Raw genomic sequence first — 141,031 nt, forward strand, 5'->3', positions numbered from 1 at the left:
TTGTGAGTCCAAGGGAAATCAATTATCTAAACAACTCCTGTTCTGGAATGGATTTCTTTATTCTTCTTTAAATATGCACTCATTTTTGTCTTCGTATTGATGTGTAGAGCCAACAAACCTGAGATTGCAGGAGGAAATCTGTCCTCCAGGCTTCTCGCAGCTATCGCCTGGGAAGTGTTGAGGGTCTTCCCCCATCATGTTTTTGTTTATTTAAAACCAGAGGTTTGTTTTTTTTTTAAAATAAAAGCTGTGGGGGAAGGGTGTGTACAAACAGCCCCAGGTTTCATACACCCGTCTTCTCTTCCCACACGTATCCTGACCTCATGAACCTGTCTAAGCCCCTCGAGGGGTTTGGTGGTGTGGTTGAAAGTGCCCGTGGGCTGATGGCTACGGTGCGTCCTGCCTGTGGTGTTGCCCAGGCTTTTGGACCTCGCTGCTTTTGGGGGGCATTTGCCCAGGGCAGGTCCCTGAGAGGGTTTGGCAGCATGTTGGGGGTCTCCTACCTGGAGCAGGACGCTGGGGCAGCTGCTCCTCGGTTTCTCCCGTCTTTGCTACTGTCTAATGCAGCTTTTTTTATGGCCCTGCCAGCATGCTGGGCATCGCTCTTCATATTTTCTGGCTTCTCGTGTAACAAAAACAGGTCTGTGACCACCATGGGCTCTTTGGGATAAGGAGCAGGTTTTTATTTTTGGGCAACAAGGACAAGCAGGAACACAGAATAATGAAAACGGTATTTGTGCCTGCAGGGATAAACAGGCATTTTCTTAAACAGATTGAAACCTACGGCGAGTATGCTTGCCCTCAGCACTCCCTTTGAGAAACTTGTTTTATTAGCAGATAGTTACATGTTGAGGTTACAGAAGGAGCATTACAGTAATGGAGTTGACATCTATATAATGGAGTTGACATTTTATTGAAAAGGAAAAAGAAAAAACCTTAACAAACAGAGTTCCCCTCCCTCCCCCTTTCTTTATTTCCTTATTTTGCTGTCATCAATTGCAATAAGGCACACAAACTTTGAACAGCCGTCGATGCTGGCAATTTAATAAAATTTCATACAACGGTAGGTGCTTCAGGAATGTTAGCAGGACTAATCAGTCTGCTGTAAACTTGAACTTTGCTGAGAAATCAAGGCAATAGCTTGTTCAACAGCAAATCATAACAATTTGAATCAATTCTTGGCAGCACACTCTTGTTATTAACTATTACACACAGTCTTGGCTTCCAGTTTGTGTTAGGTGCTTTTAGCAAGAAGTTCAGAGTAGGGGCCTCTTCCTGGAGGACAGTGCTTCATTTCTAAACTATTAATGGACGGGCTTTGCTCCCTTGGGGCCGCTGGTTAGGTCTGTGGCCTTTTTGCATTGAATTGGGCTGGGGTGTAAAGAAGATTCTCTGCATGCCAGATTCAGGTTTAGGATGAGAGGGACAAACAAGCCCATCTGGGCTTACAAAGATAAAAAGATGCCAAAGCAAGATGCCAACGGGATTGAAGGGAGGGGTGGGGGGAAAGAGTAGAAACACAAAAGCATCTTCAGTCTCTGAGCCCGTGAGAAGTGTCAATGAAGCATTGCTCAGACCTTGATCTCCAAGGGTGTATTTTGGGTTTCTTGTATTAAATTGTGGCTACAGCTAGACTGCCACTAAATGGCTATAAAACATGGAACTTCCTCGCTGTGGAAGACAAGCCATTCAGGTCTTCATCTCGATTTGGGTGATCAAGAAATGGAAATTATCCGTAGCTTTCTCTTCTGGTTGCATTGTCCTGGGTGTAGCAAAAGGATCATTTAAGAAAAATAAAAGCTCTCAGCTCCTGAAATGCTTCTCAGCAGTAGTATTTTTTTTTAATTAACAAAAGTTACAAGTCCCTTGTTGGCTTCTGCTCTTCCCTCTGTACTGTAATTTAAGTAATACATCTCTTTTGTTTTTTTTTTCTTCTGGTAACTTAGGTTACTACAGCCCATTGACATTTGTATTTCTAATGTAATAATCAAATGCTAAAATACAGAGATTACATTTGGATCAACACATTCGGTTCTTAAACCCTGAAAGTAATTATCTTTTCTCATGTACAACGAAATGAAAATATTATTATATTAACCATTAGCAGCTCTATTGTCTGAACATCAGCCTGCGGCACTGCTTGCAATGTCATCTGCTGCTTCTGTAGGCTTAAACCTCACCAGTTTTCCCACAGATGGAAACTTTTTGGGGAGCTGTGGGTGATCCTTGTTCAGGAACTATGACATAGGAGATGCACAGCTCTTCCTAGCAGGTGATAATTGGCTCAAGTATAATGAAGTGTCCATGAAATGATGAGGCTCTTCAAAGCCTTCATGGCTGAACATGTAGCTGAGGGCTGGTTAACTCCATTCCTGAGGTGTAATTTACAGAAAACTTTTCAGAGCTGTGCAGTTGAACTGAGCCCCTCGAGACACCTCAGGGTGCCCAGAGGGAGACTTGACCTTAGCCAGGGCTTTTTCTTGACCCTCTAAATTCAAAACCACAGTGCAGAGAAGCTATTAAACTTTTCAAGAGCTTCTTGCAAACTCACATAAAATGGGGAGAGAGCAGGCAATTAATTGCGTGGCGAGGCCAGAGCTTTTCCCAGCTGTTGCGTGCCTGTCTGCACGGTGTTGCTCATGCGATGGTGCAAGGAGCAGCCTGTCCCCAGCCAGGGTGGAGCTCAGGTACACCCGGCCATCACTACAGCATGAGCCCTACGCTGCAGAGATCCAACGCCTCGCTCTGGGTTGTGAGTAGCTGTTGTGTTTCTATACATTAATGGCTTTTTAGTTCCTGAGCCACAGCCCATCCAAATGAGCAGAAGATCTGTCAGTGGTCCTTGCTGGCCACTTGCATGGGCAAGCGTTCGGTTTACCTCGGCAATCATAGCCATCGATCGTGCAAATCAGAGGCACGGGACTGAGTTTAAACAAGGGTTTAAGTTCTGGCCATGCAAGGTTGACTCTGTTGTGTGTTCCTGAGCACTCCTGTGCATTGATGGCTTTCAAGCTGCTTGAAAGCAAAGAGCTGTCAGACTATACGGTGTTTGAAACGGGTGCAAGTTTGCACTGTACTGCAAGTACTGGCTTTCGTGGTGGATATATAACCTGAACAATTTTTTTGCCAAAGAGGTCCAGTTTCATGTGAGTTACGGGGGGGAGATGAGCAGCTGTTCACTTCCTTCAGTTGCAAGGTGATTGCTCAAACATCTGCAGGTAAGGATCGAGGCTGATTTGTAATACGTTTGCCCAAACATAAGTATTTCTAAACTGTGCTGAGATATTCTTTGTTTTTAAGGTCCAACAAGTTTCAGTCTTTTTATGTGACTTTTATCACATAGCTGTGAATACTACAAGAGTGGAAATCTCGTGAGAGCTTCACCCCAACAGTAATCTACACTTGATAGTTTACAGTGGTACAATACACAACAGAAGATGTAAAATGTGACAGTGATCCGTGGAGATCTACTGCAAGACTTCTAAGGCTTCAACATCATGTTTAATTTCCTAGTGCTATGAAGTTATAAATTCAAACCCTCCATCATCGTGTTCCCATGGTCTTGTAAGAGGCAGGGATAAAGCTGCGAGTCCTTGTTGGCACCCGCTGATGCGCAGCAGTGGTTAGGTCCTGGCAGTGGGATCCCGCGTCAGTGCTTGCGGAGCACGCGGCGTGTGCTGTCCTTGGGTGCCGCTCGGTAAGCGGCTGTGGTTTATCTTTGCTGTGGAGGAAGACATCCGCAGCACCAAAACATAGCAACAATATTGATGCAACCCAGCCTATCGTGGTCCAGCTGGCGTTTTGGCTGTCAGCCTGAAAGGTTGGCGCTAACCAGACTTTGCTGTTTGGGCAGCTCTAGATCATCCTCAGCTGCAGCCGGACCGTCGCAACAAAGACTGTGACAGCAGGACTGTATTCATTGCGGTGGGCAAATGGCCCCGGGAGCAGCACCCTGGCCAAAGGGGTAGGTACCTTTTTATACCGTGGCAAATGCCACCTTCCCTATTCTCTTGCATTGGTCTGAAACTGAAATCCCTGAAAAAAATGTGGTCACTTATCTTGGGAGGGGCTCCCAGGAGAGGGTTACCCATGCCCTTGTCCAAAAGGCACTCTGAGACCTTTTGGAGCAGGCAGCTGGAGACTGGACTCACTGGGCATCTGAAAAAGCTCCCACACCGCAAGGAACTGACAGTATTAACCGGTCACCTGCTTCAGAGTTGAGGAAAAAAGAGTTTTAGCCCTTATACTTCCTAATTTAGAGCAAGGTCTTAAAACTAGGGGAGTGCTTTCAGCACCGCATCCATAGACTTCAGCCGCTGTCCAGCGCATCCCATGTTAGCCTGTACTTCCTGGTTTAAAATCATGGTTAAATTCCTTTGGTTTCCTGGCAAATCCAGCTAAATAGTTGGGATTCTGCTGCTGCACGTGCAGAGAGCAGGCAAGGGGTCAGTGCCTGGTGCAATCGTCTGCTGGGCGGACAGCGTTTCAGGCAGCTGCCTGCCAATTCTGCCTGTGCTTCCCAGGGTGAAGTGCAACTCTGCCACTTCAGATGAGAAAGGGCCTTGAAGGAAGGTAGAAAAACATCTCGCTGGAGCCTGAGCTAGCGAGCGCTGTCCGGCTCTCCGGGCATGTGGCTCTCCACTTGAGTCCCTGCGAAACAGGGATGTGATCAAGGCCCACCAAGTATACTTCAGAAAGCATTTGATGCAGGGAAATTGTGTGAGTTGATAAAGAAGTCAATAACGGTGCGTGTCTGAAGTGGAACTTAAGCTAACTGCTGAAAATACTTTGAAAAGCACTGACCACAATTAAGCACTTAATCAGGAGAGAGCTGCAATTTTCTGAGGCTCAAAGTACAAAAATTGTGAAGTACAGATCCAGAGATATGAAGGAAAATGTTTCTTTGGCAATTAAGATCCATTCTGCTCAAAAGCTGAAAATGGTATCATTGAATTACTTTTGTTGCGCAGTTGATACACTGAATTATCTAAAATGTAAACCATTGTGCCTAAAATGCCACTCAATGAGTAAAACAGCTTCTCCTGTTCAGCTGTTACTCAGCTCAGCAAATTGCCTTCTGATGGTATCTACTTTCCCTTCTTTAAAATAACATTTTAAATTGACTCTTTTTCCTAGGAAATAAAGTGCTGGCTGGAAGGACCCATGCAGGAATACCAAGGATAAGAGGTTTTCCAGGAACTTTCCTATCTGTGCATAGATGCAATGCCTACCCCAGAGCCAATGTGCAAAGGAGGGTGTTGGTGGTCCCGTGGGAGAAAGTACCGGGGTACCTGCCCCACTGTTTCTTTGCACTTATTGTGTGGAGGCTGGTTCGTCCTCTGTGCTTGACCCGACAGGCAGGTATGGATTGACTTTCTCCCCCTTTATCAGATGTACACCCATGCAATGCAACGGCCAGTGCAGTTGTCCAAGCCAGTAATGTGGGTGGGTGAAGAAGCTGAATCCCCATCCATACAGCGCTGAGAGGTCGGAGGGGAAGCTTGGGTGGGTGCAGCCTCCTGATCCATGGTCCCCTGCTGGGAATGCAGGTAAAGGAGGGTGGTCACTGTTGCCCACCACTGGAGCCCAGCAATCCTTGAACCCCCCACGGGTCACCCCAGCTCTGACGGTAAAGGAAAGGGAGCCTGTGTGTGGCATGCAGAGATGTGCACGATGTCTCCCAGCCTGTGGTTTTGGAAAGGCTGGACTCTTCTGGCATGTGGGCGGGTTGACTTGCTGCATGGAAAGCTAACGTGTTTATCTTGCAGGAGTCTGCCAGTGATCTGCTAGAAGGAGGGGTCCTGGCCTCTACGGGTGGCTGCAGTCAAAGTCCCAGCCTTGACTTCACACTTGAGGAGCCTCTTCGGTGGAAGCCAGGGCCGATGCTAGGAGGAAGATGCTATCCCAAGTACTCCACAACCATGCTGCTAGCAGATATCAGCAGGAGGAGCCTGCCTACAGACCTGCCTTGGCAGGAGTTGGGGGGAAGATGCATTCCTGCTACTCCAGACCTGATGGCAAGCACCATGGTTCTCTGGCCAGCAAGAGGAGAGGATGCTGCGATGCCTTCGAGTGGCACCAGAGTGCTGTCACAGGTAGGTCAGCTGGAGTCACGTGCGTGTGGTGGTGGTGGAAAGCATCCTGCAAGTGCACTGTGCTGACATCAGGGACCTGGTCAGTGCTGCCGCTGGTCAGAAGAGGTCTGGCTTGAAGGGACATCATGCTAATGGGTGTCTGTCTTCTCCCTTGTGTCACAGCCACGGCTGGAATCTGCTAATGATGGATACAGAGGAAAAATGACTCTGCTAAAACCAGGGACGTGTACCCCTTGCCCTTGGGTCACACTGGGTTTGAAGGACCTTGTGAGGATGTCTTTGGAAGAGCCTCTCAGTTACACAGGGGTTGGTAGCAAGGCGGTCACGCTGAGGAGATGGCTGCAGGGCATCAGTCAGGAGTGGCAGGTAGGATTAACAGGAGGGCATGTTCCCTCTGATTTTTTTTTTTTCCCCCCTCCCCTCCCAGAGGAGCTGTTGCAATGACTGAATCCTTGCAAATCCAGCTCTGCTGTGTGAATGTCTCTGCTCTTATCCTTTGTAACCCCAATGTGTTGATAGCAGATCTGCAACAAGTACCACTGGAAGTACTTTGTGCTGCAACTGCTGCTATTTCCACTTATTTTACACTTGATTATAGATGATGTTGTAGAGTTTTATTGTTGATTTTTTTTTTTGCATCTCTGACTTGTCAGAACTTGTTACATCTCCAAGTGCCAATAAATGTGAAGCCTATATCCATCAGTCACTTCTTGTAGCTTGTCTTCCTTTGAGAGCCTGACTCAGTGTCTCCTGAAGTCAATGTGAGTCTTTCCATTGATTCCAGTGGATGTCAAGTCAAGCTCTTCTTTAGACTGAGATGGCAGGCACTGTCTTTGAATTGGCTTTGAGTGTCATACACCTAGTACGATGGGACCCTTATTCATCTTGAGGCTCCTAAGAGCTATATTGACAATGATGGTGAAGTCATCCTAAATAAATTCAGATGAAACCCTTGTATCACACCACATCTTATATTTTGTTTTTGGAGGGGCATAGACAAAACTAGGATTGCTATAACTGCAAGTTACCTCTTTGAGAGCTGTGTATTTTTGTGTAGGCAATTTAGGAGGTGGGAGAAGACTCCAGGGGCATGTATTATTTGTTAAAGATGGGTAAGGTTGACAAACAGTGTGGCAAACTAGATAGTTGTATGTATTTTTAGTTACTCCACTCTGGTATTCATTTCCAAAGCTTCATAAAGCAGCACAGTGTTATGCTACCACAGCCTATAGAGGAGTTAAGGGTAGCGTTTATCCTCTGACGAACATGCTGCAGCCAGATGGAACGGTATAAATCTCTTCTTACACACAACCAAGCCAAAACAAATATTATGCAATGATTAAGTGGCAACCCAAACAGAAGCAGGCATCCTGTGGGCTGAAACAGGAAATCTTGGGTTACAAAACTCAAGATATGTTAATTTAATTTGATTATATATTTGATGGCTATCTGAAGTGGCCCATGAATAATTGATGAAAACTAGAAAAGCTGCTGTTTGCCTTTAAAATCAAGCTGAAGAAAGTAGAAACTGAATATTTAGGAACATAATTACTGTTTGCATGAGTCACGTGAGAGGTTCCCACAGCCTACCGCTGCCCCTGGCAGTGCCCAGTAACAGGAGCTGATGAAAGAGCATACGTGGGATCTACCCCAGCCTGGCTCCATCAGTGGTTTATCATAAATTAAGTAAGGATACTCGTACTCAGTCTAGCCAAGTTCTGTAAATAACTGACTCTTTCACACTCAGGAGGATGTGTCTGCAGCTCGGGTAACTTGCGAAGCCCCAGTACCTCTGCTTCAGAAGGCAGCGCAAACTGCTGATCGGATCCTCCATCCCCTCGCGTGTGCTGTAAGCAGCCAAGCTAAGGAGGAGTGACAGCTTTGACGCCTGCAGCGTTGCCTGTCTGGAAGCCATGGAGGGCTGTGTCCTGCCAAAACACTGGTGAACACTCGCATCCTATCCAGCAAACTCAGAATAGCTGTTTAATGCTAACAAAAGGCACTTGATAGAATTAGTTAGCCCCCTCCGCGACCGGTTCTTGGAAGGGAGGCAGGGAAATGGTTTTGTTCATCTTTCTGGCAAGGGGTTACAGTATAGTGCCATTCCCCACTGCAGTGGGATTGACTAAGATGCTTGTAGTGAAGGAAAGGGCTATTTTTCCTGATTGCTTTTTAATATCTTCTACAGGCTTTGAGGAGAAATGTTTTGAAGATGGGTATGGGTGCGGGGTGTAAACACACACGGGTAATCCTTACGCTGAGAAGGCTGCTTGTCCTGTTCTTGTGATCCCAAGAGACACAGTGAGAGCCACAGTTGTATCAGCACAGTGGCAGCCAAGAAACTCAGTCTTGAGGGCGAACCCAAGCTCTGCTCTGCTGTGACATTGCTTTGGAGGAGGAAGAGCAAAGTTCTTCAGCTCTTCTGTGGCTGAGATGGAACAGGAACCTCCTGAAACCCAAGTGGGTACCACTTTCTGCACGTAGCCAGAGCGTGAGCAGAGGATGACGTTGGGGCTGAACTTCTCATGCTTTGCATAGCCAAGTATCTCCTCAGAAGATGCAATGACTTAAACTTTATTGGTGGTGCTACTGGAAACCAGGTCCTTCACATTTCCAAAACCTTTGTTTCAAATATATGCAAAGACACATGTGCTTCAGTTTCTGAATTATATTAATATTTATCTCTCATGAAACACGCCCAAATAAAGACCGTGTTGAGCGAGAGCTGTGATGGTGGAGCAGCCCTCACGTGATGAACTGTTCTTAGTCTGAGCTGGTCCCGGATGCCCTCCCAGCACCTCCACCAGCCCTGTGTCGCAGGTTGTTGGTCACCGCCGCCGCCAGCACAAAGCTGGCCCTGGCACCCTGCTGCCCGCGACCAGGCACGTTGCCTCTCCGACGAAGAACGGATGCTTGGCAAACGAGTCCTGACTGGTGTACGCAGCGAATGTGATTTAAGGGTAAGGAGGCAGATCAAACCCAATGGAAAGCTGGAGACGTGACAAGGGTCAGATGTCAGCACTTTACCTGAAGAACTGAAGAAAGTGCGGCATATTTTTCTCGCAGTGAAACTGCGTAGCTCAGCTGCAGAGCAAACAGCGTGACCGAAGGCTACGCATCCTTACTTGCCAAGGAGAGGGCTGAAATGAAAGGGGTTACCTGGCAGTGACTTCTTGCTATTGTAAGAGGTAGTAAACAAGATAAAGGTAGAATAGGGAAGATGGGTAAACAGCCATTTTTAAAATAAAATAAACATCAAACTTTTATTTGTCTGGGCCTTTGAAGGAGCACAATAACCGAAGGCACGTGGGGAGGGCAGAAAGCATTATTTACTCCAGGAAGCGATTGTGAATTATACAGAAAGTTGTCCAGGAGCTCCTCCGGAGCGGTGACCTGTGGTGATTTGTGAAGCAGAGAGCACATTCGTAGCAGTTTGCTCTCAGCTGAAGCAAGTGTTACACCCCACGGGCTCTAATGGAGGGATGCTGGTTTCCACTAGCTGAAGATCTGACCTCAGTAGTAACTGAGAGGTAAAAGCAAGTAGATGGAGAACAAAAGCCTGTCTTTAGCATACTTTAAAGTCCTTAACCTAGACACAAGGCATGGCTATAAATGAAAATACAGCCCTAGAATTTTAGTTTAAGCCAAACAAAATTGACTGGTTGTGGAAAAACAGTCTTACCTTGTTTACTGCCAAGCTTCAGCTTTACATTTGAGCTGAAAGGGGGATGAAATTTAACAGTGATTACTTTTAGGTTCCCATTTAAATACTCGCGCAGTGGTTTTAGCTGAATGGAAAGTCTAGACTAATTTAGGTTTTTTATGACAGTGCTAAAAAACTGATGATACCTTGGGCCAGATGGCTTAAAACATGCCACTGAGTTGATTTATTCCTTTGCAGATGCTGGGGTGTCCAGAAACAATATTTTCCAAAGTCTGAGTCTTCCAAAGGCAAAAGCATTCTTTAATGAGGTTAATAGGTGTCTTCCGACTTCGGTGGGCTTGGGGTCAGCAGAAGATGGACCTGTACGTATCAGCATAGGTCAAGCTTGATGTCCGTATGCTTTTCGCCCAAGCATTTTCCCAGAGCTGATATGCCACTGCCATAATCCTTTTCTTCTTTAAATCCCTTCTGAAAATTTATGCTCACACTGAAGACAATGTCATGATTTTGTGATTATGTGTACCGGCTGGCAGTCCCTAATTTGCTGTTAATTTGTTCCGGAGTGAGTTTGGACAGACCAAATTTTGACCAGGTTTCTGTCAAATTGGGCCATGCAGCACTGAGGCTGCTGTTTAATAATCAGGTGGTGGTTATTTACAGGTGGCAAACACAAAAGTGCTTGCTTCAAGACGAATGGAGAAGAATTAAAAAATAATCCTGAATGTCCTGGACTGCAAAAAGGCAAAATTACTTTCAATATTACCATTCCTCTGTTGTTTTAGATTAATTTTGTAATCCATCTATCTTTGTTGATTTATTTTTCCCAAGCCTTTATGTCAGAAAGGCGGGAGCGCTTAGTTACTGTACATGGGCAGTACCCAGCCCAAAATGCACAAAGCGTGGTCGGATGCCTGCTGGTACAGACTGGGTGACCGTACCTTCTTTGCTTCTCTTTCCCATCTTAATCGGCTTGATTGTTCTTTGTGGACTCCAGGTTGGGTTTTGTCTTTGCCTCTTTCTGAAACACTTACCTTAAGAAAGCCAAAATACAAAAAGCTGGGGATGTTTCAGTTGGTGTTTTGCCCATAATATGGAGTTTTAAGTGGCCTCACTTGAGAGGGACGAATCAAGTAGTCTTCTGAAAAACGCAGCAAACAGCTGCTATCCAAAGTCACCGCTAATGATAACATTGAATTCTCTGTTGTAGTGGATTTTCATCCAGCTGTTACCTAACTCCGAAAGGGACCATCAAAGGCAAGTTCCGCATTTATCCATTACTTCAAAAAGCATCGTATAAGCCATGGGTGAGTCTTTTGACCTTTAAAACCTTTGTCTTTGGAAATCAGTGGTAAGAATTACATGAACCCAATGTATTTTTCATCCTGGCCGAAATGCTGCTATGGCAAGAGTCAGTTAATGAGATGTCTAGCGCTGCCGGCACCACTTTCCTTGCCTTTCTTAAGTGCGTATGTAAATTCATGCACGTCACACGTGTAAGCACGTATAGATTTAGATTATTGGTGGTCATGATGGATGAGGGTGGGAAGGCAGTGTCAGTGGGGCAAAGGATCTGTGAGGGTGGAATGGATGGCAGCGAATGCGCGCCACCATTGTTCCCTTTCTCAGCCCATTTGGTGGGTTTGAGGACACTTTCCCACCTCCTACCTTGTGCTTGGCTCTCCAGGGGCTTCAGGCCACTGCTGGTGACACGAGTTGAGCGTGGTGATGCAGGGCGAGGTGACAGTGCTCGCCAGCGTCCTCTTTCCATGCGCTGTTACGCGTGCCCAGGAGATGGGTCAAAGGAAAAAGGAGATCTCAGCCCTGCAAAACTTGGGCTGGTTTCTGGCAGAGTCGGGGTTTCCCCCAAACATCTCTAACGGTTTGCTGGAAGGTGCTGGGGATGTGGTTACCTGGCATGCATGTGTAAGAGGCGTGCAGGAGGGGCAGGGCTGGTGTGATATTCCCTTGATCTGGGCTCTGTGGCAACCTCTAAAATCACCAGTAATTCCCTTTCCTTCCTCACCTACCATCATGGTACTTGAGCGTGAAAGGGATGGGTCTGACATAGCCCCTGCCTCTCTACCTGGGAGGAAGGCAGTGTGGGAATTCCAAAAATCTTTGGGTATACATGGTGCATGCTGAGCTCTGCATGCATCTCTGCAAAGGCAATGTCTCATCTCGCTTCTGGGGCAAAGTAAGGCCAGGTTAGAAGTCACTTGTATATAAATGGGTCTTCCAGGCTCACTCTGTGCTCTACACCCACTTCAGTCAAGGGGAATACGATATACTTTTAAGCAGGCTCTTCTGGCTGTTCCTGGATCATGTGAATATACCTGGGGAAAAAACCTTAAGGGCTGCTTTGCAACTTTATTTGAAAGCACATGTTTCAGGATGATTCCTGCCATGTTTTCTGAACTGAGCATATTTCTGCTTGTGCTTAGGTTGTGGAAGGAAAGCTGCACCACGGACTGGGCACCATGGACCAGACCTTCCTCGACTACTGGAGTGATTACGGAAGCAGAAGTGTGGAGGAAGAGGAATAAGCAAACCCAACGGCCGCGGCACGACTTGAGCTTCCTTATCTGACAAGTGGAGGGAGTTGCCACTGCAGATGCAGCGGGGAGCCACGTGCCCCAGCACCACGGTTCTGTTGGGAGCGGGTCTGGTCTGCGCCCAGGCAGCAGCGAGACATTTTTAAGAGCATGTCTCCCGTTGCGTGCATCGCAGGTGCCTCTTCTGTCCCGCACCGTTGCTGTTGCATCCCCTCATTTGCAGTGTTGTCTGGCTCTGCAATCCCCTGGGAGCAGCACTGCGCCACGCCGTACCCCTTTGGCTTGCTGAACGTGGAGCAGGGCAGGTGATAACTGCACCAAAGAGGGCAGGAACTTGTTTTACCCTGCGAGATATGGTGCCAAGTCCTTCTCCGTGATGTAGCAGAGGATGAAGACTGGGCTGAGCCTTGGATGGAGGATATGAGGGATTTAAGGTCATATTTATCAAAAGTATATTGAAGCTGAATTACTTGGTCTGATCTTGGGTAACAAATCGTGTGTGTGGTTATCTTTTTTTAGGAGTCAGTGACTTTGGGGCTTTTGCGGGACAACTTTAACTGAAGGGTGTTGGGGGGGAAATGTCTGAATAAGAAAACAGCAGGGAAGCTCTGTGACTGGGGAAGCTTTCCAGGGATTTTTTTTGTTTTTTACAGTCTTGGACAACAGGAGATGTACTCTTTTCCTGCAAAAGACTCTTTCCGGCAAGATGCGTGCGATGCATCCCGAAGGTCGGGGGAGAGAGAAGCTCTCCTGTGCGCTGTTTGCAACCTGCGCGTCTCCATCAGCCTTGGTCAGGGCTCGCAGTGGCAGTGTGACCGCAGGGCAAGGGCTTGGGGACACAGCCCCTGCCATGACCTCAGGGATGGCACTGAAACGATGCTCCGGTAACCTGGGGACGAGGCAGGGGCTCTCCTGGCAGTTGGGTGCTTTAGAGCACGCTGTTCCAAGAAATAATTCCCAGTACTGCTTCGTTTACTAGTAAAGATACAGCCTTAGGTGCTGAAAGGATCCTGTGCTTTAAGTCCCCCAAACCTCCCCATCCTATGTATTCCATGTGGTCAGTGTGGGTTTTGGTGTGTTAATGCTTGAATTCTTTGTGTTTGTTTCTCAGATGTTTGTTTCTCAGAGTTAGATTGGTATACTTTTGGTTTGCATTCTTTGCACTTAAAACAAACAAACGAAAAACCCGAACCAGAACAAAATAAACGTACACTGGTTTCCTTCAATTGTTCTTTCCTTAAACAGTTGAAATAGTTCAGCCTGTTTGACCAGTGGTGGTGGTGATAATATGACTTTACACAATTTATTCCGAGCAGCTTTGCTTGCAGTTTTTATCTTGTGGGTAACTTTCTCCCTGAAATGGTGCTAAAGCCCATGAAATACAGCAGCTGTCTATGCAGAATCAAGGGGCTCTGTTTAAGTGAACCTGCAACAATTCAAGGCAAGTTTCTGTGGGCTCTTGGATTTTTTACATCACATCTTGAATGTTTTCTGTTGATAGCATTGACATGATTTCTAGCAGTTAAATCCCAAATATGTAAGTGGAACTAGGACCTATTATATGCACCCCACTTACCTCAAAGAGCTCTAACCTTATTTGCGTAAAACAATAAAATATGTTAAACATTAAAATGGAGATGTGATAAGTCATGTTTTAAATTATTTTTGCCTGATGCATAAAACCTTTTTTAAAGAATTTATTGTCAGATTTGTATGCCAAAGTGGCCCTGTGGCACCTCGAGGGGTGCTGCATGTTGATGCTCATTTTTTCTCCATGGGACAGACTTGCAGAGCGTTGAGGGGTGGTCAGCCTGGGAGCCTGCGGGAGGGAAGGATGCTGCACCCAAGCTGTAACACGCTTTTGGGGCTTAAATCCTTTGGTTTTCCAACCAAACTCCTGTCCCTTGCACCCGGGGCACCCCAGGATGTCTGAACCTGCTGGCCATTTGAATGTTTTGGAGGGGACCAACCTGTCCCAGCCCTGGGTATGGCCAGGGAGGGAGGAGAGGGGCTGCTGCCTGGAAGGGCTGGGGTGGAGGGGGACACTGACGGGGGGGAGGGTCCCTCCTGTCCAACCCCTGGGCCAGCTGGAGTGGGCAGCATGAAGCAACCTGAGCTGGTGCTGGAAGTGTCCGAAGCCTTTCATGTTGGGAAGTGGGGTGACAGTCACCCCTCAGGTAAGGCCCAAGCACCCAGGAGCGGCAGAAGAAAAAAAGCTCGTGTGTCACCCCAGGTGAGTGACGGCTGCCAGGCCAGCTTGTCTGCAAAGCCACAGCAGCGGCTGTGCGAGGTGGGAGCAGCGCTGCGTGGGGAGGAATTTGGGTCGGTGCACCTCCGAGGAGTAGCTGGCCAGTCAGGTCTTCACCCCAGTGTCCCCAGCCAGTGGGATGATCGTGCTGTTTCTAGGTGTTCTTATATATGTGTGCATATACATATAAAAAAACAAAAGGAGCCAGAATTGTTGGCTTATAAATATAAAAGTATCATTAGTTAACAGCTGTTTTGCAAAAACCAGCAAATTTGCCATCACGGGATGGTGAAGTTGCTGAATGAGTCTTGCCATTTACTGAACTGAATGCAAAACTTAGCGATGCATCACCCGGTGAGAAATAAGCACAGAATGGATGAGCCTGTGAAGAAAAATGGACCTTTCTGGGGCTGGAAATGGGTTATGTCCTGGGGAAGAAATGGAGATCTCTGCTTTGGAGAGTCGTGCTCCACCCCAGAGAGGGTGGCAGAGCAACCCTGGCCGTGCCCCGGCGGGGTGGTAGCATGGAGGTGAGCGGTGCCAAGCCTTGTCCTGGCACTTTGTTTAAGCGAGGGCTGCATCTGTTCCTCCTGAAGTGTTTCCTAATGGGGTCAACCTGGGGAGATCGCTGTAAGGAAGGGGGTGAGCACGCAACGCTGCTCTCAGGAATGAGAGCTGACACTTTCCCAGAACTGAAATTTTTTTTGTTGTTGTTGCAAAGGTGTCCTAACTTGCTTGCTATGAGCTTTAACCTGCTGCTCAGATACTTTCCAAGGCCAGAAGTGGGGACAAAACCCGTGGCTTGGACTCTTGTTTTTGACACAAAATGTGAGTACCGTCATTCTTGTAAAGCTTGTTTTGGCTTACACAGCAAGCTGAATAGCGCAGGGAGGGGGGAAAAAAGCGCAGCCGAGCATCCCTGTGGCTGTTGCGCAGTGTGGTGGGCTATCTGCTGGTGGCAGGGAGACTTGCTAAAGGCACAGCAAGGGGAGCCAGTGGCTACCGTTTATTTGGCCTTTTCCAAAGTGCTTCTGAGTTGGAGCATTCAAAAAAAAAAAAAAAAAAACCCACCAAAAAAACCGACCACCAAAGGGATGTCCTTAAGCACCTACCTGCCACGCTTAGATGCCTCCATACCTTTGAGCGTGCGAGCCGTAAGTGCCCCCGGTGCGTCCGAAAGCAGCAAGGCAGCTGCAGCCCCGTGGCTGCCGCCGCTCCGACTTCACGCCGGGGTGAGAAGTAGACGGAGCGCTGGGAGGGAACTTGGCGTGCGCCGCCGCTTCGCCTTCAGCGCTCTGAAATGCTGTGGTATCCCGCGCTGGTGGGTTGGTTTGTTCTTCTGGTGTGGTTGGTGCTCGTCATTGCATGGAAGGGGTGGATGTTTTGCAGCAAAATGACTTGGAGGCACGGTGTTTGCCGAAAAGATGGGTTGCTAGGTCTTGAGGGGTCTGCTTGACCCCTGGGGCTGGGGGGGGCAGAAGGGGCAGAGGTACCACCGGCGTGGGTGGCAGGAGTCCCTGCTTTTAGAGGTGCCTTGCCCCACACAAGGATTAGGGGATATTTTCACATCGGGACTTCACACCTTGAGCTGGGCGCCGCGTCTCAAAATAGCTGTGGGCCCCGAGGCGCTCCCTCCTACAGCGGGGGGAGGCAGGGTGCCGGCGGGACCCTTCCCCTTCCCCTTCACCCACCTCACCCCGGTCGTGCTCCCCATCCATCCCCCCCCTCCCCGTGCCGCTGCCGTGTCACTGGCCGGCTCGGAGGGTCCCTTCCCCGGGGGGTGATGCTGTGAGCAGGTCCCAGAGTGGGGGTCCTTGGGGGGGGCGGGGGTCCCGGGGAAGCCCCGACGGCGCGTCCCTTATCCAGCAGCGCCCCCCTGCGGCCGCCCGCGGCCCCGCCGGGGGGGGGGGTGTCGGGGGTCGCTGCCCACCGTCGCGGCTCCCCTGGGTCCCCCCCCCAAACCCCGGGGGAGAGCGAGAGGTCGGGGCCCGCCGCCCCTTCCCTGGGTGGGCTGCGCGGGGCTCTGCTGCCTCCCCGCGGCCACCGGGCCCCGCACCGCGGGGGGGGCATCAAATAAATCCCTCCCGCTGCAAAAAAAAAAAAAAACAACCAAAAAAACCACGATAAACTCACCAGCTGTTTCCTTTTTCGGGCTGTCTGGCCGCGGGCGGGGGGCTGCGGGGGGTTATGTGCGGGTGCGGGGGTAGGGGGAGGTGATGCGGGGAGAGCATCGCGCTCCCGAAGCCACAAGTGCAAATTTCCCGAAATATCGCCCCGGGCCCTATCTCGCCGCTCCAGCCGGCGCGGGGGGGGGGGGGGGACACACACGACACAGCCCCCCCCCCCCCTCGCCCCGTGTCCCCCCGCAGCCCTTTCCCCACCGGCCCCTTAATAAACACCGCCGAGAATTGCCCTTATACTTTGTAAATATTGGATTAGCTTTTCATTGACCGGCGCTCTTGAAAAGACCCGAAAAATCCACACCGGTTCCAAACTAAGCCAAACAGTCAATAGGTGACGAAAGTAAGTTATTTCCAGGGCTTAAGGGGGCTTCCAGCTCATTATCAGGTTATCTGAGCGCCTAAATAGTTCCTTCCCTGCGAGAGGAAGGAGAAAAGGGGGGAAAAACGGCGCGGGGAGGGGGAGGAAAGGGAGCGGATCCCGGGAGCGGGGCGAGGAGGGGGCTGGAGCCCGGGCTCAGCTCCCCACCGCCCCCCAGCAAGCGCCCGTTTGTGCCCCAAGTCGCGATCGGCGGAGCGCGTCGCGATCTGAAGCCGGCGGGCGGCTCCTCGGGGCGGGGGGCGTACGGGGGGCACGGGCAGCGGGGCGGGGTGGGGTGGGGGCTGCTGCCAAACCTGCAGGCGGGGGGGGGGGCGGGGGCGGAGGGGCCGGAGCCCGGTGAAGCCTCAGCGCTGAGGGCCCGATCCCGCCCCGGAGCAACGCCCCCGCGCAGCCCCCGCGCAGCCCCCGCGCCCCTGCCTGGGGCGGGGAGAATGCAAGGAGGGTTCGCTTCGGGGGTCCCCCTCTTTTCCTTTTCTTTTTTTTCTTTCTTTTCTTTTTTTTTCTTTCTTTTCTTTTTTTTTTCTTTCTTTTCTTTTTTTTTCTTTCTTTTCTTTTTTTTTCTTTCTTTTCTTTTTTTTTCTTTCTTTTCTTTTTTCCTTTGTTTTCTTTTTCCCTTTCTTTTCTTTTATTTTTTCTTTCTTTTTCTTTTTCTTCTTTTTTCTTTTCTTTTTTCTTTCCTTTTTTCTTTCTTTTCATTTTCCTTTCTTTTCTTTTTCTCTTTTCTCCTTTTTCTCTTTTCTAGTTTTTCTCTCTCCTTTTTCTCTTTTCTATTTTTTCTCTCTCTCCTGTTTCTCTCCTTCCTTTTCTCTCCTTCCTTTTCTCTCCTTTTCTCTCCTTTTCTCTTTTTGTTCTTTTTCCTTCTCGTTTTCCTTCTCGTTTTCCTTCTCTCTCTCTCTCTTTTTTTTTTCCTATTTTGGCCTCCCATTCTCTCTCTCCCCCCGCCCCCACCCCCGCCGGCCTGCCTTGCACAACGAGTTGCTGCCACAAGAAAGAGCCGTTTCTCCGGGGCCGAAGCGGGACGTGCCAGCCCGCCGCGCGGTACGGCCGGGCCGGGCAGGGAGGCTGCCTGCATAACATTACCGGCCCTGAATGCAGCCTTGTTCTGCTGCCCGCAGCCCTGCTCTGCTGCCCGCAGCCCTGCTCTGCTGCCCGCAGCCTTGTTCTGCTGCCCGCAGCCTTGTTCTGCTGCCCGCAGCGGCCTCCACGCTGTGCGGGCAGGGCAGGCAGGGCAGGAAGAGCAGGCAGGGCAAGCAGAGCAGGTAGGGCAGGCAGAGCGGGCAGGGCAGGGCAGGCAGAGCAGGTAGGACAGAGCAGGCAGGGCAGGCAGAGCAGGCAGGGCGGGCAGAGCAGAGCAGGCAGAGCAGGGCAGTGCAGGCAGGGCAGAGCAGGGCAGGCAGAGCAGGGCAGGCAGGGCAGAGCAGGGCAGGCAGGGCAGAGCAGGGCAGTGCAGGCAGGGCAGAGCAGAGCAGGCAGAGCAGAGCAGGCAGGGCAGGCAGGGAGGGCAGAGCAGGGCAGGCAGGGCAGAGCAGAGCAGGCAGAGCAGGGCAGGCAGAGCAGGCAGGGCAGGCAGGGCAGAGCAGAGCAGGCAGAGCAGGGCAGGCAGGGCAGAGCAGGGCGGGCAGAGCAGGCAGGGCAGAGCAGGGCAGGCAGGGCAGAGCAGGGCAGTGCAGGCAGGGCAGGGCAGGCAGGGAGGGCAGAGCAGGGCAGTGCAGGCAGGGCAGGGCAGGCAGGGAGGGCAGAGCAGGGCAGGCAGAGCAGAGCAGGCAGGGCAGGCAGAGCAGAGCAGAGCAGGCAGGGCAGGGCAGGCAGAGCAGGCAGGGCAGAGCAGAGCAGGCAGAGCAGGGCAGGCAGGGCAGAGCAGGGCAGTGCAGGCAGGGCAGAGCAGGGCGGGCAGGGCAGGCAGGGCAGAGCAGTGCAGGCAGGGCAGGCAGGGCAGAGCAGGGCAGTGCAGGCAGGGCAGGGCAGGCAGAGCAGAGCAGGCAGGGCAGGCAGAGCAGAGCAGAGCAGGCAGGGCAGGCAGAGCGGGCAGCAGAGCTGTGCTGGCGGCCGGAGGCGCAGGAGCGGGCAGCGCCCGGGGTTTTACGGGGGAGATGTGCTCGGGTCTTTGGGGCGGGGGGGGGGGGGGGGGGAAAGCCTAATTTCCTGTGAAATGAGAGAGAAACTTGTCAGCGGGGACCAGGAGAAGAGGAGGGCCTCTGTTAGTCTTCAAAGAGAGAGGGAGAGAGAGGAGAGAGGGAGAGAAAGAGAGAGGGATTCTTTTTTTCCCTCCCCCCCTCCTTTTTTTTTTTTTTTTTTTCCAGAATAGATATAGCACGAATTTTTAATTCGTCTTCCTTTCACAGACAACAATGCTGGTTTTGAAAGCTGGGCACAATTTGGGTTTTGTGAGGGGTCCCCCGGCCCAGCTGGCCATATGGGATACAACATGTAGAACACGCCTAACAATGAGCACGAGTGACAGCCCTAACAAAACGCAAAGGACACTGCTCCCTGACTCCGAGATGGACTGCCTCCCATAAATGAATTGAATGGCCCTAAAAAGAAGGCGGGGGGGGGCGGGGGGGGGGGGAAGGAAGGCACAGGGAGGGGGGCCCACCCCCCCCAAACTGTCTCTCCTATTTTTCTCCTCCCCGGCCCAGCCCTGGCTGCCTTTGCCTTCGTCTCTTTTTAATATGCACGCCTCTAACATGCTCACCTCCCTGCCTCCCCCATTGTGCTGTTTTGTGAAGTCTACTGTATATTGTGCAAAGATAGACTGCCCGGAGCTGGCCCGGCAGCATGGGAGATATAAGGCCACGGAGGTTAGGGCCACACAACTGGTTTTATAGACTTAGCAGAGCCTGGGGGGAAGGAGGAGGAAAAAAAAAAAAAAAGGAGGAGGAGAAAAAAAAAAAAAAGGAGGAGGAGAAAAAAAAAGTGACAATTTTCCTTCTCTCCCGCTCCTGCCTCGCACGGTGGGGCTGGAGGGGGGAAAACCTGCACACATCCGTGCCCCCCCCCGCAGCCCGGGACCCCGGTGGAGCCTCCCCGGGCTGCCAGGCCGGCTGCCCCGCTTGCTGGGCCGGTTCCCTGCCGCCGGGGCCGCCCCGCCGGTGCGCACGGAGGTCCCCGGGGCCGCCCCGCCGCAGCTTCCCCGGCTTCGGGTGGTTTGGGTAAGGGCTGACCCGGCGGGGAGGCGAGGGAAGGGGGAAGGAGGAACAAGAAAAAAAAAAAAAAAAAAAAAAAAGGGGGAAACGGGGGAAAAGGGATTAAAAAAAAAAAACAAACACGGAGTGTGGAGGCTGTGCCCGGGGCTTTGTGGCCGGCGGGCGGCGGAGGGGCCGGTACCGGTACCCAGCATCGCTTTGCTCGGGGCTTTGAGCCGAACCGGGCGGGCTCAGCCCCGGCGGGACGGGGCGGGCGCTGCCCCGGCCCCATCACACCCCAAAGCCTTGTTAAAAAAAAAAAAAAAAAAAAAAAATTGCAGCACCTTTACCATCCTAAAATGGCAGGGGAGGGCCAAGGAGCGCGCAGGGGCCCCGGCTGCACCCAAACCGGCCGCCCCGCCTCGCCTCTCTCCTCTCCCTTATCCCCCCCCTCCCGTGCTTTTTTTGGGGGTGCCCCAGCTGTTAACCCTTTCCCCTGGCCTGCCCCAGCCGCCGGCGCAGCCCCGAGGGCTGAACCAGAAGTTTCCCCGCTCCCCCCCCCCATGCAAACGGCCCCCAGCCCGGGGAGGGGGGCATTGCCGTGATGCCGGTACCCAAAACTCCGCAGCCGGCAGACCCCAGCTGCACGGGGGGGGGGGGGGGGGCACTGAGGGGGATAAAAGCACGAGCACAGATATAAAATAATTCTCTCCCGCCCCCGCCTCCGTGTTTCGCCAGCTCCGGGTGTTGCGGAGGAGCCGGGCTGAAGCCGACTGCCCCGAAAAAAGCCGCTTTCCCCCGAAAAAAAAAAGAAGTTGCGGGGCGGTGGGCGTGGGGGGGGGGGGCGTGGGGCCTTGCTCGGCCGTGTCTCCCCGCGGGGACCCCCCGGCCACGCTGGCCCCACGCCGAAACGCCGGCCGCACCGAGGAGTCGAACAAAACCGGTTCGTCGTTGTTATCGCTTCCTTCTCTTTCTCCAGTTTTTTTTTTTTTCTTTCCCTTGAAACACAGCTTTTTTTTTTAAAAAAAAAAAAAAAATTAAATTCGTACTAAAATATCGAAAGCCTGGCTTTGCACACAATGAGCCCGCTTTCCTGCGGCGGCCAGCAGCGAGGGTTTAATCCGCGTTTCTCCCCCCACCCCCGCTCATGGTTACTCGGGAATAGTTGTGCGCAGCCCCCAAATAAGATCAACCAAAACGAAAGCCCCGGCGGCTCCCCACGGCAGCCAGAGTCACGGCGAGGTGCAAAAACCCCCCCGCTAATCGTTGTCGGGGGTTAGAGGCGGCCGAAAATTTGCCCGAGGGGGGGAAGCGGTGGGGGTCCCCGTGTCGGGGTGCCCTGCGCGGCGCTCCGGGCTCACGCCCGTTCCTCACAAAACCACAGGAGCAGCGGGGGGGTTTTATTCTTTATTTTTTTTTTTTTTTAAATTGTGACGATTCCCCCCCCCCTCCTTTTTTTTTTTTATTTTAGTTGTAGGTAGACAGGACCACTCTGAATGGCGCAAAAATTTCTGTAAACAATGACGCACAAAAAACACCTCCCCTCCCTTCCCCCCGCCTCCCCCCGAAATGAAACCGACCCCCCCCCCCCCAAAAAAAAAAAAAAATGGAGGGGAAAAGAAACGGGAGAGGGAAAAAACAAAACATAATAATAATAATAATAGCAATAATAATAATAATAATAATAATAGCGTTTCCCTCTCCATTCCTTCCCCCCGCAGTTTTGATTTTATTTTTGGAGCATCAGTCTGTCTCTTTCTCTCTCTCTCTTTATTATTTTTGTTTTCCTCCTTTTTTTTTTTTTCCTTTTTTTTTTTTTTTGTGTTTGTGTGTGTGCGGGCCGTGTGTGCGTGTGTGCGCGCTCCCCTCCAGCGTTCACCAAGTCCATTGCTGAGCTTGTACCAAATGGTGTGCTGTGGGGTACTGGGGGTTGCCGGCCGCGCTGTACTGGGCGTTGTATTGCATATGCTGTAGAGACTGGGCGCTATAGGCGGAGAAGGGGATTCCCGTCTGGAAAGTCGCGGCTGCCAAGTCCTGAGCTTTGAGCGTGTGGCAGGGCTTGCCGTCCCTGACTAAGACCGGCACGGCCACCCGCCGCGGGGAGGGAAGAGGAGTCACTTCCATACCTTTCTCGGCCCGGGCCCGCTTCATCTTGTAGCGATGGTTCTGGAACCAGATCTTCACCTGGGTGGGCGTCAGGCGGATCAGGCTGGCCAGGTGCTCCCGCTCCGGCGCCGACAGGTACCGCTGCTGCCGGAACCGCCGCTCCAGCTCGTAGGTCTGCGCCTTGGAGAAGAGCACCCTCCTCTTCCTCTTCTTCCCCGCGTCCCCGCCGCCCGCCGCTTCCTTCTCGTTGTCGGGCGACTCGTCGGCCGACGGCTCCGGCGACTTGCCGGCGGGGTCCTGGCCACCGCCGCCGGCCGTCAGCCCGTGCACTGCGGGGAGTCCGGCCCGGAGAGAGCCGTCAGCGGGGCAGGGGGGGGTCCGCATCCCTCCGGCCACCCCCCGCATCCCTCCGGCCACCCCCCGCATCCCTCCGGCCACCCCCCGCATCCCTCCGGCTACCCCCTGCATCCCTCCGGCTATGCTCCACATCCCTCCGGCTACACTCCGCATCCCTCTGCATCCCTCCGGCTACGCTCCGCATCCCCCCGACTATGCTCCGCATCCCTCCGGCCACCCCCTGCATCCCTCCGGCTACACTCCGCATCCCTCTGCATCCCTCCGGCTACACTCCACATCCCTCCGGCTACCCCCTGCACCCCCCCGACCACCCCCTGCATCCCCCCGCATCCCTCCGGCTACCCCCTGCATCCCTCCGGCTACGCTCCACATCCCTCTGGCTACCCCCTGCATCCCTCCGCATCCCTCCGACCACCTCCTGCATCCCTCCGACCACCTCCTGCATCCCTCCGACCATCCCCCCCCATCCCTCCGACCACCCCCCGCATCCCCCCGACCACCCCCCGCATCCCTCCGGCCACCCCCCCCCATCCCTCCCGCCGCCCCCCGCATCCCTCCGGCCGCGCTGAGCAGCGCGGCTCGCCCCCTCCTTTTTTTTTTTTTTTTTTGGGGGGGGGGGGGGGGAAGGGATGGAGGCAGCGGCCGGGGCTCAGCCAGCCGTGGCGAGCGGCAAAGCCCCCCCGCTCGCCCCCGGGGCCGGCGGGGAAGCCCCGTCCCCGCCGTCGCCGTCCCCGCGGTACTCACGGGAGTATTGGATGCCCTCGGCGCTCGCCAGCCAGCGCGTGTAGGGATTATCGCTGTTATCATAGAAAGGGTTCTTCAAAGGCAGCGTCTGAACAGTGTCCAAGGGGGTTTGTCCCAAAACTCCCGCTTTTTTGGGCGGCTCCGGCGCCTCGCTCTCTTCCTCGCCTCCCTCGGCGGCGGAGCCGTCCTCATCGTTGGTGTCGGGGAGGTCCAGAATGTCCTTCACCGAAAAGCCCGTCTTTGTGTTGGTCAGAGACATGTTCCGGGCAAATTTTCGGCAGGAAAGTTGAAGGAGCAGCTTGGCCGATCCGCCGTCTCACGGGCGCACACGCGGGGAGCGGCGGGGACAACGCCACGCAGCCGGGGGAGGAGGCTGCGGGGCGGCGGCACGCGTGGAGGAGGGAGAAAAAAAAAAAAAAAGAAGAATATAGATAGATAAAAAAATAACCGGAGGGGTTTGTGCCAAAAAAAAAAAAAAAAAGAAAAAAAAAAAAAAAAAGCGAGCGGAGCCGCAGCGGTGGATCTCTGCGGTGGTGGTTTCCACGGGCTCGTTCTGCCACGGGGGAAATTCAGAGAGCGGGAGGCAGCAGCTGGCTTCGGAAATAGTTTGTAAGTCCAGGGAAAAGGGGGAAAGAGATGCCAAAAAAAAAAAAAAAAAAAAAAAAAAAGAAAAAGGGAAAAAAAAAAAAGGAAAAAAAAGGAAAAAAAAAGGAAAAAAAAAAAAGAAAAAAAATCACTTCTAGATCTTGCTTAAACACCCCGAACCCGTGCCTGCCGCTTGAAAAAACCGAGCCATTGCTGGAGCGAGCAGTCCATATAAGGCTGGTCCCCACACATGAACCTGCCGAGAGGAGGGAGAAAAAAAATACATTAAACCCGCGAAAGGTTGGCCACGTGTGGGCGGGTCCTGGAAGTCAAGTGGATGAAGACAGTGTTTGCAGATGTGAAATTGCGGGTTTTGGGCGAGCTCCGAGCTTCCACCATTGGTGATGAGTGGTATAACGTGTCAGTTAATTACCGGCGTGGGGAGGGCCCTTCCGCGCGTGTGTGTGTGTGTCAGCGAGGGGGGGGGGTGTCTTTTTTCTTTTTTTTTTTTTTCCTTAAAACACAGTATTTACATACAAAGAGCCTCGCACACCAGCCCGATATTCCGCGCACTCCAAAGTGTGTTTTCCACCGATTGCCTCGAAAAGCGGGGGGGGGGGGGGAAATTAAGGGAGGGGGCGGGTGGGGTGTGATAAGGAGCGAGGGCGGCTGCGTGCGCGGTTTCCCGCCCCTCCCGCGCAGCCTGCGCGCCCACGCAAACCCGCGGACAGCGTTTTTTGGTTTGGTTTTTTTTTTTTTTTTTAATTTTTTTTTTTTTTTTTCGGGGAAGCGCTCAAAGCCCCCGCGCGGGCCCGAAACGCGAGGCGGCTCAGATGGCAAGAGACCAACTTATCTAAACCGCCTAGGTCAATATTTTGGTTGAGGCTTTAGGGATGAAGGCTGGAAATTAAACAGCCAGTAATTGATTCTAGTTTGCTCCGAAATTAACCGAACTGGCAAAACGCGATCGTCAGTCACGACCCGGGGAGATCCGGGAGGTGATTACCTGGGGGCGGGGGGCGCGGGGGGGGGCTTTATTTGGAGAGGTCTCAGTGATTTTGCCTCCTTCTTCCAGGGGAATAAAACCCAGCCCGGGTGGTTCGTGCGATGGGCTGGAGCCCGACGGACATACAAATACGGCTGAATTCAGGTTTTTCTCTCTTTTTTTTTTTTTTTTTTTTTTTTTTCCCCTTTCTTTTTCAGGATCTGGGGAAGGAGGGGGGGGCTAAAGAAGGGGTTGCTTTCCAAAAAGGCGTTTTGGAAGGCCGGACCTCCAGGTATCCGCAGACAGACGCCACCGGCAGCCGCCGAGCCCCGCAGCATCCCTGGCCGCGGGTCCCGGTGGAGCGGCCACGGAGGCTCCCCCTGCCCGGCGCAGGGCTGCCAACAGCCCCCTCCCCAAATTCTTCCCCCTCTCTCTGTCTGCCACCAACTTTTATTTCCATTTTCCTTCTTCCTCCCCTTCCCTGCGCCCGCCGAGGTCCCTCGGCTGTGCGCACCCTGGCCCGGACCTTCCTCTTCCCTTCCCCTTCCTTCCTTTTCCCTTTCCCCTTCCTTCCCCATCGTTTTTCCCCTTCCTTCCTCTTCCTTTTCCCCTTCCTTCCTCTTCTTTATCCCCTTCCTTCCCCTTCCCTTTCCCCATCCCTGGGCCGCCCTGCAGCCGGGCCCCGGCCCGGGACGATGCTGGTGTGCGGGGCAGGGAAGGGGCGCGGGGGCTCCAATCTGGGAAGGGCCTTCCCGCCACCACCTTTATTTCTGGGAAAACTTCCGACCGAGTTTCTCTTCCAGGAGGAAGGAGCAGGAAGGGGGCCGCGGGTGGTGGGAAGCGGAGGAAGCCGGTGTCCCCGCCATCCTCCCCTTTGCCGAGCAATGGATTCGCACCTTCCCCTCCTCTCCCTCCCCGCTCCCCCCATCTTCCCTTCCCCAGCCCCCAGCCTGCCTCCCATAAAGTATGTGATGTGGCTGACAATGCCCAGGGATTTTTTTTTTTCCCCCCCTTCTCTTTTTTTTTTTTTTTTTTTTTTTAAGCGAGCCCCTGAGCACATCCTGGGTGGTCGGACCCGCGCAAACACAAATACAACCCTATGGCTAAGCTGGAAACAATGTCCGCAATGTAGACAAATGTCCGGCTTCTGTTGGAACCCTTTGTCTCGGCGCAGTTTTTGCATTTATTTCAGTGGCGAAATAATACGTGATTGACGCCCTCTTTCAATGTGTCCTAACTGTTGGGAATAAATCTGAGGTTGTTCCTAGTTGTCATGGTATTCAACCGCACTCAATGGCTATTTCTTCATCCATTTCGGAGTCCTTCCCCGATATCGAGGGAACCCCTCGGGCGGGCGCTCCCCCGCTCCGCGTCCCCTTCCCCGGGGGAGGGGCTTGGGCCACGCACCAGCCACGGAGCCCGAATTTCCAGCAAATCTCGGCCTTATCGATAGGGATTTATATCCCCCCCTAACCCCCCCGACCTGCCCGGAGAGGGGGAGGCGGCCGCGTTTCCCTCGGATGGGGCAAGATGGGGTTTTCATTCCTACCCTCAGGCAAGTGAGGGGGGGAAACCCCCCAAAATAGCCGTAATGACAGCGACAGTCGCGACAGCGGCAGGACGACGATGCAACGTCCCGAATTAAAGAACCCCGAAAGAAGCCGAGGCGGGGAGGGGTGGGCAGAGCCTGGGGGCGGCGGGGCCGGTGGCCCCCGCTTCTTTGGGGATGAAGAGCCAGGCCTTAAGTGATGATGATGATGGTGGTGATGGTGGTGGTGGTGATGAGGATGATGATGATGATGGTAGTGGTGGTGATGATGATGGTTCTGGTGGTGATGATGATGGTGGTGGTGGTGGTGGTGATGATGAGGATGGTGGTGGTGGTGATGGTGGTGATGGTGGTGGTGATGATGAGGATGGTGGTGGTGGTGATGGTGGTGGTGATGATGAGGATGGTGGTGATGGTGATGGTGGTGATGGTGGTGGTGATGAGGATGATGATGGTGGTGGTAGTGATGAGGATCATGATAGTGGTGGTGGTGATGGTGGTGGTGATGATGAGGAGGGTGGTGGTGATGAGAATGATGATGATAACGATAATGCTAATGATAATAAGGAGCCCCCCAGCCAAACCCGAGTGCCGCAACACGGGCAGCGCGTCCTGCGAACCCCCGGCGACGTGGGGCCCCGACGGCGGGGGCAGCAGGGGCCGCCCACGGGAGGAAGCCGGGCCCTGCAGCCGCGTGAAGGCGGACACGGCCCCGGGGGTCGCTGCGGGCTGGCCTGTCCCCCCATGGTGGGGGGCTTTGGCCGGGCCCCGGCACCACCGGAGGGGTAAAGCTTCTCCCGGCGGAGAGCCGGGGCCGGCGGCCCGTTAACCCGCGGGGGACAGCGGTCCCGCGTGGGCACGCAAAGCCCCGGGGGCCGCGGCCCCCTCCCCCTCGCTATATTTATAAGCGAAATCCCACGCGCGGGGCAACGCTGCGGGGCGAGGCCGCTCTCCCCCCCCGCACCGAGCGAGCGGCCCGGGACGCCGTGACGTCACCGGCGGGCGGGTGACGTGAGAGCGGCCCGGGCCCTTTGACGTCAGGAGGGGTCGCGGGGCCGGGACGCAGCCGCGCGGCGTGGGGGGGGGGCGGAGAGAAAAAACCCGACGGCAGGTCGGCGGCTATCGCGACAGCGCCGGGGGCCGCTCCCCGCCACCCTGCGCGCCTTTCTCCCGCCGTGGGAGCCCCCCCGGCCGCGCTGCCCGCCCCCCGCGGCGGCCCGGCCCTCCCCACGCGCGGGACCCGCCGGGTGGGGGGGGGGGATGCTCCGGCGAGGGGGTGGCACGGCGCCCGGGGGGGTGAGGGGGGCACAGACCCTGCCGGGGGGGCCCTCCCAGCCCGCTCCCCCTCCCCCCCTCGTCCCCCGCTTCCCCGAGCTGCGTGGGGAGCGGGCCCCCCACCCCACGGGCGGCGGGTGCTGGTTTTAGCGGCATTAAAGCTTGTTGGTTTTTTTTTTTAAGAGGGGGGAAGAAGCACTCGGGGGGGGGCTAAGAGAGGGAAAGAGCCCTTCCCAGCGGCTCTCCGCGCTGCGGTGCCCGGGGGTGGTGGCGTGGGCCGGCCGGCGCTCCCCGCTCACGCGTGGCGGTGGCAGCCGGGACCCCGTCCCCGCAAAAAGGAGCAGGGGGACGCGGCGGAGCGGGGGACAGCCCCCACGGCCCGGGGGGGCGGGCGGAGCGGGGCTCTGGCCACGCCACGGGAGACCCGTGGGTGGTGTGTTGGAAGCGGCGCGGTGCCTTCGCTCGCTCCGTCCTCCCGCGGGGCGAGGGGTCCCCAAAAAGCGCCGGGTGTGCCCCTGGGGTGGGAGCCACCCGCGCCCCTCGCTGCCAGCCCTCCTCTGGCCAGCGGCACCGCGTGCGTGTGTCACAGGTAATAATGCAAAATACATATCCACGTATTTAAAAAAAAAAATGACTGAAAGGGGGCTTGGCAGGGGTGTCCCGCTATTCCCCCCCTCCCCGTGCGGTTCTGGCCTCTAACCCGGCCCCGCATCGCACCCCCGTAAGAGGCGTCGAGCGGATCCGTTCATTGTTTGCTCAGCCCCAAGGTGCGAGCTATTGTTTTCCTTCGCTCCAGACCACAAACAAACAAACAAACAAAAACCGGGCTGCACCTCGCCGCTCGGCACGGATCAGCGAAGGCGCCCGAAGCCTTTGTTGGGGGGACAGGTTTATTTTCTCTCCGAGGCTGAGCGACACTGGAAATAAATAGGGGAAGGGGCGCGCAGCCCGTGTCGCTCCTGGTAATTGTTCCTAGGAGCTTCACCTCGGGAGCATCCCCTGTGAGCAGCACCCTCTTTGTTTTAAAGTGCGGCGGGGGAAAGGGGAGTCGCGTCCTTACAGAAGACATCTTTTGTCGGCGATAGAAACCCAACCCAAACCGACAGCAACACCAACAAATCAAAATAAAACTACCGCTTTGAAATATACCCTCCCCGAGCCCCGCACGGAGGGGTTTAAATTGCTTTTTTGCTCTTTTTTTTTTTTTTTTTTCCCCAGCCGTAAAGCGGTAGCTCCGCAGAGATGCTGCCGGCTCGGCGGGGACGCGGCCACGCCAGGCCGTGGGAAAGGGAGCGGGGACGGGGAACCCACGCCACGGGATTACCTTGCACACCGGCATCCTGGCCGCGGGAGGGAGTGTTAAAAAAAAAAAAAAATTAAAAAAAAAAATCGTATTTCCTGAAATCAGGAGGATTCAGAGGGCTCTGAATCCTCCGCCGCTTTCAAGAACTTAATTGCAACGCGCGGGGCTCGGAGTTTCTGCGGGGTGAAATTCCCGTCTCTGTTCGCGGCTGGAAAAATGGCATTAACAAAGGCGTTAAGGATGTTTCGGGGGGAAAGAAAAGAGAGGAAAAAAAAAAAAAAAAAGGGAAAAAAAGAGAAAAAAAAGAGGGGGAAAAAAAAGAGAGAAAAAAAAAGGAAAAAAAAAAGAGAAAAAAAAAGGGGGGGAAAAAAGGGGGGAAGATTCCCCCGCACACAGAAAAGGAGCCGGCAGCAGCCTTCCCTATCGAGGCGCAAGAGAAAGCCCCTGCCACCCCCCAAAATCTCGGCGCCGGCCTGCCTTTCTCCCGCAGACAATTAAATCTTCTCCAGGACATAGGAATCTAAATGAGCTTTCCTATTCTCACGATTACTCTATCTCCTTCCCCCCGAAGCTTCAAAGACGGAGAAATCCTTCCAATTCACCGACATTACTTATAAATTTGTAGATCTAGGTCTAGCCTGCCCTCCAACCAACCTCCCGAGGCGGTGAATTGTAATAGAAATTGGGATTTTTCCCCCTCCTCCCTGGGGGCTAGCGGGGTTACGGCGGAGCCGGAGGGCACATGTTAGGGCTTTGATAAATGCACTTTAATGAGATCTTTGAAAATATTGCCCATAGCGCTGGGGCACTTCGTTAAGGCCGTGCGGGCGAGCACAAAGCCGGGAGCCCGCAGCCCCCCGCAACCCGCAGCCGCCCGACCCAGCTATTTTTTTACGTTTTTTTCTTTTTTTTTTTTTTTTGTTTTATTATACATATCCCCCCCCCCCCCACACCCCCGGCGAAAGCTGTAAGCCCGGCCCGGGGCCTCCCTTCCCCTTTCCAGTCTATTATAAACTGTTTTATTTGCCGGGCAAACGTTTCGCCCCCGCCAGCGAGCCCCCCGGCCGGATTCGTTCCCGTCTCCGGGATGATTAAACGCGTCCCGATGAGATTAAGCTTTGTCACGAACGTTTTCTCCTCGGGAAGAGAAAACCCGGCCCGCTTGGCCGAGGGCGACGGCAGCGCGGGGTTGGGGGGGGTGTGTGGGGGGGATTTGGGGCCGGCAGCACTTTCTTATCGGGCTCCACTTCGCACACCCGCACCCACAGCACGGGGGGCTTAGCGGGGAGCCCGGCTGTGCCCAGGGAGCTGGCTGGGTGCGTGTCGCGAGTGGGGGTCCACGGGAAGCCTGCGAGGAAGACTGCGCTGCCCGCACGCCCGCCGGGTGGAGGTGGGGGGGGGTGTCAGGGTTTTTTCGGGAGAAGGATGGGGAAAGGGGCACCCCGGGGGGACCCGAGCCGAGCACCCGGGACCGAGCCGGGGCGCACACGCGCGGCGTGGGGGAGACCGGGGGATGAAGCAGTGGCGGAGGAGGGAGAGGGGCGGCGGGCAGAGCCGGGGCCGGGCGGGGGCCGGGGCCATTCCCGGTCCTCTGGCGTACTCTGCCGTCGCAGCCGAGAAGTGTCCCGCCACCGGGGCAGCGGGGGGGACCCCCCCGGCTCCCCCCTCCCCGGGCCAGGCGGGCGGAGCGCCCCGCCGCCCCCCCCCCCCCCCCCCCCCCACGCCGGGCGCTGGACGGTGCCCGGCGGACCCCGCCGTCGGGGCAGGGGGACGCGCCCCCCGCTCCCCGCTCCCCAACAACTTCTACCTGCGCCGCAAGCCCCTTCCCACCTGCTGCACCCCAGCCCCGGCGCTCCGGTGGGGTTTTGTTTTTTTTTTTTCCCTTTTTTTTCCTCCCCCCCCCGGCGGTGCGGGTCCCCCCGCTGCGGCAGCCCGGCCGCCCCGGGCCCCCCTGCCCGCCCGGCGGGGCTCACCTGGGCCGGGGGCCCTACGCGGGCGGGGGCTGAGCGCGGCTCCGCGGCTCTCGCATTGTCTCCGCCGAGTGCAGGGCGGCCGCTCCTTCCTCCGGCTTTACATCGTGCGCTCTGTTTGCTTTCCTCCCCGGCGGGTGACGCCAGGCGAAATACTGGCCATATGTTCGGCGGTAATAAATTGGTTATAAGCGCAAACACGCCGGTTCCTGGATGGCTCTTTTAAGCCTGCCCCGGCCCTGCCGCTGAGCCGGCCCCTCTTCCCCCCCGGGGGGCAGAGCCCTCCCCCCGGCCCCCCTTCCCCAAAGATGCGGAGCAGCCGCTTTCTGCCGGCGCGGGGACTCCGACTCCCCCCACCCCCCCGGCCCCGGGCGCTGCCCAAATCCTCCCTCGCCCACCGCTCCCACCTCGCTGCTTCGCACCTCCCGGCCCGCTCCGCCCCGGGGCAGCCCGCAACTTCCCCCGGCCCAGCCCGGGCTGCTCTTTAACAAGCTCGCCCTCTATAAATCGCTCGGTAGCTAAGACGCTATAAAAACCAAATAGCCAGATGTGGCACGTTATTTATGTGTGAAAGCTCGTTTACATTAGATATGCTGATCCAAGCTTTGATAGCGGGGGTTTGCGAGAGATTAGAGCTGGCTTGCCAGAGACGGCTCCAGCTGCAGCCCCCCTCCCCTGCCCCTTTTTGGTTTTCCTTTTTTTTAAAAAAAAAAAATTGTAATTTTATTTATTTATGTAGATTTTTTTTAAAGGGGAGGCGAAGAAAAGGCGATGGAGTTGCAGGGGGGAGCGTGGAGCTGTCCGACTTTCCTGAAGCTGGGGATGCAAGGTGGGACCCGGTTGCAAGAGGCACCTGCAAAAGGTACGACCTGGTGCGAATGCAGGCAGAAATATACGGGGGTTACAGCTGGCCCGAAGGGCTTTCTGGGCATCCCAGCCTGGTAGTCCATCTCCCTTCTTATGCTGCGGCTTAGGAAAACACCGCCAGCGCAGCCCCGCTGCAAGGTGAGCCCCGTGGCCGCTGCCCACCCCCAGGAGCCACCCACACCGCCGGGCCCGGCTGAAGCCAGGGCAGCTCCCCGGGAGTCAAACCCCACGCAGCAAAAGGTTGTGCTGCCTCGCCGTAACCCCGGGGTCTGCAAACGGCGTAAGCCCGGAGGCTTCCCGTTTTCAGGAAAGCTCCCTCCCCTGCCCACATCTCCCCAGGACGACGCACAAAGTCCCCTTGAAGGGGTGTCCCTGGTGACTGCTGGGGCTGGAGGGAAGGTCACAGGGGCCCTTCCCCATCTCACCTCCCCTGAATTCTCCCCGCCACCCACCGTACTTTTAAAAGCACTGGAGAGACCTTGGACTCCTCTGTGAAACTCCCCAGGGCCCAGGACAGATATCTCTTAGCTAAATACCCCAGTCACAGGCAGCTCTAACAGAGCTCTAACAGAGCTGCCTGCAGATAAGGTGATCGATCCTTACACTAATCAATAAAGATCTTGTTCTGAGCAATTAATAACTTTGCCAAGCTTGTTTTGTTTGGCTAGAGAAGTGCCCAGATTGCTGATCAAGGGAGTGAAATTAGGGGGGAAAAAAAAAAAATCCCATTGCCCACATGAAAATACAAATGTAAATAGTCACTTCTTTATTTACATACCTGTAAAGTCTTCAGCTTTTGTGACAAGAAGTTCAGCCTGGATGTGTCTTACTACATGCCCAGGTAAAGCTGCGCAGCGGGACCTGAGCTTGCACTTCTATATATTTGGTTATAAACCTGTGTAAGAGGTGCGAGCTTGCACTTCTATATATTTGTTATAAACCTGTATAAGAGGTGCGAGCTCTGGGTGCACGGCACGTGCAGGTCACCCTGCGGCAGAGCCTGCTGCGCCCTGGGCTGCGGGAGAGGGTCCCACCACCTCCCGGGTTGCGGGAGAGGGTCCCACCACCTTCCGGGCTGCGGGAGAGGGTCCCACCGCCTTCCGGGCTGCGGGAGAGGGTCCCACCACCTGCTGGGCTGCAGGAGAGGGTCCCACCACCTGCCGGGTTGCGGGAGAGGGTCCCACCACCTGCCGGGCTGCGGGAGAGGGTCCCACCACCTGCCGGGTTGCGGGAGAGGGTCCCACCACCTCCCGGGCTGCGGCTCCTGCCTCCCTGACATCCACCCAGCACAGCAGGAGGAGGAGGAGGAGGAGCGTGGGAGAAAGGCAAGGGTGCAACAGCTGGATTTGGGGCAGGTGAGGGAGGGTCAAAGGGAGCAACCTGGGACCTGAGGAGGGAGCAGCTGGATGAGGAGATGGGGCTGGAGGTGGGGAGAGGAGGAGGATGGTCCATAGCTACAGGAGCAGCGAGCTGCCCCTTCAGGAGCCCAATTCGAGCCTGGGCTCCAGGCTGCTGCCCCGTCACTGGCAGCAAACCTCCGGGCAAGGGACGGCTCAGCCCCAGCCCGATGCTGGTGACACGGGAGCTACTGACAGCATTCCAGGGGCAGAGCAGCGCCTGATGGGCTCCTGATATCCCCTGTGACAGCGACAAGCTGTCTCTCAGACTGTGTTGCAAAATATGCGATTATTATTTTATTAATAAAACCATTTTGTATTCATTACTGAAAGCAAACCTTTCGAGTCATCCCCTCGAACTGCTGAAAGCCAAACTGCTGGGCCCTGGGAAGGAGAGAGAAGCCGACGGTGCAGATTTCCACGCCAATCCCGCGCGGCCTCGTTTCACTCAGCCGTGGAAATGAAGGCTTTATTGGTGAGTAAAAACAGGCTGGGAGGTTTTATCGGGGGGCATGTTTCACAGGTGGGGGAGGTTTTTTAGATATTTCTTTGTTCGTAGGATCATCAGGAGGTGTTGCCTGTGTTCAAAAAATGGGCAGACGTGGCACTTTGGGACATGGTTTAGTGGGCATGGGGGTGTTGGGTTGACGGTTGGACTGATGATCTTAGAGGTCCTTCCAACCTTAGTGATTCCTAGTTTTACTTTCATTAAAAAATCATCCAGCCGCCAAGCCAGGAAACACGAAATTGCTACTCTCCCCTTAATTGGTTTAGTGGTGGACTTGGCAGTGTTAGGTTAATGGTTGGACTGGATGAGCTTAAAGGGCTTTTCCAACCTGAACGATTCTGTGATTCTATTGTATGATTGTATGGAAAAAAGTGGAGGAGCAGAGGTCGGGACACCTTTTCTATGCGGGTTTGTTTTCTCTTGCTTAAACAGCCCCGATAATTGTAATGGTTTTGTTGGAGAAGGCTGGTCTCTCAAACCATGAGGACGCATTGGGAAGAGCTGCCGGATCCCTCCCAGCTCCAGGGAGAGGATAAATGACACTGAGGCACTGCTAAGCTGCTGCTCAGCCCTCCCCCGTGGTCTGGCAGCCTCCCCATCTCCTGGTCCTTCAGCAGCTCTGTGGGACAGCAGATGTCTGCTTCCCCCATCCATCCCCACCGCCCTCCCTCCCAACACCCCACACACTGCCCATCTCAAAGAGGCAAGAGTGGAAAACCCTGCTGCTAAAATATCCTGCGCAGCGTCTCTCGGAGAGGTGGGTGTGCAGGGTGGGCAGTCTGGACCTCAGTTTGGGGAGGTTGGGTGGGCTCCACCTTGTTACAGGATGGTTCTTTCCAAGTACCCGCAGTCGCAGCCTCAACTTCTCTCGTGCAGAGTCCCCTGGCACCTCTTTGTGCCCCCGGCTCAGGACGGGACTGGGAGTTGAGTCTCCGTGTGCCCCAGAGGAGGGGAAAGGGCTTTTCCCATTTCAAGGCTTAGCCAACTTCTCAGCAGGCTCTTCCAGCTGCAGGGGGTGGCGGAGCTGCCTGCCCTCCTCCTGCTCATCGCTCAAAGTGACAACCCTGGGCTACTGCTGGAGCTGATTTTGAGCCAGCTCAGGCTACCTTGGCCCTCAATAACCCCCTTCCAACGTTTCATGTGCACGATCCCCAGTGCCCCCGGGAAGCAATGTCTGGAGGCTGGGTTGACGCAGTCGGGGCATGACACGGGCACAACACGCAGGATGCGCTTGTGCTCCTGTGGGCCCGTTCCCAGCGTTTCTGAGCCAGCCCCTGTTGCTTTGGCTTGTCCAGGGGCTGGTCCGATGGTACACGGAGGGGAAGCCTCGGATACGGCCAAGGGGGGCTGAAGATGCGTGGGCTGCTGTCATGCAAGCACGGGCTCCGGGGAGACCCCTTCTCAGGAGCTGAACTTCGGGCTGTGGTAGCGTAGGCGTCTGTGCCAGTTTAAGACCAGATCCGGAGCCTGGGCTGGCTGCACAAGATGGGGCAGACATGAGCCCGAGCATTCCCAAGAGGTCTTAAATCTGGGGACAAATCTTTTGTTGCAAATCAAAGGGAAACGTTAAGCGTTGGTGCCTGGGCTTGGGATGCTCAGGGTGGATCAGGTAGGGTGAAATAAACCCAAAATTTCCCTGGCTGAAGGAATATATTTCCACTTGTCATACACACAAGCCCACTCCTTTCACAAATGTGAAGGAATTCAAAATGACCAGAAGGACCTTCTGCCCTGGAGAGGAGGAGAGCTTGGGGAAGGTGCTCATATGGCACCGCGTGTCAGGACGCGTCAAGTTTCGGTGAAGAGCAGGAACAGTTTCTGTGAAGTCTGGACTGCGTTGCCCCTTGTTCCATGTTTTTTATAATGAATAAAAAAGACAACCTCTTCACCACCTAAGCCTTTGGTGCTGGGGACAGTGACGGAGGAGATGGGAGAGGGGCTGGGGGAGCACACCCGCACGCTGCTTTAACAACCCCCACGCACACCGAATCGGGCGACCGGTGTGTTTGAGGAGCCAGAAGACTATCTCTGCTGGCAGAGCCGCGGCGTGTACACACCTGGGATTAACAGATGGCCGCGGGTTGTCCTGGCGGGTTTGAGCACACAGCGCAATCTGGCAATGGCAAAGCCCGCTGGCCGGGCCAGGGGCTCACGCTGGCTCCTGTTCATAGTGTCTTGGCTGGCTGGAAGAGGGGAGGGGAAAGAAGAAGCCTATGGAGACGTAGATGTGAATGGCCTCTTTCAGCCAGGTTTGATTTGGAAGTGGGCATCCATCTTTTCTCTTCTTATTTTATTTTTTCCCGGGGGCTGCAATGGGGAGGAGCGTTGGAGTGTTGGTGGGAGCTGGTGAGGTGCAGCGGCTGGGCTGGGGGGGCTGGTGGGGACACAGCAAGCTCAAGTCGCGATGTCTGTGCTCAGACACCAGCCCTTGGCCATGGGAGACGCTGTGCTGGGGGGCTGGCGGGGAGCAGAGGGGGTCCCGTAATGTCGGCAGTTTTGCACAAGCTCTGGGGACTCCCTGGGGATGCTGCTGGCTTGTGCTGGTGGTCTCACCTGCCTGGCAAAGCCAGGGCTGTTCACAGCACATGCAGGGGGGGAAGTTTCCCAGCATTTTCAAGTGAAGCTCCACGTCCATGGCGAGGAGGAGCTGTCAGCCCAAAAAGGGGGAGAGGGAAGGGTCTCCCGGTGGTGTCCATAACGTCCCCACACAGACTGATTTTATTCTCCCCTCTTAACAAAGCCTGTCCATCCGCTTCTCTTTTTCCATAGCTACCCTTGGTCTTTCTACGTGCAGCCAAGTTTTTGGATGACACTTGCCATTGCGACGTTTGACTAAGAATTCCTGTGGAAGATGCTTTAGATAGATTTAGCTTTCAGTGGACCTGCCATTAAAAATAGGTAGCCATCTCCTCAAACTCACCCGTTTCCCATGGACAGTGGGGAAAGATGGGTCTTGCCCGGAGTAGTTTGCCCGAATTTACTAATGCTGAAGATGAAACAGATTCACCGGGGCGTGTGGTTTAAAAAAAGTGAAATCCAAGGGAAAAAAAGTGACATTGATGCCGTAAACCCCGCGAGCGACATGGGAACCAACTGGGAAGCAACAGATAAGGAGCGCATCGTGGCGTATCGCAGGCGCCCCATCAATCACTTGTCCATCTCCAGGCGCCCGGACCCCTGCGCGCCGGGAGCGGACGGGAGCGCGGCTGCGGCATCACTGTCAGTAGGGATCAGGGAGGCTGTCGGTGGGGATGCTGCTGACGTGGGTTGCGGTGCTGGCTGGCATCAAAGGAGACCTTGCAGGAGCGGCTGGTGTCTTACCATGGGTGGCATCACCTGATTCGGTGACTTCCCAAGAAGTGCCCATGGAGGATTTGACCTAGTATCATCTCCAATACGCTGATGGAGATGGGACTCGCTGGCTACAGGGCTACTCTGGGAGATCCAGGAGCCGAAATAAAGTGCTGCTTAGCTCATTTTTGATCCGTTTTCATCACTTTTCAGCCAAACTTGCCCAGCACTAATGATGGTACCAGGGCTTCCCTACGCAAAACCTCAGTGACAGTGGAAGCACTGACTGCCGACCTTCCCGGGCACGTACAGCGCTCGGCACGCTGGCGTGCAGCGGCGAAACCCCGGCCGGAGCAGGTCAACAGCACCATGTGCTTCAAGGACTTCCCTGGGAAAAACGTGACACATCCAGAGTGACAGCGTGACAGAGAATACTGCAAGGGTTGTTCAAAGTTGGGTTGGGAGGGAGCTTACTGCCCGGTTTCTTTCGTTTCCGTGGAAACAGGATACAAATTGAGTGATAAGAAAAGTCGAGCTCTGTCCCCAGCGGAACAGTGCAGCTCTTGTGGGGGCTGCCCCGACGGGGGGACGGATGAAGCCTGCTCCCTCCAGCCATGCACCTTGAAGCCCCCAGCACTAGGAAAGCTGATCTGGGGAGAGGACGGGGAGCGGGAGGGTCTGCAAACAGCAGGACGAGGGAGAGAGGGGGCTCCGAGGTCTACGACAGCCCCGGCAGGAGTTTGCACAGTCAGGAGCATCTTGAGAAGAGCACCTGAGGGACCTTTCATGAGAGCAAACTTCACCAGGTTTCCCTCATCAAGGCCCCTCCTGAACCCTGGGCAAGGGTCCCCCTTGCACGCAGGGCTCGGCCAGGTGCCAAACGAGGCCACCCACCCCTCCCTCGCCACCTGCCCTGCCCTCTGCCCACCCACCCCACCCTGAGAGGTACATAAGCCCTGCCTGGGGGCTTGCTTAGGCTTTGCTGCCTGGGCTGCTCTCTCCCTGGGGCTTCTGGCAGATGCTGACACCCAAAAGCAGGCAAGCAGAAGGCAAGGTAAAGGTGGCACGAGCGTTACACATTAACAGTGTGACCAACTGCTTTTTCCTTCTGTCTCGTAACCGTTCCTATTAGTGGGGACCTTGGCGTGGCTGCTCTGGCTAATGTGTAATCCCAGATATTCGCTGCTCCCTTCCACAAGGATGTCCCAGTAGCTAAGGTGGCTCAGTGAGGTGGGGGCTGTGCCTGTGGAGGTAGGTGGTGTGTGCTGGGCAGTCTGTTTGATGTTCTTGATCTTTATGGATAAATATTTTTCTTGTGCCCCTACATGCTTCCTTGGGGGCCATAAAGCAATCCTGGGGAGCTCTTGCACCAAAGTCAGCTTACACTGAGTCTGTTTTCCTGCTAAAACCTGGCTAACAAGACACTAGTGTTTCCCCTGCCTGCTCGGCTGGGCTGCCTGAGCCGTTGCGGCTGCTGCTGCCTGGTCCGTGGGGTCACGTTTCGGAATTGCAAACACCGAGCTGCTGGAGTTGAGTGGCGTGGTGAACTTGTGCTGCTTCCCCTGGATGCTCAGGCTTAAGGTGCTGCATGGTTATTGTTTATACACACGTTGAAACTCATAGCATTGCCGGAGCTATTGCTAGTCAGAGCCTTGCCACAGTAATAATTAAAAAATATATCGATCGGTCCTTCTCCTTGGCGTAACCCCGACTTTCTTGCTGTAGAGATGCCTTCATTGATTTGCACTTTTTCCCTGTGTAAGACTTAAGTATCTGGGACTTCAAGCCCAGGAAGAAGTAGGACAAGCCACTGGCTGGCAGGTCTTAGGCAGGTGATAAGTTGTGATGTGATCCTCCTTTTCTGTGAAGCAAGGTGGGAAGGAGAAAGTGCCCATTTTGGTTGTTTTCCCCCTGATTCCCCCCCTTTTTTTTAAAGTAGTTATTTTAGATAGTGATTCTCAAGGGTTTGGTTTTCTTTTTTCCCCTCTTAGTGCAACTAAGTAAACTCTTTCGCTTATGAGATTTTATTCCATTTATTCCAATAGTAGGTCACATTATGTACTAATCAGGATGCTAAATACTGTCTGTAAACCAAAGTTTTTCATCAAAGGAAAAGACCTGAGTGAACAGCTGAGTCAAGTAATGAATATCAGGAGGGTTCTGCTCTTCAAAGGCAGAGAAATGTTGATTCTTTTTAAGATAAGATCCTGTTGTTTAAAAAAAAAAATAATTGGAAGTAAACCTAAAAGATTTACTTATCACAAAAATATTATTCACACCAATAGCAGCAGTCTGATTTCCTCCCCCACGGCAGACTGGAAGGTATTCTGCAGTCTCAGAAAACCCTGATTTAAGCGAGAGACAGAGAGGAGCGAAACTGCTGTTGGGTAGAAATTGGCCAGATTGGGGACTTTGGTTTAGGGGTTCTTCAGAAAATTGGGTGCCTTTAAAATGCTCCTTGCTGGGTGGGTGGAGGTGCTGGATGCTTGGCTTTGCTGGGAGGAGAGCAGCATTGGTAAGCCCGGCTTCGTCTCCACGGCTTACTGAATCCATTTGCTGCAACTATTTGGGGGTGTAGGGGAAACTGGGAACGATGTCCGACTGTACTGCTATGTGTACAGAGAAAAATCAGCAGGCAGGCCTTAAAAAGGAGGAGATTAATTGGAAAAAAGGGGAGGAAAAAAAAAAAACCCAAACCCTACCACTCTGAGCTATACAAGAGGAATTCTACTCTAGTCCTCTGCAAAAACCAAGCTCTTCCATGGAGCAGAGATGCAGGCAAGCTGATAAAGCTTTTGACTAGAGGTTTAGCTGGATGCTGAATGCCTGACCCACATTATAATCTGAGGGTAATTAATAGGCTGTGATGCAGGTAGAGAGATGCCTGGGCTTTTTCTCAGCGTACCTAACCAATTTGGGATTTTTTTCCTCCCGCTCTCAGATAACACTCAAATGTAGTGGAATGAAACAAAATGAGCTTCTTGGAGTCACTTTTGTATTTTGCCTCTGTAATCTCTGGGTTTATTTAAATGTTCTCGTTGCAGTTATTTTCTGAGACTCTTTTTTTCATGTCGAACAACTCCTGTTGAATAACTCCTCAGACACTATAATTTCAGGATCAACAATGATGCTGACAATAGAGGAAGAAATTACATTGTGAGGCACAGAAAAATGAGTCCATATCCCCATCTTTATTCTGCTGCTCAGAGAGCATCTCTGTATCCTTATTCCAAATTAATACAATGACCAACTTTCGCTTGGGTTACTTTTGCTCAGATTTTTACAAAAGACACAAGTACACGGTCATGTTAAACAATTGGAAGCACCATGGGATTTGTGACCTCAGGTAGGAAAGTACATGATTTCAAGTGGATAAAGCAGGAGCTCTCTGGGAAAGGGGATGCCTCAGGCAGTAGCAAAAAATGGTTGGTGCTTCTAAATCCCAGGTCTGAAAGTCAGGCTCTTTGGTTCCCATTTTTCCAGCCACTCTTGCTCTGACTTCCAGGAGGCTGAAGCTGCTGGTGGCTTCAACTGAAGCTGTGGGTGGAGGGAAGTCTGTCGGCATCAGCATAAATGTACTTGGAAGGGTTGCTTTTCTTGGTGGTCCAAGCTTGAAGACGTTTAGGAGCTGTTTCATCCAGTGCATCCCTAGTACGGGCACCCTGGGGGGATGTAGGTGCTTGTTCAAAGGGGTTTCTCTGCCCTCCTGGCTGTCACCAAACTCATCAGCAGGATCAGGATCCTTACTTTTAAAAAAAAAAATCCAAAAACCAAACAAAAAAACCCCAAGAAACCCAAGGAAAAGCATTACTTCCCTCGCCCTCTGCACAGTCACCAGTCGAGGCTTGCCTTGAGTCACTTGTGCTAGTGTTTGCGGGGCTCAGAGCTGCTGACTGCAGCACAGCTACCCAAAACCGGCCTCTTCCCACTTGCAATACCTGCATTTCGGGTGACCACGCTCGCAGCTCGGGGGCTATAGTCCTCGGGGAGCCTGGCCGTTTGCTTCCCGCCCCATCCCCGCATCCCAGCCTCCCTGGGCAGGTACCGTACGTGGTGTGGTCACTGTCTCAGGAGAAACAGGCTTGCGTGAGCAAATTGCTCGCCTGCTGCGCGCTACCTGACCAACTGAACGGCAATCAGCGTGGCGTGCCGAGCCGGCAGCCTTCCCCTTGCTATCCTGCTCCCACTCCCTCTTCTTCCTGGGAGTTTGCTCCCAGCCTCGGGATGCCTCCCCCATGTCTGCTTCCCGGGGTGCTTCATTTGGTGCCAGCAGAAAAAGCAAACCAGAGCTAAAGGCAGGCGGTACATCGGGTGAAGCTGCAATGTGGCTGACTCCCACCTGCGGCCAGGAAGCTCAGGCTGCCTCTTGAAAAGATTTAGAAGAAACGAGCCAACCCAAAGCACTATTTTAGTGCAAAATGTTAGCTGTCGTGTGCAGCAGGGTAACAGAAATGGTTTCTTCATTGTTACAAATCCCCGTGGTTTCACTGGGTAACTTGCTTTGGTGGTACCAGAGGAGAATTTGGGCCACGGGCATTATTTTATTTTTTTTTTAAGCAGCAGCCCACATCACTCTGGTGCACGGGGCTGGCATTCAGCAGACTAAAGGCTTCGGTGCTGTTAATCATTATTCACGAAGGCAGAAGCCTGTCTGGAACCAGGGGTGCAGCACACGAGCCGGAGGAAGAGTTGACAGCTCGATGAAAGAGGTTCAATGACTTGTTCTTCATGTCCTGGACACCTGGAATATTTTCCTTGAACTTTCTGCATTCAGTCAAAAGCCCTACATTATTTTCTGAAGGACATCAGAGATAATTTTATTCATAACAGAATAAATTCTGTGACTGTCTGTAAAAGAATAAATGAAGAGACTTAACACAGTGGAGGATATGGAACATGTCACAACTGTGGCATTTCATTGAATATGCAGCACGTCTTTCTCAACTTAAGTGAATTGAAGAGCTTTAAATATATTCACCAACTCTTGTAACTACAAAATAAGTAAAGCAAGTGCATTACCGGGGTGGCAGGTGTCAAGTGACTTAGCATTTTAACATTTTCATTATGCTTGGGAACAGTAAACAGAAAAGCAAGCCAAGGTTTTTTTTCCTGTAAGTTGCATTAGGTTTCTAAATGATACGTGGTGAACCCAAAGCCAGCACAAAACTCTGGTGAATTGAAAGAGAAAGCAATAGGAAACCGTCGGGGTTTTGTTCTGCAGGTGACAAGTGCACAGACAGGGGCAGATGGATTCGTCGCTGCCAAAGTTTTTCTGTCCCCTCCCCAGCCCCTGCCAAAGGAAGGGCTGATCCCGGTGCCCGAAGCCCCTGGCTTTGCAAAGCACCTGGGGAGGGTTCCCAGCTTCTTGGGGTCTCTTGGTGACTCTGTGCTTTGAGGGAATGTAGCAGCAAATGACTGAGATGCTGATGGGTTGTGCCCGGGTGCTGACACGGGCGCTGCTGCTGCCGAGGGGTAGCTGCCGGCGGGGTGGGTGCCTCAGTGGGGTGGGGGGAACTGCTGGATGTCGGGGCATCGGTGCGGCCATGGCATCGCGCTCGGGGCTGCTCCCACCCGGGACCAGTCCGGCGTGTGACTTGGGTGCCTCTTGTAGCTGGGAAGTATTGGGTGGTAGGAGGAGAGCCTTGGGGAAAGGGAGCCTTTCCTGAGATGAGTGTTGCACGGATGCGATGATGCTCACAAATAATTGCGCAAGCCGTGATCTTTGTTAGAGACGGTGATACCGCGGCTCACCTCTGCGAAAGCTGCCTGTGGGTTGGTGCTGGCACCCCAGGGCCGGCAGCTGCTGATGGTCACCCGTGCACCCCGAGCTGTAACCGTGCGAAAGATGGGTGGCTAGCGTGCTGAAACGCTAAGGGTCAGCTCTCCAAGGCTGCAGGAGAGATCCGCGGCACCGCATCGAAGCCCCAATCTTACAGCCCTCCAGCCGCAGAGGTCCCGCACCTCCCTGCCCGGCTCCCGCTGTGCTGGAGCCCACCCTCGCCTGCTGCTCCGCTGGCACTGCCCAGCCTTGAGACTCCCACTCCCTCCCCGAGCGCTGAGCAAAGCCGGGCGGTTCGCAACCTCTGCCGAGGTGCCGGCGCCGGCACGATGAATAATACGGGGCTCGGTGCGCCTCGGCGCCTGCGGCACAATGCGCCGGGCTCTTTTGTGACTCCCTGACTCGGGAGCTCTCTGCATCTGTTCGAGGCTGAAGTGGCTCTTGGGCTGTTTAAAGGTTGAGTGCTACTGCTCCAAACGACGGGAGACAGATTCGGTTAAATAAACACAGGGGCTTAGAAATAAATTGAAGGTTACGTGAAGAGCTGGATCAGAATATAATGTTGTCAGACACATTACAACACGCTGATCTGAATGCGGCTCTCCAGCCATATTACTCTGAAATGTGCTTTGACACATTCCCCGCAAGTCCCCGCCGCTGGGAAGGCGGTGGGGAAAGGGGGGGCGGCGGGGGCTCGGAGGTGGGAGGGAGGGGACCATGCATGCAACCAGGAACCCACTCATTTAGACAGAGGGAAACCAATAGCAGTCCTGCTGCCTCTTAATTACTGCACGCTTAAATTTTTCCCTCTAGTAGGTGTGTAACTGCTCTGGGAGTAGCTATACGGGGTCCGTGAAATGGCGTGAATCTCCTACCACCAGCTCTGACTGTCTCCTAGCCCCAGTGCCCTGTTGCACAATACAGGCTTTATAAAGCTATATTCTTCCTTAATAACTGAAGATACTGTTTTACTGTCTGGGAGATTGTTTGGGTTTAATTCCAGCATCTCAACAGCTTTCTGCAAGGCAAAGGTAGCAGCCTTTGATTTCATTCTTGCCCCCTATAAACAGGTATATGTTCTAGGTGTTACTTTTGTAGTGCTATAACAATTTTGATTTGGAGAACACTTTTTTTTTTGACCAAAATGGCCACAATAACGTAACTCCTGTCGCACCGACATGCCTTGTACGGGTGCAGCTTGTTTTCACGCTCGCTGGTGTAAATGTTTTCCCGCTGGCTGGCTCAGTAGTAAGCCAGAGCCGTAACTTTTGTGTTGAAGCGGTGCGGGTGGCAGCGGGAGCGGTGCTGACCTGCCTTCAGCAATCCTCGGCGCGCTGTGCCGGCGGAGGTTAGGGTTCAGCGTGCTGTTTGTTCAAGGTGTCTCATTGCGGAGCAGACCTCCTCTTTATGCCTGCGCGAGTGCACCGATAATCTTCTGGCTGAGAATAGCATTATGTGAAGTGTGTTTATGCTGGTGTCGGAGAGAAGAGAGTCCCAGTGGATATGCCAAAAGATTATTCTGCCGTGGCTTAGCCTGCTTTTCCACTCATCCCCCTTTGCTGCGTTTCACATCATCCCAACCGCTTGTCTGCCCCGAGGTGAAAATTCCAACGTAGCCTGCTGAAATTCTGTGTGGAGAGAACTTTTCCAACCAAAACATATATATTTTCTTGTTGAAAGAGAATTGGTTTTCTGCAAAACCTCTGCTTGTTGTTCTGGAAAGACATACAGACCTTTTTCTTTGGGTTTCTAGTGAATGTTTCCGAGCAAACTGGTCACCTTTCCCTCTGCCCTTAGGTGGGGAGCCCTTGGCGGCACAGAGCTGCTGCCCCATGTGACTCCCCCGGGCCCTGCACCCAACTCCCACCCCGTCTAACCCACCCGTGCTCGGAGCCATCTGCTCAAAACGCTGCTCAGAGCGGAGCAGCCGGCGATAACGTTGCCAGGAGGGCAATCCCGACACAGCCCATCTCTGTGTTCGGTGGTTGTGTGATGGGTCTCGGTCTGTAATGGGGTTCCCCAGGGGGACAGTTAGGATGGCAGGAATGCAGGGGGAAGAGCTGATGGAGCCTGATGTGATACGGCACGTTTGTGCCCACGACTCTTTAAGTGTGCCCAGGCTGAGGAGGGGTGGGCTCAGATCTCAGCGTTTCACTCCTCCATGGAGCAGTTCAGGTCCCTTTTGCAGGAAAACAGAGTTTTGGCCAATACCAGACTCTGAAAACAACTGGAGCACAGGGGAAGGCAGCTGGCAGAGAAAGGGAAGCAGAGGGAAGTTTGGATGGAAGGAAAAATCCAAACTTCAAAAAAAAGTTGACTAAACACTCCTACCTGATCTAGATGTGTGCTCCTTCATTATAGCAAAGCGCGGGGTTGCGCTGCTGACTGCCATTTGCCACTGCGTTTGCTCTAATGGCTTTTGTAGCCGTCAATATTTGGGAGCCCAGGTATGAACTGGGACCCTGCTGTGCTGGAGGCGGTGCGGTTCTGGCCAAAGGGAGCGATTGCCTTTGCTTAATCTTGGAAAACTGTTCTTCATACTCGTCTCTCTGATTGCAAAGTGTCTGTTCAGATGCCCCAGCTCAACCAGTCTCATATTGCCGAAGGCCATAAAATCATACTTGGGATTTATTGATCCTTTTAGTGGAAATCCCAGAATACACAAGTAGTTTTAGAGCCTCATTTGTTGGATTCTGGCTATTATATTCTTGTGTGATCTCTGCTCTGGTTTAACGGGGGAGAAAAATTGCTAGCGGTGCTGCCTGCAGTGGAAAAACTGAAGTAGGTGCATTCAAAGGACATGGACACGTGAAGATGAGTAGAGAAACCTACTGCGTTTTAAAGATTGTGTTATGTTTGAAGCAGAACTTGCTACTTTTCAGGGCTTTCCATTCCTTGTTTGGACAAGAGTGGGATGGAGAAGGCGGCCGCTGTCTGGCCCGTGCTCGGCAGTGAGCGTGACCCGCCCCAGCAAGGGTTGGGGACCACAGGAGTCAGACCCCACTGACAGCGTGACCCGCCTCGGTGCCTGTGCTGGGCTGTGGGGTCAGGCCATGCTGATGGCACAGCAGGGCTCAAACCGGGTATGAATTTTCGGATGTTGGCATTGTCCCGCTTGCACTACTGTAGGCATTGGGAGAGTTTTCCTGTGGGCTGCTTTGAGTCGGTACTTGTGGTAGTGAAGGCTCAGTGTTACTAAAAATCTCACTTAAGGAAAATATCCCACGCTGCTAGCTGTGTAGTCTCTTCTGCCTAGAAAAAAGTATCATTGTGCCATTTGACCTTTTCTCTTAACGCTGCCTTGGTGGTGCCAGAATAAAGCCAGTGTATAAAGCAACACTTTGCTTCAAAAGGCCTGTCCATTTGGTAAGGTCTCTTATGGTTTCTCAATGTGAAATAGGCAAGGATAAATCCTGGGAAGCCATGTTTCAAACCTGTATTTCCACACGGTCCTGGAGTAAATCAGTCATGATATAAACATACACCTTTAGCACTCACCATGCTGGTGTAGCACCATTAAAATTGTCTGGCTCAATCTAACTGACCAGTCAGATAAAAATGTAAGTGCCCAGCAATTAAAACAGAAACACTGAATTAAGGCTGCCCAGCAAATAAACAGCCTGAGCTGTGCTGCGTGGGCTGTGTCCTCGTGCCAAGGAGCCTTTTGGTGTGTGGAGGGAAGGCCAGGGCTGGGGATGCTCTGGGGATGCTGGCAGCGGGAGATGGGTGGAATGAGAGGTACAGAGGAGAAATGGGCAGAAAAAGGGAAAGGGGAGGGGGAAAAAAACACCAGAGAGGAAGCAATACTGGCAGAGGTTATCTCTGCATTGCTAAGTGCCTGTTACCTGATTTGGGGCTAGGTGGTCCCTGTCTGTGTCACTGGTGTGGCACAGGCTGGGGCCAAAAAGCTCTGTCTGGGACAGTCCCTTCTCATTTTGGGGGTCTCTGGGACAGGGCACTGCCTGGGGCAGGACCAGGCACTGGGAGGCTGCCAGAGGCATCTGCCTCCGGACACCGGCAGAGATCTTATCGCGCTCTACTACTGCCTGACAGGAGGGTGTAGTGAGGGGGGTGTTGGTCTCTTCTCCCAAGTAACAAGTGATAGGATGAAATTAAATGGCCTCAAGTTGAGTCAGGGGAGGTTTAGATTGGATATTAGGAAAAATTTCTTCACAGAAAGAGTGGGCAAGCGTTGGAACAGGCTGCCCAGAGAGGTGTGCGAGTCCCCATCCCTGGTGGTGTTCAAAAAATGGTCAGGTGTGGCACTTTGGGACATGGTTTAGTGGGCATGGGGGTGTTGGGTTGATGGTTGGACTGATAATCTTAGAGATCCTTTCCAACCTTAGTGATTCCTGGTTTTACTTGCATTAAAGAATAATCCAGCCACCAAGTCAGGAAACATGAAATTAATTATTCCTCTCCCCTTAATTGGTTTAGTGGTGGAGTTGGTAGTGTTAGGTTAATGGTTGGACTGGATGATCTTAAAGGTCTTTTCCAACCTAAACAATTCGATGATTCTATGAAAGGACATGGGTGCCAACCTCAACGAATCTATGATTCTATGAAAGGACATGGGTGCCAACCTCAACGATTCTATGATTCTATGAAAGGACATGGGTGCCAACCTCAACAGTTTTATGAAAGGACGTTGGAGGGACCCATGGATTTTTCAGCGCAGGCGGAGCAAAACCAAAGGGACCACGGAGACGAGATGCGGCAGGTTGGGCCGGGAGGCTCACGGGGAGCACGGGAAGGAGGGGAAACCCTCTGGCCCCCGCCGATGGGGTCCCTGGGGCTGGGGGTGAGGAGCGCGGTGCGGGCGCGGTGCGGGGCCGGTGGATGCGCGATCTCCGCTGACACCGTGTGGCAGGTCCCCGCATCTCCGCCCCGGCAGCTCCAGCGGCCCGGCAACGGCGGGGGTTAACCCCCCTTTCCCCCGAATCCTCCCCAAATACCCCCGGAGCACGGACAAATGTCATTCCGTGGAGGGACGGGGCGTGCGGTGCTGGGTGCGGGTTGCGGATCCCCTTCTCCCCGCTCCCATGCAGCTGTACCGAAAACAACTCCAGGTTCCCCAGGTGGCTTGAAATGAGTTGGATTCAGGCATTTCGCAGAAAGACCTGCTTGGATCATCCCAACCGATCCAAGATATTTTTATTTCCCCCCTCCTTGCAGTAGTCACAAGTGCCCCATTCTTGAAAGCAAGCTGACTCCTGAAGGACAGGGACCTTTTTATCTCTGATTTCGGCAGGCACAAGGCTCTGGAGAGGAAGCATGCCTAATGTATTCAGCTACATGTATTCTCAGAAAAAGCTTTTTCTCCTTAGTCCCTTCCAGTCACAAGGATTTGGCACTGTAAAGCTCAGCTCTGCCTGGTTCGGGGCCCGAGGAGCAGAGCAATTCCCCGGCACAGCCTTGGCTTGCGGGCGGATGGCAGGGCTGGGGGGCAAGGCAGGTAGGGGGTCACCGAGTCCTTTTTCTGAGGAGAGAAAAAAAAAAAAAAGTTGTTACTTGTTATTGCTACAACATAAACCCATTAATAAAGGGAGACCTTTAACGGCCCTCACAGACGGGGCAGAAAATGTATTTAGGGAAACAAATATCTTCTTGCTCAGAGCAACGCCGGGACCCTGCGAAGGCACTCGCTGTGTTTGGAGGGTGTCTCTCCTCTTAGGGCCCTCGGACAGGCGGAGAGCAGAGCTAAAGGAAGATTTAGAGCTCAGGAAAGAGCCCCAACAATAGACAATGGAGCCATTTAAGGGACAACAAACAACTTTATGCCCTGTGAGTTTGTCCCATTGAAGTCACGGGGTGAGCGCTACGGCGGAGGGGAATGAATGGGTGTTTTACTCTCGGTTTCAAGGGAGCCAGGATTTTACCCACTGTGCAGCCACTTCAGATGCTGTGGCTTTTTTTTTTTCACAGGATCAGGGCCAGAGAAAGAATGGGAACAAAAGCCTCACATTTGCTGTCAAAAAGGAAGGAAGGGAGAGAAAGGGCTTTAAATTTAGGGCACAGATGGGAAAATATGAATATTCTGGCTAAGAAAGCCAAGCAGAAAGGGACTGAACCTCTCCCAGAAATGGCTCTGAGATCGGTCCAAAGCCGGAGAGCTGGGGCAGCCCCTCTCCCAGAGCATCGGCGGCTCGGGAGGGACGTGGTGGGGTCGGCATAGGTTGGAAAGCTGAAATCTGCGCCCAGCACTGTTTGCAGAGTGCCTTTCCCCACGGGCCAGGGGGTGCAGGGGTATCCGTGTCTCAGGCACCCCTGGATTAAGAACATTTGGCTGGAGCAAATCCTGTGAGTGAATTAAGGCTGGTAGCACAAGCAAGGGCAGAAAGTTTGGGATGAAAATGTTATGGGCTCTCTTGCTCCCTTTCCGTGTTGTTCTGCTGCCTGCCTACAATGCAGCGTGGTGGGTTTTGGTAGCAGTTTCATGCAGGAGCAATAATGAGGTGACATAAAGCTAGGTTCTTTTGGAGGCAGGAAAAATTAGAAAACATCTCCTTCTCCTCTAATTCTGACCCTGGCTGCCAGATAAAACAGGGCTGTGCTCTCACTCAGAGCACAATGGCTGCTTTACTGGGAGAGATGCTCGGGCTTTTGGTCTCCCTGACTTTCGTTTGCCTTCTTTTTATTGTGTTGTATACTCTGGGAATGAGCTGTGAGAATTGGAGAGCCTACAGGAAAGTTAAAGGATTTCTCTGGAGTTTAGCAAGTTAAAAATGGAAATAATCTGAGAGAAATTAAAAAGACCCAAGCAAACCAAAATTGAACAAGAGCAAAGCTAGGAAGAGAGAGCTGAAGACGCAGGGCATCTGATGTGGGTGTGTGCTGGACAGAGATGCTCTGGCCTGCTCCGCTTCCTCTGGGGTTTGGTTTCTTTAAGGACTCCAGCCCATTTTCAGGTATTCTAGGCCTGAGTTTGTTTCCACAAATATTTGCTTTTAATCCTGTGCAAGGGATCATTTTCCCTGTGCAACCGGTGACGGCAAAATCACCTGGCCATAATAAGCATCAAAATCCACCCAACTCACCTTCCCCCTCTCCCCAGCTTTATTATTTGTGCAGTTTGGGGAAGCGCTGCCGTCGCTCTCTGCGGGCTGGGACGGTCCTGTGTGGCAGCAGGATGCTTTAGGGAGGTTTGCTCCGCGATGCCGCCAGCCCCGGTGCACCGTGCTCCAGCCGGCCGGGGAAACTCCCCGGAGCCGCTTCTCCCCGCGCCCGCTCCACCAGCTGCTCTGTGCACGAGGTTAATTAGCGCGATTAATAGTGAATGCTCTAATTGCAGACATTTAGTGGGAGACTTTATGATTATTGTTTTCTGCCGCAATTGTGCCGAACACTTGGGTGTCTCTTTATTAAAGGAAATAAAGCCGTAATTAGTCACAGTCTAATCCCAGTGCTGGCAGGAGACCTGCGGGGATGTAACTACTCAGTCTGGAGCAAGAGGGTCCTTGACAGATCCTGCCATTCCCTCACTCACCGCCTAAATGACGTGGGATTTGGGGCAGACTGATGTCATTTCGAGCCCAAACCGGTGGGTTTGAAAGGGAAGTTTGCAGTAAGCAAGGCTCCCAGGGTGTGCACACCAACACGGGCTGTAGTGTGCATCAAAAGCAAACAAAGCCTTAATAATGTGCCTGGAAAGCCCTGGCTGGGTCAGCTCTCCCTCTGTAGAGATATGGTAATGAATTTCTCTCCTAAGTGAAATTAATGCACAGATTGTATAAGTATAGTAGTCCTACACTCCGTTATGTGATATGAAGATGTGTCTGAGAGTTTCATCTATACTCTGGATGACACTATTCATACAAGTTTATCTCTTTTATGGATTTGAAGCTTTTTCAGATACATATCAAAGACCTTTCCTTGCTTCCAACATGAATAATATATGCTGGCACAGCTTATAATAAATCATCTTGGTTCCCTGTGCAACGGCAAGTGAGCAGGGCTATTTTAAGTACAGCCATCTGCATTACAGACCATGTCTAACATTGTAAAACTGTTTTCCGCCTTCCTCCCGGCAGGCCCACTGGCTCCAAGTACGGTGCCCGAGCTGGGATGCAGCCGGGGTGCCTCCAGACCCGCTGTGCTGGGGTCAGCCTGGCAGGAGATGCCCAAGGGAAGGGTAAATCTTCAATCCCATTGGTTTTCTTTGCCTCCGAGACCGAAGAGCATGGGCTCCTGGCTCTGCCTCCTCGCCTGGCACTGGCCTTTCCCCGGCTGTTGCAGCCAGGAGGGTCCATCACCGGTGGGGGGGTCATGGATGCAGCTGTGTTTGGCTTTTCCTTGGTGATGGGGTACACCATGGACCTGGGAGCATCCCGGGGGAGCCCTGCCATGCCCACCTGCCCGGCTGCTGCCTGACATGGTGCTGGAAAGATTTAGGGAGCTGGGAAGCAATTTAACATCAAAAGCCAAAAAGCCGAATGGGCTTCAGTGATTGGAGGGCAGGTTAGAACTGTGCTGGGGGCCCTGGGCTGAGAAGGGGCTGTCAGAACAGAATCATAGAATGGTTGAGGTTGGAAAAGACCTTTAAGATCATCCAGTCCTAAACCCCGCTTTCCTCCTTGCTTGCAGATCTAACCTTTGCCCTTGGGCTCGTCCTCGCAGAGCCCCAGAGCTCTGGGCTTTGCTCCAGCTCGGGACAGGGGCTCAGCGGCGCAGCACAAACGCGCCCGCTCCCACCCACGGGAGCGGCCAACCCTCCCGGGCAGCCAGCGCACGTACGTCCATACCCTGATTTGACTTACATAGAAGATTTTTGCAAGGAAAAGCTTGCTGTGTGTAGAGTGTGATAGCATTCTCTTTAAAAATCAATTATTTTGAGTTTATAGAATGCATTTTCTATCACCTAATGCGCTGTAGCCAGTATATCTGTTGATTTCAAGGATTTTTTTTTATTTCACCTTGGCATGTCTTTTATCAGAAATCATTTTGAAACTTTTTAATTTATGGGCTTTTATTGCAATACTCAATTCATCCTGAGTAGTCTATTATTAAGTGTTCTAGAGGCTCTTATTGTCCTTTATCAGAGGATTGTATCTCTGTGCAATTCATCTGTAGTCATTCTTCATAGAGAAAATCTTTCATATTAGGTTTCTTTCATCATTCGATGACAACTCTTGAATACATCATTATTCAGCAATGGGTTTAGAAATTATAATCATTAGGCAATTTTTCATATAATCTGATTTTATAAACTGTTTCTTTTTATTATCTTTTGATGGAAAACAGTAAATGCATCTGTCTGTTTTGATGCGCTCTGATAACAGTAATAGAAAAACTAAGTAAGGAGGAAACAGCCTGGCTGCATTTCTTATATGCAAGAGAACCGAAGGTTATTTACTGCGAAGTAAACCTCACTGCTCTATCTAGCGCGACGCACCCAGCGCAAGTATCCAAATGGTAATACTGCGGTTCTCGTGCATGATTGTCACCGCTCAGTTGACTTTGTTCTCCAGGTGGCTTATGGGGTTGTGGAAAGCCACTTATACAATTAAAAGAAAAAAAAATGAGTAGGAAGGAGGAAAGGAAGAGTCACAGCAACAGGTTTGGAACCAGGTTTTTGACCTTTACTGGCCAGGTAAGGAAGATGTAAATTATATTTGCAACTACCGTAAGTCTTGTTCTGCTGGGAGGAAGATACTCTGGCTGCAAGGCGATGGGTTACAAACTGCTCGTGGGGCTCGAATGTGGGGAAAGCGAAGGGGCTGCCCTGGCTGGGCATGGGGACAGGCAAGGGAGAGCTGGGGTCTCACCAGGGTGGGTGTTGTGCTGCGAAAGAAGCATCGTTTGTCCTCTTTGGACCTGAAAATGGGATCAGCGTGGCACAGGAGGGAGGAAGGGCATCTCCGGCTGGAATCAGCACCAACACGATGGCAGCTCTGCCCAGGTTACTGGGGTAGTCGGGCACGTCTCCTTCCTCACTCTTCATTTTCCCTCTTCCCCTTCTTTTTGTTGTGATCCATCAGTTTTCCTTTCCCAAATGTCCTTGGTCCCTTTTCCCACTGCGCTGCAGCCATCAGCTCTGGGAGCCACTGGGAGAAATGGAACTGCAAGCTGGTACCAAACACACCACCGGGTTTTTCTCATGTGAGTGCAGAGGTGGGCTATGTCCTTTGGGGCTGTAAATCAGATTTCTTTTAGAGCATCATAGTAATCAGCATTGGCTGGCAGTCCAGCTGGGCACTGCTGGGGGCGGAATTTGGGGCTCCCTTGTAGACATGCTGTTTCCTTTTTTAAAAACTTGTGCTTTTGCTTTGAAATTCTGGAAAGTCTATGGCAGTCAGCTGCTTTGCCATTTTTTTCCCCATTAAGTGGCTTTTTGTTCACCTTTCTTTCTGCAAGAGAAGTCAACTGGGTGGCTGGAGGTGAAAATGGTTAAATCAAATCTCCACGTTTATTTTCTCCTGGGAAACTCAGGAGAGCGGGGCGGGGGCTGTGCATCCAAGCCTCCCTACTGCTCAAACAGGGGTGAATAAAGCAAACCTGCTGCTTTAGTACTCCCCTGCTCCTGGACCATGAGGTCTGTGCAGCACTGGTGCTGCTGGAGATGTTCATCCTGGCCTCAGACCTAGCTGCACTTTTTGGGCCATCTCCCTGTTTCTGGGTGGTTAGAAATAGTGATTTAAAACCAAACACGAGTTTGTTACCTGGAGAAAAGGAGCCCGCCTAGGAGCTGTGGTTGCTGAAGGTAGGTCAGGGCTGGAGCCTCCCCAGGGATGACCCTTTCACCGTCTTTTTAAAAAAATGGCCAAAGCTTGCTCTGAATTGAGCAGGGTGAGGAGACCGGCTTGCCATGTGGTCCTGGGCTTTGGCAGACCCACTCCTGCTGGTCCTGATGGCTGCCAGTGGTCAGAGATCTCCAGAGGTCACAAAACCCATCCCTTTGCCCTCCCGTTTTGCTGTGGTTCGAGCGTTTACTTGTGTCTGCAATGTATCCCTCTCCTCCATCTTCCAGAGGTGAGAGGGACCCAGCATGATGGGGGCCCTCTGAAAGGCAGGGTGCAGATTCCCAGGTTGCTTTTTTTTGTATTTAAGTCTATTTCTAGACACATGATAGAGAAGCAGTGATTACACTAAAGCTTTTTCAGCCTGGCCATGGCAGTTGCAAGCATGCTGTAGCCATCCCCTTCTTCCCTGGGAGCAGAAGCACTGTCTGCTCTTTTGGCCCCCGCGGAAGGAAGGGAATGCTGGAAATCGTGGTGCAATCCCTTCTCCTCTCCCCTCCCTAAAAAGAGGAGCCGTGGCTGCCTGCGCGAGCATCCGCAGCGCTCCAGCCTGGGCTGCGGGAGGGAGGGAGGGAGGCTTGATGTCTTATTTAGCTCGGTCGTAACCAGCCTTTAGTGACATGAACCAATAAAGCATTGTTGATTCAAAGCTTAGTTCATGACGCCTCTAATCCTACCGCAGATAGCAAACAGATAACAGAGACACTCTAATTTTCTGTAGTTTATTCGAGAATATAGAGGGAGATAATGCGCTGCAGGGCAAATACATGTTATTGCTTTAAATACAAAAATAAATCCCCATTCATTTAAAAATGTTTAAGAGGTGTTTCCCTGTGCAGGACTTATCTGTGAGGCTGTTGAGTTTAATAGCTTTATTCCCTGTGTGTTTCGGTAGCAGGCCTGCAGCTCCCTTCCCGGGCGGAGGGAGAGGGAAGATGAAGATTGCCATCTCCCGGCACGCCGCGAAGCTGCACGGTGCTGCCGCGGCATCGCCGGTGGGTGAGCACCCTCGCAGGGCCCAGGTCCCACGGGGGCACCCACCTCCCCCATGCCGTGGTCCAGGTAGATCTCGGCGTCCCTCTCCTGTGTTTTTTCTGCACCTGTCACATGTAGCTGTGTTTACCTCAGCTTGCCTGGGTGATGTGAGGAGCTCTCTTGACGCCCATCATTTCTCATCTTGGCTTCATCTTCTGTCTGTGAGCTTTTCCACTCCTGCGGATGCCACCGGGTCTCAGCGGGAGAGGTCGAGAGGCTTTTTGGAGCGGGGAAGGGTGGTGGTTCGGGACAGCAACCTCTCATCTCTCGCTTAAACCTGCAGCCGTCTCCCATCCTGGAGAGCTGTGTTGTGCAGGGAGAGGGTAGACATGGCACTGTGTGGAGAGGTTGACCCCGTAAGAAGGCAGCTCTGCGCACACCGGGTGCTCTGGGCTTTGGGCAGCCCTTGATGCTTGAGTGTTGGCCAGGCCACGGTGGGATGAGGCTGCTTCCCACTGGGGAGGAGATTTAGGGTCTGGGGCAGTGTCTGACCTGCTGGACAAATGCTTTGCCATGGTCTGGAGGGCTCGTGCTTCAGTAGCTGACACCACCCCTTGCTCCAAGACGATGGTCTTGGTGGCTGTAAAATTTTCCCTTGAAGGGATGTTGACGGGGCTGAAGAGGCTGCATGTGGAGCGGGGCAAAGCAGCCTCGTTGATTTTTGCTGGGTCCTGGGTTTGAGTTTTGTAGAAGTAAATCAGCAGAGCTGGGTTCATTTTGGTGCAGGCGTTGATTACGGTTCATGTTGACTGCACATGGGAGCCCCCCTCATTTATTTCAGTTCCTCTTTGCAGATGAACTGAATCTGATTCCCTGGGCAAATATTTGATATCTAGCACTTCTGTGTGTGTTGGCAAGTACACAGGTATATAATAAGGTATGTAAACTGGGGCTTGGACCTCTCATTTCCTATGGTTTTTAACACTTTCTTGCAATTGCCACAGAAAGACCATGGCAGGGACTATGTATCAGACAAGAGCTGTGCTGCCCATCATTTCTTGGGATTGTCAGGAGGAGCTGGAGAAGGCCCTGGTTGCCCCGTGGGACCAAGTCCAGGTGTTCTGGTTGCACCGGCTTGCAAATGGGTCAATGAAACAGCATTTTGAGGGGCGGACGTGAGCAGATTACCAGCAGGGAATAACAATTGTGCCTGCACTCACCTTGGGGTGAGCTCTGGTTACTGTCTCCTCGAAGAAAGCTTTCCTGCTCCGAGATGCCAGATAATTTTAGTCTGGAGAAGAGGCTGAGGGGAGACTTTATCGCTCTCTACAACTGCCTGACAGGAGGGTGTAGTAAGGTGGGGGTCGGTGTCTTCTCCCAAATAACAAGCGATAGGATGAGATGAAATGGCTTCAAGTTGCATCAGGGGAGGTTTAGATTGGATATTAGGAGAAATTTCTTTACAGAAAGAGTGGTCAAGCATTGGAACAGGCTGCCCAGAGAGATGGGGGAGTCCCCATCCCTGGAGGGGTTCAAAAACCATGTAGACGTGGCACTTTGGGACATGGTCTGGAGGGCTCGTCCTTCAGTAGCTGACACCACCCCTTGCTCCAAGACGATGGTCTCGGTGGCTGTAAAATTTTCCCTTGAAGGGATGTTGATGGGGCTCCATGGACGTGGTTTAGTGGGCACGATGGCGTTGGGTTGACGGTTGGACTGATGATCTGAGAGATCCTTTCCAACCTTAACGATTCTGTTCTAGTTTTACTTTCATTAAAAAATAATCCAGCCACCAGAGCCAGGAAACATGAAATTAATTATTATTCTACCCTTGGTTTAGTGGTGGACTTGGTAGCGTTAGGCTAATGGTTGGACTGGATGACCTTAACGGTCTTTTCCAACCTACACGATTCTGATTTTAGGATAACATTCCCGGGCACCCAGGGCCCGGCACCTCTCGGGGAGCGGCACTAGAGGGAGCCGCAGCCGGTCCCTCCGCCGGCATAGCCCTGGGCTGTGCAAGCCCTGGGCTAGCGTGGGAGACCACTTCTACCCTTTTTCTATTCCCCCCCCCCCTTTTCCCTGTTCAGAAGACTTTCTGGTCGATTCTGACAATGGGCTCGGCGTACCCTGACCTGCTCCGGAGGTGTGCGTGGGGATACAACCTGGCTCGAAGAGCTGGTAACCATCCTAAAGACTCTCCCCCAAACAAAAAAAAAAACCCAGCCCTGAGCTTTCTTTCATCTGAGAAATTTTTTTTTTGAGAAAAATTACTTCCCCCCCTTATCTTAAAAATTTAAAGCTTTGCTGAAAATGTACATGTAGGGGGTAGTGCTGACAATCTGTAAATGTTTCTAATTTTTGCCAAAGAAACCCTGCTGAACTTTATCTCCATTTTCAAATTTCAGACCTTTGCATTTCTAAATATGATGGCTGATAAGATAAAGGCACGTCCTTCATCTCTGCTTTTTCATTTCCCCTTAAATCCGGTAACATTGCCAAAACGAAAAAAGCTTTAATGTAAATACACTTCTTTTTTTCAGTGACTTTTTGAGTGAGGGAGGGTTTAAAGAAAGGAGCAACGTTTTTTCTGCTCATGTGGACTTTTCCCTTGGGATTGCTCCCATCCCTCAAGGGCTCGCTGCGGTGTTCAGCCACTGTGAGCTGGTCGCCCCGACATGTGGCTGCCTCCGCTCTGTGCTCTGCTTCTGAGATTACCTGCGACAAAATGCAGGCAGGGTGAGAGCAAGCCCCTCTTACACCATCCGTGGCTCCTTGGAGATGCTTCCTGGGCAAATCTTGATGGGAAAACTGGGGTCTGAGAGTTCATAAAATTCCCTCTTGGCTCCGGGCACCAAGTTATGGCTATGTCACTCTGTTCTTGTCACCAGGTTAGCAAGGTGTCCCCTGTACCACTGGACTAAATATTTCTTTAGGCTGGGATCCCGCATAGAGATGTGCTTTGGGCAAAAGCCCTTCTCCATGGCTCTGTGGCCATGGTGTGCCCTGGGGTCAGTGCAAGACTGCAGATGTGCAGCACATAGCTGCTAACAGCCGTGGCTTTCCAGGCTCCTCTAGGTATAGTCTGGGTTGTGGCTCCCTTAAAACTACCCAGATTTGTCCAACAAATGAAGGTGCTGCAGTGTATGGGGATTTTTATTCCAGAATAGTCTCAAGCAGCATGTTAGAGCCTGGTTTTTTTTTTTTTAGTGTATTGCAATGTGTTTGGTGTCCTGAAGGCTGCTGTTCCCTGGATAAGCTTTCTGCTACCGCCTTCTTTACATGAATGCATTTGAACTTGCTGCTGGCTTCTGCTTTTTGAGAGGAAGGCTACAGGTGCTGTCGGTGGGTTGAGCATCTGCCCCAGGGCCCTACAAAGCACCTCCATGGCAATAGGATCTTCAAAGCCATGGGCTTATTCCCTGTGTTCTGCTGTATCAAAGAAACAGCGTACTTTAAAGCCTTTTCATGTTAAAAATACCCTCATGGAGCAACTCAACATCACCTGCCCTTGGCCACCCTGCACCCAGGTGGGCTGAATTTGTCCATGTATGCAGTGAGAAATGCCCTTCCGCAGAGCGAATGGCGTGCCAAGCCCTGCTGTCAGGGCTGGGGGCAGGAGGCTGCGTTTCCACGCAGACACCTCTTACAACAGCACTTCTGGCGCAACCGGTTCCTCTTGATACGCGATGGTATCAAGTTTGAAGTTCAGGCTATATTGACAGAGATTTTGTCAACAAAAAGGTGTTGAAGGACGACGTATTTGTGGAAGAAGTCACAAAGAGGTGAAAGATATCCCCTTCAGGAGTCCTTTTCCTACTAAATTGGCATTCGCTTGCTGTTATTTTTTTGGCAGAAGCTGGAGGTGTGGACGTGGTGGCTCTCATCTCCTCGTGCTCCCCCTGCCTGCGCCAGTCCAGCTTTGCAAACAACCATCCCAGAAGTGACGATGGTGACGGTGAGGAGTGACAGAGCAGTTGATGAAGAGCAGAAGCCAGAGCCCTCACGCAGCAGATCCACCCTGGAAAACAGTCCAGGAAAACGGGCGTTGAGGCTTCACCAAATTTTGGGGACTCGAGTGTCCTAAATAAGAGACAACGGTGCTGGTGCTGTGCAAGGCAGCAGCAGCTGACCATGGGGAAATAAAATGGGCTGATGGAAAGGCAGCTTTCTCTGGTTTCTCTCTGTCATTTTCTTTTTTTTCCTCTAGTAAATGATCCTGGGGCACTTGCTCACCCTTCCTGGGCTTCTGGTTTTCTGCTCATCTCCCCTCTTTTGCTGACCAGGGCAAGCTCTTTGGCACGGAGCCTCCTCCTCGCTAGGGCTGTGGATGGCACCCACAGTCAAGATGCTGTCGGAACCTGATCTGATGGAAAAATTACTCTAGATGGAGTAATGAGAAGCAGTTCTGGGGGCTTTTCTTGTGTTCTCATGGCTGTTCGGGGGAGGCCCTTCCTTGGGGTGAGGGCACAGCTTGGGATCTCACTGGCAGAAAATTAGTATTTTTGAGGCTGCTGTTGATGTTGCCAGTGGATGGCAGAGTGCGTAGGTGGGCACCAAGCAATAGGGGTCAAAAAGACAGAGGAAGGGATGGATGGACAGACTGACAGCCTGCCCCTGCCAGTCTCCTTCCATCGGAAAGCTGAAAGAGCTGCATGGGCTCCTAGAGGACATGGAAAGGTGATCCAAGATGATTTCGACCATCGGGCTTTCTGAGGAAAATGAATCATTTTCAGGTTTATTAGAGGCTTTATTAAACAGTGTCACAAGTTTTTGTCAGGAAAGCGGATTCAGTGTGAGGAGCTGCACAGGTCTGGGTCTGTGCCTCCTGCATTTGCTTGTTGCTCTGCTAAGGAGCTTGGGAAAATTAATTTAATTTTAAGTGCATTTATCAGATAGCTGACATCAAAAGAAAAACAGGGCATTGTGTCTCCTCTTGAGACAATGATCAAACCAGCAGTGTGAGAGGCTGAATCCAGGCTGTTCCTGCGTTCACCCCGGCGCTGGGATCAGGTAACCCAGCACAAATGTTGTTTTAAGGCTTTTTTGGTCTATTCCAGCCCTGAGCAGAGGGTGCTGCCTTCACGTAGCCCCTGGGTTGTCTGGGACGTGGACAGTCTTCTCCTTCCTACGCATGACCAGGACGCAGGAGTGAATACAAGGCCACTTTTGCCCAAGTAAGAGCAACATCTAACTTTTTGTCCAAATATCACCCATTTTCACCCAATTTTCTGCAAAGCCTCTGAACGGTCTGGGGGGGGGACATGGGAAGGGCTTGGCCCCACGGAGCAGCGCATCGGTCCCCCCTCCTCCTGCAGCTCCCTGCTAGGGCAGGCTGAGTCCCACCGTTGCCTACCGGCGATGGTTTCATACCTCCTGCAAGGCTCTCGGCTCCCCTGAGCACAGCTACAGCATGTAACACTTAACCCGGCGCGTTCGTGCTGCACGCTGGTTTGTCTCCTGCAGCAGTGAGGCCTGACCCTTGTCTTGTCTAATCAGGGTTGGGGGAGCAAACATTAAAAACCCCATTTAAAAAAAAAAAAAAATCAGCACAGCTTGGGCAGTTGAGAGTAGCTCAGGGTCTGGTCCATGATGTTTGAATTTTCACGAGGATGCACGTCAACTGGATGCAATCCCAACATGCTAAATGCAACTCGCCTTTAATTGCATTGTTTCCGCTGATCTCTGATGAAATTATTTATATGTATAACAAGCATGTTTGGCTGAAATAGTCTTTAAACTTTATATGAATTTTCCATATGCTTGTTTGCTAAAAAGAGACCAAACACTAGCAGGTTTGAGTTATTTTTTCCCTCCAATTAATTTTGTTTTTTTTCACTCCCTCGCATGTATTTTTACTCTCTCCCTCTTCTCTGGTAGTGCCAACAGCAGAACAGGAAGGGTGGCTGGAGAGAGGCCAGATTTCGCCTCAGATCATTTCTCTTCAACACACACTGGTTTCTGAAAAACCAGATTCTGTTTGTCATTTGCTTTCCTCTCCCAGCATTGTGTCATGGCGATGGTATTGCTGATGGATTTCAAGCTTGCCTCATAGAGCAGTGCACAAGGTTTTCATAAGCACATTAATCTTAAAAGAAAAACTGTCAGAAGCAAACAATACCCCTATGAATGATGTTGTAAAGACACATACTAACTCTAAACATCCATTACCAAAGAATATTAACTTATAGAGGAACTCCATTTCCTCTTACTCCTTTTTAATAGGTACCTGAAACCCAAAGTACTTCCACATTGGAAAATTTGCTCAAAGATGTGAAATTGCCCGAGATAAAACCCCTTAGCAGAATCTTCTCCAGCGAAGGCCCAGCAGAGCTCGTGTCGGGCCAAAGGGGGGGGTCTGCCAAGGCTGGGGGCTGATGGCTCCTTGCCGGGGTCTGCTCCCATTTCGGGCTCCTTCCGTGCCCCCAAACCCTTTGCCCGGCAGCAACTTGGCCATCGGCACGGCCAGGTAACGCAGATCTGCTCCGGAGGAGGGAAAGCAGTTGTGGCTACCGAGCCTCATCCCAATTCTGGACGCTGTTTTTAATGCTCCCATGTTGGTGGCTTTATGTACTCCCCCCTCAGCCCCGACACGCACACACACTTTTTGTTCGTAAGCAAGCAGCCTGTGTGGCAGGAATAAAACATCTGAGATTGCTTTAAATGTCACTTGGAGCCAGGCCAGCAGCATAGGCAAGGAAAAGCTGGTAGCTTGTTTTAATTTAATGGTGTTGAAGTGTTCTACTGCAATTAAGCATCTGAAAATTAAACAGAAACAGTCATTAAGTCTGGTGATACAAACCCACTAGACCAGAGAATATAAATTATTTCAAATGGTAAATGCCAAAGCAGTGTTTATGATAGGGATGTTTCCCCTTATTAGCTATTATCTGTTGTTTTAAATCAGAGGAACTTATCCTGAGGAAATTAATCACTGCAGATGTTGAATCTTGGAGCCCAGAGCAGGTCACTCATTCAGCTGCGGGTTGCTAAAAGCCAGAGCGAGGGCTTAGGAGAGGGAAAATAAATACACGGCAGAAGCGGATGAGGTGATGTCCGTCTCTCCGGAGGATTTCCCGCCCCTGTGCTCCCCCAGTCCCTCTGTCCCACCCCACAGCCAGCCCAGGGAATCCCCTTCTCTCTCTGCCCGAGCTGGAGACTCATTTTTTGACCTGCCGATGTTATTTACTATGGATAACGCAGGCTTTCTCTGCAACCTGGCTGGCAGCAGCTTGTACCCAAGGTGGGGATGCAAAGCCATCGGGTTCCTGTTGGACTTGCATTTGCTCACCCCAAATTATATGGGGGACAATAACTTGGGTCAGACCGCTACCCTGGGGGGCTGTGGCACCTGCTGGGGCTTCCTCCAGCCCGCCGGGCAAAGCCGGGCTGCTTCGGAGGAAAGATTTTAGGGAGGAACTGGTGCTTTCACGCGGGCAAGGAGCGAACCCGGGACACCCGAGTGCTTGCCGGGGGAAGACAGAGGTGTCTTTCTCCTTGAAGTGGTGCGGCAGCGCCGGCACAAGTTGGGGCTCTGTGCTCGGCCACGCAGCGGGGAGGCACGAGCCCCCGGTGGGGTGGGAGCCTGCGCTCAGCCATGGGTCAGCAGGGCCTTTTCCCCAAAAAACCCCATCAGTTTGGAGGGGAGTGCACCCATTTGGCCAAATTGCCTTTTTCTGATGAAAAAGCATGGACGAACCCTAAAGGCAAGAGAAGGGCAGCTGGGGGGCTGCGGTGGGAGTGCTGAAAATCGCCCACCGAGCTTCACTCGCACCGGGGAAGCGATGGCCAAGAGGGGAAGGGCAGGGCAGAGCAGCCTCCCCAAAAACCGCCTTGGGCTGCTGGCCAGCGCACGGGGGCTGTGCACCGACAGGCTCGCTGCCGGCCGTGCAAATGGGCGGCGCTTGCCCAGGCAATTTGAGGAAATCGGAGCAGATGCAACCGCGTGTCGAGCCCTGCCTTCGTCTGCAACAGAGCCTTTCCCTGCCATGCTGGTCAGATAACGCAGACCGACAACCTGGACCCGTAAAACTTCAAATGTGTGCTATTTCTGTAGTATTTCGTTTACGAGCCTCAGCTTCGCTCTGCTGTGAGCGCGAGCCAAGCGCTGATTCAGGTAAGCACATAAATGTTTGCTTAAATTCCTCATCTTTCAGCAAAAGCATACGCTTACATCTAATGGACTTCGGTGGGACTTAAGCCTGGCTTTAAAGTTAAGCATGTGTTTTAAGTGCATTCCTGAATTTGGTCTCTGAGATCCATTGACGTGAACAGAAAGATTCCCCATTGGCTTCAGTGGGATTTTTCTTGCCTGAAATGGAGTCCAGATCTCATGAAATAAATACCCATGTCTTTGTAGATGTGGAACCACATGGAGACTTATGAATACTTGTTCCCAGAAAAGGATCCAGCTTATTCATATGCCTACATCATGTGTATTAAATTCTCCTGACATCTACCACAATTCTAGCATATAAATGGAAAACAGAATAGATACTGTGCCCTGAAAGCACTCAACTATTGATGCCTTTGAATTAATAGCAGGAAGCATTGTTTGTGTGCAGCCTTTACAAATTGTACTTATATTTTCCTCTTATATTGTTTCTTTCTCGTTTTAACCAAATTACTGGCCCGGCCATCCACGAGGATCTCGCTCACCCGGTCCCAGGCTGAGGGGGAACCCCACTCTGCGATGGCAATGCCGAATTCCTCGGGGTGGGGAGGAGAGGGCAGGATTTGGCACTTGGTGTGCGACGTGGGGGCTGGGGGTTGGCTTTGCCCATCCTGCGCCTGCGGCTGCCGGTCCCGACGGCGATGGGGGCAGCGAGGCTGGGCCGCTGCTAACCCCCCTAAATCCTTGTTGGAGAAGGAGGATTGAACAAAGGCAGAGGGAGCGCGGAGGGAAATAAGGTTTGTGCCAGAAGACGGGACCATGCATACCACGCAAATAAATCTTCACGTGGAGAGCAGAGCTGTTCAGGTTCGATTCGGGAACAGCAAATGGCTATACTGCTGTTTCTTCTGGCATTGCCTATGTCCAATAACACACAATAACTCAACCTGTACGCTTTCCCTACAGGAGCAGCACTTGATTTAGAGGGGGATTTCCAGAAAGGAGCCGCTCTTTGTTTGCGGTCCACGGTCCCCATCCCGACGATGGCAGCCAGTGATGCAGATGTTCCCGTTCCAACGCTCACCGCTCCTTCCCGCCGCCGCTGCTCCGGGAAAACTACCAGAAAGCAGCGGCAGCATTCACCTAATGTACAACATGTTTCATTTGTTATTTAAAATCTTTAGGAGCTGATATCATGGGCGCGGGTTCAACAGAAAGAAGGAGCTGCCAGGTCCGTGCAGGCTCCCTGGAAGATGCCTGGCTTCCTGCACGATGAAATTACTCTGCAAGTCCCAGTCAGCTCCTGGTTGGGTCTGTTTTCATCTCCCAGCTCCCCACCGGCACTCATAGGATTAGACAAATATACGTAAGTTAAACCCATTGGCATGTCATGCAAAAAAAATCAGCAAGTCCCTCTATTCTGGAGCTCGCTTGGGAGGGTGTAGAGCAAGAAAGGGTCTTTTTATGCCCATTTCTGGGGCCGGGGTGCTAAGCGTCTTCTATCGGACCTGACGCAACCAGCCTCACACAACATCCGATTTCAAATGACAACTGTATTTATTATATCCCAACACTTTCCAGTGAAACCAGCTCTGAGGTTGGGTTCTGCCTGGCAGGGATGCAAACTGAGGCAGAGGTGAAGCGGGGCCAGGAGGAGATGGAAAGTTTCAGGGCATGACTGAAAGTGAGATCCTGGTTTGAAGAAGTGGCTGTGAAAACACTCTCGCATTATTCAGCAGCTCTTCTCCCCCTCCATATGCCCTCACAGCTGCAGACCAGTGCCACAAATATATTTTTTTTTATAAGAGCTTACTGCAAAATGTTGTGTCTGTTTTCCAGGAGCAATTTGAAATGAAACATGCTAGGAGGTTTTTTCCCCTCTTTGAAAGCAAACTAACAGAGCACTCCCCATCAAACCCAAACCAGGGAGATCAAAAAATATTTTGGCTTTTCCCTGAAATGAAAGCTTTTCCAGCCATACAGGACTAGTCCCTTTCTCTTATCTCATCTGTCATTAAAAAAACACAGTCAGAAAAACATATTTTTGTCTCAAAACATGTCTACTCAAACCCACACCCCTGCAAAAAAAAAAAAAAAAAGACCCATTTGGCTCCAAGGAATTTTTTTCCCCCTGGAGAAAGATTTCGATGAAAACAATTAATAGGGACATAAATAACTATTTTTTTTCATTTATTTTTATCATCTCTTGTCAGCCCTGTGAAGTCAGAGAAACAAGGGGAACTGAGCAATCACTTCCATTCCAAAATAATTTATGCCCAGGTGTGATGCCATTTGGTCCCAAAGCTGTGCAGCACCCATCACTACCTGTGGGTGCTTTTATTAAGGGAGCGGGGCATAAAGCCAGTAACAGCCCGGGGCAAACACTGGCCTTAGCAGGAAGGGTGGGAAGGTGTCTTACGCAGGGTCACCTTCCAGTATTGGGCTCCGGCTGGTGCCAGTCTCATCTGAAGGAGTTCCTCCAAAGCTGCATCGTCACCCACTTCGCAGGCTTCCCCTTTCCTACGGCAGGGAGGAGGACCATGGTTGTACCACCAGCCCCGTCTTTGGCTGGCCCAGGACCGGGATGCGCAGCGTGCCCCTTGGAGCAAAGGGGATGGGAGGAGCTGATGGTCCTTCCTCCCCTCAGAGGGTTCGTGTTTGCCTCCCATCACCTGCAGCTCATCCCTCCGGCCATGCCATGGTTTTGGTGTTGGAGCTGCACCAATCGACCCAATGGAGAGCTCCTGGCTGAGGTGAAGCCTTGAGAAAAATCCTGTTGCCCCCCTGAGAGCTTCGTGCCCAGGTCATGGTGCATTGCTGTGACCAGGCAGCGGGGAGGGAGAGTATGGGCAAACCTGGTAAAATCAGCTCCAGGAGCTGGCAATGTTTAATTAGGGATGCATGAAACAAATCCTACAGGACCGTGAGTGCATCAGCTCCACGGCTCTGTGGGGTGAACTGCGGTCTGCAGGGTTTAGCTGCTGCGCCCATGGGAGGAGGAGGAGGAGGAAGAGAAGGAGGGGGAAGAGGAGGAAGGGGAGGAGGAGAAGGAGGGGGAGGAGGAGAAATGGCTGTGCAAGGCAGGCTGCTGCTCACAGTGCCCACTCTTAGTCTTTGCTCATTTTCCAGGGTGGTGAAGATAAGGTTTTGGGTTGGTTTTTTTTTTTTTCCCCCCCTCATCTTCAATTTTAAGGGCCTTGTGTGAGGAGTGTGCTGCCAGCATGTGCGGGCAGGGATGAGAAGCAAAGGGAGCATCACCGGAGAAGTTCCCACAGAGGTGCTTCAGGGCTGAAGGAGCCGGCTAGAACGGACAAGGCAGCTCTTCACAGCTTTACGTGCTGTAAATCCCATTTTATATCCCCCGTGCCACATACAGGGAGAAATAAACAGAGTCCTGCGACGATTATTCAGAGTCTTTATGACGGTTATAATGTTCTCTGCCACTCACCTCGCTCTCGCCCTGCTACCTCGGCGCGTTTTCATATTGATACAAGTTTCTGCTGTGAAATGATCCCTGAAAAGAGTTTACCTGCCACTAAATGGCTCTGAACTCTGTGAAATGCTTTGGTACAACACCGTGAAACGCAGCTCTTGGCTTGCTGGAACAACACACCGAGCGCATAACCTCATACAGCGCCCTTGTTAAGAGCTACGAAGTGTGGCACCGGCTCGTAAAGAGCTGCAGGAGGCACGTTACGTTCGTAGCCCAGCAGTATAAAATTTAACCTGTTGCATCCTTCGCCGCCCCTCGTGCCAAGCCAGACGCTGAGCAAAGCGCGTGAGGCGCACCAAGCTGGAGGGTGCCTTCTTCCGCCACGGCCGCCTGCAAGGGCCCCGCGAGGCACGTCTTCGGAGCCAGTGGAGCAGGTGACGCGCGAGGTGGGGGCCGGGCTTGCCCCCCGAAGCTGTCCCGGACGGCGTTTGCATCAGCTGCCCCTTGGCTGCAAGCAGGAGAAGAGCCTGGCCATCAGGCGAGCCCTTGTCTTCAGGTTCGTGGAGTCCATCGCTGCCTGAAAGGCAGGGCAGGTTGTTCCTCCATAATATCTGGATGGATTATTTATCCTGCCTCTCTTCCGAACCATCGGCTCAGGTCACCCTGATGTACGGCCCCTCCTTTTTGCCCCGTGGTCCTTCTCCAGGATTCCTTAGGGATGAGAACCTCCCGCATAAAACCGATGGAGGACCATCTCCGAGAACCGGGGCTGATGTGCCGGATAGATCGGTGCCATAAAGCCTGGCGGACTTACGCGTGAGCAAAGGTATCCGAATCTCATCCGAAATATTTTCCACGTGGAGGAGATTCCCCGCTCCTCCCCCGGGGCCACGTCTGCGCCGTTCAGCGTGCAGCCGCTCTCTGTACGCGCAGTGCCAAATGCAACAAGCCGACCCGGTGCTATTTCAGCCTACTCGATGTGTTTTTCCACCAGCGCAACTTAACATCCATTTCTTTGCCAAGCGTGCGGCCTTCCCACTTCATTATGGTCATGAGAAAACCATTTCAATAAGAAAACAAAGGAATAGGTTTAGCAGCCCTTCGTCCCTTCTGTCGGCGAGCACGTGTGGCGTTTGTTTGCAAAGTTGGGCATAAGCTACTAAGCGGATCTTGCAGAGATTTACGCTCAGGCAAAGACTTCCATGTGGGCTTAACATTAAGCAAGAGCTTAATCTAAAGGAAAATATTTGGGGTTTGGGTTGGTTTTTTGTGTGTGTGTGTGTGTTGTTTCTCTTTCAGTGCACTGTAGGACCAAAGAAATATTCACCAAAGTGAACAGAGGGACAGATGGCGACTCCAGCGGTCTCGGGGGCAGCTGGCCAGCCGGGAGACAAGGACTTCATCTGAGAAGGTGCTGCTCGTCTCTCACAGCACCTAGGGCTCCCACCAAAGTCACAAGGGTTGTGGGTTCTCAGCACCGTGTGGCGCTGGGGCTGGAGGGGCGTTTGCCCTCGCCCCGGAGGGGGCTGCGCAGACGATGTCTTCGGTACTCCTAAAGACGAGATGGCAAGAAAGGACCTGAACGCAGAAGCTGAAAGGCGTCCTTTTGTACCGGGCTCAGCAAACCGAGGAAACTGAAAAGCTAAAGCGACGCCCTCGGCTCGGGATTCCTCCGTGAGGGCTGCGTGACACGAAAGGACAGGTATCTGCCTCCTGGCCTGCGGCCAGCGCGGCTGCGGTGCAAGACCTCGCTTCCCACCCACGGAAGCAGGGCAGGGGCCGCCGCACACGCGGGGGGGCGTGGGGACAAACCCACCGCCTGCGAGCAGATCCGGCACCTGCCCAGAGCCCCCGCGACGACATTACATGCCGGAGCGCGGCTTTCCACCATGGTTTGCGTCTCAGCCCTAACAAAGCCAGAAAAAGAGACGCTGGGCTCCTGCTCTGGGGATTTTTGCCCCTCACGCCGTGCCGCTGCGGCCAGCAGCGCGAGACTCCGCGCGAGCCTGGGGAGAGCGGTGCTGTCCTCTGCAGAATCAGGGTTTCGTACCTGCTTTTTAAAGGATGGGTGCATGCCTTCATCCTCCCCCAACTCCGCCGCTGGGAAGACAGCCCGGAGCTGCCAGGCTGCGATGCGACGGTGCTTTGCTCCTCTCCTCGGAGACCCCCACCGCTGCAGCCTCCTCCCCTGCAGCGAGGAGCCGACGCAGCCCAGCCTGCTCCATCCCCAGGCAGCTGAGCTGAATTTCAATACCGACCCCGCCGGTTCATGGAGCCGTTCCTGCGAGCCAGTCGCCCTCGCATACGCCTGACAGATGTCTTTTTCGCAGTATTAAGCCTTTGCAAGGAAGAGGCTTGGGTTTGCCCCTTCCTTTGAGACACAGCCAGCCGGAGCCGGCAGCCCCCGGCCCGCTCGCCCGCTTCTACCCGCAGCCCTCCAGCGAGACCGCTGCGTGCCGTCAGCGCTGAGACTTCTTTAATATTCTTCTCAAATTGCTTTGTATTTTTGAAATTTCGGTACCTAGCGAGCGAAGGTGATGGCCTGCAGCTGTGCACCTCCACGGCTGATGGGACACAGGCGGGTTCAGGCTGTAGCTAAAAAAAAAAAAAAAAAAAACCAAAAAACCCCCTCCCGCTGCCCACATGCTCCTCAGGGCATTAGAAGAGATTTCAAATGCGCGCGCAGTGACTTGCAAGTGATCTGAAATGGTTTACAGGCAGAAAAAGAGAAGAAAATAAGGGTACTGTCAGTAAAAAGAAAAGCAGGATATGTCCACAGCTGTTTACTTAAGCAACGGGAATAATTTTAAATTATCTGTATTGTCCTCAGGTCCACAGCGTTTTACACAAGAACGGGAGAGAATTTGTTAAGGATCCAGGATCCCGCTGTCATTTTCACATTAAGAATCTGTGATAAAAAAAATTTAGTCTTTAGGAAAAGAAATCCAATTGTAAAAATCTGGGGGTTTTAGTATTTTTTTTTTTCTCTCCATGTGGAATTGAGGAGCCTTCTGGCTTGGAGTGGAGTATATTTTACACAGTTAAATTGCTTTTGACAAATGAAACCAAGTTATTGTTAATTACTCAACCTGTGGCCTTTACCAAACTGAAATATATGATTAAACAAAATGGCTCAGACAGCGCATTAAGCTTTGAAGAATGATTTTATTTTTTTGAGCTCTCAAAGCCTTTTCTCCAGAAAACAGAAAGCGTTTTTTTTTGTCATGACAGCGGGATCATTCAACTCTCTATATTTAGCCAGTGTCAAAACGCTCAAGAAAAAAAATTGTCAGAAGTAATTTTGTGATCCTTCTGACACAAAAAGCACGCGCACAGGCACCCAGATAATATTGCACTCCACTTTGCGAGGGAGAAACGTTACGCTTTGCAGCGTGCCTTTCGCAAACAGGCGCTCGTTTTCAGCCCGCTGCAATAGGATTTTCCAATTTTGATGGATTGTGACAGCAAATGAGCTCCATAACCATGACTAAACTAAATATCCCCTCTAAGAGCCACAGCATTTCTGAATCGTTAACGAGTATAGGGTAAATAACGGGGAAACACATGGGAAGCCCTACCTTTAACTGCACTAATTGCCAGCTGCTGCAGGACAGCAAGATTCTTGGGATTTCTATCTGAAAATAAAACCAGCTTGCGCTGCTGCCCGCCTCACTGCCGATATATATCTTTATTCAGCAAAAGTAACGATGCAAAGTCGTGCATCTGCCACACGAAGCTCAGCTCCTTGCAAGGCACGGCGTAAAAATATACGCAAATGTCCGGCAGCTTTTGCAAATACGGTGAGAATGAGGGGTTTGTTTTTTTTTTTTTTCAAATACAGTGAGGGTGATTTTTTTTTTTTTCTGAGCTTTCCGGCAGAGCGGTAGCAAGAGAAGGGGTCCAAAAAAAAAAAAAAGCTATTTATGGGTTTCTGATAAGTGCCGCCGGAGGTGCACCTTCCCGAGCAGAGCGTTCCCGGGAGAGGGTTTCCCGGCCCGGGGCAATCCCGTGCCTCACCCGGGGGACAGGACAGGGACTTTCCCCCCCCGCCGCCCAAAGTTTTAGCCCCGGCCTAATATTTTCCATGCCGGACTCCCGACGCTAAATCAAAACCGGAGGCGGGAGGGAACGCCGATAAAGCGAGAGGGCCGAGAGAGGAGCGGGGAAAGAGGGGGTGGAAGGGGGAGAAAAAAAAAAAAAAAAGAGCCGGAGCAAATTAAAACCAGCTCGGAGCGAGGTCGGGGGGCGGGCGGGAGGGGCTGGCGCCGGGCAGCAGGTTTGGGGGTGCCGGGAAGCCCCCAGGCGCTGCCCCCCAACTGCCCGTAGGGCGCTCAGCCCCACCGAGGGCAGTCGGGGCATTTTATTAATTACTTTAGGGGGAGCCGGGCTGGCGGGAGAGCGGCTCGGCTCGGCTCGGCTCGGCTCGGCTGGGCCCGGCCCGGGGGCTCCTTTCCCTTCCCTCCCCGAGGCCCCTGCGAGGGGGAGAGGGGAACCCCCCTGCCCGCACCCCTACCTGCGCCAGCCGCCCCCGCCCGGCCCGGCTCCCCGCAGCCCCCGGCCCCTCTTCGTCTCTTTTTCTCTTTTTTCTTTTTGCTTTCTTATTTTTCTTTATTTTTTTTTCCTTTTTTTCTTTTTTCTTTTTTCTTTTTTTCTTTTTTCTTTTTTCTTTTTTCTTTTTTCCTTTTTTTCTTTCTCCTTTTTTTCTTTTCTCCTTTTTTTCTTTTCTCCTTTTTTCTTTTTTCCTTCTTTTTTCCTTCTTTTTTCCTTCTTTTTTCCTTCTTTTTTTTCCTTTTTCTTTCTTTTTTCTTTCTTTTCCTCCTCCTTCTTTTCCTTCTTCGTTCTCTTTTTCTTCTTCTTCTCCTCCTCCTCCTTCTTCTTTTCTTTCTTCGTTCTCTTTTTCTTCTTCTCCTCCTCCTTCTTCTTCTTTTCCTTCTTCGTTTCCTTTTTATTATTCTTTTCCTTCTTCGTTTTCGCCTCCTTTTCCCTCTTCGTTTTCTTCCCCTTTTCTTCTTCTTCCTTCCCTTCCCCGCTATTCCCACGCACCCACGCCTGCACCCGCCCGGCCCGCGGAGGACACCCTCCCGCCGGTACAAGGCGGCCGCCCCTCCCGACCCCTCCAAGGAGGCCGAAATTCTCCTGTGCCCGTCCAGGCTCAGCGCCCGCCGAGGCGGAGGCCGCCGGGGCAGCCCCTGACGCCCTCCCCGGGCAGAGCGGCGGGGGGACGCGGGGGGCTGCGGGGGGGACGCGGCGAGGGGGGGGCTGCACCGGGCGCGATGCTCTCCCGCGGCAGGTGCCCGGCGGAGGGGCTGGCGGAGGGGGGGTTGCTTCTGCTGCGGGGTGGGTGTATATTTTTTGCTTTAAACACCTAGGGACCCCCCCCCCCAGCACCCCATCCCCCGGCTCCCCCGGCCCCTGCCCTCCCCTCCGCCCCTCACCGCGGGCCCGGTCCGCAGCCGGCGGATTTCTCCGCGCTTCCCAACAGAGGGAGACAAAAAGTCGGCACAGCCGCGGAGGGGCGGGTGGGCCCGGGCGACCCCGGGCCGGAGCTCCCCGGCAGGCCCGGCGACCCCCCCCCGCCCTCCCCGGGGCTACTGGCCCGGCAGCGCTGCGAGCCGGCCCCGCCGCCCCGTCGGGCCGCCCGGGGAAGCCGCTGCGGCCGGGCTGCTCCGAGCAGCGAGCGGCCGGGGGGGGCCGGGGGGGCTTCAGGAGCAGCTGCCCGGCCGTCCCCCGGCCAGGCCCCCTCCTCACCCCGCCTGCGGGCCACTCTCCCCGGCCCCGGGCGAGCGGGCGTTGGCGGGCGAGCGCGGGTGGCGAGCTGGCCACGGCCCCTGGGGGGGGGAAAAGCTCTTCGGTGGGTGGGAGGAGACCCCCACACGCCCCCAAAAAATCGTCCCGTGGGATTAGCAGGGCAGGGAGGGAGACAGCCGGTTTCCCCGGCCGCTTTTCGATCGCCTGCACCCCGCCGGCCGCCGGCAGCCGCTCCCGCGGCTGAGGACGGCAAACTCATCGCCGTGGTGCTGCCCCGGGGGCTGCAGCCGGGGGGTGCGGGGGGGGGGAAGGCACAGAGCAGGCACCCATCCCTTCGCCATCCTCGGCTGCTTTTGAGTCGATCCGCTCTCTTTTCCCGACGGCCGACTCCCAAAAAACTGCGGCGGCAGCGAGCACGGCGGGTTTAACCCCCCCCCCCCCGCCTCGGGGGTCGCGGAAGGGGGAGAGGAGGGGGCGGCCGGGTGGGCAGCGCCTGGGGGCTTCCCCCCGCGCCCGTCCCCCCACGGCTGCCGTGCCCTGGCAGGAGCCGCCGTTTGCTTCTCCCGCCCGCCGCTGCCCGCGCTGCCTGCGGGGGGGCTGCAGCCCGGGGCGGTGGGCGCTGCCCGCCCCCCCGCTGCCCGCCCCGCTGCCCGCCTCTCCCCGCGCCCCCCCCGGCTGGAAGCCCACGGGGGAGCGGGTTTTCGATGCGGCTGCAAAGGCGATGCCCGCGGCGGGCTGCGAGGCGGTTCCCCCCCCCCCCCCCCGCCCCTCGGGGAAACACTCCCCATCTCCCCCTCCTCCTTTCCTGGGGACGGGGGCAGGAAAACCCCCCAGAACCCCCCCAAACGCCCCATCCACGCTTTACGGGGCTGCCTTCGCGCGTGATTTTTGGGGGGTGGGAAAGCGCGGGGTTGCGGGGGGGGGGGGGGGGCGCCTCCGAGCTCAGCCCCTCGCCGCCGGCCCGCACCGGCAGCCGGTGGCTCCCCCCGAAAGCACCCCCCCGCCCCCCACGCCCCCTCCCCACGCCCCCGCCCGTGGGTCCCGGCCCCGTCGGGGCTGGAGGCGGGGCAGGTGCCCGCGCTCCGCTTTTTGCGTGGGAAGGAGCGGGGGGAGGCGGCCGGGGGGGGGGGGGGGGGGGCATTGAGACCTCAAGAAGATTTGGGGGGGGGGGGGAAGGCGTGGGGACCCCCACGGTTTACCCCGCTCCGCCTTCCCGCATCCCGAAAAGCGGGGGGGATGGCGCGGGCGGCCCCGGCCGTGGCGGGACGCTGGCCCCGAGGGGGCGGGCGGAGGGTGCCGTGCCCCCCCCCTTTCTCCGTGGGTCCCCCCCCCGCGGCGGGGAGCGGCGGCCGCGGCCATTTAGGAGCGGCGCGGGAGCCAATGGGCGGCCGGCGGCGGCGCCTCCACCGTGACGGCCGAGATTGACGTGTTTCCCACGTCAAATTGATCCCAAGTAGCGGCGGGGGCTCCCCGCCACCGGGGGAACCGGCCCGCCGCCGCCAGCGCACCCCCGGCCGCCCCGCCGCCCGCCCGGCCCGCTCCTCCGCCGCTCCCCGCGCCCTCTATGCCGGGCCGGGGCCGGGGCCGGGGCCGGGGCTCGGGCAGGCGGGGGTCCCCCCCCCCGGGCGGAGCGGAGCTGCCCCGGCGCCGGGCGATGGGTAAGGGCGGGCGCAGGCGGGGAGGGCTCCGGGACGGGCTCCGCGGGCGGAGGAGGGGGGGGGGGGGGGTTACCGGGGGTGGGGGTCGCCGAACCGGCACCCCCGCCGGCCCCCGCTGCGGCGCTGCGCTCCGGGCCGGGGTGGCGGGGGCGGGCGGGGGTCCGGCACGGCGGGCCCGGCCGGGGCGGCTCTCGGCTCCCCCCTCCCCGCTCCCTGCGCGCTCTTGCGCTCTGCTCTCGTCTCTCCGTTCTTTCTCCCGTTCTCCTTGTTACGCTTTCCCCCCCCCCCCCCCCCCCCGTCTTTTTTTTTCTTCCCCTCGTTTTTTCTTTGTTTCCCCTTTTTTCTCTCTTCATTGCACCTTTTCTTTCTTTCTCCTTTTCCTTCTGTTTTCTTTCTTCCTCCTTTTCTCTTTTTCCCTTTCTCCTTTTGTCTCTCGTTCTCCTTTTCCTCTCCCTTTCGTCTTTCCCATTCCTCTCTCTTTCCTCCTCTTTCCTCTCCCTTTCCCCTTTCCCTTTCCTCTTTCCTTTCCCTCTCCCTTTCGTGTTCTCCTTTCCTCTTTCCCTTTCCTTTCCCTTTCCTCTTTCCCTTTCCTCTTTCCCTTTCTTTCCTTTTTTGCTTTCTTTCCTTTCCCTCTCCTTTTCCCCCTTTCTTTTCCCCCTGTTCCTTTCCCTCTCCTTTTCCCCCTCTCCTTTTCCCCCTGTTCCTTTCCCTCTCCTTTTCCCCCTTTTCCTCTCCCTTTCCCCCTTCCCCTCTCCCCCTGCAGCCCCGGCTCTGCCCCACGCCCGCTCACGGGCCGGTCCTGCTCCGCCCGGGCTGCCCGCGGGGCCCACGGCTTGCACGGCGGCGGCCCGTCCCCATCCCTGCCTCCGTCCCTCCGTCCCTCTGTCCTTCCGTCCCTCTGTCCCCATCCCCATCCCTCCCTCCGTCCCTCTGTCCCCATCCCCATCCCTCCCTCCGTCCCGCTGTCCCTCAGGCCCTCCGGCCCCGTCCCCATCCCTGCCTCCGTCCCTCCGGCCCCATCCCCATCCTTCCCTCTGTCCTTCCGTCTCTCTGTCCTTCCATCCCTCCGTCCCTTCGGCCCTCTGTCCCCATCCCTCCCTCTGTCCCCATCCCCACCCCCCCCGTCCCTCTGTCCCTCTGTCCCCGTCCCCATCCCTCCCTTCAGCCCTCCGGCCGGCCGTCCCTCCGTCCCTCCATCCCTCTGTCCCCATCCCTCTGTCCCTCCATCCCTTTTGTCCCTCTGTCCCTCCATCCCCATCCCTCTCTCCGTCCCTCTGTCCCTCCATCCCTCTTGCCGTCCATCCCCCTGTCCCTGTCCCTCCATCCTTCTGTCCCTCTGTCCCCATCCCTCTCTCCGTCTCTGTCCCTCCATCCTTCTGTCCCTCCGTCCCTCTGTCCCCATCCCTTCCTCTGTCCCTCCGTCCCCATCCATCCTTCTGTCCCTCTGTCCCTCCATCCCTCTGTCCCTCCGTCCTCATCCATCCTTCTGTCCCCCTGTCCCCATCCCTCTGTTCCTCTGTCCCTCTGTCCCCATCCCTCCGTCCCTCCGTCCCTCCACCCCCATCCCTCCCTCTGTCCTTCCGTCCCTCTGTCCCTCCGTCCCTCTGTCCCTCCATCCTTCTGTCCCTCTGTCCCTCCGTCCCTCTGTCCCTCCGTCCCTCCATCCTTCTGTCCCTCCATCCCTCCATCCCTCCGTCCCTCCATCGCCCCGTCCCCATCCCTCCCCCCGTCCCCCCCGGTCCCCCCCGCCCCTGCGGCCACCCCATCCCCGGCACCCCTCGTCCCCCGCGGCGGCGGCGACGCTGCCGTCGGCCGCCCGGTAACGCTGCGGGCCGGGGCCGCCGCAGAGCACACGTACGGGGAGGTGAACCAACTGGGCGGCGTCTTCGTCAACGGGCGGCCGTTGCCCAACGCCATCCGGCTGCGGATCGTGGAGCTGGCGCAGCTCGGCATCCGGCCCTGCGACATCAGCCGCCAGCTCCGCGTCTCCCACGGCTGCGTCAGCAAAATCTTGGCCCGCTACAACGAGACCGGCTCCATCCTCCCCGGGGCTATCGGTGGCAGCAAGCCACGGGTCACCACCCCCAACGTGGTCAAGCACATCCGTGACTACAAGCAAGGCGACCCGGGCATCTTCGCCTGGGAGATCCGCGACCGGCTGCTGGCCGACGGCGTCTGCGACAAATACAACGTGCCCTCGGTCAGCTCCATCAGCAGGATCCTGCGCAACAAGATCGGCAGCCTCTCGCAGCCCGCTGGCCCCTTCGACGGCAGCAAGCAGCCCCCGCCGCAGCCGGCGCTGCCCTACAACCACCTCTACCAGTACCCCTACCCCGGCGCCGTCGCCTCGCCCGCCGCCAAAGTGCCAGGGGGGCACCCCGCCGCCCCCGTGCCCGCGGCCCACGTCGGCCTGCCCCGCTCCTGGCCCTCGGCCCACTCGGTCACCAACATCCTGGGCATCCGCACCTTCGTCGAGCAGACGGGTGGGTACCGCGACCCCCCCGGCCCCGCGCCCCAACCCCGCTGCCCCGGCCCGCAGCCCCGGGCAGGGCTCGCCCCTTGCCCGCATGGCGAGTGGCGCTCCCTCACCCCCCTGGGTTTTGGGGGGTTTTGGGGGGTTTTGGGGGGTTGGGGTTTTTTTGGGGGTTTTGGGTTTTTTTTGGGTTTTTGGGGGGTTTTGGTGTTTTTTGGGGGTTTTGGGGTTTTTTGGGGGTTTTGGGGTTTTTTGGGGTTTTCGGTTTTTTTGGGGGTTTTGGGTTTTTTGTGGGTTTTGGTTTTTTGGGGGGTTTTGGGGTTTTTTGGGGTTTTGGTTTTTTTGGGGGCTTTGGGGTTTTTTTTGTGGGTTTTGTTTTTTTCGGGGGGGTTGGGGTTTTTTTGAGTTTTGGGGTTTATTGGGGGGTTTGGGGTTTTTTTTTGTTTTCTTTTGGTTTGGTTTTTTTGTTTTGGGTTTATTTCTTTGTTTTTTTTTTATTTTGGTTTTTTTGTTTGTTTGTTTTGGGGTTTTTGTTATGATTTTGCTTTTTTTGTTTTGGGTAGGATTTTTTTGTTTTGAGGTTTTTGTTTTGTTTTTTGCTTTGGGGTTTTTTTTTAGTTTTGGGGTGGTTTTTTAGTTTTGGGGTGTTTTTTTGCTTTGGGGTGCTTTTTTGCTTTGGGGCTTTTTTTGTTTTGGGGTGGTTTTTTGATTTTGTTGGGTTTTTTTTTTTATTATTTTGGGGTGTTTTGCTGTTTTGGGGTTGGTTTTTATTTTTCAGTTTTTGGGGGTTTTTTTCGATCGCTCCGGCAGGACGGGGCGGCAGGGCCAGATGCGGCGAGGCACAGACATCTTGAACTTTTTATGAAAAATGTGGAAAATATTTTCCTGGGGATGATAGATTGCCGACCGCAAATTCGGAGCCCTGAATTTCCCTTTGCAAGAAAAGGGGGGGAAAAAAATAAAATAAATAAATGGAAGGGGGGGGTAAAAAAAAAAAAAAAAGGAGAGAAAACGATCCCGGGGAGAGGCAAAAAGGGAAGGGGAAAAAAAAAAAAAAGGAAGGGGGGTAAAAAGGAGAGAAAACAATCCCATGGAAAGGCAAAAGGGGTAAAATATAATTAAAAAAAAAAGAGAGGAAGGGAAGCAGGCCACTTCGGGAAGCGGGCAGGGCGCTCCCGGGGTCCCCCCGAGAAATGTTCCTGCTTTTCCTAAAAACCGAGCGAGGAGGAGGGAGCGAGCAGCGGCCGGGGCTGGGGCAGCCGCGGGAGGCGAGGGGAGCACCGGGGAGCACCGGCAGCACCCGGCCCCGCCGGCTCCGGGGGGGCATGGAGGGGCCGGGGGGGGCCGGGGGAGCCCTTTTATCCTTCCAAAAGCCCGAGTAAATCAACCGCATGCGTTTCCCTCCGTGCAATCATTTATCTTTAAAATTCCGATGTCACTTTTATAAATCTCCTTCGTCAGAAGAGAAATTGGGCCTCCTAAATTATCGGGAGCATGGAAGTGGGGAGGGGGGGGAGCTGGGCAGGGGGACCGGGTTTGGGCAGGGGGGGCCGGCGGCCTCTCCCCCCGCTGGGGTGCAAACCGGGGTGCGCCCAGTTTGGGCCGTCAGGACCGAGGCGGTCCCGGGCCGCCCGGGTGGCGGGGTGGGGGGCTGTGCCCCCCGGTGTCGGGGGGGCGGGGGGAGGCGAGGCGGGTCTGTGTGCCCCCCTCAGCGGGTTCATACGAGCGGGCACCTGCGAACCCGGGCTCCCCCCACCCCATTTCACCCCAATCCCTGCTCCGGGGGACAAAACCCGCCGGGGCGGGGGGCGCGGGGGGACGCTAACGGAGCCGCCGCGCTCTCCCCCCCAGGGGCTCTGGCTGGCACGGAGGGGTCTGCCTACCCCCCCAAAATGGAAGACTGGCCCAGCGTGAACAGGGCGGCCTTCCCCCCGCCCCAGGCGGTCAACGGCATCGACAAGGCTGCCATGGAGGGAGATATCAAATACCCGCAGGTGACTGCGGCGGGGGGGCAGCGGGGGCGGGGGGGGCAGGAGGAGATGGGGGGGCAGGAGGGGACAGGGGAGAGGGGTGGGGGGGGACGGGGGGCAGGAGGGGACAAGGGAGAGGCGTGGGGGGGACAAGGTGGGGGGGCAGGAGGGGGCAGAAGGGGACAAGGGAGAGGGACAAGAGGGGACAAGGGAGGGGGCGGGGGGGACAAGGCAGGGAGCAGGAGGGGAAAAGGGAGGGGGCAGGGGGGGACAAGGTGGGGGGGACGAGGGGGCAGAAGGGGACAAGCTAGGGGGGCAGGAGGGGACAAGGGAAAGGAAACAAGAGGGGACAAGGGAGGGGGGCAGGAGGGGGGCAGGAGGGGACAAGGGAGAGGGGCAGGGGGGACAAGGCAGGGAGCAGGAGGGGACAAGGGAGGGGGGCAGGAGGGGACAAGGTAGGGAGCAGGGGGGGACAAGGGAGGGGTCAGGAGGGGACAGGGGAGAAGGACGGGGGGGACGGGGGGCAGGAGGGGACAAAGGAGAGGGGCGGGGGGGGGCAAGGGAGAGGGGACGGGGGGGCAGGAGGGGACAAAGGAGAGGGACAGGAGGGGACAAGGGAGAGGGGACGGGGGGGGCAGGAGGGGACAAGGTAGGGGGGCAGGAGGGGATGGGAGGCAGCAGGGGACAAAGGAGAGGGGCGGGGGGGAACGGGGGGCAGGAGGGGACAAGGGAGAGGGGCAGGAGGGGACAAGGTTGGGGGGCAGGAGGGGACAATGCAGGGGGGCAGGAGGGGACGGGGGGCAGGAGGCGACAAGGGAGAGGGGCGGGGGGGACAAGGTTGGGGGTGCGGGGGGGCAGGAGGGGACAAGGTTGGGGGGCAGGAAGGGACAATGTAGGGGGGCCGGAGGGGACGGGGGGCAGGAGGGGACAAGGGAGAGGGGCGGTGGGACAAGGTTGGGGGGCAGGAGGGGACAATGTAGGGGGGCCGGAGGGGACGGGGGGCAGGAAGGGACAAGGGAGAGGGGCGGGGGGGACGAGGCGGGCGGGGGGGGGGGATTCCCCTTGCTCCCCTTGCTCCCGTTCCCCCTCCGGCCCCCACCTTCCCGAGGGGGCACCCCAGACCCATGGCGGGGGGGGGGGGGTGGTTGGGGGGGGGTGTTGCGACCCCCCCCGGCGCTCGGCCGTGCCCCCGGCCCGCAGAGCCGCGCTGCCCCCCGCAGCCTGCGCCTCTCCCTGTGCCTGTCCCCAGCCCGCCCCGGGGCTCCCCTCGGTGGGCGGCTTCCTCCCGGCCTGCGCCTACCCCCCCTCCAACCAGCACGGCGTCTACGGCGGCCCGGCCGGCGGCTACATCCCCCCGGGCCACCCCTGGCAGCCGCAAGGTAGCCCACTGGCCCACCACGGGCCCGGCGTGGCCGTGCACGGCGGCGACCTGGCCACGGCGATGGCGTTCAAGCAGCCCGGGCGGGAAGGTGAGCAGGGACCCCGGGGGGGTGTGGGGGGGGCAGCACCCCCGCGGCGGCTGCGGACCCCTCCGGGGGCGCGGGGCGAGCGGGAGAGGAACGGGGCGGGGGGCTAAGGGGGTCGCTGCGCGTCCCCCCACCTTCAGGCAGAGCATACGGCGCTCAAAATTTGAAATATCCGTAATTAAACGCCCCCTCCGCCACCACGCGGCTGCGCTCCCCCCCCCGGGGTTTGCCCCCGCGCCTCGGGGCACGCCCGGTCCCCTCCGTGCTCCCCCCCGGGACCCCCGAGCCCCCCCGGGACCCCCCGCCGCGGTTTTCCATGGGTCCCGATCCCCCGCGCCTCGGGGCACGCCCGGTCCCCTCCGTGCCCCCCCCGGGACCCCCGAGCCCCCCCGGGACCCCCCCGCCGCGGTTTTCCATGGGTCCCGATTCCCCGCGCCTCGGGGCACGCCCCGTCCCCTCCGTGCCCCCCCCGGGGGCTCTGAGCCCCCCCGGGACCCCCGGCGCAGTTTTCCATGGGTCCCGTTTCCCCCGCGCCTCGGGGCACGCCCGGTCCCCTCCGTGCCCCCCCCCCGGGACCCCCGAGCCCCCCCGGGACCCCCCCGCCGCGGTTTTCCATGGGTCCCGATTCCCCGCGCCTCGGGGCACGCCCCGTCCCCTCCGTGCCCCCCCCGGGGGCTCTGAGCCCCCCCGGGACCCCCGGCGCAGTTTTCCATGGGTCCCTATCCAGCCCCCCCCCGCCCAGCGCCTCAGCCAGCACACGGGGATGATAAACTGGGAATAATTTTATTTTTCCCCGTCGTTGGCGCTGGAAGCCGTGGGGGGTGCGGGAAAATTTAGGGCAAATCCCCCCCCCTTGCCCCCCCCGCGCCCCTCCCCGGCCGCTGGCCCCTTTTGTGGGTGCAGTTTGCGGGGCGCGGGCCGGACCCGCGGCTGCTCGGAGCTTTTTGCCCCGGCCCCCCCCAAACATGAGCAACGCTGCGGGGGTACCCGCGGCACCGGGGCGGGGGGCTCGGCCGGGGGCACCTGCCAAGCCCCCGCCGCGGTTTGGGGGTGCGTTGGCCTCTTCCCCGGGGTCTCCGGCTCATCGGTGCGGCTCGTCGCTGGAAGCCCCCGGCCAGGCCGTTGCGGTCTGAAAAACTCCCAACTCCTCTGGTCTGGCTATAAAATCCCCGTCGGTATTTTTCTCCTTTTCCACGGTGTTGGACTTTCTATTCTTTCTCACATTTGCGATGCATTTCCCACTTACTAGTCCATTTCTTTATTGCTGGGGGCTTTTTGCTTTTAAATTTTTTGCTTTTAAATTTTTTGCTTTTAAATTTTTTGCTTTTAAATTTTTTGCTTTTAAATTTTTTGCTTTTAAATTTTTTGCTTTTAATTTTTTTGCTTTGAAATTTTTTGCTTTGAAATTTTTTCCTTTTCGTGGTTTTGCTTTTCTTTGGTTTTGCTTTTCTTTGGTTTTGTTTTTCTTTGGTTTTGTTTTTCTTTGGTTTTGTTTTTCTTTGGTTTTGCTTTCTTGTTTTTGCTTTTCTTGTTTTTGCTTTTCTTGTTTTTGCTTTTCTTGTTTTTGCTTTTCTTGTTTTTGCTTTTTTTTGCTTTCTTTTTTTTTTGCTTTTCATGTTTTTTGCTTTTCATGTTTTTTGCTTTTCACTTTTTTGCTTTTCACTTTTTTGCTTTTCACTTTTTTGCTTTTCACTTTTTTGCTTTTCATTTTTTTCTTCTTCTAATTTTTTTGTTTGTCTTTTTCTATACGACCCTTTGCCGTTTCTCTCTAACTACGGCAACATGCTGCGAGTCATAACATCAGCTGTTCCAGGGATGAGTTATTGCGAGAATCAATGGGTGAAAACAGATAATTATAAACCAATTATTTGGGGGAAAAAAGAAAAGAGAAACAGAGTGCAAGAAAGCGAGGGAGAGGAAGGAAAGGAAAAGAAAAAGGGAAAGAGAGAAAAAGGGAAAGAAAGCAAGAAAGAGAAAGAAAGAAAGAAAAGGAAAGAGAAAGAAGAAAGGAAGGGAAGACGGGAAGAAAACGAACGAAGGAGGGACGATGACCTGCGCGTATTTATTATATTTTTCGAGGTATTTTGACTTGGAGACTGACTTTCCTGACTTGCCAGTCTTCAAGCTGCCTGCCGAAAGGCCCACAGACTTTCTTTAAACGTTTGTGGTGGGTTTTTTTCGGGTTTTTTTTTGTGTGTTGTGGGGTTTTTTTTCCCCTTTAAAAGCTTTTTTTTTCTTTTTAATTTCATCCGGATCGGTTTTCTGGTTCCGCTACTTCTCTGGGACAACCCAAATATCAGCTTATCCGGCCAAACGCCCCCCCAGCCCCGGGCGGGGGGCTGGAGGAGGGAGGGCGGTCGCCGGGGCGGGGGGACCGCGGAGCCGGCGGGGGGGGGTCTGGTGGTCCCGCACCGCTCCCGCTCCCGGGGAGGCCGGGCCGGGTCCCCGCTTCCCGGCCCCCGCGGCCCCGCATCCCGCGGGGAGAGGGCGGGGGGGAGAGGGGCAGCGGGGGGGGAAAGGATGGGGAGAGGAGGGAAAGAGAGAGGGAGAGGAGGGAAGAGAGAGGGAGAGGAGGGAAAGAAAGGGGGAGAGGAGGGAAGAAAGGGGGAGAGGAGGGAAGAAAGGGGGAGAGGAGGAAAGAAAGGGGGAGAGGAGGGAAAGAAAGAGGGAGAGGAGGGAAGAAAGAGGGAGAGGAGGGAAAGAAAGAGGGAGAGGAGGGAAGAAAGAGGGAGAGGAGGGAAGAAAGGGGGAGAGGAGGAAAGAAAGGGGGAGAGGAGGGAAAGAAAGAGGGAGAGGAGGGAAGAAAGAGGGAGAGGAGGGAAAGAAAGAGGGAGAGGAGGGAAGAAAGAGGGAGAGGAGGGAAGAAAGAGGGAGAGGAGGGAAAGAAAGGGGGAGAGGAGGGAAGAAAGAGGGAGAGGAGGGAAGAAAGGGGGAGAGGAGGGAAGAAAGAGGGAGAGGAGGGAAGAAAGAGGGAGAGGAGGGAAGAAAGAGGGAGAGGAGGGAAAGAAAGGGGGAGAGGAGGGAAGAAAGAGGGAGAGGAGGGAAGAAAGGGGGAGAGGAGGGAAGAAAGGGGGAGAGGAGGGAAAGAAAGAGGGAGAGGAGGGAAGAAAGAGGGAGAGGAGGGAAGAAAGAGGGAGAGGAGGGAAAGAAAGGGGGAGAGGAGGGAAGAAAGAGGGAGAGGAGGGAAGAAAGGGGGAGAGGAGGAAAGAAAGGGGGAGAGGAGGAAAAGAAAGAGGGAGAGGAGGGAAGAAAGAGGGAGAGGAGGGAAAGAAAGAGGGAGAGGAGGGAAGAAAGAGGGAGAGGAGGGAAGAAAGAGGGAGAGGAGGGAAAGAAAGAGGGAGAGGAGGGAAAGAAAGAGGGAGAGGAGGAAAAGAAAGGGGGAGAGGAGGGAAAGAAAGGGGGAGAGGAGGGAAGAAAGGGGGAGAGGAGGAAAAGAAAGAGGGAGAGGAGGGAAAGAAAGGGGGAGAGGAGGGAAGAAAGAGGGAGAGGAGGGAAGAAAGAGGGAGAGGAGGGAAGAAAGAGGGAGAGGAGGGAAAGAAAGGGGGAGAGGAGGGAAGAAAGAGGGAGAGGAGGGAAGAAAGGGGGAGAGGAGGAAAGAAAGGGGGAGAGGAGGAAAAGAAAGAGGGAGAGGAGGGAAGAAAGAGGGAGAGGAGGGAAGAAAGAGGGAGAGGAGGGAAGAAAGGGGGAGAGGAGGGAAGAAAGAGGGAGAGGAGGGAAGAAAGAGGGAGAGGAGGGAAGAAAGAGGGAGAGGAGGGAAAGAAAGGGGGAGAGGAGGGAAAGAAAGGGGGAGAGGAGGGAAGAAAGGGGGAGAGGAGGGAAAGAAAGAGGGAGAGGAGGAAAAGAAAGGGGGAGAGGAGGGAAAGAAAGGGGGAGAGGAGGGAAGAAAGGGGGAGAGGAGGGAAAGAAAGAGGGAGAGGAGGGAAGAAAGAGGGAGAGGAGGGAAAGAAAGGGGGAGAGGAGGGAAGAAAGAGGGAGAGGAGGGAAGAAAGAGGGAGAGGAGGGAAAGAAAGAGGGAGAGGAGGAAAAGAAAGGGGGAGAGGAGGGAAAGAAAGAGGGAGAGGAGGGAAAGAAAGGGGGAGAGAAGGAAAGAAAAAGGGAGAGGAGGGAAGAGAGAAGGAGAGAGGGAAAGAGGGAGAGAAGTAAAGAAAGAGGGAGAGAAGAAAAGAAAGAGGGAGAGAAGGAAAGAAAAAGGGCAAGAAAAGAAGGAAAGAAACAAAGAAAGAGAGAAAAAAGACAAACTCAGCCGGGCAATTTCACCCTCCGTTTCAGTCCTTTTCCCATTTCACAGCCGTTATCCCCTCCGAAAATTCTCCCTGCTTATCCCAATGCCCACAGCAGCCCCAGGGGGCTTCGCGTCGCCCCCGGCCCGCGCGTGGACGGTGCGGGGGGATACATGGAGCCCGGGCACGCCTTGGGCCCTGCACCCTGGTGCCTCCCGGGGCCCGGCTGTGCCTGGGATGAGCTGGGGCTGGGGAGAAGCCCAGCAGGAGCTGGCCTACGGCTGGCACGGTGTGCGGCTCCTTTCCCCTTCTTCCCGGCACTGGTGGCACGGTCCCCTCCCAGGGCACCCCAACTTTCAGAAAGCGCGTGGGACGTGTTCTCTCTGCGGCTGGGGTGGGTCTGGGTCACCCCCCCCCGGCAGATCCAGATCCCCGGCAACGGCAGAGCATGCCTGTCACCATCACGGCCCCCCCTTTCCCCTCCGTTTCCCCTGATCCTTGGAGCAGGCAGCCCCTTTCTGAAGGGGTGGCTTTCCTGGGGGCAGGCAGATGGGGGGCTCGGTGGGAGCCGTGGGAAGAGGATCCATGTGTGTGTGTGTGTGTGCCGATGTGGGACGTGCCCAGCCGCAGCGACGTGCTTGGAGTCCATCAATCCACTACCTGGTTGTTGTCTTTTTTTTTTTTTTCCCCCCTCCCCTCCCCTTCCTGCAGTTGTGGACAGAAAACCTGCCAGCCCTGTGGGGAAATCTGCAGACCCTCTAAACACCATCCATGGACTCTCTATCCCAGCCTCCTCTTCCTAGAGCCGCGGAGCAGCAAAGAGACAGTGCCTCTGGGAACAAGCACCTGCAAATTGTAACCGAAGCCCGAAGTGCCACCGAACTGTGCCCAAAGTGCCACCGAACTGTGCCCAAAGTGCCACCGAACTGTGCCCAAAACGCCACCGCCTCCGGATGCGAAGACAGCCCGGGTGGTGAGAGCTGCCCTCCTCCCACGGCAAATCTCTGCGCAGGGGAGCACGCTTGGGACGTTCACGCACGCTGCCCGGAGGGACGCTTTACCTCCATCCGATTGGAAAGGGGTGACAGAAGAGACTCATTCTTCCTTGTTTTGTCTTTTTTTTTTTTTTTTTTCCCTCCCCTCCTTGCTTTCAGTCTTTCTCCTTTCTCCTCCCCGAAGACTGTTGGATGCAGGGCAGCGAACGCCTCCGGTCCCCAGCAATTGCTCGGGGCATCCCCAGCGCTGTCCCAGCCCAAGGGAGCGGCGTTTCCTCCGGGGAACGCTTTCCGGCTTCCCCACGCCGCAGCCAGAGGAGCTGCATGACGGAGCCCGCTCTGCCCGAGCCTTCCAGTGCCTCTGCCCCCGGACTGGAAATGGACAAATATGCCACAACGTTTTATGATATATTTTTATAATAACAAACCTTAATAAAAAGTGACTCCCGTGGGCACACGCCGCCCACCTCCTTCCCTCGGGGTCCGGCTGAGCACAGCTGCTCCTCCCGCTGTCCCCCAGCCTCAGGTGGCACCCACCGGGTGCCTGGGAGCAGCGGAGACCTGGCCGGCTCTGGATTCGCGCACCCACCCTCCCCGGAGCCCTGCGAGGCTGTGGGTGCGTTGCAGCCCCGCTCCCCATGCCTAATTGCGCGTGCGGATTTGGGGTTCCCCTGCAGCGGCGAGGCCGCGGCCCTGCTGGGTGACTCCTGATGCTACGGGGCCGGCTCTGGGTGCAGGAGGGGAGGTGGGTGGCCGGCCCCCGGCCCCGGGCCAGCTCCCACCCACCTCACCTGGCCGCGGGCAAGCGGGGGGCCGGCGGCAGGGCTGCCCCTCGCAGCCCACACACCGGGGTTCGTTCTCCCCCTCCTGTCCGGCTGGCTGGGGCGCGTTCAGGATGGGCTCCGCTGGGCTTTTGCATTCCCTGGCTCCACCAGCCGCTGCCATTGGCTTCGGTCCCTTCATTGTCTGGAGAAGGGGAAGGTCCTACAGCGGGGCAGGGAGGAAATATCCTGGCAGGAGAATACACGCCTGCCTTTTTGCAGAGAGTGTGTCTTTGTGGGAGGGAGGGAGCGAGAAGGATGCCAAGTCTGACATCCCACCCCAGGAAATTATTTTGCCTTCAACCTCGGGGTGGCAAAATTCAGTTTTGCCTCTGCTGCTACAAAGCCTCCAGCTAGAGCTGGTCTTTGCAAGCGACTACAAAGCACGGGAGGGAAAGGAGGGAATTTTAAGCAGGCGAGAGCACTGTCCCAGGGCCAGATCCGCCACCAAGCTGTCACTGACTACATTTTAAAGGATGCGAGGATGGACGAGTCACCTGAAACAGATGACAAACAGCCCTGGCTAGTCCCCTGCCAGGTTTATCCATTTCAAGCTACATCCGCATATGTGGCAGAGCAGCTTTGGAAAAAGATGACTGACAGCAACACCCTTAAAGCCGGAACGCAGCACGCACGGCCTTTCTGTCCACTCCAACGCCGCAGCAGCCGGGGAAATGCCAGCTCTCCCAGGGAAGAGGGGAAGATGGGGACAGCCCAAACCCTGTCTCTCTCGGACTCCGCGGGTCTGGGAGGTCAGAGGAGCCCTTTGCATCCCCGATGCTGAAACCTTGCTGCTCAGGAGCCTGAAGAAACTGGTCTATCCTGTGTATAGGGCTGCCAAAACGCCCTTCTGCTGGGGAGCTGGGAGAAGCCGGTTACCCGTGCTGAGCTCCCGCGCTGCGGAGGGGGCTGGGTAAGTGGGAATGCCCCCCACCACGGGGGCAGCCCGTTGCAAAAAGGCTGAAATGGCCTGAAAATGCTGTGCCGTGTCCTGCAAGCGGCTGGTCTGCTCTGCCAGCTGCGTCTGGCCCTGCGGCACCTCCTGGTTCCTAAAGCCCAGCCCCTTGGGGTGCTTCAGGGCTGGGTGCACCCTAAACGCCTGAGGCTCTTGCTGGTATGTGCTGTTAGCTGGGCTCGCAGCACCCTGCTGCGTGGGGACCCAGCTGTGAGCCCTCCTCTCCCCCATCCCCTGCGGGATGGGGCAGTGGTCCTGCACCCCACGGCGATGGGACCGGGGGCACTGACAGACGTCTGGGACGAGCGAGGCATGAGTGCTGGAGTCGGACAGAGATGTAGTGCAGAGTCCAATCCTTTTAATTAGCGTGCTGCTGGAGTGGTGTGCGAGTGCCTGAGTTATTCGCTTCCAAGACTGTCATGAACCTGCCAAAACCCCAAACAACAACTTGATGCTTAGCATCCGCCGCAGCCGCGAGGCAAAGGCATCGCTTCGCAAGCGCTCGCTGGGCGCAGGCAGCCGGAGGAGCGCTGCACGCAGGCAAGGCACCGCAGCCCGAGCCCGGGGAGCCGGCCTCGGGGCTGAGACCGTTTGGGCTCCATCCATGCGATGATGGGATGCATCGTGTGGTGGGATGCACTGTGTGATGGGATACATCCTGTGATGGGATGCACTGTGTGATGGGATGCATTTTGTGATGGGATGCATCGTGTGATGGGATGCACCGTGTGGTGGGAAGCAACATGTGGTGGGATGCATCATGTGGTGGGATGCGTCATGTGATGGAATGCACTGTGTGATGGGATGCACCATGTGATGGGATGCACCGTGTGATGGGATGCACCATGTGATGGGATGCACTGTGTGATGTGATGCATGGTGTGATGGGATGCACAGTATGATGGGATGCACCATGTGATGGAATGCATCGTGTGATGGGATGCATCGTGTGATGGAATGCATCGTGTGATGGAATGCACCGTGTGATGGAATGCATGGTGTGATGGAATGCACCGTGTGATGGGATGCATCGTGTGATGGAATGCATCGTGTGATGGAATGCATCATGTGATGGGATGCATGGTGTGATGGAATGCACTGTGTGATGGAATGCACTGTGTGATGGGATGCACCGTGTGATGGAATGCATCGTGTGATGGAATGCACCGTGTGATGGGATGCACCGTGTGATGGAATGCATCGTGTGATGGAATGCATCGTGTGATGGGATGCATGGTGTGATGGAATGCATCGTGTGATGGGATGCACCGTGTGATGGAATGCACCGTGTGATGGGATGCATCGTGTGATGGGATGCACCGTGTGATGGAATGCATTGTGTGATGGAATGCACCGTGTGATGGGATGCACCGTGTGATGGGATGCACCGTGTGATGGAATGCACCGTGTGATGGGATGCACCGTGTGATGGAATGCATCGTGTAACGGGATGCACTGTGTGATGGGATGCACGGTGTGATGGAATGCATCGTGTGATGGAATGCATCGTGTGATGGGATGCACTGTGTGATGGAATGCACCGTGTGATGGAATGCATCGTGTGATGGAATGCATCGTGTGATGGAATGCACCGTGTGATGGGATGCACCGTGTGATGGGATGCACGGTGTGATGGAATGCATCGTGTGATGGGATGCATGGTGTGATGGAATGCATCGTGTGATGGGATGCACCGTGTGATGGGATGCACCGTGTGATGGGATGCATCGTGTGATGGGATGCACCGTGTGATGGAATGCATCGTGTGATGGAATGCACCGTGTGATGGGATGCACCGTGTGATGGGATGCACTGTGTGATGGAATGCACCGTGTGATGGGATGCACTGTGTGATGGAATGCACCGTGTGATGGAATGCACCGTGTGATGGGATGCACCGTGTGATGGAATGCATCGTGTAACGGGATGCACTGTGTGATGGGATGCACGGTGTGATGGAATGCATCGTGTGATGGAATGCATCGTGTGATGGGATGCACTGTGTGATGGAATGCACCGTGTGATGGAATGCATCGTGTGATGGAATGCATCGTGTGATGGGATGCACCGTCTGATGGGATGCATGGTGTGATGGAATGCACCGTGTGATGGAATGCATCGTGTAATGGGATGCATGGTGTGATGGAATGCATCATGTGACGGAATGCACCGTGTGATGGGATGCATCGTGTGATGGAATGCACCGTGTAACGGGATGCACCGTGTGATGGGATGCACCGTGTGATGGGATGCACCGTGTGATGGAATGCATCGTGTGATGGGATGCACTGTGTGATGGGATGCATGGTGTGATGGAATGCACCGTGTGATGGGATGCACCGTGTGATGGGATGCATCGTGTGATGGAATGCACCGTGTGATGGGATGCACCGTGTGATGGGATGCACCGTGTGATGGGATGCACCGTGTGATGGGATGCACCGTTTGATGGAATGCACCGTGTGATGGGATGCACCATGTGATGGGATGCATTGTGACGGGATGCACCGTGTGCCCAGTCCTCCAGAGACTTCTGCAGGAATCTTGTGCCAGTGGTGCTGCCCTGGGCATCCTGGGCAGCACCGTCCCAGGCAGGGGCCAGTGGCCATGGGGCCATGAGCCCCTTCATCCCCACAGCCTGACAGCTGGGGCCATGCAGCCGTGCCATGCCCGGGCAGGCGGCTGGTAGCCAGCTCTGCTGTCCTGCAGCCCATGGCGGCCCGCGATGTCAGCAGACCTCGGGCGGAATTTGCCACCAGAGGGAGACCCTATTGTTCCACAAACACCTAACCGCAGCCTGCCGCAGCCGGCGAGGAAGCCTCCGCTTTCCCAGCCTCCGCTTTCCCAGCCGGCGACGGACAGACACGCAGAGCATATTCCCAGCCACAGCAGAAACCTGCTTTTCTGCAGGTATTTGGGGCTGAGGTGCCGCCAAGAGGCGCGGTGCCAGTCCTTGGGGTGCCGCTCAAAGGGGCGCGGGCGCGGGGAGCAGAGCGAAGCACGCCGGGGAACAGCGGAGTGGCTTTCGTGCAGCCAAGCTTCTGGTTTCTGTTCTTTTCTTGGCTGTTTGACTGTCGGTAGCCTTTATTAAAGCTGCAATCTTAACAATGACGATTAGGGAAGGGACTTTCTCATTTAAAAAAAAAAAAAAAATTGAGGGGATTGTTTCAGCCATTGGATTTAACTCGGGTCTTTCAAAGCTGGTAGCTGGCTTCCTTTTCACCCCACGCTTTGCTGCAAGAGAGGAGCTTTCACAAGGAAGCCGTGGGTCACTTCTCCGCCCTGACCGATGCCCGTGCACACGCACAGACCCGCAGCCGCTCACCTCGAAGCCTGTCCCCCCCGTTTCCCTTCCTAGCAGCGTCTGTGGTGCAGGTAGAGCAATTAAAAAGCAAAACCCGGTGGTCTGTGCCCGTGCAGATCCTCTGTTGCCCGTTGATGCAGGTCGAGGCCACCATGGCTTGGTGTCCCCAGCAAGGAGGGTTAAGGAGAAACCTTGCTGGGTGGGAAAACGCTCTTGGTACCCGTGTCCCCCCAGGAGCAAGCCCCACGCTCCCCCCCTCACGCTGCTGCAGGCGTGCGAGCCTCGCGGCACAGGCTGCGTCTTTTTGGCTGTATAAACAGCGGCACCCAGCTCAGCCCAGCCCAGCCGAGGGGGGACAACTGGATGTGATCCGGGCAGGGGTCTTGGAACAACCGATGCATTTACGAGAGCAAAACGGGCATCCTGGTGCTGGCAGCAGGGCACGAGTGCTGATGGCTCTGGCAGCAAGAGGTACTACTGAGATTACCAGGCACTCCCAGTTAGAAATTTAGACATTCCCAGTGGGAAATGTAATGCACGATATATTATTATTTGGGGTGAAATTTGCCACAACAAGCACTTTCCTAAGGCTGACGTTTTAGCAGCGGAGAAAAACATAGTGTGAAGAGGAAGGAAAATGAGCTCCAGCTGCAGCAGGTCCCTGCGTTCTGAGAAAACAAGGAAAAATACATTGTTTTGCCCATGTTGATAATGGCAACGACAATAACGATTGCCACTGAAGATTCTTTGGAGCTGGGCATGGCGCTCTCCAGTTGGAAGTCCAGGATGCTCGGGGTTCAAACCCTGGTGTGAACGTCCAAACTGAGGAGGGAAAAGCGCAGTGCTCAGCCTTTGCTGCTTGTGGCCAGAGGGCCATAGGGGTGATCTGAATGCAGACAGCATGAAAGGGGAACTTAGAGGGGCTGGGGGGGCCTTACAGGGGATCTGAGGGGTGGAGGGACTGGAAGTTGCTGGGAGGCGGATAATTCACACCTTGAGACCTCCCCAGGGCTATAGCTAACGCAGAATTTTTCTTGCCTCCTGCAAGGACTAAGACCTACCAAAGGTGAGAGGGTGGCTCGTTGCCTCACTTTGCTCCATAAAAAGAGAAGGGAAGACGATGGCATTTTTGGAGGGCAAAGGAGGGCTGGGGCCACGCATCCGCAGCAGCTCTGCCTGGCTTCAGGCTGGAAACCAGGCTCCGTGCATATGCGGGGTCCTCCAGTGAAAGAGCAATCTCCAACGTGCCTCGTGCATGGTAGACGTGCTGGACCCGTTGCGTAGGTGCCGAACGCACAGCCTGTGGCTAGCCAGCTGCTGCCTGGCTCCCTGAGCCAGCATGGAAGGGGGATCACTCCTCTACAGGCGAATTCGCGGAGTTTGGCTGCAAGACTGCCGACGGCAAGATGTTATTCTGCCTTTTGGTGGAGTCCTGCCTTGAGGCCAGCAGCCATATGGAGGATCCCCGGGGGGAGCTGGGAGAACTCAGTGTCTACCCCAGCTAATCCATTCCCCACCACAAAAAAAAATTGCTGGGAGCAAAGACCCCAAACAAATCCTGAAATAAAAATCAGACTCTTAAGCGGGGCGACGTGAAGTGCTGCGCTGCCTCTCCGCAATCCGGCCTCACAGCAAATTTCTCTCTGCAGCGGGCAGACTGACATAATCCAGAGAAAATTGGACTTGATCGGAGTGGAACTTTTTGAATTTATTGGAACAAAGCGAGAGGGTGGAAACAATCCTCTCTGACACTTTTTCAGCGACGGTTTTGTCAAAATCGATACCATCCCTCGGAACATGTCAATTTTGATGAAATGGCATTTTCTGATGGAAAAAAATGAGGTTGAAACTGTTTCCATCAGCTCTACCTGCCCCATATATCTTTAGCACTGTTTCTTTCGAGAGCGCGGAGCAGGATGGAGAATGTTACAGCCCTCGTTCAAAGACCTGCACTTTGTTACTGGAGACTCGCTGGTGGACCACATATTTATTTTCTTATGAGCATGTTAAGAATCATAAAGATTTAAAAACATCACTCTGGTTAGAAACAAGCCATGCCGTGGAAGTGGGGCTGGCAGATGTTTGGCATAAGTACAGACCTGCGGCTGCTCTCGCAAGCTCTGCCTCCCCATCGCCCGGTGCTTCGAGCCCTCCTCCGCGGCGGTGCAGCATGCCGAGCACGCCGGGCTCCGGACAAGGTCCCTGCGCATCTCACCTTGCTCTGGTTTCTTTGTCAGGGCGTGGAGCAGCTCGCAGACAGGAGCTGGCTGGAGGAGCGGCGGTGCCCGCAGAGCTCGAGCCACGCGGATATTACCCCAGGAAAGAATAAACCCTTTTCGTCCTACGTAACCCCAGGCGTCCCGTGTCCCGGCTGGCGAGCCCAGGTCACGCCGGCGGGTGACAGCCAGACTTTTGCTCGTTGTTAAGAGCCCAGAATTGATGCGCTCAAGGATCCCGCTGCCTCCCTGCTCCAGCTCCAACCGCAGCAGTGGTGGGTACCTAGGGAAGTGTATAAAGAGTATTTATGCACACATACATACACATAGATATAATCATACATGTATAGATACATATACACATGCGTACATACAGGTGTGTGTTCATGTACTTATGCACATATATATACACACACACACATATATCTACAAATACTTATACACATACCTATACATATACATACATATATATGTGTGTGTTTATATATATACACACACATATATACACACATACACACACACACACATATATATACACACATATGCACCCAGATCCAGTCCCGGCTGATGCCAGCTTGTGCCAATCCCTGTGTTTGACTCCATGCGCTTAGGGTCTTCCTATTGCACCAGCAGGAAAATACAGATGCGCTTGGAAAATAACCAAAGACGAGGAACTTCAGGCTGATGACGCGCATTTGCTAGAACTGTTATTTTCGAGGCTGTAGCCTTTTCTCCTTATGAGAGGTTTCGCCAGGCACCTTCCCTGCAGCAGCTTGGTTTTTTTGTAGGGCTGCGTTAATAACTCAGCCTGGAGGGGCACGGACACCTGGCTGAGCGGTGTCGCTGGAGATCACGCTGGCCAAAGACCTGGCCCTCAGACAGGGGTCAGTTGTCAGTAAATGCTAGTTAGGTTTGAAAACAGCCTACGTGCAATGTTCAAAATTGGATTGGTTCAAATAGTTTGCATTTTCTGTAACTAAATCCTTATTCTCCTAGAGGAGCATTTGCGGGCGAACACACAAGAGTAAGCGCCCAGCTCTCACTGGCTCTCAATAGAAGTTATAAACCAAACCATCATTTGCGAATTTATAAACCTTCCCACAATTGTTTAAGTCATTTTTGAAAATGGGACTTTGATTCCCAAATCACTCAGGCACTTCATAACGTTTCCTCTAAATAGCCTTTTGGGTACTCAGCTTGCTTGGTTTAGGTGGGGGACTGGATGGGACCCAGCCTTGCTCACCAGCAGATTTCCACCGGTGTTGACTGCTTCCTTGCTGCTCACAGCCTGTGGCCAAAGGAGAAAATCCCAGCTCAGCTCCTCCTTTCACAGCCCGAGATGCCTAATAACTGTCCAAAGCCGAATGAGTCTTCGAGATCCGTTGATATGTTGAGAGAGCATTGATGTTAGGAGCCACCAGCCTGGTGATTAACTCTTACACTGCACCCAGGTCTGGTAGACCTCTGGGCAGAGCTTAGGTGCTCCAGAGTGGGAGCTCAGCAGGGTAAATAAAATAATATGGACAGAAAAATGATTGCATCATGGGCAGCCTGTACTCTAGACCTGAACCAAGTGAATAAATCAGTTTTTCCTCCCCAAGAAACCCGTATGCCTGCAGTTTTCATCCTCCTCCCAGGCAGTTCCCTCTGATTTGTGAGCTCGGCTAGATTGCAGCCAGACCACAGGTAAAGCCCCGCTGGCACGTGTAGCCATGCCTCGCAGCCTCCGGAGCTTTCCACTCGTCAGGTTTTCACTTCTTCATCTCCCCGCGCAGTCACGGGGCTACGGCAGCTGTGTCTCCTGTGCCAGGGGCTATCCCAACGTATCCCTGCCCTGACAGTCACCCAGCCTTGTTCCAATCGCCTTAATTAACAGCAAATATATTTGACAGGGGGAGAACCCAAACATGTGAGGTGATGAAACCTAAACGTGCCTCAGACAAGCGTTGCTAGGAACGTTGATAGGCAGGGACGAGCTTTACGCGACCCAGGCTGGGTTGCAGCCCGTAAAAGCTCACGCCTCTGAAACCTGGCCCCCGCTGTTGGGTCCCTCTTCCTTAGGCTGTCCATCTCCCTGGCAGCTCTGGTTACAAACCCACCTCCCGTGTGCCTGCGCCGGCTGCTCTCTGCCAGAAAGCCACGGCGTTCACGTAGCGAGCAGGATCTCTGCCTCGCTTCAGGCAATCCGGCGGATTGGATGCTTCAGCGTCCCCAGGGCAGTCCTTTCTGATGGGGGATTTGTCTTGGGCAGATATCTTGGACGGCTTGTCCATCCAAAGCTTTACAGCCCCCTTAGCTCTTTCTCTAAAGTCTACAAAGTCCTCTCTGGTTTTGCTGCTGGCCCGTGACAAGAAGCACCGCCAATACGCAGGGGCTGGTTGTGCAGCAGCATCTGCTGCCGTGTAGGGTGGATTTAACCTCCTGTCCGTCCCCTGCCACCGTGGCTCGCACGACGCCAGGTCTCAGCAGCAGGACCAGCATGGCCCGAGGGTCTCCTTCGGAGCTTTGCACGGCAGCAACGCGCTGCCAGGCACCTTATCCCCCCTTCTCCTTGGGGCAGCCAAAAACCAGCCTCCTCACCACTCCTGAGCAAGCTCTCAGACGAGAAGAGAGCGCTGGGTGAAAACCCAGCCCCTTTGGACGCCAATGGGAATTTTGGTGTTAGCTTGAGCAAACGCAGAGTTTCCCAAGAAAGAGACGACTGTGGTGCTGCGTCACCCCCAGGAGAGCTTCCACCTGCTGTCTGCTTACTGAGCGCTGCCCTTCCCTGCGGGATAGCTCTAGAACAGAAATCCCTGGAGCCTGCAGCCCTGCCGATGTAGCCCCTACACGGAGAGATGCAGCGTATTGCTGGGCCAGATGTGTTACCCAGAGAGTCCCAAAGATGACCGCGATAATCTCCGCAGTTGTAATTCTGCTCGTGTAAGCCCCTGCTAACATCGGCACCTAGTGCAGCTGCAATATTTATGTTGCTTGCTTGGTACCCAAGGCGTCCGCTCTGACAGCGAGCGGCTGGAGAACAGGCTTTTATTTCCTGGAGGTGCTGAGAGACGTTTATAATCTGAAGCTTTAGAGGGAAAGGAACTACCACCATCAGGAATCGGTCTGTGGTGTGTGGAGGTCAGCAAAGGCAGTCACAGAAAAGAGCCCTGGCTTGAACCGAGCGTGGCTGCAAATCCGCCACGTGCATTAGCCTTGATTTGAAGGCTGCGGTTACGGGATCCGTAAGCTTTTTGCAGCTTTTCTTTCCTTTGCTGCAGGTTCTCTGGGACTGCGTACAGACCGTGCACGCGTGCGAGCTCTGTCTGCTGCAGACAACCGGAGAAAACCCAATTTCCTCCCTGGATTCCAGGGTAAAGATGTGAACAGCTCTTTTCTCCACGATTCCCCCACCATACAAGCCTCAGACCTTGTTGCAGCCGTGAAGTGCTCACCGGGGTGACCCGGGGCTGCCTGGCCCTGCCAGCTCTCTGAGCAGCGCTGGAAACAACTGCGCTGACTCGTGACAAAACACGGATCACTTGCTCCTGAGGACAGACAGTGCTGCAAGGGAACAACCTCAGGCAGGATTCCTGCAGGGAGCGAGTTACAAAGATAGCACTCGATAAGAAGGTGTTTTCCAGGAAAGTGTTAGCTTACAATTTCGCATTTCATTCTATCTTTTTGGACATCCCCTTCCCAAATTGATGGATGCAGGAGAACAAGTAAAGCAGAGCAGCAGTGTCAGAGCTATGACAAAGGCTCCTCTCGATAATTTGCAGAAAGCTGGTGATGATAAATTGAAGCAAAAAAATTTGCTGAACCCTAAGTATAGTGTTTCTCAGCCACCAAGGAGCACTGTGGTTTTCGGTCTCCCTTCAGAAGCATCGTGTGTCAATGGATTTTGGAGCAAGTTGGGGAAGGAAGATCGATGACTTGCACAAAGATGGCAAGTCCTCTGTTTCTTGACTTGATACTACAGAGATGAACGTAATACCCCCTCCCCCCCTGCCCCCCATCCTGCAGTATAAATATGAAAGTACTTTTTATCTCAAAGTTATATTAACCTGGCAAAGATGACAAAAGCTTTCACTGAAGCTCTCCCAGAGATAGCACTGTTTTGGCATCAGGTTCTCAGAAAGTGATGTCATCCTGAATTTATATGCCAGAGTTTTCCCTTTCTTCTTCAGATTTGTGGCAATGTCAAAGTTCTTCTCTAGAGCAGATCTGGTTTTAATATTTCATATTTACGTTTTTCATTTCGGGGCTGGCTGAAACATCTTTTGGTTTCAACCTTGCAGATGCTTACATGCATGTAAAACCCTAAACTCTTGAAGAGTCTCTTGAAGAACTGAGGGATTAATAGAGATTACTTCTAAATCTACATAGGCCTAATTTTTTTTTAAACATCAAGATTACAGAAATCTGCGTAGCTCCACTGAGTCAGTGATGATGCATGTCTTTTTATGAGTGTGAGCTCTAACGTCAGGTATTTTAACTTTATTATAAAGAAAGCGTCTGATAAAGGTCTAACAGATTTCCTTTCATGGTTGGGAAAACAACAAGAAAGTGTTACTTATCACACAAAATTTTGTGCAGTCTCGAGGGGAAGGTGAACACAAGGCTCCAAGGTTGCTGTGAGCTACAAGGCAGGTCTGCTACGAGCACAGGGATAGCTTTGGTGGGTCGGAAAGCAGCTCCACCTGGGCAGCCCTCACAGGTGAGGTGTGGGAAGGTTAAAGGGCAGCAGATTGCTTTTAAATGCCCTTAAGAGCTGTGCTGCTCCCTGCCTGCTCTCCTGCTGTAAAGCCAAGGCTCTCCCCTGCAAGCCCTGCCTGTCGGTACACCAAAGGGTGATGCTAACTTGGGCCAGTCTCAGCCATCGGGCAGCTGTTTTTCACAAGAAATGTAAAAAAGGAGACCTCTCCGAGAGCACTTGCTCAGGCACATGGGGCAGCGGTGGCCAGAAGGTATTTCCATGAGGAAGGGGAGGTGGGAGGGATTGATGGGCAGGGTTGGTTTTGTAAGCCTTGGGAAATGGCCTTAAAATAGTCCCTGCTTATTTCTTAGGAGCTGTAATTGCCTCTGCTCTGACCCAGTGCTGTTTCTGTGCCCCTTCCCACAGGGAAGACCTCCCTTTGCCAAAAAGGAGGTCTGGCCAGCTGATCCCAGCTGCGGTGGCCTTGGCTGGACCTGCCAAACCTCATGCGTTTACAGAAAGCCCCAGGGCTGCTCCGGGCATGTGCAACACCCAAGGGCCAGCCACAGCTCAGCAGGACTGTGGGGCCATGCGCAGGGTCCCGTTGCATCCGTGTCCTGCAAGGTGGTACCCACTGGGAGAGGACCACAGTTTGCCGTAGCCTTTTTCTGATCCCACTTGACCCCCCAGAAGAAGACAGGAGACCAGTGGAGATGTGCAGGGTTCAGATTCGCAGCTCCCTGTGCAGCAAGCAGCAACCTCAGCTTCCCCGCATTTCTCGGGATGCAGTTTCTTTGGCCCGTGGGAGAAAATAACTGGGCTCACAATAACCAGCGAGAATAAATCCGGGTGGGATCCAGGCAACTTTGGACAATCTTGGTCACAGTTGTGTTGTGCCATGAACCCTCATCCCTTTACTGCAGAAACACTCCGAAGACAGCGGGGTATTTTTCTTTTTTCTTCTTTGGGTTGCCAAAGAGTCATATTTTAAAGTTAGAAATACTTGTCAGCATCCTAGCACGGCCCCCAGAGCCGATGACGCAAATATGACAAGAAGCGAGGTCAGATTACAAATGAGGCCACTTCAAAACCTCTCCCGGAAAACTGGAGGTTTGAAGAAAGAGATGAAATATGCTGAGGAAAAAAAAAAAAAACAACCCAAACCCAAAACCCCACCCAACAACTGCTTCATAATCTGCTTGAAAGTGAGAATAAAATACCCTGTCAGGAACTTGATCTTCTCCTTGCTTTTGGCAGGAGAGCGGCACGTAGCCTGCCTGCACGCTTCCTCACGCACACCTATCTCTTTCCATGGTCGCCAGTGGCGTCAACCAGCGGCCTCCAAAGCCAGCGAGCACAAGCCACGTTCTCTCAAAGCCAAGCTCTACGCCTGGAATCTGCAGCAGAGAGTCCCGTGGCTGCATGGGCTTGCAAAGGCTCTTAGGGTTTAGCAGTACCTGCACAAGGGCTGCGCAACCTGGGTCCTGGGTGGGTCTTAGAGCATGGCCTGGAGACCACCAGCAAGTCTGAACGTGAAGGTAGGGAACTGCCGTGCTAACGGTAGCTGCCGCTGTGTCCACGTAGGGATGGTCTTACCAGAGGCTTCTTGAATTTCGTCTGCTATTTTACTGCTGGGTTGTTCCCAAGATCCCTCTGCGGCGCTTCGCACAGGCTTTTGTTTTTGCACCGCCAGCAACTTCCCCACCTCATTGACGTCCCCTTCTCTGCTCCTGGCATGAACGTGCCACTGCAAGGAAGAAATGCTTTGGCCAGCCTTTGCTGGCCCAAGCTGGACCACCTGCCTCTACTGAGGGCTACCCACAGCGACTGGCCAAGCTGGTGGTTACCTGCAGGATAAATGCAGTAGATGGATGGGTCAGGGTCGCACGCGCGTGTGCACGCACATCTCCAGCTGCTGGAGCGCAGCAGCCGGGCAGGACGCAGGGTAACTCTGTGCAGACCTTCCCATGCCAGCTTGGGCAGTGCAATCAGGCCAGCCAGGGACAGAAGAGGACAGGGAAAAGTAAACACGGCGTAATGGGAACAGCCTGGGAGGGCAAAGCGCTCTTCCAAGCCCTCACCCAAAAACCACGTTCGTGAGGGTGACTATGCAGAAAAAACGCCTTGCATTACGAGGCCGTTAGTCACTGCGTGCTTGCAGACCTTTGGTCTCCTGCTGCTGAAGCTCCTCAGAGGGGACCTGCAGCAGTTCACCTGACGGCTTCACCCCCAGGCTGCGCAACCGGCTTGAGCTCCGAGGATCAACGTTTTCGCTGTGGAAGCACGCGTAGGTGCTATAATCTATATATGATGAGCCAACCGGCTGTGGCTCGGCCGCACTCCTCGGCGAGGAACGGGGCACCGCTCACCTTCCTGCAGCACCCGAGGTGTGCCTTCATCCCTGGAGATGCCCACCGGTACAAGTGAGGTAGCCCGCTCAGCCTTCCCTTTTCCTTAGCAATAACAACAAAAAAAAAAGGGTCCCAGAGCCAAAATTATTGAATCTCATCTGACTCCGAGATTGAATTTCATCTCATCTCCAAAGCAATAACAAAACATCATCTTTACGAAAAGTTGTCAAGAATCTAATTGTTTTGCAAACACTACAGATACCTCTTCCATTTCAAGGAACAAGTGGGGTTGCTTTTGGTTTTGGAAGAATTGAGTAAGCATGAAGATTTCCAAACTTGCTCAGATACAAAACACTATTGTTATATAGTACAGTGAAACAGCTGTGGTTTATAAGTACCATTAATGTGAAACTTTAACTTAAAAAAAACCCCAACCCTAAAAAAAGTTAAAGGAACAGAAAACATTTCATCCATACTAATGTGAGGTTTTTAAACATATAGGCTTTTAAGTGAATTGGCCATAACCACAACAATATTCTGGGTCTGACCAGAGCATATATTGTATGCAGATGTTAATTTGGCATTTGCATGCATATGCAAAGAAAAAAAAATTCTTTTCTACATGTTTTTTTTTTTTTTTTCTTGAGTGCATTGTGATCTGGAGTCACTTTAGCTTTACAAACTGATTATAAACACTAATTACCTGAAAACATGCTGTTTGGCTTAATACGTGGCCTGTAGACTTAGGTTCTGCTTATAAAAAGGCAAAATTTAGCCAGCATGTTCACCCCGCTCTCTATATATAGATACATACATTTATAAAAGCAGAATGTGCTGATTTGTACAAAACCCAAATTCCTGTGTTAACCCTCTCCCTCCCGTTGGCGAGCATCGTGCGTCAGGTGAGCGTGTAATATTTGGGGAGGGGGGTTTGGGTGACTCTGCGTGCTTTCTCTGGTGCAGAGGTGCCTGCTGCGTCGGTGGCGCCGGGCGGGAGCTGCGCTCCACGCGCCCTCCTGCCCATCCCCGGTGCATGGGATGAGCGCGTCAGTGCTCTGCCTGCACGCGGGGGCCCCTGGCTTTAAAGGCTGCTGAGCGGATCCCGCGGAGGAAACGCCGATCCCCGCCACAACAGCCATCGGTAGAGCTGAGGGGTTCTGAGAGGAGGGACCAAAATCAGGTAAAACAGGGTTTCCCACCTGGTTTTTCCAGTGATGGTTTCGGAGGCATTTCTAAGGCGAATTATTCTGGAAAAAATAGACTACCCAACTTGTGTGGGAGAAGGCAGAGCTCACAGATGGGACTCAGCTGTCCCAGTCTTCTGGCCCTCAGGAGGCTGCCGAGAAGGTGTCCAGCACCCAGCATCTGCAGCCTCGGGGCGCTGCTTCAGCCATACTGGCATCTCCTTGGCTCGAAACAAGGAGTCCTGGGGCCAGACCTTCCCCAAATCGCCGTCACCCCCCTCTTCCTCATTCTCTCTGCTCCACACACTGAGGTGGGACGGGGCTCACGCCAGCCTTCTCCGACAGCTCTGCTGTCCCACCGGACGCCGCTTCCAACCATCCTGAGGATGCGAAGGCAGCGGATGGGATAAAACGCTTATTGTTCTGTGCTCCCAAAGAAATAACATTTGTGGAGCACACTGCTGCTCGGGATGGCGGTCTTCGACCTTGGGAAATGTGGAATGAATTAAACAGTGGTAGCTGGTTTCAGGGTAAAAAGAAGAAAAATTAAAAGAAGCCACGTTAGGGGGGAAAAAAAAATGCCTTATTCTTCTAATTGAATCTTATCTTTGCACTGACTTTAATATCTAATTAAAGCAAGCCTTAGATTCAGCTGGCTGTTTCAGGATTTACCTCTGTTGTCTCTTTCCCAAAGCTGAGTCCTCATCCTAGCTTTAGCTTTTGCCCTCCAAAAATATGCCCCACCCCAGCAGCAGATAGCTGGTGACCGAGCGAGCCTATTTGCAGTGTCTCTTAGTTTAAGACAGCTATTCCCACATTAAAAAAAAAGATATAAAATTGCACGGTAACGTGAAAAAACTTCGTTGGCTTATGAGAACAACCCGGGGAGTTGTGTCCCTGCGTAGCCAAACCCACGGCAGGACGGGAGCTGTGCGGTCCTGCCGCCGGCTAACCGGAAAGGATGAAACTGATGGCTCAAGCTTTTACGGCTCTGCTGCTTTATTAATAGAGTTATGCTTTGCAGTTGGGGCTGCCGTCTCAAAAGGGAGGGAAAATACAGGAGAGACCCCCTGAGCCGCTCCCGACACCTACGATGGGGGCTCAGCCTCCGTCTACTCATCGCAGCCCGGATCCAGCCCTCTGCCAAGCCAGCGGGCAGGTTCCCAGGTGAGCTCCGAGGGCTGCGGAACAAGCGCCGCTTAACTCTTCATTTCGTCTTCTCCTCGTTTATTTTCCGCGTTGAATTCCAGGGGGGCTCAGGCTATTTACGCGCGCAGCAAAGGCGAGCTAAGGCGCTCTGGCTGCAGAGCGCGCCCGGGGAGGGTTCGGAGGTACCACGAGCGCCCATCGGGCTCGCTTGCCATCACCTTGAAAGCATGAAAGGCATTTTCCGTTGTTTCGAATTTTCATCTTCCGAGTATTTTTCTTGTTAGTTCGTGCTCGGCTTTCATTCATCTGCAGGGAATAGTGCCGCGGTAACATGATACATAGCAAATATCACCATTTAAATAGAACCAATCCATTGTGAATGAAGACTTCTGCGAAGAATGGGAAAATAGAGCTAAAGGGCTGCTAAGTAAACTCTTTTATGTGTGACATTATGCAGGCAATGGTTTTGGAGTGTAAAAAGATATTTTTCATTATATCAGTGTTATTAATTCCATCAGCTCAAACCGGATTGGTACATGAAATGGCTGTGTGTTTCCCAGGTTAATAAATCTGCATAGGTTTATTGTTCGGAATAAAACCTATTTTCCTCAGCAAATAACCATGATCATTTGGGGTTACAACCATTCCTCAGGAAATGCTTTATAACTAACATTTTTATTGGTATCATAGGAAATTCATATGCCAAATAACATGGGACTATAACTTTTATCTGACTTTAAAACAAAATCTGTTATCTTTTATGGCCAGTTTCATATAGTCCCACTATCAGTTTCCATAAAATTCAACAAGCATTCCTTATCCAGCCTGGAAAATCAATAACAGAGTTGGTTGAAAAGTGAAAATGTCCTTTTTGCAAACATTTTTGAAATTTCTGAGTTCTTTCCATTTGAAAGCATTTGCAACCGGCTGGTTCCTGGCAGAGGAAAAAAAAAAAACCCAACCCCTCTAATGCTCTTGATAATGTTTTCTGTTATACTTCTTTAAAACGTAAAGGACGTACATTTCTGAGGAGGAGACGAGTGTTTTTCACAATATCATCAACTTTAATGGGTGATTCTGGTTTTGTGAAAGGTTTATTCTCCATGCTAAAACCTCGAGTCAAAAGCATTCTCGCCAGCGGTCTTGTTCCATACTGAACCCATAAAGCCCCACCGAATTATCACGTCAGTTCATGGAATCAGTCCCTATTGATTGGATGCTGCTGGATCGATAACACTACCGACCGTAAAAAGGAGCTGCAATCGCCAAGTAGAGGGCTTTGTGGTGGGCTTCAGCCTTTACCCTCTCCTGGCGCAGGTTTCCTGTCTGACTTTGTTGCGTTTTTGGGGAATTTTTGCAAAGTCGTAATTCCATTTTGCCTGCCGGTGCTGTGGCTTCGAGCTGGAGGAGCGGCACCGCAAAAATAGCAAAATTAACCACCGGGCTTAAAATTCATAGGCGAGTCATTGTATTTTTCTCCCTATCTTTTCTCCTCAGCCCCCGGTCTTTGGGACAGAGACAGCCTAATATCACATTTCCGTACTGCACCAACCCGCGCAGGGATCTCGGTCTCATTTGGAGTCATTTACGCATCTGCATTAGACAATCATTCATTAAACCACAACATAAATAAAGTCGTAGCAGACATGGGGAGAGCCCGTGACCTCATTAAGCCCACGGAAGTTTCTGCCGTTGACCTCCGTGAAGCCAGGATTTTACCCAGCAGTCTGGTTTTTTTAAAGTCTTCGGTCAGGGTCGGATACAATGGACAATTAAAAGAAAAGAATTACAAAATTTTAATTTTAATTTGGCAGTGCTGTCGCAGGCCCTATTACAATTATGTTGCCGTGCCTTTGCACAGCAGCAGCCTGGGCCAGCGCCCGCCGGAATGAATGGAGATGTCCCCTCGGGATGCGGGTGAGGGATTTAAGCTTCGTGTTTGTTTTTTCAGGCAGCGTTTCAGTAAGTGCTTTACAAAATAAGGCTCTGGGGGAGACACCCACAAACCTCCCTTCGTCAATGAAAAGTCATCTCTGTGCTTCAATGGGAGGGCAGCTCCTCTCAAACCATGAGACGCCAGCGATGCTACGGGGAGAGGCTTTCTCCAAAAGGGGTGGCATAGTTATCGGGGGGGAAAAAAAAAAAAAAAAACAACCTGCCTATTGATGGAAATCAGGTTTATTTGTAGGAAAGATTAATACTTAATACAGTTTATCCTCGAAAGGTCACTATAACCTCGCGAGCATCCTGCAAGTCTTCTGACTCATTGCTGAATTGCATCTATTGTAAATGGTGTTTTAAATATTTCACAGAAGGTATTATGCCTCTTACATAGAGAGATGAGTTGGTTTTTTTTTCTTTCAATTGTAAAAAAAAAAAAAAAATTTCTTCAGCCAGGAATATGATTTACAGAGTGAAAAAGTGAAACCCATGATATATGTGAAATAGGTAATTGATAAATCATAAAACGGGTTGAGTAGAAGATGGAAAAATACTTAAGCTGGGTGAATTCTACCGAATTAAACCATGCTATTAAATTGCCTAGCATCCTGCTTAATAAAACTGATACGCTGTTTTATGCTGGACATTTGCAATGGTAGGTGGCTTCCCAGAGCAGAATGCATTTCATCTGCTGGAGAACCTGACGCAAAGCGAAATTAAAATTTTGATCTAAGGTCTGCAGGCTTTCGTGAAGATAGGCACTGAAACGCTGAAGCCTCTGCCTGCAAATAAATGAAGTATCCCGAGCTCCGTGCCTGTTACCAGGTGTCTCGGCTGGGCACGGAGCCCCAGGTATGGGTGATGGTGTTCTTTAGGATAAGGGGCCATATAGAGCAGTCGCAGCCTGCATTTTTCACCCCACCGACTGCACGCAGCCTCTCTTGGACACGCGCAAAAATGACACAGCCATGAAGGCAGGGAAGGAGAGGCTGTTATTTCTGGGGAAATTACACAACAGAGCCCCAGCCATGGGAAAAAAAATAGCTGCCTTTGCAAAAGCCCAAAAAAGAACTGCTGCGCTGCGATGGCTCAAGCCGTGACGAGCTGCCCTCCCGAAATGAGAAGTAGAACCCATGGGTCCCTGGAGCCCTCCTTGCTGCAGCTGAGCCATCCCAGCTGCAGGCTGGCACGCTCCGAGAACCCGGGCGCTGAGGGAGGGCTGGACGGCGTGTGAAACGGGAGCCCGCGTGCCGCTCTGCTAATTCGGGCATCTGGGTGGCTTGCACTGGTGGATCATAGAATCATAGAATCGTTTAGGTTGGAAAAGACCTTTAAGATCATCCAGTCCAACCATTAACCTACACTGCCAAGTCCACACTAAACCAATCAAGGCTAGACCAGACTGAACCATGTCCCCAAGTGCCACCTCTGCCCGTTTTTTGAACACTTCCAGGGATGGGGACTCCCCCACCTCTCTGGGCAGCCTGTTCCAATGCTTGACCACCCTTTCCGTGAAGAAATTCTTCCAAATACCCAACCTAAGCCTCCCCTGGTGCAGCTTGAGCCCATTTCCGCTTGTCCTATCACATTTTGCATAAGGAGCGAATAACTTTGCAGCTAACCAGTCAAGGCGTTCCAGCTAACCTCGTTCTTATCATCAGCTGGGAAATTTGCTGGCATACAATAGGCAGCCCGGATTAACATGCCCAGCTGCTTGTGGAAGACATCCACCCATAAAAGCTGGCAAAGGGGACAACTGATTTCCAGTTGAATTAACCAATATAAGCTTAGACTGATATATTTTTCATCATTTTTCATACGGATTGGTATAAGCGGTATCAAGATTAGCCTAAACCGGTGCAATTATTGCCTATTTAAATCCAGCTCTGATGGAAAAACATTGGCACATACCCAGGAAAGTGGAGAAATGAATGCTTCATAAAGCTCCCTGAGTGCAGACGTTGTCTGAGGAGCAACATTTCCCCAGCAGGATGGACCACGCGCGCCGGGGTGTAAGACGTGGCACCCACCACCCGCCAGCCCCGCTTCAAATTCCCGACAGGCGTGTAACGAGCGTTGGCGGTAATTAAAGCTTTCCTGCCGGTTCTTAGCTGATGAGCAGAGAGAAGCCGAGTCACAGAGACACTCAGCACCTGGAAGGAGCCAGATATCCTGATAATTTGTTAAAAGACCCTTTAAACCAACACCTGGCAGCTTCATGGGAAATGCTAATAACAACTGTTGGTACAGACACGGCGGTTCGTTATCTCCTCGGGGTTAAATTACCCCATTCATTCATGTTCTGGAGGACAATGAGCGTGGCGGGCAGCCCCAGAGTAATCCTCTGACCCAGCCCTACCTGCAGCGACACTGGGGCGAAGAAGGACTTTTAGGAGAGTATCAGTTTCCACAGTAAACTTTCCCAGCAGCTGGGAGCTGAGGAATTGCACTTCTGCCTGGGTGGGGAGCAAAGAAACCTCACGGATCGCCTCAGCAGGCAGCTAAAAGAGCTCCCGAGCTCCCCGCAGTGCCTGGGCTAACCGGCGGGGCTGAGACGGAGCACCAGCATTTCATGGTGCCAGTGTTAACCCGCAGTCATCGCCAAACTGGTTTGCAACAGTTTTGCTGCTCTTTCATTACAAATCCCACCCTGGGCTGGAAAATCAAAGCTTGCTGCGTTGCACCAGGTGAGGTTGGAAAGGGGATGTGTGGTTCCGCGGGACTAGGTAGGCTGATGGCCATGCATGCCAGCCCGGCTGGACTTTTCTTAGAATCATAGAATCGTTTAGGTTGGAAAAGACCTTTAAGATCATCCAGTCCAACCATTAACCTACACTGCCAAGTCTACTCTAAACCAATCAAGGGTAGACTAGACTAGACTAAAACTTCTGCATTTGTACAGCAAAAGGGACTGGCCCGACCCCGAGGGGGTTGGTTCTCACACGCTCTGAGCCTGATCTGCCATCGGAATGCCCAGAGAAAAGGTTAGCTAGACCAGGCGTGGGAGATGTGGAAAATGCAAGCTCAGACCTGTGCGGGATGGCTGCTGGCAGCGTTGTGTTTGCTTTCCTCAAAGCAGGCATGACTTTTACTCTTTTTTATCTCAGCTGTTGTCTGTCCCCATTGTCCAAACACATTTCTCACCAGCTGGCAATTTATTAAGTGTGTGCTGTGACACCCAGCTCTATCCCACGCCACTGTAAACCAACTTAAATAAACTCTGCTCGCTCAGGATGGAGCAACTGGCCAACTTGTAATACGCGCAGGCATTGAAGAGGAGAAAACAGCAAAGAGAGGACCACATTGAGAGACGCGTTTAAGTCGCAAACACCACCAAAATCCACACTGACCTTAGCAGACCTTGACTATTCCCTGGACAAAACAACTGGCCATCTAACGAGAGCGGGCTTTAACACGGGCACACGGGCGGAAGAAGGGATTTGAAGCGATTTGCAGATGCTGTACTGGCCAAGGTCCTTACTCTAAAATGAAGAGCCATCTCCCGCGTTGTTATTAACAGATGCATTTTGGCTACGTCCAAATAGCTGGTGGATGGAAAAGGAAGATCCGCAAGTGCCCCGGTCCTGCAGGAAGCACACGTCCGGCTCGGGCACCTGGGCAGGAGAACACAGGGCTTCTGGAGGCTTCCCTTGCAACAGGAGAAAAGCACTCTGCTTGGGCATAGCTTTTTGGGGTTTTTTGCCACTGAAAGGAATTTCATTTAAAAATGGAGTTTTAGAAGAAAAGAGAAACTATTCACACTTCCAGGTCAAATTCAGCTATTGATTTCAGCTAGAAAAAAGCACGGATCTTTCTTTTTTTTTTTTGGAAATGTCAAAACATTTCACTTTAGACTTGCTAAAATATTTGACATTTCCCAAGCAAAACCTTTAAGCTTTTGTTTCCAAACAGCATTTGTTTATTTCTCGATTGACCTAAATTAAAAGACAAAAGTTAGAACAAACGAGTTAAATAACCTAGCAAAGCAAAACAAAGTACTTCGGATTGGAATCAAAGACGATGTTTCAGGATGACCCAACATGACATGTTTTGGGTTTTATATTTCCCCCCAAAAAAGATGAGACTCAACATGTGCTGGGTTTGGTGGTTTGTTTTTTTTTTTTTTTTTTGGTCTGTTTGGCCAGGGAGCCAAAAAATCCATTATCGGCCCAGCTTGATGAGGAGCTCTTCCGCAGACTCCCTGGTGGGGTGAGATCCCTGCCGCTCCTTCCTTGGGATGGGCATGTTGAGGGGCGAGAGGAGCCGATGGGACACCACCGTTGTCCTCATGCAGGGCGAGGAGCAAGGAGACTTGCGGCCGCTGGACCCAGCCGCTGAGAACATCTGCCGGCATCTCCGGGCTGATTTCTGCAGCTTTGACTGGTTTATGAAGCTTCAAGTGAGGCTCGTGTCCCTGTGCCATCCGAGCACGGCTACTTTTAATTTGATATTGAACGTGAGTTCAAGTTAACTTCATGTCAGCTTGCAGCCCGTGCCACGGCAGACACGCGTGTGCATCCATCAGCGGCATTACACCATCATTAGCAGAGGCTTGGGTAAATACGCTACCCAAGTATTTGATTACTGGCTCACTTTCCTGCTTCACCTTTGGTTGTTATAACGTCAAACTTCAAATACTTGCTTTATTTTTTCTGCCTGGGCAGGCAGTTCGTTTAATGCCATAAAACAAAAAAAGGCCACACTGATGACATATTTTGATTTTTTTTTTTTTCCTGCCCTTGTGTTTTTTTTTTTTCCTTTAGCTGTGCTTGAGAAATGAACAGAAATATGGGGATGAAAGAGAAGAACAGAGTGAGGGAGAGATAGAATAGAAAACAGTAATAGTTTTAAGTATAACAAATTGAATAAATTTCATAAGGAAATAATCAAAACTAATGTCCCTTGTTCCAGACACTGAAATGTTTTGTAAATCACACTTGAGGAGAAAGGTATCTTGGCTTTATTTTCCTTCTTTTTGATGCCGTGGCTTCCTCAGCCGGCGTTATCATTTGCAGAGGTGGATTTCGGGGTGGAAAAATCCTGTAGGTTCAGAAAGCCAGGGTGCAGTTCCTGGTGCCGTAGTTCTGCTTTGGGACGTTATGGTGTGGCCCGACCCCGTTTTGCTGGGCATGGTGAGCGTCCTGGCTTCACTCCGTAAAAAACCCGTGGAGAGAGGGGCTACTGCGCCGTCCCTACCGCGCGGGAAGGCGGCAGGTGCTGGCGGGTGTTCTACCGGAGAAAAAGGGAAGATTTAGCAATTCTCACCGAAAGGCCCCCTTGGAAACACAGATTTGCTCAGGGTGTTTCTCTGCCATTTGCCCTGACCTAACCAAGAACCCTTGGGTAGCGCGGTTGAGGCTGGCGGCCTCGAGGAGCATTTTGGGGGCACGATTAGCAGCGGCAGCAGCGATAACCTGCAGGCTGCAGGGAGCTGCTCGGGCACCCGCCCGAGGCAAGCCACCCGCCCCCGCTGCCGCGGGGGTCAGTCCCCCCAGCAAACCTGCCGCAAGCCTGCTAGAGAGCAACCGGGAGTGCTAATTGGATTGTATCAAAACTGCATATTTCATAAACATTACATCATTTCCTTGCTGCTTTCAGCAGACTGATTCAACAAATGTTTTCTATTTTACTCCAGGATTCAAACATGAGATGGGCTCAGAACTTGGCAGTAATTTACTTGCAGCTTAAATTTATGACATATACGAACATTTATATTCATTTAAAATGAAAGGCAGAGCTGCGCAAACATTTTTCATCCATTTTTTACTATATGTGCTGGTTTTACCTTCTGTAGAAATTATTATATGTCTAGTTATATAGCCAAGGGAAAAAGAGAAAAAAAACAAGTTCTTATACTTCAGGGGAAAAAATGTGTACAATTAATATCAGTTTACACATCTGTAATAACATAAAATATATACACCCGAGGTTATGTGTCATGACATAAATCATAAAAGGGTCATAAAGAGTTATTTAAGAACCTTGTAACAGAGTTTATTAAATAACATTATCAAATATTAAAGCTTTGTGCGAATAAGCGCTGTAGAAGGGCTGCACAAGCTTCCTTTGCCCAGTATATAGCTGTAAACAAATTTTCCCATTAAAGACGAGAAAGCTGGACCAGATTCTTGGCTGGTTTCGGTCAAGAGCGCTCATCTGGCTCTAGCAGGGCTACCCTGCTTTAGCCAAGCTGCGGATTAGCCCTTTTGGGCAAACCCCCCTGCTCCGAAAGAGGCGACGGTAAAGGGTAAGCAGTGTCAAAAGCCCCGAGATTAAACGGCAGGAGGAAAACCCCTCTGCGTGCACGGGTACATTGGAAAGTCCCGTCCCCGTCCAAGGGATGCTGCCTTGCCTGCGCGGTCTTCCCGGCCCCTCGAACCAGGGGCAGATGCCTGGGCTGCTCGCCTCTCGTCTCAGTTCCCAAAGCGCCAGACCTTAAACCCAGGGTATTACTTTCACAGTAAAAATTATTGGAAGTGCTCTCAGAGATCCCCGCGTTTGCCTAAAGGTTTATTTCCCTTTTCCTCCCTTTCAGGACTGTATGCTTGGTGTATAATACTTGAGAAAGTTGGCTTTCTGAAGTAGAGGGGTAGGAAATATAGCACCAATAAAGTTTTATATCCTTTCTCTAAAATATATTTAAAAAAAAAAATGATTTCTTTGCATAACGTATTTTTCTTTGCAAACGTCGAGTACCTGAGACTGCGGTAGGGTATAAAGATTTTATTGGCACCCATTTGGGATAGTGCAACAAAATGCTCTCTCTCCCCTTGTAAAAGTTTTAATAAAATAAAATTATAGAGCATTTAGGAGAAAATTAATATCTAATTTTGCTGAAATACCAGAATACTGCCAAGCCTGCTCAGCCCCTCAATAAATAAAGGAGCAAGCAGAGGAGAAAATGAATTTAGCCAAGCCAGCTTCCCAGCCTCCCTGCTGGCTGGCGGGGACCGAAATGTCAGCCCCGTCTCAACCCTCTCCTCAGCCACGGGAAAAGCCATGGCAGGGATGGAGACCGGGACTTGCCGGTGCCACGAAGCCCACCTGCCCCGTCCCCCTTTGCAGGTACCGCGTGGGTGGGACCGTCCGTGCGCCAGCTAGCCAGGGACCGGCGCACTCCCAGGTGCTGCGGTGCACGGTTGTCCACCCAACTGCAGCTATCTCTTGCTGCCTGCTCCCTCTCGCAGTCCTGGAGGAAGACCAGCATCTCCCAAGGGTGACCCAAGCTACGGGAAGACCAGAGGACCTGCCCTGTGGAGGCACCTTTCTTTCCCATGCTAGCTCAGACCGAGTATTTCACTTTGAGATGGCTGCCAAAGCTAGGTGAGATTAGTATGGTCATGGGAACTATCAGCTGGAATTTCAGCCGTAGGCAGGAAAAGGTGGACAGCTGAGGGGACGTATCATGTGGCGCAAATCTACCCAGGACAGGAGAATTTTATTGCTGCTTTATAAGACTCTGTTGAGACTTTCTCTAGTAGAGAATTCGGCAATTTGGTCATCCACGTGCAAGGAAGCTCAGCTGGAGCTAGAGGCAGCACAGAGAAGAGCTCCAAGAAACCCCGGAGAAAGGAGAGCCTGTCTTTTAGCCAAGAGAAGTGAAAGCCGAGAGCAGATACAACTCCTGTCCAACGACCCCATCTCAGGGATGGAGAAGCTCCAGCGGGGCCAGTGCCGGCTCCAGGCAGGTGGATCTCCACTGGTCCGCAGCTGGAAGAAGGTTCCCAACCATCCACGGAGACGGTCCCAAAGAATTTTCCCATACAAGATGTGGCCATAAAAACTCCCACATCTGTGGTTTTTTTGGAGGTTATGGAGGGTATGGGTTATGGGACGACGTAGGAGTCTCCAACGCAAAGCGCTGTCACCGTCCTGCGCTCGTGTGTGCTACTTGAGACAGCAGAAGTTTGGAGGGTGGGAATACTCCCTCCTGAGCACCGCCCTTTGCTCCTCCGCGCTTCCACCCCGTCCCTTTCAGCCACGCGAGGCCAGGGAAAAAGCTAGTCCTTGCTGGGTATCCCTCCTGTTTTCAATAAAAATATGTTTTGGTTTGGTAAATATCAGCAATATAGCCATCCGTTATATATATACTGAAAATAACTTGCTTGTGTTATTATATCAAAGTCATTAGGCATCGCATTCAATACGCATACTATATTAATTCCATATAAACGAGGGGGTTAGTAAAAGCGGTCTGACTTAAACAAAATAAAATGGGCTGACTTCGAAGATATTGGTTGCAGATAATACAAGATTTTTTTGATTAAAATGTATAAGAATTTGAATAAGAATGCATTGTTTGGAATACATTTCCATTGGTCTCCAAAAGAATTCCTACTTGCAGATATATGTGGTTTGCGTTAACAGGCGAAGGATTAAAAAAATACGTTGGTTTGGGCTAATTCTTGTAATTATATATTTTTGGTAAATGTAAATTGATTTGGTATAATAGGTCTGATTGGAAAATTACCTGTTTGAGATGGGAAAATAAAAGAGACTGTTGGACAAGAGTTTGAAAAAATGTTGGGTTTCAGTAGGATGCTTTGCTCTGAATGAAAGTCTGTTTCAATAAAAACGTTGATTCGAAAATTGTGGTTTTTAGTAGGATGGTATTTGATCCATTAAAACTGTATTGGTTTCATACTTTATGTTTGCCTTTCGTTGAAATATATCAGTACGAAGCATGAAATAAGCATGTGTCAGGCATTACTCAGAATAAATAGGCGGGGAAAAAAAAAAAAAAAAGAATGGCAAAGCAGCAGCAGCTATAATTGTGAAAGCGAGCCGAAATAACCCAAAGTGATTTCACGTCACGTGGCCCTCGCTCTGGAAAAAGGCAGAGCTGCGCGTAGAAGGCAAAGCCCCGGCGTGATGGGCAGAGGGAACCCAGCCTCTCCCCCGGAGAGCCGGGAGAGCATGGCCACTGGTGTCACTGGGAGGAGGATCAGGCCCCAGGAATGCAAAGATGGAAAATATCTGCTTTATTAGATCAGCCCATCCAAGGGATTGTTCCGCAGCGGACAGGCGGAATTGCTTTGTCTGGCCCAAATTTGCATTATACCAGTGACAGGGATCCTACCGCTTCCCTTGGAGGACTTTTCCACATTCTAATTGATCTGATTGTTAGGAAATTGTTCATAAAATTAAGAATCTTGGAAGTAAATGAGGGAACCCAGGCAGAACTGCTCCACGCAAAGAGCAATAGCCATATGGAACGAGTTAGGCTGGGGAAGGCAACCGAGCAGTATAAATGAGTTCAAGAGACATTCAGATTTATTTCTGGAGAAGGAAAGGGACTGGGAGTGTGATGAAGAAAAGCAGGGAGGTGGGTTTCGCAGGCATTGAAAAAAGGAAGGCATGCTTGAAGGGAGGACATTTACAGAGGGAGAACTCGGAGGATGTTTTTCCTGGGACTTCTCGGTTTTACTGATGTTTGGCATGCGAGAAAATCATGCTGCTTGTTGCACAGAAGGTGAGAGAGGTTCTGGTTTTTTCTTGAAGAAGGTTTTATTTCAGGGAAAACTCAGCTGAAGAAATGGGTTATGCACTCAAGGCATTGCTTCTGTCACGCTCGTCTCTCAGCCTTAACACATGCTTTGCTGGGCGCGTGCACCTAAATCCCTGTAATTGCGAGCGAAACACAAGAACCGTGCACTGAGCCTTTATGCTGGAGGAGCGTGGCACCTCTGGCCATTCCTGGTGGCCAGGAGGGCCAGTTTGGTAGACCACTCCAAAGCCAACTCCTGCAGAAGTCCTCCATGTCTGCTCAGCAAACCCAACCCACCGGACCCACCATCCCAGCTCTGATCAAAGACCATGTTCGTAGAAGCAGCAAAGCTTATAGCTAGGGTTTCTGATGTTTGGAGACCCCAGATTTGATGCTGGCGTTCCCTGGAGAGGCAATCCCAGAGGACAGGCCTGATGGCACGCAGGGTGGCACAGCTGGTGGACACTGGGGCTTGTGGCAGCCACTGTTGCAGTGGACTCGTGGACTTGAAGCATTCCAGGACTGCACAAGTCGCGGTGTGAACGAACCAGCCTGCTCCGTTTCAGGGAGCAGGGGAGAAAGAAGAGCGCGGTCCAAGTTGCTCTTGCCGCGGGACGTTGTTGCAGCAGTCTGTCTACCTTGCAGACTTCTGCACAGGCAGAGAGCACGGGTACTTAGTGCAACAAACAGGGTACGCATACACACAGAATGCGAGTTATGCAATTCAAATAACAAGAGAAAGAATAACAACATTGCATTTACTTTTTTTTTTTTTAAATATCCAACCACTATGGCTGCAACCTTTTCCAAGCCTAATGACATAGGTTGACTACGTACAGCTGGGGGCTACGGTAGGGTTATAAACTCAGGTTATAAATAGACCTGCCTGGTGGAAGTAGAGGCATGTCCATAAGGAGTTACCAAACAAATCACTGCCATTTTCACCTTCGCTGGCAGGTCTGGAAGAAAGGTGTCACCAAAAAAGAGTGGCAGCTCCATGCTGACAAAGGCTTCCTTTCTCTGCTGTCCATCACCAAAGAAAAGCATTTCTGTCACTTGACCCTGCCAGTCACATTAAAAAATGAAAACCTGCCCAGGGGACACACCAAAAATGAGTCCCCCCTGCTCTGTCTAGAAAATAAATTAGTGTTTGCAAAGAATGGCTTCAGATGGACGAGGCCGGGGCAGAGCTGGCAGGAGCCGCTGGCCTTGCTGGAGCTCTGCCCTTTCGCACGGGGCTGCACTTGGCCTGTCAGGCGTGATTAATTCTGCAACTAATGCGAGGCCACGAATGCACTTTGTCAAACGCTGGGGAAAAGCCCAGGCGGACCAAGGGCAAGTTTCCTGCGCTCCAGCCGCTGCTGAAGAAACGCTTTTGAGATACCGCGGTCTGAAATTCGGAGTTAGTCCTTGGTAAGCAGGCAGCGAGCCCGGGCAGAAGGGACAAAGGTCTAAGGGGCGTAGAGATTCAGCTCCTCGGCTGGGGTAGCAGCTGCAGGCTCGTGATAATTTTGCTATTTTACAGCATGCCTTGTTCCCACCAGGACAGGTGGACTCTCTGCAGACCCTGATCGTTTTACAGAGGTATGCAGAATCGCAAAGCGTCCCAAGCACGACGAGAAGGAGCTGCAGAAGCGGAGAGGCGCACCGCTTGAGCTCCACCTTTGTGTCGGTGTTGACCAGGGGGATGGTGGTGGCCCTGCGCTCCCTGCAGTGCGCAGGGGCATCTAGTGGCCAAACGCCAGAAGGCAGCAGCCACCGTGGTTGGGCTTGCCAGAAACCAGGAGTTTCACCCCTCAGCTGCAAACCAGGGCCAGCTCTTCGCCATTCCTGACAGGGAGTAGTAACCCTTAGGGACTAACCAAAGCTTTAGCTGGAAATGTCACAGCTTCCTTAGGGACTCCTCTCCACTGCTGTTGGCAAGCTGCTACCCGTTGCCAGTAGGACCTCTCCTTGCTGTAACTGAAGACGGTTTCTCCTCTTTCTGTTCACCATGGACAACCTATTCCCGTACCTGCCAGGCAGCCCCGTCGCAGGCAGGATGGGTGCATTAGGTGCGTTGTGGCTGGAAAGATGCCTGGCCAAAAAGGGCCTGGGGGTGTTGGTCGACTGCGGCTGAACATGAGCCAGCAGTGTGCCCACGCGGCCAAGAAGGCCAACAGCATCCTGGCTTGTGTCAGGGATAGTGTGGCCAGCAGGAGCAGGGAGGTGATTGTGCCCCTGTACTCAGCGCTGGTGAGGCCGCACCTGGAATACTGTGTCCAGTTTTGGGCCCCTCACTACAAGAAGGACATTGGGGTGCTGGAGCGTGTCCAGAGAAGGGCAACAGAGCTGGGGAAGGGTCTGGAGCACAGGGCTGGTGGGGAGCGGCTGAGGGAGCTGGGGGTGTTCAGCCTGGAGAAGAAGAGGCTGAGGGGAGACCTTATTGCTCTCCACAACTCCCTGAAAGGAGGGTGTAGGGAGGTGGGTGTTGGGCTCTTCTCCCATGGAGTTAGCGATAGGATGAGAGGAAATGGGCTCAAGCTGCGCCAGGGGAGGTTTAGGTTGGAAATTAGGAAAAATTTCTTCATGGAAAGCGTGGTCAAGCATTGGAAGAGGCTGCCCAGAGAGGTGGGGGAGTCCCCATCCCTGGAAGTGTTCAAAAAACGGGCAGAAGTGGCACTTTGGGACATGGTTCTGTCTGGTCTACCCTTGATTGGTTTAGAGTAGACTTGGTAGTGTAGGTTAATGGTTGGGCTGGATGATCTTCAAGGTCTTTTCCAACCTAAACGATTCGATGATTCTATGATTCTATGATTCTCGGCTGTGCATCAGCACCTCCTGCCTGCTGCTGCTGCCCAGCTGCCAGACCAGGAGTGCTGGACCTCGCTCCGTACGGACTTTTCCATACGTTGAAGGTATTACACACAAGCCCGCCCGTGCCCCTTCTTGTTGCCTGCAATGTCACTTGTCCCTCAAGGCTGTCACTAGCCACTGATGCACTCACTGAAAAATCTTTTCTGCAGAGTAGAGGTACAGTTTTTTGCCTTGCACATTAATTAAGCTGCCGCAAAAGGAGGGTAAGTGTGATAGAAACCTGCATATCCATGCCCAGGTAGGTAAGAAACATGCCTGCTTGCTTTGCCTGTAGTGTTCATTGCGACGCTGGAAAATCCATGCCTGGAAATAATGCCTGTGTTTGGAGCAATGAGATTAGAGCCAAACTCCAGGACAAAACCCCGCCTGCTTTCTGCAGTGATTCCCATGGAGGGGACCTTGTCCCATCCTGAGCCTCGTGCACTCACTTAGGGGTGGGCACAGGATGAGTTTCATGATCTCATTATTTTTTGCTGTGAGACTGGAAGGATAAATACTCAGGACCATGGTTTGTAATGGGGAGAAAGGAAAAATCAGCCAAAAATAGCCTGTGTTTTGGGACTGTTAGGCTGTTCCAGGGCATTTTACTTCCCTACATAAAAACGAGGATGCTGTTCAACACCAACTTATCATCTAGAATGTTTAATGTTCATTCAGACCACCACCAAATTTTTAAGTCTTATGAAGACTCGTGTTTCATTTCTTCTGATAAAGGGAGCTGAGGCCAGACCCCGCCTTGCTCTGGTGCTGGCACTGTCCAGAGATGAAGCCTTTTGCTTTACTGGAGAGGTGGTGAAGAAAGGCACTCGTTTCACAGGGCAGGATCGTGTCTTAAAAAAGCATCAGCAGTCCCTCTTAAAAAAATCTGGACGGGTTCCACAATACCACACACCCTGTAATTGCTCCTATTTGACTCCAAAACCAAAATGAAACCTGGCACATGCTCCCAGCTGTACTTCCTTACATGTGAATATTCCATATTTGCACATTTTAAAAGTGCGTTGCTGCTCTGCTCTGATTTTAGGCCCAGATAAGAATGTGAATAACGGCTTTACTCGCTGCCTTGTAAGAAATCCCTTACTGACATCAGTGTGACTTTGGGGTCTGCATTTAAAAAAATATAAAGGAGGATCATTTCAGCCTCTCTGAGGAGGCTGCAAAATTTACTAAGTAATATGCTGATGCTGCAGCTTGGTTTAATAAAGTTGAGCTCTAGTTAAGCATTTTAATGCGCATGTTGTAAATAAATAATGGAGGACACTGCTTCTTTAACATAGCAATAATTATTTTAAATTAAACCCTCGTTACAAAGAAATTAACTTTCACCTTGCTGACTCCCTCACATATTCTGGAAGAGCTAGATCACACCTCAGCGGGGGAATTCTTCGCAGTTGGAAAGTGAGGACTGCACTCGTTTGAGATGGGCATGAATTATTGAAATTTCCATCAAAAAGGAAAGGTGAAACTGAGGGCTTTTTGCAAAAATGCTGCCATCAAAACCTCACAAGTTTGTTCCATGTTCTGTTTGTATTTCCCAAGTTTGTATGGGGAAAACCGTCCCCTGTTACATCCAGCCAGATGTTTCAGACGTTGCTCTATTATTCACCTAATTCTGTCATTTCAACTTAATGACATGAAAATTTCTTGCTTAAAAATGCTGTGCTTCCTTGCCTTGTCTTGTAAAAGCTGAGAGAGGGTTATGGGGCGTACAGGGAAGCTGGAAGAGGTACGCGGGTGAAGCATCCGCAGAGCTGCCGGATCTGGCACACCTCTGCCCTACCTGCTCAGCCCAAATTACCTCCTTAGCCCAGACTGGCAGGAAAGCATTTCAAAATGCTTTTATAATTTCAGCATTATTGATAGCAATATCTTCAGTCTCATACTTGTAAAACCAATTTCAAACTTTGAGTTTGATTCATTTTTTTATGTTTGACGTTGCTGCCACTGGTTATTTTTGTTGGCCACGTTCAGGGTGGGAATAGATAAAACTATCAGACTCCTACCAAGAACTTACCGCCGTTCCTCAGGGTTTCCCATTTTTGTGTGGTGCTGACTCTCATTACAACCGTACTATAACTACAATGGGAAAAAAATAATGAAAGCCACAGGATTACTGCATGCAAGGTTCATGGGAAGGTGGACAATCTGTGGGCCATCCTTGGGTGCAACATGCACATCTAGAAACATGGGCATCGAGAAGAAAGTCATGCTTGCTGAACGGAGGGAAGTCCACCTGATGGTCCCATCCTCTGCCGTGGTTTTCCCTTGGTGGTGCTCGATGGCGTCTCTCTGCGAGGGGAAGAACAGTCTGTTCAGAGCAGAAATCAAAAGGTATTTCACCCTCTGAATAAAACAAAGCTGGTACTTCCCATGCCTGTAAAAATCCAAACAAACAAATAAAAACATTCTTTATTGAATGTTTTATTAAGTATGTTTTCTGGTGTCCCCCTCCCATGCATACCTTACCTCCCTTGAAGAACAAAGAAAAAGAAACAACATTTTTAAGGACGGAGATCAAATTGGGTTGGATTCTTCTTGCTTTACAACTGCCCCAGAAACACACAGATATTCATCCCTCACAAAAGCCTGAAAAACAACACACTGGGTGAGTTCTTCCATATTAATGCTGAACAGCGCATCTGCATATCTGCCGATGTCCTCCTCCGGAAGACTCTTGGAGGAAGACTGCCCTGATCTTTGCATTTGCCAAGAGGAGCAAGCTGGGAGATATCTGATATATCTGGGATGTGTCGGCATCAGTGCTCCCGGTTGGTTTTTATAACCACCAGTTTTTGGACCTAAAGGAGGTGGGGGGAAAAAAAAGTGATTTTGTCTTTAAAGCTCTCTGAGATCTGCTGTGGGACAAGGCACTTCTGTGGAGCAAGGAGAGCAGGGAGCTACCCAAGAGCCAGGAGAGCACTACTTGCACTTCGAGGACTGCAAATCCAGGGACAAATTCAGACATAATGTAAAGGGATGTGACTGCTTCCGCTGAAGGTAAGTCCATGAGATCATAGCGTGGCTACTTCTGCTGACATCCTGTTAAAAACTCAGCTCTACCAAGACTCCTGGCGGTTTTGCTGTTGACTTGAACAGGGTTAAGGAGTCTGGAGATGTCCAAATTGCATGAGAAAAGGGTCAGGAACAAAAGGTTGAGGAACCTCAGGGGACAGGCACTTGTCCATGCTGTTGTGTCTCCCACAGTGAATAGGGTTAAAGGGAAAGGCTTAGAATATGTATGCAAAATGAACGTGACACTGGTCAATACAGGAGACAACCCATGTTACATCAGCCTCTGAACTCTTCATCATGGGTAGTTTAATCACGATCCTTGCCACTTGATGCTACACCGCTTTCTTGTGGGAGACGGTGACATTCCCACCGCTGATGTTTCATGGTACCGAGGTGGTGTTTTGGCGAAGAGGAGCAGGGTTTGTGCTCTAGTCCCGCAGGGCTACTAAGCCTTCTCACTCCAAAACTTCAGAGACCATCCTGGGTAGTGAAAAACCCCTTCACATGCAGAGGGTAGCCTTCACCACCCAAGCCAAGCCCTGCTGCCTAAGGGAGAACATCCCTTAAGCCTGAAAGGATCATTTCTGGATGACCTTTCAGTAGAATTTAAAATTCGCTTTGGTGGGGACGGAAAGGAGAAAGCACCAACCTGGACTTTGAGCGGCCGCGTTTGGCTCTGCGAGGATTCCGTCTTGCAGAGGTGATGAAAGCACCCACTTGGCTGTAGGCACATGAGCGGACCCACCAAAGTCAAACGTCAAGCACGTGCCAAAGCGCTCCAGCAGCTCAAGGACAGGAGGTGCTGGCACATCTGGCAAGACCAAGCCCTGTCTGAGTGCTGGAGGTAAATTTCTGGAGCTGGCTACTTATCCCCTCTGCCTCCTTGAAGGAGGCTGGGCAGGAAAGCTGCTACGTTAAGTCCAGATCCTTCCCACCCAGCCAGTGCTGCAGCTCCATTGGGCCCTGTCCCGGTCCCCTGATGAGCTGCTGGGAGCTCAGCATCCACCTTTGCTTCTAAAAATAGGTTTTACCCAGTTTTCACCAGGGTAAGCAGATTTACAGTAAATGGGAGTCAATTTATTCTGTCCTCAGGAGAAGGTGTTGCATGGAATCGATGCACAGTGCGACGAAGGGCTGACTGGTAGGACGGGTGGTTTTAATCAAAAGTATATTTAAATAAAGACTCAAAAGAAAACCAAGCATTTAAGCACTAAGCCCCTTCAAAAATATCGCTAATGTTTGCTGCAGAACACGCTGATGACTGAAATAGAGGACTAAAAATGGAATGTAATGTCATAATCGTGCACTCTCCTGAAAATTAGGCTGTGTTAGAGCCACCCATAAAGCTGAACTGAGCAGCTGGAACCGTGCACACGTCTGCAGAACGGAAAACCCACCTGACGCGGGGCCACGCGCTTCACAGCCTCCCTTGCAGTCACTCCGAAAGAGGCAAAAACTGGCCCATCTCTCATTCAGGTTTACTGTGGCGAGGTCAAATAATTGAGCATTTTAAACACTTTCAGGCTAATTTGAATGAATACGGCTTCCTCTGAAGGTTGCCTGTGATCTCCTTTGAAGGAAAAAAAAAAAAATAGATGATAACCTTAATCTTTAAAGCAGTTTGAATTATTTCCTCCCAAGCCTTTCTCTAAACAGATTAAACTCCTATTTGAAATGGAAGTAGATGTTTACTCTTGTAAATAAGCATTTTCTCTTGTATCTAACGGTAAACAGATTAAAGGATTACGCTAAAGACCTTTCAAAATTTTAGCATCGGGGTCCTGAAATCTTAGCGTTTGATATCCAACCCTCACCGTAGCTACATGCAGGGCAGAAGGTTGTTTTCTCCCATCAAGTACATCCTAAATAAGGAGATTTAAAGTCTTTGGTTCTGAAAGACTTCGTTCTTATCTGCCCTGTTGCCACTTCACACGAGCAGGCGAGTATGCAGAGCTTGGAGCATAAATGAGAATCAGACACAAAGACTTTATTTTAAAAAGTCACAGTATGGGAAGAATTTACTTGATTTCTAATAATATATATAACATACAATAAAGCAGACCAACATATTTCATTCCCTGTCAAGAAAGTTTTGTCACTTGGTAATTTGTTTTAATATATTAGTTTCTAAATATAAGAGCAGTCAATCGATGCATTATTAATGTGATGTGTACGTGTATAAATATTCTTTTAACTTCCAGGATGGTGGATATTAATGTTGTGGCATTTGAAAGCACGAGGCACTTGAAGCCCTCCGTCCCGAGGCAGGAGCCGTGCCGATTGCACTGAGCCCCATTTATAACTCCTCCGGCCGGGGAATGAAAGGGCTTTGATGTCAAGTGTTGTTTAAATGCCCTCGCCAATGGAAAGTCCCAATTTTTTCCCCCATGTTTCTGGCACCACAATGCCTCCATCGAGTGCGAGGGTTGTTTAGTTGTTGGAATAGAAATGTTTAAAGAGGGAAATATTGGTTTCCGACGTGGTCAGAAGTTGCACCGAAGAGGGGGTCTGGACATCAGCTGCTTGGTTTATCCCGTTATCTTAAGATTTTCAGTATTCCCGCTAACTTTTGCTTCCTTTTGAGTAAAGGGAGACTCCAAACAGCCGGATTTAGCTCTTGGGTTATGGATTTGCTGCAGCCGAGAGTATTTCAAAAGGTCTGGGGGCACCCCGCTGCGAGGGGAGGGAGGTGTCACCATAACCTGCTCCTGCCCCGACCGACGGCTGCTCCGAGAGGCACCTTAGATTGGCGTAGCCCAATATTTTTACATTAACACCACTGGGGATGTTAAGATATCTTTGGATTTATCAGCTGAATGTATGATGCTCGCTAGTATCACAGATCCAGTACTGTATTTTCCATATAAAGCGCACTGGGATCACATACCTGGTGGAAGCCAAACACAGCTTGGTGTGTTGCATGGTTTCTTGCCGTCCTTCACGACGTTCTGATTTTAGCTACCACAAAAAAAAAAAAAAAAAAAGGAGAAGCAATATATGTAAGCAAGTACATAGCAATCTCAGAACTGTACAAAATCAATTTGGAAAGCAGAAGGACACAAGGAAAATTCCCTGTCTGGCAGGGCTAAGGCCATTAAAAAGGTGTTTTTTAAGTAGGTGGGGAACAAATCTAATTCCAGCAATCGGTCTGGTCTGTTCATTCGAAAACTGTCACTAATAATGCAGAACCGGGGGGAGAGTGAGAAGACACATTTCTTTTTGCCTTTTGGCAATAGCCAGAAACTACAGTCAGAGCAGGGGATGGCGACGGAAGGCTTTCCGTTCCAGTGCGGGATGCCGAACGGGAGCTGCTCCAACGAAGCGTTGCGCAACCAGTAGGCTAACTGGGGCGCAATGGTTTGCAAGGAGGTGGCTGAAGAGCCACTCCAACTCCTAATGGTGACTTTGACCTCGTGCCAGAGCAATCGCTTCTAGCCAAAGGGAGGAAAGGGCAAGGTCAAAAGTGGGAAGGGGACCCATCAAAGACCCTGGCTGGGCGGTGCGTGTGCGGGATTTGCCGGCACGGAGAGCTGGATTGATTTTCTCCCCCACCCAGCAGTGTTAGGGTCTTTGTACCCCACCAAACTCCCACCCTGGCAGGCTCAAGCGCGGAGCTCCCGAGCGATGCTGCTCCCTCCCTGCTCGTCTCTGCTCCCTCCCGTCCACATCCCAAAACTGCGCCCGACAAAGCCACAGGAATCATCGTGTTTTCAGTTGAGCGGGCAAAGCAGGAGAACAATGATAAATGAAACCTCAGGCGTATCCCAATTATTTTGGATCAACCAGAAGCAAAAAAAAAGCAGTGGGTTGGTTTTTTTTTTAAAAAAAAAAGAAAAAAGGGAGAAAAGCAATGTTCAAGTTTGGATTGAATTAAATGCCTTGTTTCACCCCAAATGAAACAAGATCATTTTGTCTTGGGGGTTGTTTTTGCCCATTTTGCATGCTAAAAGCAAAAAAGCAAGCAAACAAAACCATTCACTTCAACTACACTTCCACTCAAAACGTCATTTTGGAATTACAATTCAAGATACCAATATGTATTTCAAAACATATTCCAAAAAACCAGCAAAACCCCCGCACCCCAAACGGACAATTTGAATCTGCCCTCCTCATTTCCCCCCTTGCCAGCAGGCTGTGCTGAATCCAGACCAAATTAATGAATAGCTGTGGTCACCCGAAACTTTCAGTTTTTCTATTGAAAATAGCCTACTCAGCCAGCAAGTTGTGCCCCTCTCAGCTTTGCCAGGATCTGCAGTTAATTCCCCTAAAACCTTCAGAATTCCCCTTTACTGGAGAGCGCGTGTGTTTTCCTTCGGCTCCGGAGGCTTTTCCAGCCAGTGAAACCAACAACTCCGCATCACCCCTGGGGAGGCTTCTACCTGAGGATGAAGTCAAGCTGCCGCGAGCCTTTCCATACTTTATTAATTTCAGAAGATTTAAAAAAAGACAAAGATACTTTTCTCAGCTAATACGTTAAAATATGCTATATTTATAACACTGTACCAAAGAAGGTCAGTAAATGCGTAATGGATTTGATTTGCCGTTAAAATTCTCTCCTCTCTTAGTTAAAACTTGATGTTGCTTCATTCTAAACATGAAGCTTTTCCTGGGTGAAATTGTGACAGGCAACAATATTTAACGCAGTAGTTTTTCGTAGTAAGAGCAAACCTTAAATTAAGGGTTTAAAATGTAAAAAGAAGAATACAAAAAGTTTTGCAGTGCACACTACCTGACCTGAAAATAATAAGCTTTTAAGTGTAGTTGGAAGCAGTCACTAAAACCATGGGAGACATGATTTTTATTAGAATTTAGATAAAAAGATTTAATGTTTTTTAATCCACGAGACCACTGGAGGTTAAACTCACCATCTGAAGTTAGTTTGTGTTTTTCATATACCTTTTTTTTTTTTTTTCCTTAAGCAGATCTGCTCATTTAAAAAAAAAAAATAAGCGAAGGTCATCAGAGCCCACTCAATAAAGTATTTGGTTCGCCTTCATTTGGCTTCGAGAAGAGGCCTGTGAAGGAACAGGAGCTGCACTATGTTATAAACATCTTCTGGAGGTTTAAAGGTGGTTTTCCCCCCTGGATGCAGGCTGGACGGGCTCCGACGACCCTTTTTCAGCGTTCTTTTGGCGAGCTGGCAGTATTTTACAGGGCTGTCAGCCGCAGCCCGCCTTATTACAGCGGAGATGAAATGATGGTAACTGGAATTCCTTCATCCATAAATTCCACGTGCCATGGATATTTCCACATTCATTAGGAGGAGAATAAGTAGCAGCCAGGCAGTATCCGCAGAGGCTTTTACTGGCTTTTTGATGAACTGAGGCTGAAGGGGTAAAATACCGGCGAGGCCGTATTTTGATGGTTTGATTTCAGATATTCTACCTCTTCAAGCGGGAAACCTTTGCTGTGCTATCAAAGAGCACATGGTAATTTATTGGCTATATACTTCAGTTGCTTCAGACCTGATTAAAACCCTTGGGCAGGTCAGCGCGCCGGGCAATAACGGGGTAAATCAGCAGGGCTCTGTGAGCTTCGGCAACGCAGCTCTGATTTACGCTGCCTAGGGCTAATATTTCAGTACTGTAGGCTAATATATCAGTACTGTAGGATTTAGTATAAAATTTTAGCATTGCACAGATGCTCTTTGGGCCATAGCCTTGGAGAAAATGACTACATTTTGTTCTACCTGATTTAATTTCTGGGTTTGACGGTGTGGTTCAGCTCAGAGTTACGTTCCTTTTAGCCAGGGCAAGCAAAGGTTTTGAGGTTTGCACGCAGGATGGTGCCCGTCCCTCTGAGCTCCGAGCCTGCCGGTGGCACTGGAGACCTTGGGGCAGGCCAGCAGGTTTTCTCCATGGAGCATCACGCTGCTTGTCTTTGCTAAACACGTTCCTCCAGCAAGGTCTGGTGGGGCAACCCCTGGGGTGAAGGACCTCCAGATCACCAGGTTGGATGATCCGCAGGCATCAGGGCGGATCTAGGGCCCATGCACGTGTGTGTGTGTATGAAGCAACTAGAGAAGAGTGATTTACTGGTGGTAAAATGCCAAAAGAAAACACACAGCTTGCAGAGGAAGAGGAGATGACGGCTTACGTTGGGGGGCATCTCTGCATCCTACAGCCGGGGCTTGGGTCCCGATCACAGTCCACGCGGTGGGGGCAAGCTGTTGGCCTAACTTCATCCTATTCTCCCATCCACAATGACTGCATACATCTGCTCATCTTAATTTCTTCCAAGAGCAGAGAGAGAATTACTGAGTTCCCCCATGAATTACGATTTTTCACTGGAGTCCCGGCTTTGCAAGAACCAGTAAGTACAGCAACTCTGGAGAGGGGATTAAAAAATAAAAAGTGACTATTCTCCTGGGTTTTAACCCAATTCCTAACCCAAAGAGTCTCAGATATGTTTGGATGAGTTTCAGAAAAGCATCCCAACTTTTGGACACAGATCCGAACCACGCTTCAAAAAACTTTTGAGGTTTGCCTGTTGGTCTGCGTGCAGCTCTTTGCTGCCCTTGTGCTGCTTCCCTGGCTGCGATAGAGGAGGGCTCTGTCCTTAGCGGAATCCCAAATCAAAAAACGGTAAAGCAAACGAACAGACCCCCTGAGGGATACGCAGTGCAACCGTAAAAGAAACAGGTACTCGGTTCCAAAACCAGATGGCAAATTTGAAGCATGTCTGAACATGCCAAGATACAGCATGCTACAAAGAGTTCAAACAGAGCATTGCAGATAAAACAAGTACCGATTAAATCACATACTGTCCGTATTTCAATCAAAAGTTTGAAATCCATCCATGACTAGGCAACCAGACAGGCTGAAATCAAGTTGAAGAAGTGGAATGCAGAAAATCTGGGTATTTCTTTTAACTCTTGCGGAATCAAGCTACCCATTGTTAATGGAACAACTGCGTCTCCACCCCTCGCTTTAAAAACTCAGCTCCGTGCACACAAAACAGCAACATGTGTATAGAAAAACCACGCTTCCTTTGCAATTATTTGCCCTCTGCATTGTGAAGATGCTGATTCATGGAGGCTTGGGAGGCTATAGAAAAATAAGCTGTGGTATTCATGGTGAATAGCTATGCTAAAAGACCTCTGCTCCTTTACAGCTACCTCTGAGATGAGGAGTTTGAGCTAAATTAGCTTCTTCTGGAGAGGTAAGGGCCTTTCCAGTAGGAGGGACCGACAGCCATAAAGGTCGGAAAGCACGAATAGAAGAGGCGAGTGCTTCCCACTGAACCAAGTATGTTTGGTTTAAGTCTGGAAGAAGTCTGGGTAAGGACCATTCTAAATGCTCACAGCTGGTACTGCTGCTAGAAGGGGCAAATTTGATGTAAATTCCTTGCATAGAGTGACATTTAGTGTATTTGGAGAGCACTTGCTGGAGGTGGGGCATCCCTACAAGGGCAAGTTAGGCTGATGCATTTCATGGGGGTGGTTTTGTCAGGGCTAACCTACCTGCTGCCTCCTGAGATCCACCACCATAGCTCCTCCTGGTTACTCCAAGCAGATCCTCTTGGCAAAGGTGTAACTCATGGAGGTCTTACAGCAAACTGGAGCTACTGAGCTAATCCAGCCTCCAAATATCCAAAAAAAAGCCGTTGTGGTGCCAGACCGGCGTGGCAGATATCCTCCATGGCCGGTGGTGGGGGCCCCAGAACCGGTGACCTCTTCCCACGGCACCTGCCGCCGCAGCCGGGTGTGCAAACGCTGCCTCTTCCGTGGATTTATCGCTAGAAAACATACCTTTCCATTTCTTAGCCCCTGCGGTCTTGTCTGATGCACGGTTTGAGCTTTTAGCAAACATAACTACTCCATAATTAAATATTAGATACACCAACACGGGTATAAACTATTTCTGTCTGGTATTTAACCTTTTGGACTCAGCAGACCAAATTCCCAGCTTGAAAGCCGCACTGCAAGCGAAATGAGAATCTACACAGCTAGGTCTTTGTTTCCTTTTTTTTTTTCTCTCCTTAAACAACATAAAAAGCAATAAAGGAGCATCTGAGAGCAGCTCAAATTGCATTTTAAAAAGCTGTACTACAGGCTACGTCTCCTGCAGGTATGGCGGTGTGTTTTAAGGAGGGTCTCAGAAGGTCGTAGCAGGGTAGCTTGGTGCACATTCGTAGGGACCAACCCCCCCGAGGGTGAGGAAAAAGCACAAAAGGTAACTGGGAAGGGATGGTGCGTGCATCGACCTGACACTGAGCGGGAGAGGAGGGAGCGGGTGGGGACGGGGCAGGAAGGGAATCTCCCCACCACCAAGACTTGGGACGTGAGGGAGAAGGGAGCCGCGGGAACGCTGAGTGATGGGGCTGGGAAGGGACGCAGGCAGGGAAGCCTGGACTCACCGGAGGGGAGAAGATGCTGCACTCACCGAGGGGCACGATGGGGATAGCCTGGATGGGGGAGTTAATTCCCGGGTGAGCAGGGCTGGCTTCTCTGCAAGGCAGGGCAGGTGGGACTGGCAAGGTTTGGAATCAGCTGAGGAGACCTAGGCAGAAGTGGGCATTGCCTGACGGACCTGCAGCCGTGGTGGCTGAGACCCTCACCCTTTTACGTCAGAAAAGCAGAGGACGATGGCTGCGACACCCCCCCAGGTAGGGAAAGTCCTGGGCCGCGACTCTTCCACCTCCGTGGCCGGCGATGCCGCAGGCTACGTGCTGCAGCTGCCTCGGCGCCGCTGCTCCGGGCAGGGATGTGAATTTGGGCAACTGGCTGCTGCTCTGGCGTCATCGCCTGCGTTACCCCCTGCGCCCCCACAGCCGGGCGAGCTCTCCTCGGGGCTCCAGTTGCTGCGGAAGGAACCGGAGTTCCTACCCCATGGAAAAGGCGGCTGAGGGGAAGCGACATCCCGCCCTCTCCCGGGGGCACCGCTGGCGCGGGCTGGTTCCCGCGCCGCATCGCATTTTGCAGATACGATCTAAACAGTCGTACGTGCACACGTACGCACGCTGTATCGCATGCACGCAATCGGTGCGCAATAGTTTGTATCATGAGTCGATACGGTGTTGACATGGTTGCATTTGTTTCCTTCTGGAAACTAAACTAAAATTGATTTTAACACCTGGGATTGGGTGCAAATTTTAGACTATATACCTACGTGTCATATGTGGTCTATAAATTTAAAAAATATTTACAGAACTGTAAATATAGAATCATAGAATAATTTATTATTATTTATTTATTATTATAGCATTATATCATTATATTATTATATTATTATATTATATTATGTATTATTATAAATATTATTATTTATTATTATTTTCAGTTCAGTTTCAGTTCAGAATTCCTCTTCAAGTTAACAAAAAAGTTAAAGACAAGCTAAAACCCTCACATTCAAAGAAAGCAATTTTTTTTTTTTTTTTTTAATCAGCACAAACTTGTTCCAAATAACTAACATACAGCAAAACTAAGTAAGCTAGCGTTCGGATTATACAAGAATTGGCAAGACTGTGACAAACAAAAAGGCCAGGAAGTTGCACAGATTTTTTTTTTTTTTTTTTAAATAAAAATCTCCCCGTACAGCAAGCGGCTGCAGGGTTTGTGTCGCTGCAGCACCCTGGCGCAGGCGGGGAGCCTCAGGGTCCCGCAATGTGCTTCCACTTAGCAGCTGCATGGAACATGATGGATGAAACTGGACTCCACACGCTGCTCGGAGAACCGCGCGGCTCCATCTTGCCCCATCGCTCATCCTGCGGGAGATGTGCGGGATAGCGGAGGGGCCGCAGAATCAGTGCTATTAACAGCACAGGATTAATTAATACATCTCTTCTCCCAGCCCAGGATGGGGGGAGGCAGAGAGGATCTCGGGTAAGGGGAATTGTGCCTTTAAAGGGCACATTAATGTTTCAGGCACGTTTTCTGTTAAATGCAAGCGGTTATACTTTGCTAATTAAAGCTTTTTCCTGAATACCATTCAACGCGAAAGAGGCAAGACAAATGAACCATTCGTAATAAACTCTTGGACTCTCAACAACAGGTTACTACTGCTCATTCTAGGTTGCAAAAGGCGCCCATAAGTTTTTATATTCCTTTAGGTATTCTGCTAGTACTTGTCGGCAACCAAGACAGTATTTGGCTGACAACAGCATGAAAACTTCAAGGATCATTTAAATTAAAAAAAAAAAAAAAAAAGGGAAAGAAATTCAACCAAAAAAAGCCCAAACCCAAGCAAAACACCAGCAAAATCTAGACCGTCTCTGAAAGAATTGGATCCCACAAAGCGCTTACTAGACGTGCACTGCCAAGTCTAAAAACATTCAAAATGGTGAGTCAGGACCCAAACATTTGTGGAATCAGCTGCAGAGTGAAAGCACTTGAAAGGCTCCTCTTTTCACTCTCCAATGCCTTTTGAGCCTCAGTAATCCACAGAGATGATATTGTCGAGTTTTTCTCGGCAGTCACACGGGCTAGAAACATGGTGTTTTTAAAAATGAAAACCAAAAGTCTCATAAGGTCCCACGTTTCCAGGAAATTGAGCTTTCATAAACACGCTGTGACCTGGCGGGCCCTTTCACTCCTGTTGCTCTTGCCTTAAAAACAGAGAGAGGCCAACTAGACTCATGCAAAATAAGCATTTTTAACCTGTCCTTCAGCAGTCGCAGCAACGTTTTCTCGTCTCACCTTCATGACTGCACCTCACCAGCTGTCACGATAAATCCCCACCTACAGCAATACGGTGCCAAACTGCCAGAGCTGATCATATCAGTGACATCCAAGTGAGCACATGAATTCCCCAGCTAAGCAAATTGTGCTAAATTTGCCTGTAGAGTACACGTCATCCTTCTTCGGTGCCCTCGCGTTATGCATATATTTGAGTTTTCCAGATTCTCAGCCCTGTTTCAGGAATTACTACCGCACTGGACATGCATAAACTCGTAATCCCATCCGTAAAGCCTCCATCCTAATTCGCAGGCCAAAAAATCGGATAAATCTGGGGATATTTTGACCTGCAGCGCTTCTACCTATAACTTGTGTCCAAGCGTGTGATTAGCACCAACCACGGTGGTTGCTAATCACTTGGCTCCGGCCACTGCAGCGTCCCAGCCTTGTTTCCTCCCGGGAAGCAGGGAATGGAGCGGGGTGATGCTGCCGGGATGCGCTCCTGGTGACGTGCCATCCTGCTCCCACCTCCAGTCCGCGAACACCGTCCAGCCCCAGGGCCTGACCCCAGAGCTACGCTTTAGGGGAGCGAAAGTGGTAGAACTAAGCTCACACAAAATTTTCCAAGACCTTAACCAGCCCACATCAGACAAGATCTCCCATGTTCTGGCTCAAGCTCGATATTAAGAGCGGGAGGATGCTCCAGGCAAGGTGACCAAAGGAGAAAGGTGAACGCCGGGGCTGTGCTGCATGCTCCGTACGGACCCAGCCGTCTTGTCCTCGCAGTGTGATGACCAAACCCCGGAGAAGCCTGCCATCCTACTGCCGGGCTTCACAGCACTATTAGGGCAGCCAGAAGGGAGGAAATTAAAAAAATCCCTCAAGATGCTCTTTCTCCTCCAACCAAAGCAGCTTGTAAAGAAACCAATGCTTTTTTTTTTAAAAAAAAAAAAAAGAAGAATTAAGACCTTCTCCTTAGGAATGCACTAAATCTTTCATTTTCCTTCTTTCCTTTCTTTTTTCCTATTCTTTAAACGGGAATAAAGGAAAAAAAAAGCCAAGGGAAACCCCATGAACCAAAAAATCCAAGCAAAACATGCGGTATATAATGAAATACAAAACCTCATAAAAATGAAACTAAGAAAATGCTTCTACTTCAGCTGCTTTAAAAAAAAAATTAAGGACAAATTCCAAACATGTTGAAAAATATTTTGCTTATTTTAAATTTTCAAGGAAATGGAATTATTTTCCATGTGCATCCAGTTATCCACGTTTGAAATTAGCAAACACGTGCAATGCTATCTTGTCTGCAGACACGCAGATACCTTCTTTTTTCTCAGAGAAGTGCCCTTTTCATTTAATTTTGTTCCTCATGGCATGTTTTGAAAGGAAGTCATACCCGAGCTTCACATCACACTTGAACGGCGTAGTTCAGGGGACAGCCAGAAGAATTCTTGAAGGGCTTAAGTTAAAACCAGAAAGATTCAAGGAGTATCAGCTGTTTCACTTATCAAAAAGAAGATGAAGAGTTGATTTGATTATGGTGCATAAGTACCTTTGCGAAATAAAAATACCACGTGCTTAAAGGGTTGGGGTTTGGGGGTTTTTTTTAATTTATCATGATGAAAAAGGAATAAAAAGAAGTAATGGCTGAAGGCTAAAGCCAGGCAAACGCAAACGTGAAACAAAGCACACAGGGACTGACCATCTGAATGACCGGCTGCAGTGGTGGACCTTGCAGCTTTTGAAGTCATGACACCAAGTCTGATTAAAGCAGGTTGTCCAAAATATCACCCAAATGCAAGTTATTGGGTTTTTTAATTTCTCCACCCCACCCCCACCCCCCCATTTTTTTTCTTTAGGAGTAACTGAAGGGGAAATTCAATGGGTTAGGTTATACTGGAGAAAAGCCTAGAAAATTTAATGATCCCTTCTAGCCTGAAAAATCTATGAATCTATTTAAAATGTGATTCCCCATTTGATTTAAATGAATCCCATTTACAGTACAGTTCAAAAATTGCTGGCCTTTGGTAACTTGTCATGCTGCCAACCCCTAAACTCACCTGTCCTAACGTGTCTTTATATTTGGCAAAATGTTTTTCTTCGCTGAGCTTGCCTATATATTTGTTTCCAAAAAAGCTTGACAAAGCTTTCTCATTGTATTTCAAAAAGAAAAATGTTCTCCCTGCATCTGGAAGTACTAAAAAAGTGCTTTCTTACAGTATTTTTTTTTACTATGTATGGACAAGGTCCTGACCCTTATTATTGGAGCTTGAATCCAGATGGGAGGCTGTACGGTTCTAATCATTGGAGGGGATTCCCTTTTGAAGCCACGTACATCTTTGGAGACGTTTGGGCTTTCAAGAAGTTATCATTTGTGGGAGGTCTGTTGGGAAGGTTTTAAATAGTTTGGGAACTTCCTTCTTTCCAAGGGAGACCGAGTGCACATACGTGTGTGCCTGGAGCATAAGGATTCCCCAAGTGACATACCCATATGCCCTTATTTTAACCCTTTTTTTTTTTTTAAAGCAAATCATTCCTCTTATTTTAATATGCTCTCCTCCCAAACAGATGTTTTATTCCACTAGCTATTCAGAAACACAGCACCGTATTAAACAAATACCAGTTATGATACCAGTGGTAATATAAAACCAGAAGCAGCAATTGGGGAGAATATAGCCAAAGTTTGTCAGGATGATTTTGATGGAGTGTTTTCCATTAGTGACTGCCATTTCGTTAAAAAATGAAACTTTCTAGGAGACCAGCCTGCCTTCGAAACGCTTGTTATAAAACACTGAAATGGAAGAGGACGTATCGGAGCAGGATGGTCTCTTTGGAAACCATTTTGAAATCTCTAAATAAAAATTAAGCCAACATCAAAAATTAAAAGATTCACTTTTTGTCTAAACAATGGTGCAAGATAATTTTTACAATGCTGTTTTGTGGGGGGAAAAAAGCCCAACAAAAAAATCTGCTGTTTTGTGATTGAGCAGGAAAACAACATGTGAAAGGCAAGAATTTCTTCTGGAGCGGAAATCCAAGTTCCGGCTGCTCCAGAGTGCAGTGGCGCTGTTAGGACGGCGATGCAGTTAGAAATACTTTTGCCATGTGCATCGCACATGGATATGTTTTGCAGCTGATTATAGCCCATGCAGCGTTTAAGGCTCCGACAGTAAAAAGAATGGAAAAGGAAACTTTCAAATCCACATAATTATACTTAAAATACAGCACTGTCCACTTTTCACATGGACTGAAGACAAAAGAGTCTAAAATTTTAAGAGCTCACAAATAAAATACGATATAGCTTGGAGAACTATTAGAATTACAGGGACTATTTTAATTGCCCGTGCCAAAAATAAAATCACTGAGACTTCTCTGCACTGGCTGTGCTCCAGCTTGGCCAAACTCCTGCCGCTGGCCAGGCTTGCACGCTACATCGGTACCCAGTAGCTGGGCCTGAAGGACCCAACCAAGTGCCATTTTTTTAAGGCCTTTACTCCAGGTTTTGAAGATCGTTTGCAGAAATTTGGGAAGGGAAGCATCCGGCAGAGAGGCAGGTCTGCAGAAGAACCAAAACCAAGACCTAATGGAGCCTAGGTGGAGTATACCTTGCTATTGCTTAAAAACAAAGCAAACCAACCAACCAAACACAAACCCACAAAAAACAGGCGACCACATCTGCCTGCATCACTGACAGCATTGCCACAAGACACGTGGCTCTGCTCCAGACTGGAGCGGTCTGAGATGGGGTACTGAGAACCAGAGAAAAAGCTGGAGAACAGTCTGAGCCCATAAACCCCTGGCCTGCTCGATGAAAGAAATGAGCCCAGCTTCTTTCAGAGCAGCCCAAGTGTGACCACGGCAATAAACCTTCAAAGATGCGAATGGTGGATGCAGATAGGAAGGCAACCATCCATTTTTAGGTCCACGGCTGATAGGACAATAAATCATGGCTAAGACTGCAGGCTAAGGATGAAGAAGCCATGGAAGACGTGGGCTGGGGAAAATGGTGAGCCTCCATCATTTAATGAGGAAGGGACGGGACTGGGAAAGCAGCAGACTGGTGGGAACAGCCAGAAGGAATCCAGCCTGCGGGAATAAGGGGCTATGACCCCAGTAAACCCCACCAGTCCTCTTTTTAGGGTCCTCATTCCCTGAAATAGCCCCCAGATCATTGCTCCAGGGCATAACTGATTTAACCTGAAGTCCTAAATCCAGGGTTTGCTCATCCTGCGTGAGCATCCCAACCATCGCGGTTCACAGAGGTTCTTTGATGACTCTCCCACAGCCTGGTTTTTAGCCAAAACTAAAATTTCCAAGAGGCCACAAAACCCAAGACTGGGTCATATGTTGATACCGCAGCCAAGTGCTCTTACAGGGCACAAGAAACTAAAATTCAGTCCCTCGTCGCAAGAAATACATAATCAGCCAGCACTAACAAGCAAATGCTTCGTACCCATTAAGGAGAGCCCTACAGCCTGGCCTGAATAACGACAAAATAACACACTGAAATGCTTCAGCAACTGTACGGGCAGCAGGAGGATTTACATTGCCCCAAAGTCACGATGCAGAGGGATGGTGCGGATTCACCTTACCAGGCTCTTTTCTCCAGCTGAACCAGAGGATATTTAATGTTTCAATGGCTCAGAGCAAAACAAAAACAAACAAACAGGGGTATGTGTAGGCAAGAGATTTCAAACATTTCAATACCTACGCACACCCCCTCCACCAATTTCCTAAATTAAAACCAGCTGAACCTAATTTTTTTTCCCTTTCAAATTTGGTGGAAAAACGTTCTTACCCGGCCAAGACCATATGTGCCAATTTTCAGCTCAGAAGGAATTTTTGGATGCCGGAGAAAGAGGATGGGAGTTGAAGATTTATAGTAGAAGTGCCATCTCAGAAGTATCTGAGCTGGGCTGGCAGGGCGCTGCAACTCAAGCGTGCTTCTTGCTGCGACCACAATTGAAACCGGCTTCAGGAGGTCTGCCACACGTCCAAGGAGCAGAAAGGGGGCTCTCAGGTTTCAGGAAGGAAGGTTTAGGGAGGTACGTAGGCTGGTGCAGAGCTGGAGGTATGTGCGCCATCCCATGGTCTTCAGCACGCCCTCTCAGACCCCCCCAGGAACAACGTGAACATCGTGGTTCAGCTGTTGGCTGATGCAAGACCCTAGGTGAATTCATCCCTAGGTTTTGGGTTTTTTGAGCTGTCATACATATGGCCACTTGTTGCTAATTCTTTACATCGGTTATGGAGATAACTTCCTCATCTGCTGTTTTCCTTGGAATTTGAAATACATAGCTGACTCCCCATTTTGGGATGGGTTTATCAGCTGTTTCCCTGAAGGGTTCTGGATATTCTCCAACAGTTCCCACCTGTGCTAGTGGGTAATGTTATTCAAGATGTCAATGGGAATTCTCAACAAGTTTCCTATTGTCTATCCCCAATTTGCTGTCTGTCCCAGGCTCTTTGGCAGCAGGAAGGGAGCCCAGTCTGCTAGGCTGAGCACTGACCTCCTCCAGCCAGGGACTCCGCTGTCATCCGTCTATCCAAAACATTCAAGCTGTGGGTGTCTAGGGTTGGACATCGATGCTTTGGCGGTAAAGAATTGTGAACCTGGTGAATCCACACAGGGAAGACTTTCTGGAGATATATCTTGTTTTCATACTTCACTAAAAATCCTAACGCTTCATTGCACATTTGTATTTGTGGTGGTTTTCTCCTCACCCTTTTACACAGCTCAGTTTTCAAATTGACAAAGCGAGGCTAGTACTGCATGCTTTGCAAAGCCCTGTGCTCCGAGAAAGATACGGACCCACTGGAGACAGCTAGTGAAGAGTACCAGGAATGATCAGAAGTCCGGAAAACATCACCCCCAAGGAAGGAAGGAGCAAACGTACTCAGTTACCTTCTGTAATGGTCAGAGAAACTCAGCAAGAGCTTGCCTGGGTGGGCAGTGCGATCTCCATCACTCGTGGCAGGAGAAGACCCTGGGTGCAACTGCTGGGAAGGGGCTTGGTGTGGCTGAGCCCGCTCTGCGGTGGGGCTGGATGAGAAGACCTCTCCACACCCCTTCCAGTCCTATTTGTCAGGGATGCCACGCCGTGCGTCTCCCTGCGCGGGAAGCTAACCTTCTGGAATGTTTGGATAACTGCACACCGAAAAACCCACATTTCTCTGCCTTGGCAGCCATTCACAGACCTAAACACAAACAGCTGGATCCCATTTCTCTGGCCTCAGAAGATGAGAGCAGCAAGGTAGGAAGATTGATTGACATTAAAGTTTAGATTAAATGAGTCATTTAAATCGATAAGGAATCAGCCTGAGTTGAATTAAGTCACTTAAAGCTGATTTAAGTGTGCCCCAGGAATATTCCGCTACCCTGATTTAAGAACTTGCCTTCAGACCGGTGAGCATCACTGCATCTGGATGAGAAATTAGATCCATCAAAGCATGGCTGAGACCTTCAAGCCACAAAACTCTTGGATTTACAAAGCTACGAGGAGAGGTCTGCACACAGACGGACAAATTTGTAACCACCCGCCCCAAACCAGGTAATGTCAATGATTTTTAAGGTCATAAGGGACCATTAGAGCATTACAGTAGGACCTTCTGTCTAATGCAGCTGGGAGAGTACATATACACCAACATATTAACTAGAGCTGGAAAAACATGGGAGAAAAAAATCCTATTTACTTGCTCAGTTTTCACACTCTTCCCTAAGCCTTCAGGCTGTTGGACATTGCTCCTGTGGGTCCTTCCACTCCCACCGAAGCCAACGGGCTGGCCTAGATAGGCTATACCAGGAGGGCAGTAGGAAGCAACGGGGACTGTCTCCCGCTCCAGGCCAACTCCTTGGCTCTGCTTCATTTCCCTGCAGCATCAAATCACCCAAGCACCAGTTGCTACAGATGGAGAGGGTGAGCTTTCCACTATAATTCTGCAAACCCTTGGAAAAGCCTTCTCTTTTATCCAACAGATCACCAAACCACTGGAATTTTCCCCAAACCCCTAGCAAATGATGCGTATGAAGAAGGTGCAACACACCGTGTCGGCACTGGGACTGTAATGTTTTGGTGACACCCAGAGGCAAGGCACTGGGTTACCTTTGGACCTCTTACACGTCCCAGCGAGCTGACCTGACCACATTGCTCCAAAAGGAATTCACCCAGGGCTGAGCCGTTAGGAGAGGGGCAGAGAATTCATCCTTTGCAAGGGGTTTAGTTTTTTGGGTTGGTTGGTTTGGTTTGGTTTTGGTTTTTTTTGGGGAAATACTCAAGCTGGCCACCAAATCCCCAAGTTGCTGAGCCATGATCTTAGCAGCAGGGTTTTCGCCCCCCCCATGCAATATCCAGAGCCCCCCATGTGCCTCAGACTCCGGGAATCCACTTACATGCACCACTCATTCCCAAACGCCTTCTCCCTGTTTCCAGGCATCGTCTATGTACGGATTAGCCCTGGGACCATATGTCTGAAACATTTCATCACACCGGCACAGCTGAAAGTAGTTGGTGGTTCGTATGATCTACCTCGGGCCGTGGAGTTGTATCATGCCAGGGAACATATGTCTGCTGTTTGCCAGAGCGCAGCAATAAAGTGAAACATGCCGCCTGTTATTTACCCTTCAGCTCCGTTTCGGATTGCCTGCTGCCACTGCTTTTCATGCTAATTCATCGCGTGCGATTAGACGTAGATGAGCAGTACGTTAACCTGCGCGCGGCTGGTTGGATGCGAGCATCCTCCCAGCGTCGGATGCCTGATATTGCTGGCGCGGTAATTTCAACCCCTGGAATGTCGTCTTCCCGCGTTCGTAACCTGGGGAATGAGCTCAGAGCAAGGCTGGGATGCAGCGAAAAGACAATGAACTTGGTTGGTGGTAGGAAACAATTAATGTAGCAGTTCATGAATCGATGGGTGGAATGGTATGCACATGTGGATTCTTTAATTATGATCCAATTTTGGTAGGAAAAAGAAAATGCCTTTTAAAAAGGAAAAGCAATGCCCTCCTGTTAAAAAGGGCTTAAGCAGAGAGGTCCACGCAACTGTGGGATGCACGTTTAAGAGAGACTAATTATGTTTATTTAGGCTATCAGAGTAGTAACAGGGAAACCTACTGTGCCAGGAAATTGAGAGGAAAAAAAGCTGAGGTGTACCTGATGCCAGCCAAGGCATGCAGCGGTTAGGATTTCCAGCAGGTTCCCTCCAAATGACATAAAAGCCCAAGCTGGCTCCCAGAGCATGGCTTTCAGGGCAGGGGGAAGGGAATAAGGAAAGCTAATGGCTAATGACTTCTTTAAGTGTCCTCCTTAACTGAGTTTGCCATGGGAATGGAGACATTGGTAGGTATCTGCCTTCCTGTTATTGCTTTGCCCCAGTCTCCCCGAGGAAACTTATCCGCTTACCCCAGTGTGGGATCATCTCCCCCCACTCAGCCTCATTTCCTTCTGCCCATGGCTCTGGCCTCCAGAAACAAAGTCCCGTTCCTTCTCCAGCAGCAGATGTGCTGAACAATACCCAAGTACAGATTAGCACAGCTCACCCGTGGCCATCAACAGCTCTGTTTCCAGAGAAGCCTGGAGTGTTTGCAAAACAGAAGAACTACAGACACTTGCTCTTTGGTCTCTATTTTCCTAGGGAGACACCATGTAACACTAACAAGGCAAAAAAGGCAGCTGGCTGTGTTTTTCCCAAAAGCTGAGTCAGGGACAGCAACCTGCAAAGGAGCAGGATGGTTATGAATTTGATTGAGGTGTCAGAGGTGTCACCTTGCAGAAGACCATGCAGAAACCCCATTGCCATGCTGTGTCATCTTCCAACAGAGTCATCAAAAGCGTAAACTAGGGTTTGATAGCTATCATTATTGATGTGACGCTCTGGAAACACTCAATGCTTGTTTTGGGACAAGGTCCCAGGAACGCCAGGGACATGTAAGAACCTTTACAATGCAATCAGCAGGAAGGAGACGTAAGGAGAGGTTGCACTCTGTGGTCAAGAGGATGAAGACACTGACGTCTGGTGCAACCTCCGGGCCAGCTCCAGCCCGTAAGACCTTGCCCTCAGATAATCTTCCGACATCATGAGATGTACTCCAGCTCATTTGCTCATTTTGCTCTGTTTTGACTCGCTGTCCAGCTACCAATTAAACTGTCACCTTAATGGCAAGTTGTCAAAAATATTGCCAGCTCTAGCCTTACTCCAGAACTGAGAACCTCGTCCATTGTGATGCTCTTTTCCTGCCTCGAGGTGCTCAGCATCCTGCAAACCACCCTCCTGGCCAGTCTGCGAGTTGAGGGTGAGCACAAAGGGAACTAACTCTCTCTGGCCACCCTCTCTTGGCCAGAGACTTCTCCCCATCTGTTTGAAACCCCAGAGCAGCAAATCTCTCCCTCTGTCACTATTTCCCATCACACCACCGGGGAGACCCAGAATCTCATAAAACGTTGTCCTCGACCATCAACGAACAAGTCTTCCTTGGCGGGATGGAAACGCCATTTGGGAAGCACCGGAGGAGGCACCACCAAATAGAAGCAATTTCCAGTCCAGTAACGTATGTCACCCAGCCAGCCCGCGTGCTGCAACCATCATGGAGAAGTCTGGCATCCCGCAGGATGCTGCCAAAGGCTCGTCTCTGCTGCTCCCGGTTCCCTGAATAACTTGGGAAGGTTAATTAAGCTATCTCTTCTTTCCCCGCATCACCGTGTCTGTCTCATGGGGTGGGGGGCAGTGGGTGGGTGAAATCTGTTAACTTTCTAGACCACACAAGTGAAAACGGCGCTGGCAAATAACTCTGCTTGCCCTCTGACTTCATTTTAACAGCCCTCCAAGGAAATAAGGTCAGAAGTTCACCAATGGCAGGAAAGACCTACTGGTGACTTGGGTTATCCCAAACATTTACTGTACCATTCCCAATTTATAAAAAAACCTACAACAGGTTGAGCTTTTTTCCCCCTTGGAGCTGGATGAGTTTTCCATCTGGCTTATATTTTTAGTTGCTAGAACTGTCCTCTTCTTGCTGCAAACATGTGTTACAGGGCTGCCCCATGGTCCCATATTATGATAATTATTTTAACGGCTGTTTTGGAACATTGCGGTGGTACACCGAGAAACTTCCTCATCAGCACAGTTGGTTAAACAAAAACTGATCCCCAGTCAATCAAATGCATCTAATAAGTTGTAGATAAATACATGATTTCATCACCTCCAGTACACCGACCCCAAGGAAAAGGAGTGATCTCACTCAGTGTGTTGATGTCTCCCAGTAATAAATGGCTTCGTCGTACCATCGTGTTAAGCAATAAATGATCTCACAAGACGTGCTGCTGTAATAAACTAAAACAATAAGAATGTGCAGGAAGGAAAATACTGCCCGTGGTGAGCTCTACTACCCAAAACCATGTCTTAGCTGTTACAGACATAAATTAGCCGTAATAAATCTTATTGGTTGTTTCTTTAATGACATATATCTCCTGCCAAAATGGTAAATTCTTGAAAGGACTGTACAAGTAGATTAAATGGTTTCTGTCCTTGGGAATGTGGAAGCCTTTATTTGTTTTTCTTAAAAGACTTTTAAATATCCTCACGTTATACGTCAAACAGATGTCCAGGGTAAATTCTCCTGACCCATTTAAACATTTTTTTTTTAAAAAAGCTGGAATTAAAGTCCAGTTTCTGCCGCTCGTCTACAGTTAGATTTGCTGGCCAGCACCTGACAAAACTCTGCGACTGTAATGTTAAGGTTTAATGGCTGTATGGTGTGACTTTTAATGGCAACGCTGAGGAAACTAAGATAAATTAAAACCTAATTGGGAACGTTAACAGCTTTACCAGTCTACACATATGGACCCCAGGAGAACACTTTGAAAGATGTTACAGTTAGCTCCCGTTGCAAGGGCTGCAGCATTGCACGATGACCTCAAAACTTGTTCCACTCTTTGTTACCACGATGCCTTTAACCACGGATAAAAAATATATATTTCACTCTGCGCAAATATAGCAGAAGTATGCAGAGCGCGCTTTAATTTCTTTTCTAACAGAAAAGCAGCTTATTCCATGCCTGCTCAGTAGGATGGGTGCATAGTTTTCAGATGCTGTTGCAACTTTCCTGACTTTGTTGAATCACATAAGCTGATCTTTCAAAAAAACCCAAACAAACAAAGCAAAACCCAACAAACAAAGCAAAACCCAACAAACGAAACTGGCAAAAACCCCACAAACATCCAACCTGCCCCATCGAGAAAAGAAGTTGCAGAGGCCAAATGAAGACACGCTTCCTGCTCCAGAGGGGTACAACTGCAGTTGGAAATATTGGAAATACATGGAAATAGAGTTCCAACAGATATATGGAAGTGTTCAAAAATACTATTTGAGCCCTGCTTAATGTTTCACACCATAGAATCCCTCTCCCTGGAGCACCAATGGACAAAAGCCTCAAGTGCTACGTCCGGGAACAGCAACATCCCGCTTTGCTTTGTGGGCAGAACTCAAGCACGCGCCTCTGCAAGCCAGTCACGGACCCATTCTGCAATTATCTGTCTGAGCTCACGGGTAAAATTGCTGTACGATTTCTAGAGGTTGTGAAGCAACTTAGCGTTCAGTGCAACGAAGACTCTCCTGACACCTGCCTCCACGTGAGAGTGCAGCTTCTCTGAATTTTTCCCAAATCAGCTCAAGGGGCCATAATGTAGAGAGGACCAAGGCTAAAAAAGGCTCTTCC

The 141,031-nt window shown here is 52.0% G+C and overlaps 2 protein-coding genes across 2 annotated transcripts; one reads left to right on the forward strand and one right to left on the reverse strand.

Annotated features, from left to right (window-relative positions):
• Window positions 1–22,121: 22,121 nt before the first annotated feature.
• Window positions 22,122–23,712, reverse strand: NKX2-2 (NK2 homeobox 2). The gene is made up of 2 exons (XM_075708410.1): window positions 23,454–23,712; window positions 22,122–22,681 (listed from the first exon to the last, which is right to left on the reverse strand). The coding sequence occupies exons 1-2, from the start codon at window positions 23,710–23,712 to the stop codon at window positions 22,122–22,124; spliced, it is 819 nt and encodes a 272-aa protein (XP_075564525.1).
• Window positions 23,713–36,974: 13,262 nt separating this feature from the next.
• Window positions 36,975–84,557, forward strand: PAX1 (paired box 1). The gene is made up of 7 exons (XM_075706735.1): window positions 36,975–37,137; window positions 40,460–40,529; window positions 40,689–40,834; window positions 75,473–76,108; window positions 77,950–78,092; window positions 79,318–79,537; window positions 84,466–84,557. The coding sequence occupies exons 1-7, from the start codon at window positions 36,975–36,977 to the stop codon at window positions 84,555–84,557; spliced, it is 1,470 nt and encodes a 489-aa protein (XP_075562850.1).
• Window positions 84,558–141,031: the final 56,474 nt, after the last annotated feature.

Source organism: Pelecanus crispus, chromosome 3, assembly GCF_030463565.1.
Source record: "Pelecanus crispus isolate bPelCri1 chromosome 3, bPelCri1.pri, whole genome shotgun sequence".
Lineage (NCBI taxonomy): Eukaryota > Metazoa > Chordata > Aves > Pelecaniformes > Pelecanidae > Pelecanus > Pelecanus crispus.

Excerpts from the sequence above, each read along its gene's own strand:
- NKX2-2 (XM_075708410.1), bottom strand. The coding sequence starts at position 23,712 with ATGTCTCTGACCAACACAAAGACGGGCTTTTCGGTGAAGGACATTCTG. Across the intron at positions 22,682-23,453 it reads CGAGGGCATCCAATACTCCC|TGCACGGGCTGACGGCCGGC; the intron begins GTGAGTACCGCG and ends GACTCCCCGCAG.
- PAX1 (XM_075706735.1), top strand. The coding sequence starts at position 36,975 with ATGGGAACCAACTGGGAAGCAACAGATAAGGAGCGCATCGTGGCGTAT. Across the intron at positions 76,109-77,949 it reads CACCTTCGTCGAGCAGACGG|GGGCTCTGGCTGGCACGGAG; the intron begins GTGGGTACCGCG and ends TCTCCCCCCCAG. Across the intron at positions 78,093-79,317 it reads GAGATATCAAATACCCGCAG|CCCGCCCCGGGGCTCCCCTC; the intron begins GTGACTGCGGCG and ends GCCTGTCCCCAG.